This window comes from Felis catus, chromosome X (genome assembly GCF_018350175.1).
Source record: "Felis catus isolate Fca126 chromosome X, F.catus_Fca126_mat1.0, whole genome shotgun sequence".
NCBI classification, from domain to species: Eukaryota; Metazoa; Chordata; class Mammalia; order Carnivora; family Felidae; genus Felis; species Felis catus.
Window position 1 is genome coordinate 33088331 of NC_058386.1, and position 144179 is coordinate 33232509.

A 144179-nucleotide genomic window follows, 5' to 3' on the forward strand; every position below is an offset into this window, starting at 1 on the left:
CTATAAATAGATATTAGTAATCCTTTTAGAGAATGGGCCTGCTACCTCTCAGCTGTCGGCTGAATCTTCCTCTTAACCCTTGTAAATAGATTTTCCTATGCCACACAAGAATGAAGAAAAACAGTCCTGTGTGTTCTCTCCCTCTACCATTTTTGTCTTGATTTCTTCTGAATGTTCATATTCTATTTGTGTTGACAACATTTTCCTAAGTAGAAAAATGCCAGATATGCCTTATGATTGATGGAATCACCTAATTTCAGCAGGGAAAGGAACCTTGTCGTTATTAAGGTCTGATCCCTTATGGAACAGGTTAGGACCGGAGTTCCAGAGAGATTTAGCGGGTTGCTTAAACTCTGAGGGACAAGGGTGGGCTGAGCCCATCCCGACATTCACAAGGTTGTCACAAGCTCAGTGAGTGAAAAGGAATTATGTTAGTCCCGGCCTGGCACACACTAGCAAGCAGAGGTATGCCTTGGGCTAGAAAACCATTTCCTTATTAGGTCCTGGTTTTCACTCTGTGTTAGCCATAGTTAGAAAGGAATACATTTTGTAGGCAGTTTTTCTGGGAGAGAAGGTAGTGGCTTCGAAGGATTGTCTGATGCTCCTTCACCACTGGATGCAATGTTTTACACCACTGTGTCTGGAAGACTGAAGGGCACGCTTATTCGGCCCATTGAAATGGTGAATCCTGGGTACATGACTTTACACTTGTACTTTGAAAAGCATCTCTGTGGTCTGGTTATTTTTAAGTGACCGGAAACGCTGGTCCTTTGAGGAATTAGGCGTTCCCCAGGCCCGCAAAATAGAGACTGGGATGTAAAGGCATCTGGGCCCCATTGGTTGCAGTTTTTCAAAGGGATGCGATCCAGAGCTGGGGACAAGGGCTCTAGGACCCAGAGGCTGAGCGCGGGGCCAGCTGGGCCCGCCGCAGCCGTTGGGGCTGCGGCAACAGCGGTCTTGGGACGCGAGTTCGCGGCTAGCCTGAGGTCGGTCGCCGCAGAGACGCAGCGGGCACCGCGACGCGCGGGCGGCGCACCGTGCGCGTGGGCGTGTCTCAGCGGGGCCGCGCTCCCCGCCCCACCCCGGCCCGGCCCGTCGCCCCCAGGCGCAGCTCCAGCGCCCCGGCCTCTGGGCCAGCCCCGTGCCCTCGGCGGGCTGCGCGGAGCGCGGGAGAGTTCGGGGCCGGGCATATGTCCGGAGCCCCTCGGGCAACCGCCGCCGCCGCTACTGCGTCCGCTGCCGGTGCGCGCCGCTGACGCGCGGAGATGAAATTCCCGGGCTCCGTGCTGGCGTCCGTGTTCCTGTTCGTGGCCGAGACGACGGCGGCGCTGTACCTGAGCAGCACCTATCGCTCGGGCGGGGACGGCATGTGGCAGGCGCTGACGCTGCTTTTCTCGCTGCTGCCCTGCGCACTCGTGCAGCTCACGCTCCTCTTCGTGCACCGCGACTTCAGCCGCGACCGCCCGCTGGTGCTGCTGCTGCACCTGCTGCAACTCGGGCCGCTCTTCAGGTGCGTGCGGGTCCCCGGCCCCCTCCCCCACTGCCCTGGCGGAGGGGGCGGCCTTCCGGGAGGAGCGGGTGGCTGGACCCGGCGCCGGGCCCAGGTCGGCCCGCCCTGCTTCTGGGCCCCACAGTTCCAGTCACGCGAATGCGACGGGATCCGGGGAGAGTGGGAATAAAGCTGGGGCGGACCGCGTTCCTGTTAGGTTCTCGCCTAGGGCATTGCCAATATTCAACTGCACTTGACCAACAGAAATGGCAATTGCATGTGGTTGGACCTCATGAAATGCAAGCCTTCTCTGGGGTCGGGTGGGCTCTGGCAGGATTGGCTTGTGTCGTGACAAACCCTTGAGAAGTGTGTGGGCCAAATCGCCTTTAGAGCAAAAAGCGTGTGCAGATTCTTTAATTTGCCAAACACGTGGAGTTTACTGTGTGCCGGGCACTGTTCTGAGCACTTTGCAAATATTAATCTACTTCTCATACCGAGTTCTAGAAATCCACGCATCGTTCTCTTGGTGTAGAAACGCACAGGGTTGAAGACATGCCTTCCGGCCTTGCCTAACTTAAAACACAGTCGTTGAAGCTGGAACATAGTGTGTCATGAAGACAAAGTTGCAGTGCGTTAAGAAAAACTATTAGTGACATTTCTGGAAATTAATTTTTATTAACACAGAGCAAGTAGACTGCATGGTAATGAGGTAGACTCTGGCAGATCTAAGGACCATGAAGAGAGTTTAAAATGTGTTGTTTTGACGGCTTTCAACCCTGTAGGAAACGCAAAACAAAGGATTTTTATCTGGATTAGAAAGCAGTTTCTAAGACTGAATTTAGACACAGGTGATAAAGGAATTGGAAAAGCTAGAAAGGCCACAGCTCAGCTACCAGAAAATTCAGCTAGCCAGGAACCTTTCCTACCAGGCACTATTCTCCCCACCCCCACCCCACCCCCAACACACACATAGACAAAAAAAAAAGTCCAGTGGCAAGATAGATTTCAGAGAGCCCTATTATAAAACTTCGCACCTCGTATTAAATACAGCTATCCCCACCGACACTCAACGATACTGACTTGGGGTTCACAAACAATCAGGACAAACTTGGTTAACAAGTTTCCCAGCTTCCAGAAGCCACAGAATCCTAGAAGGGAAGAGAAACCGGTACATAAGCAGGACTAAGGCGTTGCTACTGCCATCTAAGAGCAAGAGAAGGGTTGCGGGGTGGTGGGAAAGGGGACAGAGAGAGAGAGAGGAGAATTTTTAAAGTCGTGCCGTTTGGAGCCATTTAGTGAGGAATTAGTCGTCTCTGGCCAAGTAGGCTACAGCATCCTGACTATAATCCTGCTCAGTAAAATCAATGGGATCTGATTTGGGGCAAGGCACTCATCATTTATTAACCTCACCTGGAAAAAGAAAACTCACTGCTCACGTTTAAATGAAGTGACAGATAAAGGGGGACTGATGTTTCTCAGGGCTCCTTGTGCTGAGTGGTTTGGTAGGTACTCATATCCCTCAGTACATTGAATCCTCACCTTGAAGTAGATGTCACTGTTCCCATTTTATAGATGAGGAAAATGACACCCCAGGCCACATTCACAAGGCTTCTTAGAAATGGAGCTTGGTTAATTATGTTCCCTGCTCTCTGTGAAAGAAAGCAGAAGATTGTGGAGTACGTTTTACCAGTAACTTCCATCTTAAATTAAGTAAGTTTGGTCATCTTGGCAAAATTAAAAAACGCACAACCTAAATAGCTATCCGGGTGAGTGATCTCTACCATTACTGCCATTTAAAATATTTCTGAATACGAAGAGTGATCCAAGACAAAGCTAATGACATAATATGTATAAAAATAGGATGGCACATGTAAACTTGAGCTCCAGGAAATATACCAGGTTGCAGAGAGTGGTAATTTCTGGATGATGCATTTATGGGTGGTTTTAATTTTCTCCTGAAAAATATAGAAAAGTGCATCATTTTTTTTTCATTTATTTTATACTTCTCTACATTTTTCAGGTTTTATAGTAAAAATATTTCAACTTTATTTAAAAAAAGTTTGGTGCTTTGAAGAGATAACTTCTCAGCTATATAAAAAGTTGCAACACCATAAAAAGACCTCTGTTGACAGAAAATTCTAAATGAGTCATTATCCTCTTGGGGGAAAAATAAAATAAAACAGAAAATAAAGCAACAGACAACCTCCTATCAGCAAGGACTCTCTCATTCTAATGCTGCTGATTTATTTCAAGGAGATCTTGGACGCATGATCCTAGAGCTGAGATACACAAAATGTGGTTCCAACCCTCTTAGCTTCCAGATTATGTGAAAAGCAATTTGCGGTTGTATATTAGCATGACTTAATATCTTATTGGGAGTTTTTCCTGCTGACAGTTTGATTCTTTTATAACTCCAAGATGTCAGCTTTACTTAAAGATCAAAATTATTTCCCCCAGAGACAAAGGAAAGTCATGGTATGTTTCTTTACCATCTTTACTGATTTGACTTAGTAATACTTTGAAGTTGCTTTTGGAAAAATTAGCTCAGTTTATTTTTGGTTAGGTACTAACTAGACAAACTCAGGTTCTTTTCAGGTGAGATGTTTTTGAGTTCATTCATTCCCACGTTGCACTGTAATGATCATGGGCTGAAGACTAAAAACTAGGCCCCGCTCCTTCTTTCCTTTAGAGAAGCACTAGGAGAGGACCATAGTTCATTTATCAGTCTTCTATTTAAAACTGTAGTTGCAGTTTGTCTGGTTGTTTCCTTATTAAGGCTGGGTTTGAATGATATGAGCAGTGAACAGTATCTTGAATTTCTTTTTTTATTTTAAGGGCAGTCTTTTGTGAATGATAAATAGATATTCTGGAAAACCAAAGGGGGGGGGACTTCATAACAACAACAGAATTTATCATTCTTTTACAATTATGTTAATTTTATAAAATTATTGGGAGAAGGAATAAATATAAACAAGTTTCAAGTGCAAGCAGTTTTTCTCCATTTTTGTTTACTGGTAAAATGAGGGGAAAATGGTACATGAAAATCTGGGTTTATAAAAATGAAAGCTGTGAATTTCCAGTAATTTTGTATAGAACATTGCAAAATGATTCACCATAGTATTTCTTTCTGTAATAAGCTTTCACAAGACTTTATAAAATAATAGTCTAATTTTGAAGAACTTTTTTTTGTTTGCAAAGTGCTTTTACATACAGTATATAACTCCATCCACTGTAAAACCCTGTGACTTAATTGTCATTATCTTTTTTGTTACAGTTGAGACATTGAGGCTCAGGGAGATCATGCAAGTGGCTTTTCAAAGGTCACATGGCACTTTCTGTTTACCCAGTTTGATTCTTGTGTCACGTCATAGAGCATGTACGTGTAGGAAATAACGTGGTGTGTAGGAAATGATAGTATTTCTTTTGAAAACGTGTTTTTTATTAACTGCTTTAGGGGGTCTCCAGTACCACAGGTTATTTGCGCAGACACGAACAAGCATGGTTTCAGCTAAGGAATAAACTCCTTCCACTGTGATGCCTGAAAATGGGATAAAGTGAAAAAAATGGATCCGCCTACTGATTATCGACATTATGGCCGGCAGACTATGCCTCACAGGCCAAATCCCCCTACTGTCTCTTTTTGTAAATAAAGTTTTATTGGAACACAACCGTGCCCATTCATTTAACATATTGTGTATGGCCACTTTTGCACCACGGTGGCAGAGTTGAGTCGTTGCAATACAGACTGTGGCCTGCAAAGCCTAAAATATTTACTCTTTGTAAATACTTTACAGAAAATGTTTGCCAACCCTTGGTCTATATGATACTGAAAAGCAACCTTGAACAATTTCGATGAAAATACTTAATTTACAGCTGTATTTAGACCATCTCTCAAGCAAAAAAACAATTTCTTTTTGGAGTGATTAGATGAGCCTTGCAGAGTTCCAAGAAGAATGGTAGTTTGTTTCTTATCAGTTTTCTTAACCAGGTAGTGGCAAGTAGTGAAGTCTCAGCATCATATACAAATTTATCAAACACTTACTATGTGTTAAAAAAAAAAAAAAGTCTGTGCTAAGATAAATGTAGTGATTGGGAAATACAGTGGGTTGTGAGGGTGTCCATCTGGGCTTCAGGGCCACCTCTGTGATTAGCCATTCTGGGACTTTCTGTTGTCTACCAATGGATACACTAAGGTTTCAGTTTGTCAACAATTCTGCACCTGCTTTCTGTTTAAAACAGCACCCTCAACATCAAGAGAATTGCTTTCTCCTCTGAACCTTCATTTTCATTCATTCACCTCTTAACATGTGCTGGTGTTTGGTTGGTTGTTTAGTGTTTAAAAATGCTAAGCTTGATTTTTTTCAGGTGAAACATATTCGTTGTTTAAAAGACAGAAGAGCAGAAAACAGATAAGCACAATTTACAAAAACCCTCTAATTTGCCTAAAGAGAACAATTTTTAACATTTTCCTGTATGTACTTACTAATATTTTTATAGTGGTAAGCTGGCAAACTCTTTCTTGGGGGGAAAAGCCCTGAATTGCAGTGCTTGCTGATTTCTGTGATGTAAATATTCCCATCATGGCCTATTTCAAGCTACTGGTTTTCTTTTTTAATGTTTATTTATATTTTGAGAGGGAGAGTGTGAGCAGGGAAGGGGCAGAGAGAGAGAGGGAGACAAAGAATCCGAAGCAGGCTCCAGGCTCCAAGCTGTCAGCACAGAGCCCGACGTGGGGCTCAAACCCACAAACCGTGAGATCGTGACCTGAGCTGAAGTTGGATGCTTAACCGACTGAGCCACCCAGCCAGCCCTCAAGCTACCAGTTTTTAACAACAGGCTCACATGATTCCTAACCACTTAACAGTTTGTTGGGTCAGTATGAGCCAGTTTAAGCACTCTAGTGTGTATGTGTATGTGTGATTTATATATATTTTTTATATATGTAATTTTCTTTTTATAAAAAATGGAATTTTCTATATATATTCCATGCTAATTTACTCCTTTCACTTATCAAATATAGTAAACATTTTTATGCATTAGTACATGTATGTCTATACCATCAATTTTAAGGACTGGGTAATACTTCATTGAATACATGTATTATGACTTATTGAATTATTTTATTTGGGGACCCTTAGAGTATTCCCAGAACTGCCATTACAAATAATGCTATGATTCAAATTCTTGCATTAGGCTTTCTGAGTTAATTTATGAGAAATATTTTATAAACTGAAAGTGCTATATAAATATTAGTTGTATACATTATTATCCTTATTAATATATGTGCCATTTTCCATTTAGATTGTGAACACGTCGGAATGAGGCAGGGGTACCCCAGCTGTCTTTGCATTCCCCACAGCACTAGCAGAGTATATTTGAGAATTAAGATGATGGTCAGTTTATTCTGTCTTCTCCTTGTTGTGTGAAGTTGCTAGGCCTCAAACAGTTCTCATAGATTGGAGGTTTTGTCCAGAGAAAATTCAGTTAGATTATCTGGACTTGAACTCATAACCTGAATCTCATTATTTTCAGTTGAACAAATTGGCCCAGGCCATTTTACCTGTTTTTATGTATTATATTAAGGTGCCGGTGACCCCATTGGACAAAATGTAGCAGACAAACCTGCTTCCCCTGCTCCTTCATCCCTCTCTCCCTCTCCCCCTCTCTCTCCCTCTACCCCCCTCTCTCCCTCTACCCCCCTCTCTCCCTCTACCCCCCTCTCTCCCTCTACCCCCCTCTCTCCCTCTACCCCCCTCCCTCTCTCCCCCTCTCTCTCCCCCTCTCTCCCCCCTCCCCTCCCCCCTCCCCCCCTCTCTCCCCCCCTCTCTCCCCCCTCTCTCCCCCCTCTCTCTCCCCCCCTCTCTCCCCCCTCTCTCCCCCCTCTCTCCCCCCTCTCTCCCCCCTCTCTCCCCCCCTCTCTCCCCCCTCTCTCCCCCCTCTCTCTCCCCCCTCTCTCCCCCCCTCTCTCCCCCTCTCTGTCCCCCTCTCTCCCCCCCTCTCTGTCCCCCTCTCTCCCCCCCTCTCTGTCCCCCTCTCTCCCCCCTCTCTCCCCCCTCTCTCCCCCCTCTCCCCCCTCTCTCCCCCCCTCTCTCCCCCCCTCTCTCCCCCCCTCTCTCCCCCCCTCTCTCCCCCCCTCTCTCCCCCCCTCTCTCCCCCCCTCTCTCCCCCCCTCTCTCCCCCTCTCTCCGCTTCTCCCCCTCTCTCTCCCTCTCCCCCTCTCTCTCTCTCTCCCCCTCTCTCTCTGTCTCCCTCTTCCCCCTCTCCCCCCCCAAACAAACAGCTGTGCACCTTCTTTATCCCAGGAACAAATGAACAAAGGTAATGGTCATAAAATATGTGTACTTCATACTCACCAGAGAGGCTCTTGCACTTCCTTTCTTACGTCAAGTTTTATTATTTAAAATTATAAACATGTTCTTGTTGCCATAGTTGCCTCGGGTGAGAGTACAAAGTTAACAGCATTCAGTAAAATAAATGAAGCCATAAAATCTTTCGGCAGCATTATAAGGTGGTTATAGAAATGCGTGTTTGGAGAAAAAAACATCCTTTAGCAATTTTTAAACCTAAGGCCACAAGCATTTTTCTTATTCCTGAGAAAAACCCATTTTCCTTAGCATTTTATTATGAAGATTTTCAAATATACAGAAGACAACTTGAAAGCATTGTACCGTGAACACTCAAGTACTCACCACCTAGGTTCTACAGTTAAATTTTGCTTCACACATCCATCCATTCTTCGATCGAGTCATCAATCCATTTGCGCACACGCGTGTGTGTGCGCGTGTGTGCGCACTTCGAAATAAATCACACATCAGATTGGTATCCATATCATTACCTAGAGGGGAAAATCTAATCTTAGAAGCCAGGTACTCAGTCTAGAAGGGTGACTTTTTAAGGCTCCATCCCTAGGGCAGGCTTATTCCATAACTAAGTAAGTACTTATTCCGTAATTAAGGGGGACAGACCTCCAGGAATGATTGACTTTAGTCATGTCCCATAAAGGTTTATGAGAGCAGAGAGCTAGGTAGTATATTGCAGTCTTTTAGGGAAGTGCTAGATGGCAAGCAGCTTTCTGCTAGGGGGTCTCCCAACCATAGCTACTGCCTTAACGGAGGCAATAAGGGGCATCTACTGGATGTGGAAATATACATACATATACACACACACATATACATATATGTATATACACACACATACACAAACATACATGCCCATATACTGTATTGTTTCCGTAATAGTGTGGCAAAGTAAGTATTACCTCTTCCCCCTCTCTCTCCCTTTATAATTGAGAGGAAGGATTCAAGGGTTAAAGGAATTGCCCAGGGCTGCACAGCTAGTAAGGGTCATGAAGGAAAATAGAACATTCTTCTCTGGCTCTGGAGCCCATTTCCTACTTGGTTTCCTTGCCTCACTGGCCTTTGGTGTCATCTCTCAGTTAGGTTCACACTCATTTCCAGTTGACCTGCTGGAGGGCCACAAGAGGACTGCCTGCTTGCTTAGAACTCCTTGGAGTGGATGATTCTAGAGAAGGGGATATCCTTCAGAGTAGCCAAGTCAAAGCCTTGAGAATCTCAGCAGGGTAGCTGAGAAAAGACAGAATCCTGTCTGTCTCTGATTATCGTGACTTGATGATTTGTTTCCAGGTGTTTTGAAGTCTTCTGCATCTATTGTCAATCAAGCCACATTGAAGAGCCTTATGTCAGCATCACCAAGAAGCGACAGATGCCCAAAAATGGCTTCTCAGAAGAAATCGAGAAAGAAGTGGGCCAGGCAGAGGGCAAGCTCTTCACCCACCGATCTGCATTCAGCCGAGCATCAGTGATCCAGGCTTTCCTGGGCTCTGCTCCCCAGCTGACTCTGCAGCTGTATATAAGCACCCTGCAGCAGCACATAACTATTGGAAGATGTATGTATATATATATTTTTAATTTCTGCCTGCATTTGGTGATCAAAGTGGGAGGTAAAACACAAAGTTTATTTTGTTTCAGGTGAAATTCAGGTGAATGCACATGCATGTGCATTAAATTCTGAGTCTGTGTTCCAATTACTAAGCTCAAAACTTAGTTAAAATAATAAGTGTTTATTTTGCTTATGACTCTGCAATTTGCACAGGGCCCAGAAGGGCTCACCTGTGCTCCACTGTACATTAGTTAGGGTGGCTCAAAGATGAGGGGCTAGAATCCATCGAAGGCTCATTCACTCACATTACTTATGGTTGATGCTGGCTGTTGCTGAGAGCCTCAGATCTTGTCCATTTCATCTATCCATGTGGGCTAGTTTGGGCCTCCTCACAGCATGGTGGCTGCTTTCAAGGTCAGTGTCCTGGGAGTGAGAAAGGGCAGGTGAAAGAGTATCACTTTTTGTGATTCCACCCTTGGGAGTCATGTGACATTACTTCAACTATGTTTTCTTTGTTGAAGCAGACAGGCATCCCATCGAAGTCCCAAGGAAGGGGAGGGGAGGGGAGGAAACTTTGGTTCTCGATGGAGAATGGTAGAGTTCTAGAAATTCATTGCTATGACCATTTTGGAAAAATACAGCTTGCTGCGGGCTGAAAATAACACCTGCCAGAATCTGGGCCTCTTTGGATTTTGCCTCTGTCATTCAGTGATAGTTCTAAACCAGCTGAGACCCTTGGTTGTAAGAACTTTGTGATAAATGATGGATTCAAGAGCACTCTGTTATCTTCTTAAAGTTGTAATACGTATCTCAGCATTTAAATGAACACAGTTATCTAACCTTTGGACTATTCTCACATTATCAAATTGAGGGCAGGTTTTGGTTGAGCCAGATTTAAATTTTTTTTTAACATTTATTTATTATTGAGAGACAGAGAAACAGCATGAGCATGGAAGGGGCAGAGAGAGGGAGAGAGACAGAATCTGAAGCAGGCTCCAGGCTCTGAGCTGTCAGCACAGAGCCCAACGCGGGCGGGGCTCGAACCCTCAGACGGTGAAATCATGACCTGAGCCGAAGTTGGACACTTAACCAACTGAGCCACCTGGGCGCCCCAGGTTGAACCAGATTTTAAGAAAACCTCTACACGCCTAAGACACAAGTGAAAAACTTTGATATGCGGAGGGGAAATAACTCCTCCCAAATATTAATATTATAGGTAAATGAAAACCAGGTTTCTGGTAAATTTTACTATATAAACAAAAATGAGTTAAAAGCCTTAATAAGCTGAAAAATACGTACTTACGGTAACACTGAAATTGAAATTTTAAAAAATAAATCACTTACTAATTTTACTTCCTTAAGCATTAACTTCTTTCTGCCTGTATTCTAGGCTAGATGGTAAAATGGCTTAATTTATGGCTGGGTCACAGGGTATTTGCATATCACAGCTGTCTCCCTTATTTAGGTTACCTCAGTGTGACTATGATTCTTAAGACATATCAGGCCCTTAAGTTGAGGTTTTGAACCTTGGTAAATTAACATTTATGTGTAGCCCCCCATAGCTCCAGATGGACAGTAGGTACTCAATAAATTTAGCAGCATCCTTTCTCTAAAGACTTATACCTAGAACGGGCATTGACCACGGTGAGTCCTCTACGTGCCACTATACCCTTTTCCCAGTTCGTTGGTTCTCTGTGTGACAGGGACACAGCAAGAAACCAGATGTGGTGATGGCCTATTTGATTTTTACAGGTAGATCCAGTATTTTTCCTCAGGGTTTAGAAAATGAAGATTGTCTTTGTTGACCTAAAGGGGCAAGCTCAAAATCATAAAAGTTTATTTGGGAATAGCCAAGGAACTATAATTTGGGACACACAAACTATAGCAAGCGACAGGCAAGTCTGCCCGAGTAGGCTGTATTTCTGGGCAGGGAATGTAAAGAGGGGAGAGTTCACTTGGAATCTGTTAAAATCAGAACAAGTAGAGACCAGCGTTAAAAATTACCCAGGCAGACAAAACCAGTCCAGCCATACAAACAAAGCTCACCTGAGGTGCCTCAGATAAGGCATAATTTTGCAAGACCAGGTGACCTGGGTCCTCTCTTGTTCATGCCTCTGGAAACCATAAACAGAACTTTCCAAGGCTGATATGAAGCAACCCCTGATGACTTCTCTATCATTTAGGAAAATTCCAATATTACCAATTTTTTGTTTGTTTCGTAAACCAGGCATTTACGGGAAAGCAGTCTGTCAGTCCTTAATTTTGTTTGCCTTAGGGCACATGCGTGAGATTCTCCACTTTTATCCTCTGACTGTTTTCAGTTGAAGTTTTTTCACATTTCCCCTGTTTGGTCAAGATCTTTCACAGAAGATGTTACTGATCAGTTATGTCCTTCAGGTGTATTTGTTACCCTTTGTCAACAGTATAGTTCTTTATGGGTGGATTGTATGGAACTGAGGAGAGTTGCCCTCAGGGGGCTTTTCCCATGGAGCTGAGGACCATCCCCCATTGTTTTTCCTCACAGAGCTGAGGAGGACCCCATCTTCAGGTGTCTCGTCCCACGGAGGAAGGAAATGGTAGGGAATTTCAGTGGCCTCATTTGAACAATAAGAGGATTGAAAAAGGAAGCAATCTCTATTCTGTCCCTTTACGGTGAATGGTTTAGTTTCTATGGTCATTTGAGTTTCAGGAAAAGCTTTTTGAAAGGAAAAGAATTGTATTTTGTACATACATTTGGGAAGAAGACATTTTCTTATTAATACAAAAACAGTACAAATTTAATTAAAAAGATTAAACTGAGGACAAAAAGCCCAATGACAGCGATTGAAATGCACTTCTCAGTTTCCCCAACTACCTATGTTTAATAGATCTAAAATGTCCTGAGTTCCGGGAGGTTGGCCAGCTTCGGCTAGCAGCTTGATAATGTCCTTCATTATTTTTAGTTCTTGTGTTATTTTCCCTGACTTACTGACATAAAGACAACATTCTTCTCCAAGTAGGACACAGGTTTCCCCTGCTGAGTAATGAGGAGGCTTAGGGCCCTGTGGTTTTGTAGAATTACTTCCGCAAGGGTATCCATTTGGGTCTGTTGCTATATTCAAAAGCTTGGACAGAAGCATTAAAAGTGGTGGGCATGACTGTAGAAAGATTGTGAATTGTTTTGTTTTGTTTTTTTTTAATTTTGCTACTTCAACCCAAGGACGAAAGTCTCTGGAGAAATCATGCCAAAACCTTTTCTGTCCACTGTAGGGTCATATGTAGGCATCCAGCAGTAATTATAACCTTTCCAGTTCTGACATACCCTTTAAAGTTGATAAGAGAAAGATCCTACATTAGGTATATAAGCAGTAGAGGGAGGAGTTTCTCTGATTTTGGTATCAAGGGTAAGGCAGCAATCCCTTCCAATTGAGGGTAGGTGTAGACTATGTTTCTTCCACATAAAAAGAAATACCCAATGTCTTCTAAGGATAAGGCATAATTGGGTCCTTTTGCCCACATTCTTTTCCCTGGTATGAAAGAAAAGATCTCAGGATCAGAAATAATCATTTATACAGAGCACATGATAATCTGTTTTACTAGCATTATGGGGATGGTTACATGAGCACCTTAAATTTCTATAGACCTGAAGTTAACAAATGAGCTGATCTAGTATAATAAGATTTTGGTTGGGATCTGGAAGATCTCTAGGGAAATAGTAAGTTGAATTAAGTTTCCATCTTTTACCAGATTTTTGGTCAATTCCCAATGAATTACCATTGAGTAGGAGCACATTAGCTTCCCATTTTCCCATCTTACTGCATTTTTATTGCCCTACCATAGAGGTAACTTAATAGGGAAGATGATATACTCTTCTGGATTCCAACAAGGAGTGCATTCATGTTCATCTGGGTCACATAAAATAGTATAGTTATAAATATTGACTGGGAGATATCCTAGAGTTCTGCTATTCCTGTCATTGTTTTTGAAACAGCAAAAGATTTGGGATAAGAGTCCAGACCTGAATGAGAGTATCCCCTTATGAGTAGAGGATACCCAATGGAAAACCATAATATTTTGTGCCAGTTTTCCAGAAGGGAAGACGTGTGGTTTCAAAGGTACCAAAGGAAAATCCTACACCTTTGCCAGGTAGGTTTTGCCATCCTTCTAAAGATAGTGCCCAGACCACCAGTTCAGGCTCATCATGAGTATTGTTTACTCTTACACAAATCCAGAAATCAGTAACTTTAGCAGAAGCATAGAGTTTTTGTAAGGTGGAGCTAAAAGGATTTATTAAAGCTAACATAAAGGATAATAGGGAAGCTCAGGAAAAAAAACAATGGAAGGCCGGAATGACATGATTAAACATAGAGTAAGAAGAGAAAAGAAAGTTATACGGGCCTGGTCCGTGCATCTTGTGCATACTGTCTACTTCTGATGCCGTCTGCTTCAGTTCTTGACATTTTCAGTGTTCGGTCACCAGATGGTGTGCCAGTCCATTCAGATTTGGGGGCTTTTTTTTTTTCTTTTTCAGATGAGACACATAAATTCAAGAGTATTCCTTGAAATTTGGCTGCTCAGAGGTTAGTTATTAACACCTGGTAGGGGCCTTTCCAGTGACATTGAAGGCAGTCTCCTTAGAGATACCTTTTCTAATAGATGAATCTCCAGACTGTAAGGTGTGATATTTGATATCTTCATCTCCCAGGAGCGTGCCATGATTATTTTCTATAGACTTTATCAGGTCTTTGTAAAACTGCAGTACATCTCTCCCTCTATTAGTTGTAGGTCCAAAGAAGTCAGGTCCAAGTGCATTGGCCACTCTGTAATTATTTCACTAGACCAAAATTTATGTATCCCAAATAGAGTAGATAAGAACCGATGATAGTGCTTTTGGCCAGGGTATTTGGAAGCTCTCAACTGATTTAGCTAATTGAGTTTTAGTTACTCAACTCAAACATTTGTATGTTTGACCAGTCCTGAAGGCTGAGGATGGTAACATGGCAAAACACAGCTGTAGAACTGGCCAGGGAGTATAGACTTATTGAAGTATTTGGCTGACACCGATAGCCTTTAGATTCCCAATTTTATTTTTCCTTTTCAAAGGCCATTTGTTGTATTGCCCTAGTTAATTCTCTTGGGTTGTCACTAGAGGAAACAGTTTTCTGGAACATGACAGAGGTTTGGTCTATGGATCCCATAAGAATGGGGTTTTTGCAGAGACATCAGCAAGGTGGTTTCCTTTGGCTTCCAGAGAGTCAGACTTAGAATGGCCAGGGACTTTAATAACAGCCAGAGGTTCTGGAAGGAGTATAGCATCAAATAAATTTTGGACATAAGGACCATTTTTAATTTTGTCTCTGCTAGAAGGAAATCCTATTGTTTCCATAACATTCAACATCGTAGGCTACTCCAAAGGCATATTGACTATCAGTATAGATATTTATGCTTTTACCTTTAGCTAGGATATGTGCTTGGGTAAAGGCGTGTAATTTGGTTTGTTGAGTGGAAGTGGCCAAAGGCAAGGGTGCAGACTGACCTCAAAAAGAGTTGATATTGTATACTATTTACCATTTTCATTTTAGGGAAAAGCCATGAGTAAACCATGAGAAATCAACATTGGCCAAGGGGGGGGGGTTCTTCTAAGTCGTCATGATGAGTTAATAGGTGATTCATCTTAATTAAAAAGTGATGAGGGGTTTTGTGTATGGGTGAAGGGAGAAGGGTAGCAGGATTGAGATTGTTGCAATGAACAAGAGCGATATGAGACGTGGTTAGCAAGAAAATGTCATGAGAAGTGAGATGGCTTGCTGAAAGGCATTGTGCATAATGTGAGTTTAAGAGAGCTTTGACAGCATGAGGTACAGAGATGATCAAAGATGATCCGTTGATAGTGTCCATCATATGATTAGGAATGCATTTGGTGCAAGGGACAAACACTTGACTATAGGGTTAAACAAGCTGGGGTCTATTTTGCTTATCTAACAAGAAATTAGAAGGAGGCAGTTGCTGGCATTATTTCAGCTGCTCACAACAGTAAAGTTGATATCCCTGTGATTGTTTTGGCTTTCCCTTGGGCTGCTACTGTAGTGCCAACTATTATAGCTGCATTCAAGGCAGGAGGAAGGGGTGAAGGCAGAAGGGCGAGTATATTTCTCCTTTCAATAGTAGGTAGAGCTTTCCCCCAAACCTCCCTAATAGACTTTATTCAGGTCTCATTGACCAGAATTGGTCACATGGTCACCTAGGTGCCAAAAATGCTAGGAAAGTTGAGCATAGGAATGATTGCCCCCATTGGCTGAGACCAATATTCCTCAAATTTCCCTGACGATTATTAGAGTCACCTGGGGCAGGAAGCGTGTGAAAAATATACAAATTACCATTTGCTGAGTCTGGGATGGGAACCCAAGATATGTCTTTTTATTTTATTTCTATTTTGTTTTTTAAACAAACATTCCAGGTGGTTTTTATAATCAGCAAAGTTTGGGAACATAGGCCCATTGCCACCCAGAACAAAATTGTGTTTTCTTAAAATAGGAGGGGAGGAATGGATACTGAGTAGGCAGCTGTGTCCGCCACACCATGTAAATGAGGTTTAGAACAATAGAAGTATCCATTCTTGACAGGGTAAGGACATAAAGTCCATCAGAACCAGACCCTATTCAGCATTCAGTCTATAACCATCTCTCTGATTCTGTGCCCACTGAGCAAACACCGATGAATATGGCCTCAGCAGATCTTGGCCTCAGGGAGAGAAAGTAGAGTTGGCCAAGTAGTCCACTGGAGAGTTTTTCTAAATTGCAATATAATTAGAGGCACCTGGTTGTCTCAGTCAGTTAAGCCTCCGACTTCAGCTCAGGTCATGATCTTGCGGTCTTTGAGTTCGAGCCCCGTGTCAGGCTCTGGGCTGATGTCTCAGAGCCTGGAGCCTGCTTCCGATTCTGTGTCTCCCTCTCTCTCTTCCCCTCCCCCGTTCATGCTCTGTCTCTCTCTGTCTCAAAAATAAACATAAAAAAAATTTTTTTTAAATACTTAAATTTTTTTTTCTCCTGTTCATCATGTGGTCAAGCACAGCCCCCTGCCCCCTGCAGCCCCCTGGACCGTCATAGACTGCTGGTCAGAAGTTGCCTAGGCAGCGTCGACAAAGGGATCAGAGGAGCTGGGTTGGCCATCCCAGTTCACCACTTTGTGGCCATGTGATGTGGGACACTCCTCTGTTGCCTCTAAAAAGCACTTTCACGTGTGAAATGGGGATAATAAGGGTTCCCCCATCTTTGGATTTTTGCCAAGATTAAGTCACTGCATGCCTGTCAACTGGCCCATAGCACAGTGCCTGGCACAGGGTGCACCCTGAGTGCGTAGCTGCACGTCTCTCCCTTTCTGTAGGCCACATGCTTAGGCGTGCTTCACCAGGTGCCCCTGGCCTGGATCTCACGCGATGGCCGGGGGCCTGGGCCACTGGCTGAGACCGCAGCCTGCTGAACCTTGGGGAGAGACAGAGTGCCACGCAGAGGAAGCAGCCAGAGGTACACCCAGGAACCAGACAGGCCTCAGCCTGGTTTCCTCTCTGCTCCCCTCTGCCTGGAGACTCACCCTCTCTCTGCTTCCTGCCACCATCTTTTAAAGTATGGTGTCCTACTTCATAGGAGTGTCCTGACAATAATAGTGTCAGGGTTGTGTTTAGAGCTGATTTGAATATGTGCTCGTACAAATCCAACAAACTTTTCTTGCTCCACAATGCCATTCAACCAAACAGTTACAGAAACCTCACTGTCAAGATGTCTGCCTTTCCAAGTTGTGATTTACTGTAGAGAGCCAGGAAGCCCTCTTTGCCTTAGCCAAGCTCAACTGTTACCCCTGTGTTCATTTGAGTAGCAAGCAGGTATCTCTCTCTCTGTCTCTCTCTCTGTCTCTCTCTCTCTCTCTCTCTGTCTCACAGTTGCAGGTGGAGATTCGCCTTCACCTGGTTATAGGATAGCACCCACATTGCCCCCTCATCCCTGAAGTTGAGTTTCTTTGTGACCAGGGCATGGTTTCTCATATTTCAGTGTCCTTCAGCCAACAGGGACTGCCTCCAGGGTGGATCATGCAAGGGAATCAGTCAGTGTGCTAAGATTTTGATATGTTGGTTAAAAAGCTGTCTGATTTTTAGAAGCAGTTGATTTGGCTCCTGGCTTTGGCTTGTTTTAGCACAAAGTAGTCCCCTGGGTACTTCACCAGAAGGCCCAGCAAAGGAATTTATAAAGGCCAGAGAGGAGCACCTCAGGGGCTCAGTCTGTTAAGCGTCCAACTTTGGCTCAGGTCATGGTCTCACGGTTCGTGGTTTTGAGCCACACATCCAGCTCTGTGCCCACAGCTGAGAACCTGGACCCTGCTTCGGATTCTGTGTCTCCCTCTCTCTCTGCCCCTCTCTTGCTTGCTTGCTCTCTCTCTCTCTCTCTGTCTCTCTCTCTCTCGAAAATAAACATTAAGGCCAGAGAGGTGAGAGTAGGTGGATAAACCATGTTGGGTTAGCAGACCTGTGTGGTCAGGTGGTCACTTTACAGTCCATGCAGTAATCCACACTAATGGTCTCTGTGACACCTGTAGGGAGCCAGACTTCCTGGGCTCCTTCACACTGTCTGGTGTCCAAAGTGGAATTTGAAGGTTTAATGACCCTGTGTTGGCAAGCCCTCTGTGGTCACAGGGGCATGGGACAAGCAGGCAGAGCAATACTGCCATCCCTTTAAGAATTGTACTTCAGGGGAGCCTGGGTGACTGAACCAGTTAAGCGGCTGACTCTTGGTTTTAGCTCAGGTCATAATCTCATGGTTCTTGGGACGGAGCCCCATGTTGGGCTTTGTGCTAACAGCATGGAGCCTGCTTGGGATTCATTCATATATTCATTCATTCATTCATTCATTCTCTCTCTCGATAAATAATAAATTTAAAAAAAAGAACTGTGCTTCAGCTATGCTTGTGGATTTCACAGGAAACATGGGGGCCAGGGCCAGTACAGGATGGGTGTAAATGCAGCCCCTGCCAAATCCCCCTCCTACACGTACACAGGAATCCTCCACTCAGGGGAGGCAGGTGGAGAGGGGGAATCACTGCTCCTGGGAAAGAATGAGCCACCAAGTTTAGGCCCTTTGTGCATTTCAAAAAAGTAGGAGGTGGAGGATGGTGAGGGAGGATCAGCTCTAGCTTGGGCCCTGGAGGGAGGACACCGTTGATGACCAGTGCCCTGTTGGGAATGGGAAACTAAAACCAGAGTGAGTGGGGTCCGGGGCTGGGGGGTGTGTAGCTGCCAAACTAGGTCTGGGATCCAAAGGTGTATGAGGATAGGCTGAGGTCAGACACGGGTCAGCACAGCAGAAAACATAATGTGTGAGAAGAGATGAGCCCAAGAGTTGAGTCTGGGGGAATCTGGAAGGTTGTGTGGGCTCGGGGTTGGCATGAGCACAAGGCATGGGGATTAGGCTGGGCTCCCACTGAGAACAGCCTTTGGGAACAGAGACGGTTGAAGGCCCAGGCTCCCTTAGTTCCTCAATCTGACATCCTACAGGATGTGGCCAGAATGCAGGTAGCAGATGGGATCATTAGGCCTACAGTGATGTATTTACAGGAAAATTAATCAGCTGCCAGCATTTAAAATAAAGAATTTTTAACATAAAAACCTCAGTCACTGGCTTCTCGGGTGAAGTCAACATGTCTGCACACACGTGTTTATTGTCACATGAAGATGTCTGGCTGCTGTCCCGTGACTACTGGGCCTCTCTGGTTTGCCACAGTGCTCACCCTTCGCCGTTGTATCTCATGTATGACCCACGTCACTCCTTGACAGTACCATCCCGTCTCTTAAAGTTGCTTGAGTTCGTTATCCTCACCATCCTAACACCAGTTTTCTGAAGGGTAAAGTTCTCTCCTTCAATAGATTAGAACAGCACAGTGCTCCTCACAGTTGTCTTTGGTATGGGGCCAGTATTTTCTGTTGTTCAGATAGATTGTGAACTGATATGTGGTCCTATTTTACTAGGACTAGAATGGAGTTTACCTTTGACTCTTCACTCGAATTCAGCAACATCTGAACTAGTATGTACTCTGTTCAACAAGAAGAGTCCACTCAAATGTTGTGGCAAAACCCACGATTGCCGTAAAGGTCGCTAAAGGCCGACCATTTCCGAACCGGTCGTAGCTGATCAGTAACATAATTTAATGATCTACATCAGTCCCTAAATCACATTTGAATAGCACTGTAAGAGTGAATTTATTTTACCTTATTCTTTAAGGAGTATGGTTTCAAATCTAGGAAAGGCCTCGAATAGGACCTGTATTTGATGTTTCATGTAGTGTTTCTGCTTCAGAGTCCTTCATGAAAACAGAAGACTGGTACGTCATGTATTTAGGGTTTTGAAATCGCTGTGGGGAAAATCTCTCTCCACTGCATCTTTTTAAACAAAATCGAAAGGAAACCGGTTGGCGGCAAGGAGGCAGGTCAGGTAGTGTCGTTGTGGGACGCTCGGGTTCTGCCACATAGGATGAAAGGAATTCACCAACTCGACTGTGGAGGAGAGAGCTTTCATGACATACTGGGACAGCAGAGTGCCAGAAGAGGGAGGAAAGTCAGGTTCTGGTCTCCCACGGGTGTGGTTTCCTTGGGGGCGCATCAGCTTCCACAGCTATAAAATGAGGAGGTTGGACAAAATTGTTGCAGAGGTCTGCTCAAGGTGTACAATTACCAGTCTGAGCTTTTCCCAACAGAAGTCTGTACTGACAGTGGGTAAGTGGGGCACAGAGGACAGGAATTATTTTTTAGGGTGTCCATTTTACAGCTGAGGCCACTCTGGCCCAGAGCTGACCCTCAACTCTCCAAACGTCACATGGCCAATGGGCAGAACAGTGAGTATGCCAGTCCTGTTCTCGTACCTGTTGTTGGGGCTCCTGTGCTACTATAGGCTGAGAGATGAGCCTCAAGAGACAAAGTGTGTAATACTCTCCTCTGGGATAAAGAAGCTACTCTCTTGGATACAGAGATGTCGGGGTTTATTGGATCTCTGGGTAAGCACGAGCAACAACTCTCAAGAACTTTTACTTGTATTTATTTCAGAAAGGGTTAGGATCAAGGACTGATTTTATGGTTCAGGCCTTTGAATTTGCAAATCCAGGTCCTCTTCCACTGGGCATTGTAATAGTTGTGTCATGAACCCACCCCCTCAAATAAGGTGTTTTTGAGATTCTCTGTCCACTGACATGGTCTTAAAGGTGATTATGTGATGACATCGGAAGCCTGTGCTTAAGAGTTTATTCTTGAGGTGTCTAAGTTACTGTCCTTTTTTATGGTTCTGAGACCATCCTTAGTTGCTGAAGGCAAAATTTCTGGGCTGTAGATGGCTTATAAGGCCTTCAGGGAAGCATCAGTGTAAATCAAAATAACAAACTGGAGGAGACAGATACTTATGGCTGAGATCAACTTGGTGATAATCCTCATAAGTAAAACTCTTGTGGGAGGGTATAACAACAAAAGTGCAACTACAGGTGAAATTACCTTTTTCTGTCATATGTAAAAGAAAAGGCAGAAAAGAGTTTTTGACTCAGTGTCTGTAAGCATAATGATGTTACCCTTTTTCAAAAAAGTATGGAATCGGTTCTAGACTTATGGAGTTTAATAAAATCCCCTTGGTGCATTAGAGTTCTCCAGAAAAAAAAAAACTGAACCAGTAGGATATATCTATATCTATATCTATATCTATATCTATATCTATATCTATATCTATATCTATATCTATATCTATCTATATCTATCTATATCTATATCTCTGCATGTGTGTACATATACATGTGATTGGTTCATGTGGTTATCTGATCTAACAAGTCCTAATTCTGTAAGGCAGTCCAGCAGGCTGGGAACTCTGGCCAGATTTCTATGTTACAGTGTGGCCAAATTCTTTGCCAAGAAATCTCAGTTTTTGTTCTTTAGACTTTCAACTGATTGTGTGATGGTAATTTCCTTTCCTTATAGTCAACTGATTGTAGATGTTAAACTCATTTAAAAAGTATCTTCACAGCAACACCTAGACTTGTATTTGGCCAGAAGAGTCGGCACCATAGCCTAGCAAAATTGACACGTAAAACATAACCATTATAATAGGTAGGTCTGATGTGCATCCTCAGTTGAAAAGCACTGGCCTAGAAGATGCTAGATTGAAATTTTATAAGGAAGATTGCAACCAAATATTTAAAAGTAATAAATGATGTCTGATAATACTATAGTGTTGTTGCCTAAATCACTGGAGAAAACCCCACCAGGACTCTGATAATCAGAAACATCTCATGGATAGTGAGACCATTGACAAATCTCTAGAGACTTCCCGTACAATATATAAGATTTTAAACACTTACATTAATATTTTCTCTGTTAATATTGAACAAAGAGAAGTCCAAGTACTTGTTTTGATTTGAGAATTTTCTGTGCAACTCATCAGTAGTAACGTGTGCGGTAAATCCAATCATTTCTAGCACTTCTCTTTTTTTTTATAAAGTGAAAAATCTTTATGACTTTCTGGGGACCCTGTGAGAAATCAGTTTAAAACCAAAGACAGTTTTAAGTGCAAAAGATAATGCAAAGTATTATTTTCTTTCAGTCTTCATTTTAGATTCTATTTTGGGAATGCTAAACTCAAAAGTTGCCTAGACGTTTGCATGCTTAAGGTAGAATCATGAGAGCCTGAGAACGTGAATGGTTGTAGCTTGGCTGTCTACTAATTCAGTGTCAAGACAACATTTAAGTAAATGTAGACAAGTCCTTAAAACTTCAGAAATGCAGAGCTATTATTATTTTGAAGAGAATACTCACAAGCATGTTGAAGTCAGAACAAAGGAATATTCTGGTGAGATACGGAATCTGCTACTTGGGCAAAGTATGTATAGAGTAATATGGTAGGGTGAAATAAGGCTTTCTCAAATACTCAGGTCCTAATCCCTAGAATGTGGGGATGTTACTTTCTCTCTTGCAGATGGGACTTTTAGATTTAAGTTACAGATATTGAGGTGGGAAGATTATCCTGGATAATTGTGGTTGGCCCGAGAAATTGGAGTGCCCTTATATAAGGGAAGCAAAGGGAAATTTTAATACATAAGCAAAAGGCAATGTGACCACTGAAACGAGATGCTGTATGGCTGGCTTTGAAGATGGAGGAAGAAGTCATGAATAAAGAAATGCAAAGAATTCAGCTCTAGAAGCTGGAGAAGGCAAGGAAATGGATTCTACCTTGGAACTTTCAAAGGTCATGCAGCCCTGTTCACACCTTGCTTTTAGCCTGGTGAAACCGATTTCAGATTTATGACCTAGAAGAGAATCAATGTGCATTGTTTGCAGCCACCATAGGAAGCTAATACAGGTGAAGGGTCATCTTTGACAACCACTTATGAAGAACTAACACTGGGGCACTTGGGTGGCTCTGTTGGTGAAGCGTCCAGCACTTGTTTTTGGCTCAGGTCGTCATCTCACAGTTCATGAGTTATAAGCCCTGTGGTGGGGACTGTGCTGACAGCGTGGAGCCTGCTTGGGATTCTCTGTCTCTCCCCCTCTCTCTCTGCTCTTCCCCTACTCACTCACTCTCTCTCTCTCTCTCTCTCTCTCTCAAAATAAATAAATAAACTTTAAAAAAGAAGATGTGACAAACGCTGTAAGGAAACTTAGCCTTTTTCACAGAGAACAAACTAAATTCTGTGATTGCTTCAATATAATATTTGTGTTTTCTTAATTTATTTTTTATTTTTTATTCTGAAGTTAGTTAACATACAGTGTAGTCTTGGCTTCAGGAGTAGAACCCAGTGATTCATCTCATACATATGACAGCTAGTGCTCCTCCCAAAAAGTGCCCTTCGTAATGCCTGTCACCCATTTAACCCATCCCCCTACCCACCCCCCTTCCATCAACTCTCAGTTTTCTGTATTTAAGAGTCTCTTAAAGTGTTCCTCTCTCTCTGTTTTTATCTTATTTTTCCTTCCCTTCCCCTTTGTTCATCTGTTTTGTTTCTTAAATTCCTCATATGAGTGAAATCATATGATATTTGTCTTTTTCTTACTGACTTTGCTTAGCATAATACATTCTAGTTCCATCCACATTGGAATCTTACCATTGGTAACACTTCATTCTTTTTCATCACCCAGTAGCATTCCATTGTGTGTGTGTGTATATATGTACGTATATATACACACTACATCTTCTTAATCCATCAGTTGATGGACATTTGGGCTCTTTTCATACTTTGGCTATTGTTGATAGCGCTGCTATAAACATTGGGGTGCATGTGCCCCTTCGAAACAGCATACCTGTAGCCCTTGGATAAATACCTAGTAGTGCAATTGCTGGCTTGTAGGGTAGTTCTATTTTTAATTTTTTGAGGAACCTCCATGCTGTTTTCCAGAGTGGCTGCACCAGTTTGCATTCCCACCGATAGTGTAAAAGGGTTCCCCTTTCTCCACATCCTCACCAACACCCGTTGTTGCCTGAGTTGTTCATGTTAGCCATTCTGACAGGTGTGAGGTGGTATCTCATTGTGGTGTTGACTTGTATTTCCCTGATGATGAGTGATGATGAGCATCTTTTCATATGTCTGTTAGCCATCTGGATGTCTTCTTTGGAAAGGTGTCTGTTTATGTCTTCTGCCCATTTCTTCACTGGATTGTTTTTTAGGTGTTGAGTGTGATAAGTTCTTTATAAATTTTGGATACTAACCCTTTATCTGATACGTCGTTTGCAAATATCTTCTCCCATCCCATCAGTTGCTTTTTAGTTTTGTTGATTGTTTCCTTTGCTGTGCAGAAGCTTTTTCTCTTGATGAGGTACCAATAGTTCATTTTTGCTTTTATTTCCCTTGCCTCTGGCGACATGTCAAATAAGAAATTGCTGTGGCCAAGGTCAAAGAGGTTACAGCCCATTTTCTCCTCTAGGATTTTGATGGTTTTCTGCTTCACATTTAGGTCTTTCATCCATTTTGAATTTATTTTTTTGTCTGGTGTAAGAAAGTGGTCTATTTTCATTCTTCTGCATGTTTCTGTCTAGTTTTCCCAGTACCATTTGCTAAAGAGACTGTCTTTTTTCTACTGGATATTCTTTCCTGCTTTGTCGAAGATTAGTTGGCCATATGTTTGTGGGTCCATTTCTGGGTTCTCCATTCTTTTCCATTGATCTATGTCTGTTTCTCTGCCAGTACCATACGGTCTTGATGATTGCAGCTTTGTAATATAGTTTAAAGTCTGGGATTGTGATGCCTCCAGCTTTGGTTTTCTTTTCTTTTCTTTTTTTTAAATGTTTTTTTAACGTTTACTTATTATTGAGAGACAGAGCGAGACAGCATGAGCAGGGGAGGGGCAGAGAGAGGAGGAGACACAGAATCTGAAACAGGCTCCAGGCTCTGAGCTGTCAGCACAGAGCCCAACGCGGGGCTCAAACCTACAAACTGTGAGATCATGACCAGAGCCGAAGTTGGATGCTTAACCGACTGAGCCACCCAGGTGCCCCTGGTTTTTCTTTTTCAGCATTACTTTAGCCATTTGGTGTCTTTTATGGTTCCATACAAATTGTAGGATTGTTTGTTCAGGCTCTGGGAAGAATGCTGGTGTTATTTTTTTTTTTAATTTTATTTCTTTAACTTTTTACTATTTTAATATTCATTTGTTTTTGAGAGGGACAGAGGCAGAGCACAAGTGGGGGAGGGGCAGAGAGAAAGGGAGATACAGACTATGAAGCCGGATTCAGGCTCTAAGCTGTCAGCACAGAGCCTGACATGAGACTTGAACTCCTGGACTGTGAGATTATGACCTGAGGTGAAGTTGGACGCTTTATCAACTGAACCACCCAGGTGCCCCTTAAAAATATTTTTTTAGAGTTTATTTATTTTTGAGACAAAGAGAGAGGGTGAAAGAGAGAGACAGAGACAGACAGATACAGAGTGCAGCAGGGGAGGTGCAGAGAGTGAGGGAGACATAGACTCTGAAACAGGCTCCAGGCTCCGAGCTGTCAGCACAGAGCCTGACATGGGGCTTGAACTCACGGACCATGAGATCATGACCTGAGCCAAAGTCAGACACTTGATTGACTGAGCCACCCAGGCACCCCAGAATGCTGGTGTTATGTTGATAATGTTGCATTGAATGTGTAGATTGCTTTCAGTAGTATCAACGTTTTAGCAATATTTGTTCTTCCAATCCTTGAGCATGGAATGTTTTTCCATTTCTTTGTGTCTTCTTCAATTTCTTTCATAAGCTTTCTATAGTTTTCAGCGTACACATCTTTTACCTCTTTGGTTAGGTTTATTCCTAAGTATATTAAGGTTTTTGGAGCAGTGTATAAATGGGATCAATTCCTCGTTTCTCTTTCTGCCGCCTCATTACTGGTGTATAGAAATGCATCCGATTTCCATACATTGATTTTATATCCTGCGACTTTCCTGAATTCCTCTAGCAGCTCTAACAGTTTTTTGGTGGAAACTTTTGGGTTTTCCGTGTAGAGTATCACGTCCTCTGTGAAGAGTGAAGGTTTGACTTCTTTTGTGCCAATTTGGATGCCTTTTATTTCGTTGTCTGAATGCTGAGGCTAGGTCTTCCAACACTAATATTTGATTCTGAAGGGTCCAGGAGCTCTTTGAAATTCTTGTGAACAAACTTATTAGAACTGAACCAGATTTGGAAAAAAAATTTTTTTTAATTTTGTTCCTTTTCAGATTCTCTTTTTGCAAACCTCCCATAGCATTCTGTGTGCATTCAGGTTTTGTCCTTCAAATTTGTCTGTTATATTCTGAACCAACATGCCATTTTACTCCATAACAGAAACATTCTGTTTTAAACAAAGAAACAAAAAACCCACGTCATCTTGAAACTCCTAGTGGACTCTCACTCATGTATGTTAGTTATAACTTTTAAGCAAAATCACTTGTATTTTATTGTGAAAACTACAGGGTGAATAATTGTGAATTTCTTTCATGTTAGTGGATTTAGCAGATTTCATGAACACACCTATCCCAGAATTACTCAGCCACATACTTATATAACTTCTCACTGTGGCAGAAATGACCATGGTCATGGGCAGGCTCAAAAATAGAGCCTCTTTGTAGCCTATGCAAATAAGAAGCAAAAATATACGAACTAGAATTACACTTAGTTATCAGTGTTTCAACATTCTGTCTTAAAAATTATCTAGGCACCTATGGGATGCCTGGGTGGCTCATGCAGTGAAGCATCCAACTCTTGGTTTCGGCTCAGGTCATGATCTCACAATTCATTAGAGTCTTGCATAGGGCTCTGTGAGCCTGCTTGGGGCTCTCTGTCCCTCTCTCTCTGCTCCTCCCCCACTTGCTCTCTCTGCCTCTCAAATAAATAAACATTAAAAAAATTAGGTATGTATTGAATGCCCATTAACTATCAGTCCAAAGTTATGCATTATCTAGAAATCTTAAAAATTATCTTCTCGTTGACATACTATGAAACGTGATTGCTTTGTAGAATGAAGTTTGTCCAACCAGTGATTCAATTTGGTTAATTATAAATTTATATATATATCATAATCTTAAACATAAAATACATTAACACCAGTTTATGTGATCAGTAAAAGTTTATAAGTTTAGGAAGAACATACCTGAGTAGTAGATAAATGCATATTTGTGTTATAGTTAACACTGATAAAAGAGAAAGGACTTAGTTGTTTTCATTAAATCTAGACGATTGAACTAGTCCTGTTTGCCAAAGATTTACTTAAATTGAATTTGATATCTTAAAATAGTTGTGATTTAGTTTCTGGGAGAATATATATTGTTTAGATCTACCTCATTTAAAGTATCATAGTTCGGTTTCCTTATTTTCAAGAAAATTTGGAAATACTCAATGTTTGTAAGCAATTATTTATCTAGAAATGCAATTTAAGAACAGAGCTCCCTTAATTTAAGAGATTTTATAATCTGTTAATATCATCCAGAGGTAGGAAAACATTGTACACTCACACAATCAAAGGTGAAGACCTTTGTGTATTAAAGACAGAGACATATGGGCCCAGACAAGTAGAGCTTATAGCTTCAATCCTATAATTTCAGGCATATGTCAAGTATAACACAGAAACAGCAAATCTCATCAGTCCAGATATCAAAAAGCTCTTCTCCCCTCAGAGAGTATGCAGTTCTTAATGGATTTGAACAAAGACTGGAAAATGAGGTTGTGTTTTGTCTTTCACCCAAAAGAAACTAGATCTCTTTGGACTCATTTTGAGAGATTTCCACATGGTCAGATCCTAAAACCAAACTCTGAACCATTTTTTTAAACAATGTTTATTGTGAGAGGGAGAGAATGAGTGAGCAAGCAGGGGAAGGGCAGAGAGAGAGGGAGACAGAATCCCAAGCAGGCTCCATAGTGCCAGAGTGGAGCCCAACGTGGGGCTTGAACCCGGGAACCCTGAGCTCATGACCCGAAATAAAATCAAGAGTTGGATGCTTAACTGACTGAGCCACCCAGGCACCCCCCCCCCCCGCCAGTCATTTTGGTTAACGATAAAAATAAATCATTGGCTGTAAATGAACAAAAATGAAACAGAAACACAAAGTTAGCAGAGAAGGAAATTAAAATTATTAAAAATTTAAATTAGAAAAAATCAACAAAGTGCTCTTGGTGCTTTGGATTCACCTAGAAGAAATGAGACACCCCTGGGTATTAACTGAGAATGAGGTACACATTTTTGTCTTTGAATTTTATCTGGCTCTGACAGGTGAATCTAGTGGGCATATCACTGTGACCTCCAAAACAGTTAGAAGATATTTTCAAAGAGAGTGAACTCATGACCTTTATATCGATGTAACATGAAAATGTGTTAAGAGTCTTCACTGATGAGGAATTGGCGGATATTGTAACCAATCCAGAAGAGAATGCAAAGAACGTAGAAATATTGATAATCTTTAAATGTGTCAACGGGGGCAAAATTGGGTTTAGTTTGGACCTCTACTGGACAAAGCATTCAGTACGTGTGTCCGTGACTGGCAATTTACAAAGGGCTGTCAAAGAGCTCAAAGATCATGGAAGGCCAGACCAGGTAACCCGGAGGGGAGTGTCCTCAAGACAGAGCACTGTGTCAGTGGCAACGTTCCTGTTCTTGTTTGTACCAGACTGTTGAGGGCCAGGAGAAAGAGTTCCCTCGTAAAGAGGGTCCAGTGCAGTCAACAGGGAGACCAGGTGTCTGTCATGGATGTTTCCAGGCCAGTCCTGAGCAGGGCACAGTGACACCAGCGACACCAGTGACATCATAATGTCGGAGGTGTCATATAAGCAGCTCCCTGACCAGTGAGGGGCACACTTGGTAGGAGGCGGCGCCGCCATCCTGCCACCCTCGGGCCAGCGGGACGGTCAGGCCGGGCCGATCGGGTTCCAACCCAGCACGCGGCATGTCTGGGAGGCGCCGCCGTCGGCACCGTCGCAGACGGAGGAGGCCCGCGGTGTCCCGCTCCAGGAGAGCCGAGCTGCAATTCCCGGTCAGCCGCGTGGAGCGTCTCCTGCGAGAGGGTCGCTACGCCCCGCGCCTGAGCGCGTCCACCCCGGTCTTCCTGACCGCCGTTCTCGAGTACCTGACGGCCAACATCCTGGAGCTGGCGGGCAAGGAGGCTCTGGACAGCCACAAGATGCGCATCACCCCGGAGCACGTGCAGCGAGCCCTGGGCAGCAACCAGCACCTCAGGGGTCTCCTTGAGAACACCACCTCCCGTCGGGTGGATGGGATGCCCCGAGTTCGGAAGTGGTGATGCCCACGCCCCCTCGTCCGGACCCCGAAGCCGCCCACAGAGGAGGGAGGCCTGGCCTTGTGTCTGCACGTGACATTAAAGGAGTTAGCTCCAGGGCCGTGCCTCTGACCGGTGTCTGTCTCTGTCATTCGGAGGTAGCCGGAGGTGTCTGTCAGACATCCGGGAGGAGACCTCCCACGGGAGGTGGAGGGTGGACGGGGCGGTCGGTGTGGGATGCTGGACTCGGGCGTTTCGGGGAGCGGTTTCGCTGGGGACAGTGCGGGAAGCGGCCCTGAGGGAGTAGCGGGTCAGGGGGAAGAGACTTCCTCACTGGCGCTGAGCCAGTCCAGGCTTGTGAGGCCAGGAGGCTGGCGGGGTGGGGGTGGCTCTCCCAGGCATGTTGAATGCCCAGAAGGAGGGTGGGGGCTGAAGACCACGACTGAGGGGCCACAGGCCTTATTCCTGACCGGAGACCATGTGGAAGTCAGGAGGTGATGGCAGTGGGGGTGGGTGGAGAGGGTGGCCTAGCAGCCGACACGCACTTAACGGGCCAGGGCTTCGCGTGAAGATTGAGGAGCGACGGGGAAACCGTGAAGAGGTACACGTAGAAGGAACTATGCTCAGGTTGATTCGATGGCCTTATACCCCGCCTCATTCCAAAAAGGGGCTCGAGGTAGGGATTCTTAGCCAGTGCTGCGGTCCTCTGTGGAGTATATCCTTCCGCCGTCGCTCGCGGACACTGGTCACCCGTATAGTACTATGAAAGGTAGCATCTGGCCTAAGACATGCGATCCTAGACGTTCTTTTTAAAAACCATTTGTTAATGTTTCTCTATTTTGAGAGAGAGCATACAGGGAAGGGGCTGAACGAGAGGGAGAGGGAGAATCCCAAGGGAACTCCCTACCACCGGCGCAGAGCCCGATGCGGGGCTCCATCCCGGGAACTGTGAGATCATGACCTGAGCCAAAACCAACAGTCAGACCCTTGACTGAGCCTCCCAGGTGTCCCAATCCTATGAAGTTCTTAATGGTTACTGTTAATAGATTTATTTAGAAATATACTCCATTACAAACTCCTGTAGTAATCTCATTCTCCATGAAACACCTAACCCGTCTACGATCAGATACTTGATGGAGCAACATAGAGTTATCAGGGGCTGAATACGTGTTTGGAGAGGTACAAGTGTGTTCCGTGTAAGTTCTGTCCCGAGTGCTGGACTCGGGAGGACATACAGTTCTTACAAAGACTCTTGTGGTGTTTTGGGTTAAAAAGAGTTGTCACGTCAAGTGTTCTGGCAGTCTTTCCCCTTCCTGTGACTGTCAACATTTAATATTTTCTCCGGTTCATCATGTCCTCAAGACCCCACCCCCCCCTGCAGCCCCCTGGACTGTCACAGAGGGCTGGTCAGAGGTTGCCTAGGCAGCGTCGACAAAGGGATCAGAGGAGCTGGGTTGGCCATCCCAGTTCACCACTTTGTGGCCGTGTGATGTGGGACACTCCTCTGTTGCCTCTGGAAAGCACTTTCCTGTGTGAAATGGGGATAATAAGGGTTCCCCCATCTTTGGATTTTTGCCAAGATTAAGTCATTGCGTGCCTGTCAACTGGCGCATAGCGCAGCGCCCGGCACAGGGTGCGCCCTGAGTGCGTAGCTGCACGTCTCTCCCTTTCTGTAGACCACATGCTTAGGCGTGCTTCCCCAGGTGCCCCTGGCCTGGATCTCACGCGATGGCCGGGGGCCTGGGCCACTGGCTGAGACCGCAGCCTGCTGAACCTTGGGGAGAGACAGAGTGCCACGCAGAGGAAGCAGCCAGAGGTACACCCAGGAACCAGACAGGCCTCAGCCTGGTTTCCTCTCTGCTCCCCTCTGCCTGGGGACTCACCCTCCCTCTGCTTCCTGCCACCATCTTTTAAAGTATGGTGTTGGCTTAGCCTTTACCTACTTCATAGGAGTGTCCTGACAATAATAGTGTCAGGGTTGTGTTTAGAGCTGATTTGAATATGTGCTCGTACAAATCCAACAAACTTTTCTTGCTCCACAGTGCCATTCAACCAAACAGTTACAGAAACCTCACTGTCAAGATGTCTGCCTTTCCAAGTTGTGATTTACTGTAGAGAGCCAGGAAGCCCTCTTTGCCTTAGCCAAGCTCAACTGTTACCCCTGTGTTCATTTGAGTAGCAAGCAGGTATCTCTCTCTCTGTCTCTCTCTCTCTCTCTCTCTCTCTCTCTCTCTCTCTCTCTCTCTCTCTCTCTGTCTCACAGTTGCAGGTGGAGATTCGCCTTCACCTGGTTACAGGATAGCACCCACATTGCCACCTCATCCCTGAAGTTGAGTTTCTTTGTGACCAGGGCATGGTTTCTCATATTTCAGTGTCCTTCAGCCAACAGGGACTGCCTCCAGGGTGGATCATGCAAGGGAATCAGTCAGTGTGCTAAGATTTTGATATGTTGGTTAAAAAGCTGTCTGATTTTTAGAAGCAGTTGATTTGGCTCCTGGCTTTGGCTTGTTTTAGCACAAAGTAGTCCCCTGGGTACTTCACCAGAAGGCCCAGCAAAGGAATTTATAAAGGCCAGAGAGGAGCACCTCAGGGGCTCAGTCTGTTAAGCGTCCAACTTTGGCTCAGGTCATGGTCTCACGGTTCGTGGTTTTGAGCCACACATCCAGCTCTGTGCCCACAGCTGAGAACCTGGACCCTGCTTCGGATTCTGTGTCTCCCTCTCTCTCTGCCCCTCCCTTGCTTGCTTGCTCTCTCTCTCTCTCTCTCTCTCTCTCTCGAAAATAAACATTAAGGCCAGAGAGGTGAGAGTAGGTGGATAAACCATGTTGGGTTAGCAGACCTGTGTGGTCAGGTGGTCACTTTACAGTCCATGCAGTAATCCACACTAATGGTCTCTGTGACACCTGTAGGGAGCCAGACTTCCTGGGCTCCTTCACACTGTCTGGTGTCCAAAGTGGAATTTGAAGGTTTAATGACCCTGTGTTGGCAAGCCCTCTGTGGTCACAGGGGCATGGGACAATCAGGCAGAGCAATACTGCCATCCCTTTAAGAATTGTACTTCAGGGGAGCCTGGGTGACTGAACCAGTTAAGCGGCTGACTCTTGGTTTTAGCTCAGGTCATAATCTCATGGTTCTTGGGACGGAGCCCCATGTTGGGCTTTGTGCTAACAGCATGGAGCCTGCTTGGGATTCATTCATATATTCATTCATTCATTCATTCATTCATTCTCTCTCTCTCGATAAATAATAAATTTAAAAAAAAGAACTGTGCTTCAGCTATGCTTGTGGATTTCACAGGAAACATGGGGGCCAGGGCCAGTACAGGATGGGTGTAAATGCAGCCCCTGCCAAATCCCCCTCCTACACGTGCACAGGAATCCTCCACTCAGGGGAGGCAGGTGGAGAGGGGGAATCACTGCTCCTGGGAAAGAATGAGCCACCAAGTTTAGGCCCTTTGTGCATTTCAAAAAAGTAGGAGGTGGAGGATGGTGAGGAAGGATCAGCTCTAGCTTGGGCCCTGGAGGGAGGACACCGTTGATGACCAGTGCCCTGTTGGGAATGGGAAACTAAAACCAGAGTGAGTGGGGTCCGGGGCTGGGGGGTGTGTAGCTGCCAAACTAGGTCTGGGATCCAAAGGTGTATGAGGATAGGCTGAGGTCAGACACGGGTCAGCACAGCAGAAAACATAATGTGTGAGAAGAGATGAGCCCAAGAGTTGAGTCTGGGGGAATCTGGAAGGTTGTGTGGGCTCGGGGTTGGCATGAGCACAAGGCATGGGGATTAGGCTGGGCTCCCACTGAGAACAGCCTTTGGGAACAGAGACGGTTGAAGGCCCAGGCTCCCTTAGTTCCTCAATCTGACATCCTACAGGATGTGGCCAGAATGCAGGTAGCAGATGGGATCATTAGGCCTACAGTGATGTATTTACAGGAAAATGAATCAGCTGCCAGCATTTAAAATAAAGAATTTTTAACATAAAAACCTCAGTCACTGGCTTCTCGGGTGAAGTCAACATGTCTGCACACACGTGTTTATTGTCACATGAAGATGTCTGGCTGCTGTCCCGTGACTACTGGGCCTCTCTGGTTTGCCACAGTGCTCACCCTTCGCCGTTGTATCTCATGTATGACCCACGTCACTCCTTGACAGTACCGTCCCGTCTCTTAAAGTTGCTTGAGTTCGTTATCCTCACCATCCTAACACCAGTTTTCTGAAGGGTAAAGTTCTCTCCTTCAATAGATTAGAACAGCACAGTGCTCCTCACAGTTGTCTTTGGTATGGGGCCAGTATTTTCTGTTGTTCAGATAGATTGTGAACTGATATGTGGTCCTATTTTCCTAGGACTAGAATGGAGTTTACCTTTGACTCTTCACTCGAATTCAGCAACATCTGAACTAGTATATACTCTGTTCAACAAGAAGAGTCCACTCACTTAAATGTTGTGGCAAAACCCACGATTGCCGTAAAGGTCGCTAAATGCCGACCATTTCCGAAGCGGTCGTAGCTGATCAGTAACATAATTTAATGATCTACATCAGTCCCTAAATCACATTTGAATAGCACTGTAAGAGTGAATTTATTTTACCTTATTCTTTAAGGAGTATGGTTTCAAATCTAGGAAAGGCCTCGAATAGGACCTGTATTTGATGTTTCATGTAGTGTTTCTGCTTCAGAGTCCTTCATGAAAACAGAAGACTGGTACGTCATGTATTTAGGGTTTTGAAATCGCTGTGGGGAAAATCTCTCTCCACTGCATCTTTTTAAACAAAATCGAAAGGAAACCGGTTGGCGGCAAGGAGGCAGGTCAGGTAGTGTCGTTGTGGGACGCTCGGGTTCTGCCACATAGGATGAAAGGAATTCACCAACTCGACTGTGGAGGAGAGAGCTTTCATGACATACTGGGACAGCAGAGTGCCAGAAGAGGGAGGAAAGTCAGGTTCTGGTCTCCCACGGGTGTGGTTTCCTTGGGGGCGCATCAGCTTCCACAGCTATAAAATGAGGAGGTTGGACAAAATTGTTTCAGAGGTCTGCTCAAGGTGTACAATTACCAGTCTGAGCTTTTCCCAACAGAAGTCTGTACTGACAGTGGGTAAGTGGGGCACAGAGGACAGGAATTATTTTTTAGGGTGTCCATTTTACAGCTGAGGCCACTCTGGCCCAGAGCTGACCCTCAACTCTCCAAACGTCACATGGCCAATGGGCAGAACAGTGAGTATGCCAGTCCTGTTCTCGTACCTGTTGTTGGGGCTCCTCTGCTACTATAGCCTGAGAGATGAGCCTCAAGAGACAAAGTGTGTAATACTCTCCTCTGGGATAAAGAAGCTATTCTCTTGGATACAGAGATGTCGGGGTTTGTTGGACCTCTGGGTTAGCACGAGCAACACGAACTTTTACTTGCATTTTATATCAAAAAGGCCAGATGGGTTAGGATCAAGGACTGATTTTATACAAAGCAGAGGTGTTGTTCCACTGGTCATTGTAATAGCTAGATCATGAACCCAGCTCCTTCTCAAATAAGGCGTTCTCAAAATTCTGACTCTGTCCACTGACTTGGTGTTACAGGTTGATTATATGATGGCATCAGAAGTCTGTGCTTAAAAGTTTATTCTTGAAGTACCTTAATTACTGTCCTTTTCCACGGAGTTCTCCTGTCTTTAGCTGATCATAGGGCCTTGAGGGAAGCATCCATCAGAGTAAATAAAAAAAACTCTGAGAAGACAACAGAGACTTAAAATATTTGTGGGTCACTTGCGACTTGTGACAGTTTTCACAAGTGCAAAATCTGGTAGGAGTATATAATGAAAACAGTACAAGTGAAGGGGAAATTTTTTGTGACATGCAAAATAAGATAATAAAGCCAATCCAAAAAGACTTTTGGAGAAAGTATCTACAATGCATGATGATTAAACCTGTTTTCAAAAAAATCTGGGGTAGATTTTAAATAGATGTATTTTAACAAAGATTCACAGAAAGGTTTGATGTATGTCCTCATTTTGGAAACAGTGGTGTAGAAATTTCTACTAAAATTTGAAAAGGAAGGTTGGTACCATTTTTTTAATGTACTGAAATTATGACTAATAACACTAATTTTGTTGCCTAATGTCATCAGGGAAAGCCCCAACTGGACTCTGGTAATTAGAAACATAGACAATAAGGGTGCTAATAAATCTCTAGGGACTTTGCATCCAGCATAGAACTAAAATATTTATATTAATAATATTTTCCTTATTCAGATTTAATCTATGGATAGCTGAATACTTCTTTTGATTTGATTTTTTCTTATACAACTAACCAATACTAACATAGCAAATAGAGCTAAAGTTTTCGAACACCTCTTTTTGTAAGGCAAAGGAACAAGTCTTTATTACTTTTTAAGGACCTCTGGAAAATCTCAAAGAATGTTTAAAGTACAAAAGACGTTAAGTTTTATTTCATTTTTCATTTTGGAATCTGTGTTGGAAGGTAAAATTGAAGTTTCCAGGACATTTGAGAATTAAGATGGGATCATAGGTGCCTGAGTGTATGAATGATTATAGCTTGGCTATTTATTAATTAAAGTAACAGTACAATATTTAAATGAAGATACAAAAAATGCAAGTTTCTTTTACTTTAAAGAGAACAATGAATTTTCTTATGATAAAGTAATAAGAAAGTGTTACTATGGTGAGATATGGTATCTCCCCTCTTTGGGTGTAGATTATATAGGAGGTGAGGTGAGAGCCTGAATAATGGCCTGAGGGATATTCAGGTTCTAATCTCTGAAACCTGTGAATGATAACTCACAGGTTTATATGGCAGAAAAGGATTTTGCCGATAAAGCCAGATGGGAAGGCTATTGCAGATTACGTGGTGGACTCTTAATGCAGTCACAAGTGTCCTTGTAAGAGAGAGGCAGAAGGAGGTTTGATGACAGAGGAAGAAGATAACATGAGGACTGCTGGCTTTGAAGCTGGAGGAAAGGGCCAGCAACCAAGCAATGCAAGGAATTTGGCTCTAGAAGCTGGAAAAGGCCAGGAAAGGGATTCTCTCCCCTAGGGCCTCTGGAGGAAGCATGGCCTGCTGACACCCTGATTTTAGCCCAGAGAAGCTGATTTCCGACTTCTGAGCTCCAGAACTGCAAGAGTAAATATGTATTGTTTTAAGCCACCAAGTTTGTGGTAATTGGTTAGAGCAGCCATAGGAAATTCTGGAACAAGTGATTTTGCTTTGGACAGAAACATTCCCTTTTTGGCACTTAATTAAAATCAAAATAAGTGTGTGTCATTATCTTGAGACTCCTAGTAGAGTCTCAGTCACATATAGTCTCATTCATATTTATTAATTATAGCTTTTAGGCACTAGTACTTCACAGAGAAAACAAGGGGGTGGATAATTGTGAGTTTCTGTCATTTTAGCAGAGCTCGAGAATACACTCAGCCTAGCTTTCATTTAGCCACACGATTCCCTTATACGTTTCACAACATGGCAGAAGTGAATATACGTTCATTTTCAAACCCAAAGATATAGCCTCTTTGTAGCATATACAAATAAGAAGCAAAAGTATATAAATTAAAATTATGCCTGTAATGAATGTTTTAGTTTTCTTAGAAATGATGGAGGTGTCCATTCAGTGTCTACTAATTATTTCATAATATCAGTCAAAGGTCTTCAGTTATCTAAAGATTTTGGAAATACTTCTTTTTTTTTTCTTTTTTTTTTTTAACGTTTTAAATTTATTTTTGAGAGGCAGAGAGACAGAGTGTGAGTAGGGGAAGGGCAGAGGGAGAGGGAGAGGGAGACACAGAATCTGAAGCAGGCTCCAGGCTCTGAGCTGTCAGCACAGAGCCCAACGCGGGGCTCAAACTCACTGACCTGAGATCATGACCTGAGCCGAAGTCAGACGCTTAACCGAGTGACTAAGGTGCCCCAGTGGAAATGCTTTTCAAGATGACATACTATAAAACCTCATTACTGTGGAAATACAAGTTCATTAGAACAATGATTCAGTTTGCTTAAACATAAATTGATGTTTTTGTAATCTTAAATATTCAGTAGGTAATTCTAGCCTATTTGATTATAAACCTGTGTAAGTTTAGCAAAAATATATACCCAAGAGGCAGAAAAATATATGCTTGTTTTATATTCCATGCTGATAGAGAAGACATAGTTGGTTTCATTAAATCCCAAATATTAGACTAGTTGAAATTGTCAAATATTTGCATCAATTCCATGTGAATTTGAATTCTTAAAATATATTTTAAACACTTTGCACGTTTCAGATACTTAATTTCCGTATTGTAGGAAATATTTGTTATATTCAGTGTATGTAAGCAATTACTTATCTATATATGCCAATCAGAACAGACCTCCTTTAATTTAAGAAAGAGACTTTATAATCTAATATATTAATACCATCCAAAGGTAGGAAAATGCTACACATTCAGCAGAATTAGAGGTGAAGGCATTTCTGAACTAGAGATATAGAGACATACAGCTACAGAGAAATAGCTTCAATTTTATGATTTTAGCCATGGATCAAGAGTAAACACAGAAACAGAAAATCTTCCCAGTCCAGATTTCAAAAAGCTGTTTTCCTCCCAAAGGTCATGAGATTCTGAATTGATTTACGCTTAAAAAAAGAGTAATAAACAAAAAGACTGACAAGCCAGATTCTTTGTTGCCTCTCTCCCAGCAGGGACTAGATGTCTATAAACCCTAAGTCCATGTAGAGAGATCTCCAGATGGTCAGACCCCAAAACAAATTCCCATCCATTTTTGCCAACCATAGGGAATAACTTAATGGCTGTAAATGAACAAAAACGAAACAAATCCATGAATATTGGAGCAGCTTTTAAAAGACAGAAAAAGGTAGAGCGAACACAGTTCTGTTGGCACTTTGGCTTCACCTCGAAGTGCCAAGAAAAGACACTGCTGGGCTTTCACTGCCCGCACAATACATTCTCCATGAACAGTTTACCTGGCTCTCGCAGGTGAACCTGTGGGCCACCTCATTATGAGTTTCAAAGTGTTTAAAAGATATTAAAAAAAAAAAAAAGGTAAAATCGTGTCACTCACAGAGACATGGGTACATGTTAAGAGATGTTATGACCTATGGAATGGGCAGGTGTTAAAAACCAGTTCAAAAAAGAACAAAGGAATGTTGGTTAGGAAGGCTGAAATAAAGAGGTCATTGGGACCGAAACTGGTTTTATTTCATTGTGAGAGGGGACACAACTGAACCTCCTCTGGACCACGTCCTCCTCATTTGTATCGCTGACCTGCCAGCCTGTATCCTGGAGCTGGCAGGCAACCAGTCCTGTGGCCGTCACCTCGCAGGATGCGGAGAGTCGGCAGTGCCAAACCTTGAGTTTCTCTAGGGACGGGACAAACTGTCCAATTGATGACCGGTCCCAACTCAGGAAGAATTGCTGACCCCTGTGTTCTAAAGCCTGGCGAGGGCCCTCCTGGCAAGCCACTGGCGAGCCCACTCACAGTTGAGGGAGCTCCGTGCTACTGCCATCAGCAAATGCTACTAAACAGTTTAACTCCGTGGGTGTACTTCTGCCTCCTGTCACTTTCTGCCATTTTGACTTGGAAGTGTCTATGTGGGGGGCATCTGAGAGAAGGTGTCCCATAGGATTTGAAGATGTAGCCTGCAAGCAAAAATGGGTATATAGCCCGGAAAGGTAAATTGGGGGCCTGTAGCAGGCTCTTGGATACTGTGAGTCCCTTGTCTTTGGCCTTCTTGATTTTAGTGCAGCTGTGGGGAAGAGCTCCACATGCATTGCCAGCATCCCACATCAACCACCGACTACAAGTCCGAGGACACACTGTGGCATTTCTCTTTTTTCTGCCTCAAGGTTTTCTCCTGTGCCAGAGAATGTAGCTCAAGCATGAATGAGAAGTGTGGTGGAAGGTAACACTTAATGGAGCTACCTCCAAACGAAAGGAGACATTAGTCTGTGGATATACCCTCAGTCTCTGTCCTTAAGATGGATAAATTGGGGTCTAATCTGTATGGTTCTCTGTGGATCCCCAAAGAGAATGAGCCCCATTTGCCGCAGTGTTAACCAGTTTAATGCCGTCTTCATTAGCCCTGCTGCCTTTACTCCTTCACTGTTTCAAAGGCTTAGCTCCCACCTGAACTGCCTGCATCCAAATGCTTGCCTCAGGCTCTGCTGCTTGAGAATAGTCATCTGAATAGAGGTGGTAATTTGAACAACAGCAGGCCAGGCATGTACAGCTGTGGAAAAAGCAGCCAGATTCCTTCAGGGTACAAGTTCTGTCAGAGGCTGCAAAGGAACAGAGGGGCAAGTGTGTTTGAAGTTTGTGCACAAGAATGAATGAGGTTGTCCACCGAGGATTCTTAGCTGGATGAGGGGAAATAGAGGATTCATTTGGTTTGAATGCTTGATAAGAATATGAAAAAAGTTGTAGTAGTTCTTAGACAAGTGAGTTGAATGGGTAGAAGGTAGTGATTAGCATAGGATGTTTTCAGTTAGTGATTTCAGAGGTGTTTATTGTGTCTTGAATTCCTAGGAAAGCACTCTTAATAACTCATCCCTTTCATATCTGCTGTATTTGGGGAAAAGAGGCTAGGGTTCATCAGTCTAATTTTATAATACAGTTGTTTGAACTTTGGTAACCTGACACAATTGCCATCATTTTAATCAGGTCACTTCCCAGAGATGTGCCTTGGCCAGACACACTGTCTAGCTTCAGGAAAAAAAAAAACAACCCATAATGTGTCACCTGTTTCTGAGACCAGCTGTGTTTTATGAACTAATCTAAAGATAATACTTTTAATTCATACATTCTTAGAGGTGTATGGGAGGGATGTTGCAGTATAGCTCTGTGTGTGTATGTGTGTATGTAGTGCTTCATATGATAAAAGTTTATAAATTTCTGCCACAACATGTCCTCAGTTTTTTGCATGTCTACACACACACACAGGCACTCACATGCACACACATACACAAAATACAAAACTTCAAAAGGAGTCTGAAAGGAAACACTGAAATGTCAAATAGTTGTCTTAGGATAGTGAGGGTATGGGCCGTTTTTTCTTCTTTCCATTTCTTTGTGTTTTTCATGCTTCCTCAAGGAACATTTATTAGTTTTTGTTGGGGGTGGGGAGAGTGGTCAGGCATGATCTACCGGGCTAGCCACAGGTCTTTGTCTTATTTGTGCAGGCCCAGTTTGGCACATGTGGGTTCTCAATATATAGTCAGCGAATGGTGAAAAGTAAAGAGCAGATCAATTAATCTCATTTCTACAGATAAAAAGGCAGAGGGTATCATTTAAGACATTGCAATTACAAATGATAGCAGACCCACCTAAATGTGTCTTAAAAATAAATATATACATGTATGTACGTGTTAAAATATGTAATTTTTATATTTTATTATATACAAATTTTTATATAAATACATTTTATTAAATATAAATAAATTTTTTATGTATATAAATAAATTTTTTATTATACCTCACCTGATACAGAGGCAGAGTGATCCCATGGTTGGCTGATTTACAGGCACAGCAATGTCATCAAGGACCTAGGCATTTTCCATCTTTGTGTCTGTTTCCCCTCATGATTGCAAGAGGACTATTTATGATATATTGCCACAGAGCAAACCACCACAAAAGTTAGTGACTTAAAATAACCATAGTTCTTTTGCCCATGAACTTGTAATCTGACAAATCTCGGCTGAGTCCACTTCACTCTGTTCCATGTGGTATCAGCTGGAGCAGCTTGACTGAAGGCTGGGGAATCCACTTCCAAGATGGCTTACTCACATGGCTGGCAGTTTGGTACTTTGTTTTCTTTTGATTGCTTAGGTGGGGCTGAGGGCTGGAGGCCTTGGTTCTTTTCCAAGTGGGCCTCTCCTTGGCTCCCTCAAGGGAAGGCATCTAGGTCTTAGAATGAGTGTTCTGGGGCACCTGGGTGGCTCAAGTCGGTTGAGTGTCCAACTTTGGCTGAGGTCATGATCTCAAGGTTCCAGAGTTTGAGCCCTGCATCGGGCTCTGTGCTGATGGCTCAGAGTCTGGAGCCTGCTTCGGGTTCTGTGTTTCCCTCTCTCTCTGCCTCTCCTCCGCTCACCTACTGTCTCTCTCTGTCTGTCAAAAATACATAAATGTTAAAAAAAATTTTTTTTTAAAAAGAATGAGTGTTCTAAGAGACAAAGTGGAAATTTTCTGCTTTTTAATGTGTTCACCCAGAAAGTGGCGGAGTCATTTTTGCTATATTCTATTATTTAAGCATTCACTAGATCTCAGATTTAAGAAGAGGAGACATGGACCCTACTCCTTGATGGGAAGAATATCAAAGAATTTGAAGGGCCATGTTTTAAAACTCCTACAGGTTGTTGTAGATCTAGACATCACATATAGGCATGACCAAGTCCGAGAGAAGAGAATGGTTTCTTCCTGTGTGCTTTTTTCTGTTGAGGGGGGAACACCTTTTCATTCAGCAGAATTCTACTCTGGTTTCATTGGCCAGACATGGGTCAGGCTAAACCAGTCCCTAACCATAGTAATAGAGAGTTACAGATGCCTCTAAGGTATAGATACCCTTGTCCCTACAAAGCAGCTGGGTGGGGACTGGAATAGATAGATCAACTTCATCTAATTAACCCAGTGAATATACCATGCAAATATCATTGTTTCTATTTGTGAAACAAAAACATTGTAGGAGACTAGTCTATACAAATCTTGATTTACTCCAGGAGCCAAATGTGTGAGCATCTTCCTTGAACATATGGGAGGGTGAGCATGTAATCAGAACTCTGCCTTCAAGGAAGAAAGGAGGAAGAATACCAATTAAGAGTAGGAGGCCCATCGAATCTGCATCACCAAGGTTCAGGAGGTTCAAGGGCCCAAAGCCAAGACTGAAACCCATGTTTTTGGATGCTTGGCCCATTGCTAGTCTTTTAGCCAACACTGCTTCTCATGGAGATGTAGAATGTTAAGAAGTAGATAGGGTTTAAGAGGTCATCATGTCCGACTTTGCACTCTATCTAGAAATCCCTTCTTTGGTTTCCCTTAAAGGTGGTCCACCAGCCTCTGCTGGATAGCTTTCAGTACTCAAAAGGCACTGTTGCATTGCTAAAACTTTCTTGTTAGAATGTTCTTTCTTATATAATAAGTTAAGTGGGACTTTTCCTTTCCCCTCCCCCAAGAAGACATCAGGCTCAGGTGCTGTATGTGCCACATTCAGAAAAAAAAAAAAAAAAAAACCACTAAGAATTGGCCAGATTCCTTTTTTCAGGATTTTCCAACTGTGACAAACCAACCCTCCAACAATGAACCCCCACATCCCCACCCTCAGCTTCTATAAGGAAATAGCTGAGGGTAGGGGTGAGAGAAATAGGGGTTTCTATAATATACATGCCCTCACTTCCCCTCCCAGAAGCCACCTAAAATGAGGTTTTCAAGATGAAGAGTGTTCACAACATGGGTAACCAACCACTGCATTTCCTGCCTTCTAAGCTGGGAACCAGAGGCCCACCCCACTTTTGCTCTCTTGAAATTTCTCATTGGTGTGTACCCTGTAGTTAAAGGTTATTCATGAGCCTAGAGACTGAGGCCTGATTCTCATTTGTAGATTGCTGAAGGTGGGAGACTTGAGGGAATAGCCTGGGGTGAGTAGAGACCAAGGTGCCTGCCATATGTCTGGAAAGGGGACAAGAGGTCTCCTTGGTATCAGCTGGCTATTATAAGTTACAGACTACCTAAGACTTAGTGTTTTAAACAATAAGCATTTATTGTTGCTCATTAGCCTACAGGTCAACTGGGCAGTTCTGGTCTGGGCCAGGCTAGGCTTCATCTTGGCTGAGCTTGCTCATGAGCACACACTCAGTCTGGGTCATTTGGGAATGACTGACTGATCTGGGATGACTGCACTTGGAATGGCTCACTTACATGTGGTCTCTACCTCCGTAGCAGTCTCTCCTGGTGGTTGCAGGACTCTGGGAAAGTCAGAGCATGTAGAGCTGCAGTCTCTTGTGATCTAGGCTCAGAACTGGGGCACTGTCACTTCTTCCACATTCTGTTTCCACAAACCACAGTTGAGAGGAGATTGGGGGGGAAATAAATCCATTGCCTGATAATACCCCACCAGCTGACACTACTAAGTAGAGATTTTCACTTGTATTGTATGGAAATCAACCTCTTTTAATCTTCAGCCCCATGGTTAGACCTGATTTTTTTTTCCCACTACTGCAACACTAACACATCTACTACCCCTTACTAACATGCCAGATCTCCAAATATTTACAACTATCCTGACTCTGTTTCCTTTTTCATTCTCCAGATCCTCCAGTTCTTTCTCTAATGGAAGGCTTTGTAGCCATCAAGGTTATGGTACTTGAGATATAATCTGGCTTGGCACTTTTTTCTTAAAACATGGCATTCATAATTGTGTATGATGTTGCAGACTTATTTCAACAAGAGCTGGTAGCAGTGGGACTATGTTTCATTTCATTTTATTTAATTTTTCGGCTTTAATCTGAACTCTTATTTTATTTATGTGCCCAAATGATGTAGCTTTGGGAGGAGCTGAATGATACAATTGTTTTATATGGATAGATATAAATTCTCCCAGGTTTTTTTTTTTTGTCATACTGAGAGCAGCTAAGCCAAGATTTACGCATCTTGTACCTATACAGTGTATTTCTGTGTATCATATATAGAAATATATATAAACATATATTTATTTTTATGTTATGTATTTTTTATATTTTTATTTTTATATAAATATATAAAGGTAGGGCTTGATATTTTTTCTTGTTATCTTTCCTTTTCTTGGATTCACACCCAGAGTATCAGCCTGTTGAGATGATTTTGAATCATGACTCACTTGTCTTCCTGGTTTTGTCCCAGCTATATGTGTATGTCTTCAGTCCTTGACAGGAATGTGAGACTAGGACAGCCCCAAGGCCAAGGTCCTGCACACTCCTTGACAAACGCCCTTTAGCCTGAAGGGAAGTAGTGAAGAATATGAGTACAGATTGCTTATTCAGCTGCAAATCCCATCTAACCACTCATATTAGCAGAGGAGTTTTCTGTGACTTTCCCCCAAGGACGTCAGGAGGGCTTTTCTGGGGGGTGCTTTTTTGGTGTTTTTCTGGAGACCTGCTAAAAACCACACACGTGTCTGTAATATTCACCCACTTATTAACCACAGATATTTTTTCTTTGTACATTAGTTCAAAATATTGATATTGTAAAATATTAAGGCATAGAGTCAGGACTAGAAAATAATATAATAAACACACACATACCTCCTTGCCTACTTTATCTGACAGTCACATGAAATATTTGCTTCAGAATTATCTTTTTGTCTCTTTAAGAAATAAAATATTATTAGTATAATCAGGGCACCCTGTGACCCTTGTCATCATTTCAGAGTTTATCATTCTCATGCATGATTCATAACTATATTTGTACTGTATCCATAAATACTATGTATTGGTTTTGTAGGTCTTTAATCCTTATCACACTGCAAACATCATTCTAAAATTTGTATTTTTGCTCAACATGATATTTTGAGAACTATGCCGCTGATGAATGTAGTGCTGGTTTATTTCTTGTGTGTGACTTAAAACTGTTCTATCGCAGGCAACAATTTTCTGTAAAGGGACAGATGGTAAATATTTTCGATTTTGCAGTCCATCGTGGTCTGTGTCTTATTCTTCATTTTTGTTTGTTTTTACAACCCTTTAAAAATGTACAAAACATTCTTAACTCATGAGCTATACAAAAATAAGACCTAGTTTGCCAACCCTTGTTCTACCATAGGACTCTAACACTGTTTCTCCGTTCTCCTTTTGATTCGTGTGTCCTCCTAGGTCTCAGTTTCCTTTATGAGGCAGAAGAGACAGTGGCTGCCTTGCTTACCTCCTTAGGAGGGTAGGAAGATAAGTCAGATAATGGATTTGAAAGTGCTTTGAAATGTTACAAAGGCTGTTTTATTCCTTTCCTCTCTTCTCTTCTCGCTTCCCTTTTCTTTCTTTCCCTTCCCTTCCCTTTCCCTTTTGTTGGCCTAAGTAGGTTCTGAATTAAATTTCCTTGAAGAGATATGGGAGCTCATGTGAAATTTAGATGGTCTCAAGACACCCATGAAGAGCATGAAGACGCTATGGGGCAGCTAAGGATTAGGGAAGTCTGAGCCCAAACAATGTAGTATTATATTCTTGATGGAGGTTTCTCCACAGCTCTGGGGCATCACTGCTGGGAAATTCAGGGGGCACTCTCCTTCCAGGCAGCCTCGAAGCTGGAACACAGTTGGTACTTTGTTGAAATCCTCTGAGACTAAGGTCAGAAGCTTGGGCTCATAGCCTATTCTGCTATTGAATAGTGTCACCAAGCTGACCTCAGAGACCTTTTGTCTCTTAATTTATAAACTGCATCTGTCAACACAGGCTTCACGGGATTGTTGTGAAAATTAAATAAGACGAGCAGAAAACATTGGCTTGTGGTACAAGCCCTTGGTTAAGATGCTCACCAGAGGTTAATTTATCACTGTATCACTGATTGTTTCTTTATGGAGGGTCCCCTTTTAGGGAAACTACACTAGATAGCAAGTCTGCAAGGGCTGTGTGCCTACCCTTTTTTTTTTTTTTTTTTTTTTTGGTATAGCATTGGTAACTTTAATGGATTTTAATGAAATTTTTAACCTTGTAAAAGGTGATTCAAGTAGCTTGGATTCCATGTTTGGCTCCTTCTCTGGTCTGATGCAAAGCAGTGATGAATCAGTTTTTCTTCATGGGAAGGTATTGCTAATGAATTTAATTTCTTTAATAGATAGACAGCTATTCAGATTTTTCATCTCATCTTGTGCCACTTTTGGTAAGTTGTATTTTTCCCGGAATTTATCCATTTCACCTAAGTTACCAACTTTATTGGCAAACACTGTTATAATATTTCCTTATATATTTAATGTCGGTAGTAATATCCCCTCATTTCTGATAGTGGTAATTAACATTCTGTCTTTTTTTTTCCTTGGTCAGTCCAGCTAAGGGCTTATCAGTTTTGTTGATCTTTTCTAAGAACCAGCTTTTGTATGTCTACCTTTAAAAGTATCCTAAATTAAGAATTTTAATTTGAGAAAAATGTGCGTAAATAATAGCATTCCTCATACATTACTGCAAAAACCTTTTTAAAAATGCCTTAAGCACATGTTTAATAGCACTTAGCCTGGTGACAGGCCATGTGGACATACTAGAGACTTTTTTAGAAAGGGAGTTGAATTCACATTTTTATTTCTCAGGTGTGATAGCCTCAACCCTTCCTCATCCTCTGCAGTCAAAGATCACCCTGACTACTGAATGGGGGAATAAAAGGTTGGCTCAGTAAGGGCTGGAGATTTGCAGATGGGCAAGGGGAACATGTAGAAAGAGTCAAACTGGCTTCCATGGCTATGTTGTAATGTGGATAATAGTCACTGGTAGGGCTGGCCCTTCTATTATTATTATTAAGGCTGATTCTTCAGTTTTTCAGCATGTAGGAGACCGAGAAAGATTTAGAGAGCCAAGCTTTATATTTCCAGAGATAAGTAGTTTTAATGCTTGCTTCAGATTGGAAGCTATTTCTGGTATTTCTAATTGTGCCTCAAGAGACCTAAAAGTAATTTGGACTCAGTAGCTAGAATGAAATTGAATTTTCTCTAGGGAAAATAATATTAAACATAAATTCAAAGCATCTTATAATAAGGTTATTATAGTGGCACATGTTCATTGTGTTTAGGAAAAAGATAACAAACTTATGATTTTGGAACTTCCGAGAATTGGCTACTTTGAGTTGAACTTAAGGACATGCAGTTGTTACTGTCTGCTTCTGTGAACACTTTTTGAGTTCTTTTGCTGTTTGTGAACCAGGATCCAAATGTTAGGGTTCATTAAAGGAAGCACAGATGTGTGTGTGAGTAGAGCAATGAATATCTAGAAAGAATCTAGAAAACTTGCTAATTCTTTGATTTCAAAGTTGTCTTACTCATTTTTAAACCTCTTAGAAGTACGTTTGAATTATTTTAGTTAATGTTTAGTAAAAAGGATGGTAATACATTGAGCGAAGAGTTGGTTAACTGATCTCTTTCAAAACAAGAGTGGCTGGCAGAACAAATATGCCATGGAACTCAGTAAAACAGCCCAAAGGGAATGGAGGGGCGCCTGGGTGGCTCAGTCAGTTGAGCATCCGACTTTGGCTTAGGTCATGATCTCCTGGTTCGTGGGTTTGAGCCCCGCGTTGGCTCTGTGCTGACAGCTCAGAGCCTGGAGCCTGCTTCGGATTCCCTGTCTCCCTCTCTCTCTGTCCCTCTCCTGTGTGTGTGCGCACGCTCTCTCTCCCTCTCCCCCTGTCAAAAATAAACATTAAAAACAAAAAAGGAATGGAGATTTCTGAGCATTTGATATTCCAGTAAATGTGGGCCGTGCAGAAACCTATTTTGCTTGTGTATTTTTCAGCCTTATGTTTGTTACCTTTCTGCCTTTCTTTGGAGAAGACCCCATATATATGAGAAACATTGTTGAAGGATTGAGATGGTACACTGTTTAGAACATGTTTGTAGCATATGATTTGGTAAATGAAGAAGATATGTACCACTGGCTTGAATACATTATTTTTTATTTAATAATAAATCCTACTTACCACCTAATTTCTTCAGGAAATCTCTATTGAACACCCACTGTGTGCCAGACACTGGACTTGGTGCCAGGCATCAATGAACAAAACAGGATCTGTGTTTTGGTTCAGCGTGTATTCTGTTAGAGATGTGAATTTGACCTATTTCTCTTTTACCTAAAAGTGGAGCATTGCTTAATTGGCAAATTGATTAAATATGGGCTAATTTAGGTTAGTGGTTATTTTAAATTTTAGTTACTAAAAATTTTACTTGCATACGTTCAACCTCCTCAAATTGTACACATTAAATATGTGCACTTCTTAGTATATAAATACACCTCAATAAAGCTGGAAAAAATTATTATAGTCTGTTTTCTTCTTACCCTAAAGTTGATTTAGGTGGACTGTGTTGACTTTGCTCCAATATGGAAGTTGCTTAAACCTCTGCCCTATGCTAGATGTCTGATTTGTACCACATAATGCTCTCATCAGCCTGTAACCAGATGAATTTATTTGGCTATTGCAAATCCAACGAAGAAGTGATATAAATATATATAGTATTTTTCTACACCAAGAAGCAGTCTCAGCTATATTCACTAGAGTATACATAGCTGCTATAGCAATCTAAACAATGGTCTGTATGATTATGTAATGGTGTATGTCCGTGTATAAGACAATACGAAGTTTCGTAAGACTTGGGGGTGGGTTCATATCCATTCCTCCTAAATTGAACTCACCTCCAAATACAGTGGGGTAAAAATGCTCTTGTATATCACCAAGACTTTTCATCCAGGCTTGGCTTTTGCCTAAGTGTAGGCTTTGATTTTCCTTTCTGGGTTCTGTGACCACAAACCAGTGAAAGTTACTTAGTGCTACTCAGTGGGAAGCACCTCCCCCCTAACCCCACCCCTGCCCCCACCATACAAGAGGTTCACTGGAGGATGGCAATACTATTTATATGTCTTCTCAGGTTTCCTTCTAGAGCCTGTGTTTGAAGAATCTGGCACAGGACCTTCAGATTCCACATCCATATCTCTGCAAAGTAGGTTTTGGTAGTACAGCTTAGAATTGAGGGCACTGAGCAGGTACAGTCACACACAGAGAACTGAGGTCTTCTTTGCAAGGTCCAAGCCATTTATTTATCCATTTTTTATTTATATTCTACCTATTTCTAAAGGTTTTTGTGTTATTTACAACCATAAGCACATATAAAATGAGTCCATTAAATAAGAAGAACCGAGCGGCACCTGGGTGGCTCGGTCGGTTAAAGCGGCCGACTTGCCCTCAGGTCATGATCTCGCAGCCCGTGAGTTCAACCCCACATTGGGCTCTGTGCTGACAGCTCAGAGCCTAGAGCCTGCTTCAGAGTCTGTGTCTCCCTCTCTCTTGCCCTTCCCCACTCACGCTCTGTCTCTGTCTCTCAAAAATGAATAAATGTTAAAAAAAAATTTAAGAAAAACAGAAAAGCATTTGAAAACAGGGAAGGGAAGATAGATGGGGGGGGGAATTATACTGAAAATTATTGTGGGAGTTGAAAAAACTAGTGGAGGTAAGGATGTACGTGCAAACATTTGTGTGTTCAAGTGTTGGCAAAGCAGAAAATGGAAGAGAGGGTCAAGTGGCCATGCCCATTTATTTACAAAGTTCACTGTACATGAGTAACTGTGTTTTAACACGGTTTGGTGTGTCTTGAGCCATAGTTGGGAAGGTACAGCAGAATGTAGAACTTTCGTCTTGACGTTCTGAATGATCTTGCTACCATTTTGCTGTTAGATAACCTGATATAGGGGCCAGTGCAGGAATCAGGTACTAAATTCCTTTGTCTCGCTATAGAGGGCAAGGGTTTTCTTTGATGTACCTAAACTCACTGATGTCTCTTCTGTCTGAGGTAGGATGGTGAGGAAGCTGGCAGGGCAGATAGAGGAGCCTGCCTCACTTCTTTCCGATCATTTGTTGGGCCTTGGGAGGCGATTTCCAGAAACCAGCTTAGTGCAGTGAGGCTTACGCACTCCCGGGTGCCTGGACAGCATGATTTCAGGAAGTCTTTATATAGAGAATACTCATGTAATAGAAACTAGATAGTAAATTTGGGCTCAGTGGAAGCAAGGAAGAATTGGACAGTTCCCCTAAATACTCTGGAGGCATTCTCCACACTCCTTGAGGTCCTGGGCAGATTCTCGACGCTTGCCTCCCACTGGTAAAAGAGATGAAAAGTGAAGCTAAGGCCACTGCTAGGGAAATGGAACTACTATATTTATTTAGGCAGAATTGCCTACTGGTTAAGACCAAGACTCTATAGAGCAAGACTGCCTAGGTTTGAATCTTAGCTCTGCTAGTTGAGTGATTTCTGGGAAGTTATTTAGCGTCTTTGTCTGTTTTCTCATCTGTATAATGAGGATTATAAGAGTATTTACTTTATAGAATTGTAAGGATGAAGTGATTAGTACCTGTAATGTGCTTACACTAGTCCCTGGCATGAAGTAAATGTACAATAATTTTTTTTTAACGTAAAAGAGATGAGCTGGAGGAGATTTTAGCATCCGGTTTCCTTAGGCAAGGAATCAAAATATTTTGGGAAGAAAAATAGCAAAAGCATTCAGGATCTCTGAGGATTGTAGACAGTAATGATCACATCACGTGTGCTGTGAATGATGGGCCATAATATTTGTCCTGACAATTTTGAGTACTCAACAAGATATAAATATGTATTGAAAGTCCTCAATTTCTGACTAAACATCTGGAAAACTGGCAGATGTTCAAGTGAGATTTTGGTAACTGCAAAGTCTCAGTCACTAGAACTTTGAAATGTATTTTCCAGTATTAGGATGTCATTCTGGTTACATCTGTAGAACCAGTTTTGCTATAGTGAGCAAAGTAGGGGTTTGAACCATGTTTTCTACTTGGCATTTTGCCAGGATAGGGAAGAAAAATTTCTGAAACAACTTCATTGCAATAATGAATGAGTAGTTTTTTGCCCTTTAAAAATGCAGTCTAGGGGTACCTGAGTGGCTCAGTTGGTTAAGCATCCTACTCTTGATTTCAGCTCAGGTCATAATCTCACAGTGGTGAGATCGAGCCCCATGTCAGGCTCCACACTGAGCACAGAGCCTGCTTAAGATTCTCTCTCTCAGAGAAAGACAAATATCATATGACTTCACTCATATGAGGACTTTAAGAGACATAACAGATGAACATAAGGGAAGGGAAACAAAAATAATATAAAAACAGGGAGGGGGACAAAACAGAAGAGACTCATAAATATGGAGAACAAACAGAGGGTTGCTGGAGGGGGTGTGGGAGGGGGGATGGGCTAAACGGGTAAGGGGCACTAAGGAATCTACTCCTGAAATCATTGTTGCACTATATGCCAACTAACTTGGATGTATATTTTTAAAAAATAAAGAAAGAGAAAGGGGAAAAAAAGATTCTGTCTCTTTCCCTGCCTCTGCCCCCTCCCCCACTTGCACGCTCTCTTTCTCTCTAAAAATAAAAAAACTAAAAATTAAAATGCAGTCTAATAAACATTAAGTGGCTAGTAAGTATAGTAAAATATATATACATATGAGTGAAGCTTGATGAATTATCACAAAGGAATGCACCCATGTAACCCTCTATCCAGGTCACGGAACAGAAGAGTACCCTTGTATCCCTTCTCACTTTCCCAAGACTCCTTCCCAAAGGGTAACCAATAAGCAGAAAGCAGGCTTCTAACATCACAGATTAATTTTTCCTGTTTTTAAACATTTTGTATAAATAGAATCAGGCCTAGCTTCTTTCGTTCAACACTCTTTGTGAGGGTTGTTTATGTTGTGGCTTGTGGCACAAGTGTATTCTGTAGTGTAGCTGTGTAGCATTCCATTGTATGAATATATCACAACGAGTTGATACATTCTTCTCTTGATTAATATTTAGATTATCTCCAGATTGGGATTATTAAGAATAATGCTGCCGTGGGGCGCCTGAGTGGCTCAGTGGGTTAAGCATCTGACTTTGGCTCAGGTCATAGTCTCATAGTTCGTGAGTTTGAGCCCCGTGACGTGTCTGCGCTGACCACCATGCGGAGCCTGCTTGGAATTCTCTCCCTCAGTCTGTCCCATCCTTGCTTGTGTTCTCTCTCTCTCAAAATAAATAAACAAATAAATAAACTTAAAGAGTAATGTTGCTGAAAATATCCTTGTACTTGCCGTTTAGTATATGTGTATATGCAATTCTGTTATGTCTGTACTCAGGAGTATAATTTGCTGGACCGTAGGGAATGCCGATGTTTAGCTTAGTAGAAACTGTAAAACTGGTTGTACCATTTTACATTCCTACAACGGTGTATAAGAGTTTCACTGGCCAACACTTGCTTTTACTTTTAGTAATACAGTGGGTATATAGTAGTGTCTCATTTTATTCTGAATTTGCATTTCCTGATGACTAATGAGCTTGAGTTCCTTTTCAGGTCTTTAGTGGACATTTTGAGGGGTGTGTGTGTGTGATGTTATTGTTCAAGTATTTTTGCTCATTATAAAAATTGAGTTGTATTTATCCTTTTGGTACCTCTTCAGACCTTCCTGTATCTCCATGTTTCCATGTGGGGTCATTTTCTCTGGGCCTGAAATACCAATGCCATTATTTCCTTTAGAGCGGGTCTGCTGGTGACACATTCCCTCATTTTTGTTTTGTCATAAAATGTCTTTGTTTTACCCTCATTTTTGGGTATGGAGGTCTATTAAAGGTTATTTTCTTCCTACCTTGAGATTCTCATTTCTTTTCAAATGCCAGTGTCTGTGTTGCCTCTTTGAAGTTAATCTGTTTGCTTGCTTGCTTGCTTTTTAAGGTTTTCACTTTGACTTTAGTGTTTAACAGTTTTAACATAACTTGCTTAGTTGTAGTTTTCTTTGTATTTATCCTATTGGAGCTTAGTTTTAGATTTCGGCATTTCGGGAAAATTCTTAGCCTTCTTCACTTTAAATATTGCTTCTGACCCCATTATTCTCTTCTCTCTCTCTCTCTCTCTCTCTCTCTCTCCCTCCCTCCCTCCCTCCCTCCCTCCCTCTGACATTTTCACTGGCCCAAACTTCTCTCATGCTTTTTGTTTCTCCATTTTCTTCTGACTTGCCTTCTGCTTAGTATTAATTATCGTTATAGCCATTTCTAATCTATTAAACCCACTTGTTGATTTTTAAATTGTACTTAATTGTGTTTTTCAGTTCTATAGTTTTCATTTCAGTTTTTAAAATAGTTTCCAGTCTCTGATAAATTCTCTACCTTCTTATATAATTTCATAAACATATTAACTACAGATATTTTTAAGTCAGTGTCAGATAATTCCAATATCTGTATTTACCGTGGGTCTTTTCATCATCTATTTTCATTCTTGGATTTTGATCAATTTTTTGTTTTCTTGTTGGCATGCCAAGTTATTCTTAATTAAATGTTAGTTATTTGTATTAAAAAATAGAGATAATTTGAGGCTCTGAATGAATCCTCTTTCTCCAGGAAGGTTTTACTTTTGTTTATAGCAGGTAATTGGTATAGATACAGATCAATGTGAGTCAGTTACAACTTGATTTGGCTGAATTCTGTACTCCAGTCTTTGTGAGGGCTGATCTATTTCTGGTCACCTTTACTCCTCTCATCTAGTATTTTGGGTTCCCACCAGAAAGCTTTGGGTGTAAACCAGGACTGTTATAGGGACAGAATGTCAATGTTTGCTCCCATACCCACCAGCTTTGAGAGACTGCTGAAAGCTGTGTTCAGATTCTTAGTCTCTTGGTACCCGCTAGCATAGGAGCAAATGTCTTGAGGAGAAAAGCAGCTTCATATTTTTTTCTGGAGACTTTTCTATTCTTTGAGATCTTGACCCCAGAAATATTCACTGCTTTGGTAGATCTTTGATGCCTTTGGATGGATGTTTTTCCAGTTGTTCTTGGCAGAAATATTGGGCCAAAACAATCTAGTCTACCATTCCAGCATGAAAATCCTCATTTTGCTTTTTGATGCCCCCCTTTTTTTTAGGGAATTAAAAATGCATGAGATGATAGAATTGTGCTTTTTTAAAAAAAATGCTCATTGATGGCTCTGGGTCAGCCTAATATATTGTTCTTAAATTAGTCTGTGAAGATCTGGACTTTGACTTTTGTTAAACTTTTTGGGATGCATATGGACCTGTGTGAAATGTGTTATGAGTTTATTCTACAGTTAGGAACCAAAGGCAACTAAGGAAGATAGACAAATGACCAATAAGCACATAAAAAGATGCTTGGCATCATTAGTCATCGGGAAAATGTAAATCAGAATCACAATAAGATACTACTTCACACATCCTTTGATTCTAGGATGCCTAGAATTAAAAAGTTAATAAAGATTCAAGTCAATAATAATAACAAATACTGGCAAGGATGTGGAGAAATGGGAACCTTCATACACTGCTGGTGGGAATGTAAAATGGTGTCATTGCTTTGGAAAACAGTGTGACAGTTCCTCAAACAATTAAATATAAAGTTATATGACCCAGCAGTTCTACCTCTATGGACTGAAAAGAACACATTCGTATATGAATGTTCATAATAGCACTATTCACAATAACCAGAAACAATGCAAATTTGCATCAGTTGATAAGTGGATAAAAAAGTAGTAAATCCATTGAGGAGGTCACCTGTTGGGATGAGCACTGGGTGTTATATGGAAACCAATTTGACAATAAATATCATATTAAAAAAAAGTAGTATATCCATACAATGGAATATTTTTCAGCCATAAAAAGGAATGAAGGACTGATATATGCTACAATATGGATGAACTTTGAAAACATTATGCTAAGGGAAAGAAATCAGTCAGAAAAGACATGTATTATACGATTTCATTCACATGAACGTCCAGAATACGGAAATCTATAGAGACAGAAAGTAGATTAGTGGTTGCTTGGGCTGAGTAGGGGAGAGGTTTTAGAGAAATGATAGGTAAAGGGTACAGGGTTTCTTTTTGAAGTCATAAAAATGTACTAAAATTGACTCTGGTGATGGTGGCACATATCTACGGATCGACTTTTTAAAAAACTCACTGAATTGTACACTTCAGATTGTGAGTTGTATGGAATGTGAATTGTATCTCAATAAAGCCATCGAAACAAAGAAGCAAAGCAATATTTATCGTAGCAACTGGGGAGGGACGGTGGCTGATGTGGGTACAAGCTCATGGTGATGATGATCTCTCATCGTTAACCTCTTCATTAACGTTTTGTTAATCATTTGTCAGGGCCTGGGTTAGAATTAAAGCAGACCACTGGGGAAAAAAATAAAGCAGAACACTGGGTTCTAGAATAAGTGGTCACAGATCACTCCAGGGAATAAGCTATCAAATCCTTCAAGAACAGTGATCTAGGTAACTGGCCAGGAAAACCCAGCACTGCCAAGATAATCCAGAATGGTCCTGGTTTTGGTTGGGCCCCATATGCTGAAGCAGTACTTGACTTTCTTAGTTAGGCCTGTGGTCAGAGAATATTGTACTATTCCTATATCTCCCTGTTTTGCAGGCCTGTCATGTACCTCAAAGAGAACGTTTTTAGAATGTAGACCTGAAAGACATTTTGTAGTTTGGATCTTATGTCCCAGGAAATGTTGGAAACAGGTGCAACTTCTTGATTGTAAAAGGCACATGGAAGCAGACATATTTGCATAGGAAGCCCATAACCACAGAAATCACCCTCTGGTAAGGGGCTTTGAGAGTTTTCATTGCTCACTTTAGTTATATCTGTGAGAGATTTGGAGCTTAAATTCCTTATTCAGTGGTGAAAAAGGCTGTTCACACATGGTGCAATTTTGAATTCACTTATTCATTCTTTATTCAATATACATGTATCAATTACCTGCTTCGTGCCAGTCACTGTGCTAGGTGCTGGTGATAAAAATCTGTAGGAAACAGTAGCTACACCTAGGAGATTGCACTAAACCAAAGATATCAAGTATTGCAATAAAGGCATGAATAGGTGGCTGTGAGATCCCAATAAAGGGGCAGTCCATTGAGCTTGGAAGAGTCTTGGAAGCATTTAGCACAACTGAGTGAATGTAATTGAATAAAGGCTGAGGAAAAGCATCACTGATGAGTTCACACTTTAACTGCACCTTGAAGAACAAGTAGGGTTTATCCAAGCAAAGACAAGAGGAAGACAGGGGACAGAGCAGCAAATTAGTTAGGACTCTGTGGCAAGAACCATATGAGACTTAACAAATGACAGAACCAGAAAAGAAAGCGTAAAACATTTAGAGCAGCACTTCTCAAACTGTAATGGTCACACAAATCACCTTAAAAATCTTGTTAAAATACAGATTCTGCTTTACTGGGTCTGAGTGGAGCACTCCTTTTTTTTGTTAAAGCTTATTTATTTTGGGGGGGGGGAGAGAGAATCCCAAGCAGGCCCCACATTGTCAGTGCTGAGCCCGATGTGGGGCTCAGAGTCACAAACCGTGAGATCATGACCCTAGCCGAAACCAAGAGTTGGACACTTAACTGAGCCGCCCAGGTGCCCTTGAGCTGGAGCACTTCTAATAAATTCCCAGTTGGGGTCTGGGCTGTTGGTCCATGAGCCATGCAGAGCAGCCAGAGTTTAGAGATCTACTTGGCTGTGATGGGAGAGGAAGGTAAAGAGTCCTACTTAATATGCAGATTTCTGGGTAGCGTGATCTGGGTTGTTGGTCTCATGGGCTGTTAGAGGAAACATCAGAGGAGTTTTCAGGGAAATGGTTTGTTCTGTTTGTGGTTTTGTTGTTGTCCGTGGTGTCTGTTTTGAGGCACCTATAAGATATCTCGGAGGAGAAATCTAGTAGGCCCTTGGCTAGAAGGGGAACATAAAACCACAGTTCCTGAGGGGAAGAGAAAGATGTGGCAGTGAATGAAATTGAAAGGAGGCTGCAAGGAAAGCGAGAGGATGAGTAGGAGCAAACAGTGTGGTGACTTCTACAGGAGAAGTTTCCAGGAGGTGCAAGGAAAGAACGTCCAGTGTTACAGGGAGATCAGGAAGGAACAAGGCCAGAATCCAGACTGCAAGGGGTTGAGGATTAAAGAGTGTTTTGATTAGAGATGACTCAAGAGGATTGACTGAAAAGTTCAAAGAGAGTGTAGTGGTAGAAAGAAGTGCAGGGGGAAGGAGGGGGTCCTCTCTCTCTCTCTCTCTCTCTCTCTCTCTCTCCCTCACCCAACTCTTTCTTCCCTGCCCTCCCTCCCTTGCTTTCTCTGTTTCCATGATTACAGAAATTTTGCAACATACAAAAAGATTGAGAAGATACTATAATGAACCTCCCTGTATCCATCACATAGCTTCAGCGATCATGCCAGTTTTTGCAAAGGAAGGATGGTTTTTTAGATGCAGCTGACTCAGGCATATTCATACACTCAAGGAAAAGAGCCAAGATAGAGGGAGCAGCTGGAAACTTGAGAAGAGAAAGATGATAACTGGAGCAAATTTTGGAGGAGGAGGCGAGTGGCGGAGTGCAGCACAGGTGGAGATCCTGGCTCCAGATACTAGGAAAAGCACTTTGTCTACTGAGCTGAAAGCAAAAGAGCTAAAATCGACTACCCTCCAGAAATCTGGGTAAAATTCCAATTTCCAGAAGCCTACTGTGCTAACTCCCTAGTTGCCCTCTGCCACTGTACCCCACATTCCTTCAGGTTGCCTCAGGTCCTTCCTCGAAGTCATTCACTAATGCTGGGGGAAATCTCTGTTCGGCCTAAACTGTCTTGCAAGTTGAGTCATTTTATTGAAGATCCAGTGTCCATGGAGAGTAGTCGCATCACAGAGAGCAGCCATTTAGTGGCTTCCATCTTGGGAGCAGCCTCCGTTAACTCTCCAGAGCAACAGAGAAACCATTCCCCTTGTCTCCCAAATAGAATTCAGTTCCCCTCCTAAGGGGAATCCTGGGGAATAAAATGTTCTAAAGCACTTAACATAGAAATTCAGTTTTTTTGTGTCAAGTCAGGAAATGAGCAAATTTGTGCCTAATAACAATTTCTTTCTCTGTGAAATAGGAAAAGAGTCCATTTGGAAGGAGATTACTTGGCAGGAATTGAGTGGGAAGAAGCTTTAGAAGTGTGCCAAGAGTTTGGCATATTGCCACAGCCTTCTATTCAGCTTTGCCTAAAATGATGCCTTGCCCTCTGACAAAAGATGAGAACAGCAAGATGTGCCCCCTACACACACTCATAGGAAATGGGAATAGGATTATTAGGGGATGTTAGATTTCTATGAAATGCCACTTAAATGGGCGTGACTGCCAGCTGATCCCTTTTTGTTGACTGTAGGAAGATAAGGTTGGGAAATGGCACCAGGGAACTTTTCTTCATTTAAGTCTGAGTAAGTAAGTATTTGCATGCGCATCACCCTAGCCATTCATTAGATAACAGCTTAATTCTAGAGGTAGAAATGTGCATTCCAAGCATTCTGTACTACTAGCTTCTGTCTTCCAAGTGCATCTCTCTCTCTTCCTCGACCCCTTTCCTATCTGTGAAATTCTGCAGTGAGCAGCCAGCAGTGGGAGTGATGATTGAGGTCAGTGATTTCAAGACAGTTTCTTTGCATTCTCAGAAAGCTTCAGTGGGTGATTGCTACTGAGCGCCGATTGAGTAATGATTGGCCAATTCTCTTCATAGAGAAATAAGTATAATTTGGAAATAATTGACTTAATGAGAAAAATGGGTAAATGCTTAAAAAATTATTTGAGTCATTGCATTAATAAATAATTTACAGGACCAAAAATGTAACAATATAAATACTGTATGTGTATGAATACGCAATTTGCATTTTAATTATTTACGCTTAGCTCATCTTCTGCATATGAAGTATTTTTCTTATAGTGGAAAAAACATAAGCACTGAAAGAAAAGGATTCACTACCAGGTCCTTAGGGTGTAGAAATTTGTAAAAATATAAAATACATAAAACATAAAAATACATCGCCAGTATCTACTGCTTTACAATGGTCCAGTGAATTAGCCTCTCAGGAAAAATAATTCAGTCCAATTTCTTTCTGGTCTACCCCTGGGATAGTGTTTCCATCTTTTAAGTTTGATTAGTAGATCACAGCCTTTCCAGTGAATGATTTTGATGATTTAAATCACTGCCAAAAGACTATGAAAAAAGTTGAGCCTCTGAGTAAAATTCAGCTTCTGCCGGGCATATAAGTACCGAGGCATCACAGCTTCTGCGTCCACCAAATATAGATCTTTTTTCCATCAATTCAGAACTTAAATAAGGAAAAAAACCTTTATTCCTGTGCATTGTAAATTATGCATTTAGGTAGAGGCAATTATGTTTTGTGGACATTGCACCTTAAGGAGCAGGCACAGAAGGTATTATCTCAGTTTTATGGGTGGGAAAACAGAGCCCAAAAAGATTGTATTTCCCTAGTGTGGCCTGGCGGGATAAGACTAAAACCAGAGCCAGACTCTTGGTTCCTGACTCCAAGCCCTGCCTCCAGTCTCTTCTTGCTGCAATATTCGGAGGTGGTGCCAGCCTGTTAGTAAGTGATTATATTTCAGTTTTGACCATACAGTTTGTGTTCACGGATTGGCGGCACATTTCTGAGACCGTAGCTCACAGCCATAGTGTCACACTCTCGAACACGGTACCATGTCCCATTTAAATGAGCCACATCTTGCCTCCCCAAACTTCTGCTTTAGATAAACTGGATAAACCCATTAGCCATAGGTCATTTTAAGAAGTAGGCAACTAGAGGGACGCCTGGGTGGCTCAATCGGTTAAGCGTCTGACTTCGGCTCAGGTCATGATCTCACAGTTCCTGAGTTCTAGCCCTGCATTGGGTTCTGTGCTGCCAGCTCAGAGCCTGGAGCCTGCTTTGGACTCTGTGTCTCCCTCTCTCTCTGCCCTTCCCCTGCTCACACTCTCTCAAGAGTAAACATTTAAAAAAAGAAAAATAAATAGGCAGCTAGAGCTGAGAATTCTTGAGATACTAAGGCCTTTCAGCCCAAGACAAGATTCTCAGTAATGGGGAGGTTCTCATTTCTTTGGCAATCTTGCAGTCATATTCTTAAATGTAACTGAAGAGTAAAGAAAAATGAGCAATCTGTAGTCAGTGTATAAATTTAAAAGGTCCTGCAGATAGAGAGGAACTCACTGAGCAGTTTATTATTGAGTCTTTTCTGTTTGTGTACCTACTACTGGTATATGTTGAGAGGCATGAAGATGACATGTCAGACGTCATTCTCGACTCCTCAGGAGCTTATAAACTGATTGAGGAAACGAAGAACACCATGTAAAGGATTCTACATATCCAGGCAGAGCAAGATGGGGTTAGGAAGGTGTTTCAACTTGAGTTGAACCTGAAGCGGACCCTGAGACAAGGGTTTGAGTGCGTGTGTTTTTGGAGGAGGGTGTAAGGAGCATGGGAGAAGGGAATGAGGCAAGGCAGGGCAGCCAGTAAAGGGAGCATTATCAGACAGCTGTCATCATGGGTGACTGGAAAGTAGCCCTGTGAAGAAACACTGGTGAATAGCATAGAACACATACCTCGGAGTTACTCTACGCAAGGGGTGGGGGAGCTAGGGTAGTTCTATTCCGGCTCTTACCGGATAGGCTAGAATTGGGTATTGAGGGCTCTCCAGGGAGCATTGATCCCCTGGCACTTAAGCGCCCCCAGCACCGGGGCAGAGCAGCCTCCACAGCCCTGGGAAAAGCCCTTAGGCACAGTGAACAGATAGAGCTGGAAGGCAGCCTGTGAACATAAAAGAGAAGGATCCAAGGAATATGGGTTAAGGAACTGACAAAAGTGTCTGTGACAGCAGGATTCTTGGTGCAGGTGAGACTCGTCAGTGCTCTTTCTCTCCTCTCCTCAGGTTTCTTCATGGTCCTATCCCTGTTGTCCATTGTGTATGGAGCCTTGCGCTGCAACATCCTGGCCATCAAGATCAAGTATGATGAATATGATGTCAAAGTGAAGCCTCTGGCCTATGTCTGTATCTTCCTCTGGAGGAGCTTTGAGATTGCCACTCGAGTCATTGTCCTGGTCCTCTTTACCTCCGTCCTGAAGGCCTGGGTGGTGATGGTTGTACTCATCAACTTCTTCAGCTTCTTCTTGTACCCCTGGATCCTCTTCTGGTGCAGTGGCTCCCCATTCCCCGAGAACATCGAGAAGGCCCTCAGTCGGGTGGGCACCACCATCGTACTGTGCTTTCTCACCTTACTGTATGCCGGTATCAATATGTTCTGCTGGTCAGCTGTGCAGCTGAAAATCAACAACCCGGACCTCATCAGCAAGTCCCAGAACTGGTACCGGCTACTGGTGTACTACATGCTGAGATTCATTGAGAATGCCTTCCTCCTCCTCATGTGGTATCTTTACAAGACCGACATCTACATGTACGTGTGCGCACCTCTGTTGATTCTGCAGTTGCTCATTGGGTACTGCACAGCCATCCTCTTCATGCTTGTGTTCTATCAGTTCTTCCACCCTTGCAAAAAGCTCTTTTCCTCCAGTGTCTCTGAAAGCTTTCAGGAGTGGGTAAAGTGTGTTTGCTGTGACTGTAGGCAGAAGAAAGCCCATGAGTCCGTAGGAAAAACAGATCTGAGGCCAACCGAAGACAGAGATGAGACACCTTCTAGCAGTAAAATAAGTTCTGTGCCCAGCCAGATCTTGAATGCTGACGAGCTCTGCTCTGCCTAACAGGACCTGAGTCTCTTGGGGTTCACACATTACTGTTTTCTGGGTTGATCCCTGTTCTTCATACAAGTCATGAGCCCTGCACAGTTAACAAAGAGGGGGGTTAGCTCTCAACTCCTTGCAGGCTGCTCCCCTTTAGAGAGCTCTTGGACATGTGGGAACTATGGAGAGAATCCAGGGAAACCCCTGAGTGTTGGAGAGGCAGCCTAAGGTAGCACCATTGGTAGTTGACCTTGTTCCCCCAGGCATTACTGGCCTCTTGGCTGAGTTGGGATGGCTAGCTCTGTCAGGTAGAATGAGGATAGGAGCTTTCTTGTTTTCTAGGTTTTGTTTTGAGCTGCTGGTGTAGGTGGCCTGTTCCATTTCCTCTGAGCATGGCTTTCACCCATGAGCTGTCCTCATGACCAGAAGGTTTTGTCATCAGCAATATCATACTTGTCCGAGTTTTCAGAGAGGGCTCTTCAGGTTTGCTTTTTGAATGGACGGAGGTTCCATTTTTATCTCATTAGGGCTCTTTGTACATAACCAGCTGTAGCCACCTTGGCGTGCTATCTCTAATTGATTCAAAAGTCTAGATTTGGAGACTATTCCCAAGGATCCATGGTTGCAAAGAATTTGCGTGGAAACCCTAGAATTTTAGGAAAGTTTCATTCTTTCGAAGTGCTGAAGAAATTCTGGATTAAGAGGGTTGCTAAAACATCAAAATGATTGAGGCTTTTATAAGCAGAAATCTTACTTTCTCAGGATGGTTGAAGATAAATAATCCTGCTGGAAGATAGGTTTAAACCTCTTCAAGGTTCAGTCCTGTCCTAACAATTCTGGGAAATTTCTAGTAGAATTTGCTAGGATTTGCCTTCTTAATGAAGAAGAAAATAAAATTCACACTCTTCTCTTTCCCCTCTTCCTTGCCTGTCAGAAGAATTTTAGACAAGAGTTACAGTGGCTGACTTAAATTTTTCTAGAGAACTCCACAGAAATCTTTCACCAAGTGCAGCTGTGTAGGGCACTTTAGTTTTCATTATTTGAAGGAAAAGGGTCTCCTCTCCCAAAGGTAGATATTGGCTTCACAAGTTTTTAAATTATAGGAAGAGATGAAATGACCAGAAGATCTTTGTCTTGACCTTAATGTATCTTGATTTGGCATGATTCTGAGTTATTTGAATGAGATCTCCAATTGTACGCTCCTATACTGTCCTGTCTCAGGTATAATTTCTCCTTTAATCTGGAACCGTATTTGTTCCATAAAAGGATAGTGTAGCATATCCTCAGTTGTCTTGGGGAAATGCCTGGATCTAGTGCCATTATCTTTACCGTAAAAACCTTGATGATGAACTATCTGGAAACAGGTGACCTGTCACTGACTCAGCTGGACATAGCAGGTCAGTCAGGGTTGATGGGTCTAAGCACCCCTGATGGCTGAACTTGCTGACCCATCCAGTTTCTAATAGCCAGTCTGTCAGGAGACAGGTTACAAATGGTGAGTTTGAGCAGGAATTATGATCAGAATGAGACAGGGATAGGAAGGTAGATTCTTCCAACCTTGGTTTGGAAGCCTGTCTCAAGAACTGTTACAAATCTGAGCCTTTGAATGCATTTTAAATCATTTTAATGTAGAAGATAGCTAAGCATCATGAATGACCCCAAACCAAACTAATAGTGATGGTCTGTCAGACTCCTATAACCCAATTACAAGCCACATTTATAAGGACAAAGAGGTTTGGTAACGAAATCAGACATTTTGTCATCTTTAACCCTTGATATACAGATATTCCTGCTTTGGGGCATGTATGTCCATTCACTTTGGGGGAGAGAAAGCACTGGTTTTTTTTTTTCTGTATAGTGAAAATTTAAGTCCTGGTGAGCTGAGAATTTTTGTTTTAAAATTATTTTTATCATACCTCTGAAATGGTAAAAATCATAGTTCAGACTACAGAACTAGGTTGCCCTAAAGACAGACAAATTCCCTCCCGTGCAGAGAGTTAAAATGTGTTTTTCATTATAATTCCATTTTTAAAACTCTCAGTGCTTTGTCTACTTAATTGCATGCCATAACTTGTCATGATAGCTGCTCCAACTGAACCACTATCATTTGGCTGAATGGAGGTGAAGTATTTCATTGAAATAAGATCATCCAAACACTTTTAGACTTTGTCTCTTCATTACTGGGGACAACACAGTGTAGAGGTTGGAACCTCCCCGTCTAGCCCTGCAAGTTACTAAATTGCCGTATGCCTCAGTTTCTTCACCCACCAAATTTGGAAGATACATTTCCCCGGCCTACCTCACAAGGTTGTTGGAAAGATCAAATTAAATAATAGATGTGAAAATGCTGTGAAAATATTTTAAAGTGCCATGCATATTTAAGGAGTTGTTATTATAGTCATTCAAGTCCATAAACAGGTTATTATTATGTTTTTACTGTTAGAAAAGAAACAAGCAGTATCATCCACATGAGCGGCTTGAGTGACTACATTGGCCTTTGACCTTATGGAAGGGCGAGTGTAAATGGTCTTTATTCTTAGAACTCAGCAGCTGCCCTCTCTCTTGGCGTCAGTTGCTCACAAAAATTAGCAGCCAAACACATGGTACTCAGAGGAGGAAGACCCATTGAAATCTGAGAAGTGCTTTTGCTGATCACGAGCTGATCATTTTTGTATCTTTCATCTTTCACGAAGGACCTAGTAGCTAGCGTCTTTTGACAATTGTCCTTTACAACTTGAATGCCTGATCCTGTTAGATTTTGGCTGAATGTGGGTTTCATCTTTTCAGCCTTGTAAATGGGAAAATAAACATCGAAATCGTCATATATAGCATTTCCTTGGAAACCACCTTCGAACATCAGTGCTGTGGTTCTGAGTGTCATGTGTCGCTACTTCAGTCGATAAACTGTGGATGTGAGCTTCTGCAGGCTGCTTGTCTGCAGCCATTGATGCTAATAAATATTGTTTATGTTTCTTCATATAATAAATTAATTTTTCAATTTCCCCTTGTGTTTCATTCCTTATACGGTCCTTTCATGGCTTTTTGATGTCAGGGATGATTTCAAAAACAGAAATTTGAAAATGGTGTTGTTGTGATGAATTATGGTTTCACAACCTCACCTGGAAATTCCTTCTGTAGCAAGGGGAATTTGAGAGTGCTAGGATTCTGAAAAGACCCCAACGGCTCATGGAATTTTCTCTGTTTTATAAGCACTTACTCCTGTTGAAGCTGCACTGCTGGATACGAAGATTCTGCTCAGCTGTCTGTTGATCGCTGTGTGTGATACAAAAAAAAGAGGCAATACAAATCTCTTCACGACAAACATAAATGGTATATGGATTCAGAAATCTAAAGGGGTGACTTGACATTAACATAAACAAGTAATCAAATGTAAATGACATTCCATGGCTGGAAGAAAAACTTGTCAGTTATTGAAGGGGTCTTTTCAGAGCATGAGATAGACATGGATTCATGTGTATCTCGGTAATTCCTTTTCTTCTGAAGATAGCCTTGCAGTTTGGAAAGACGTAGCTATAGGATAAGTCTTTTGGAAGAGAGCTCTTGGCATTAAATCAACCCCTTGAGAAAACTGAATGTCAGCAAGCATAGTGTTTAAGTAGGTCAATCTAAAATTTGCTTCATTTGGTATTTGTAAATGTTTCATTTTGAAATGACTTCAAGCTAATAGAAAAGCCTCAAGAATACTGCAAGGAAGTACTTTACATCTTTCACCCAGGTTCACCTATTAGCATCTTGATGTGCTTGCTTCGTCGTTCTCGCTTTCTCTCTTTTGCCATTTATTCTGAAATGCTTCAGTGTGTATTTCCTAACAGCCAAGGCATTTTCTCACATAGCCATGGTACAGTGACTGGATTTGGGAAATTTAACACGGATACAACACTGGTATCTAATCGAGCATCCATATTCCATTTAACAACTGTGCCAGTCACTTCGTTTGTTTTCACAAAGCTTCCTCCACAATGTATCTACTCAGTCCTCTTCTCTGAGGCTCTCTTGATTTAAAGTTATGAGTAAGTTTTACCTTCCCTCTGAACACTGGGAAAACTGCAGACTATGAAAAGCTATTTGAAGAAAACACACGCATTTATATCAGTACCGAGTAATAGCTTAAAACCATACATTTGGATTGTTTACTGGTAAACTGGGTAATTTTTTTCAGGGGTGTCCATTTTAGGCAGCAAGTGTTGCTGCTTAATATGTGAGCCTGTAGTTCACTCCCTTCCCCCACCCCACTGTGAGAGTTCTGTTCTGCAGTTTTTAGGTGCAAGTTTGTAAAGATTAGGAAGGAGATGAGGGAAATATATGTTATTCTTCTGTGGCCATATTTCTCTGTGTGCTCTCCTTCCGGGAGACTATATTTATTCTCTATGAATATCTTTCCAAATGGGAAAGACCTCAGAAATGTCATACTGTAATTAAATGAGTAACATTTTGGGATGCCTGGGTGGCTCGGTTGAGCGTCCGATTTCGGCTCGGATCATGATCTCACAGCTCGTTGAGTTCGAGCCCCGTGTAGGGCTCTGGGCTGACAGCTCAGAGCCTGGAGCCTGCTTCAGATTCTGTGTCTCCCTCTTTCTCTGCCCCTCTCCCCCGCTTATGCTCTGTTTCTCTCTCAAATAAACATTTAAAAAAATATTTTTAAATGAGTAACATTTGGGGCCTTTTTCCCCCCAGAAAAAGGCACTTGCCAATAACAGATGTTTGTACAGAGCTGGGAATTCAGAAACATCCCCAATCCTTTCGTTCCCAGCACACAATAAACCCTATCAGACTAGGCCCTTAACCTGTGTAAGAAGGTGTGTCTGTCGCAAAAGCCTGCCCGAGGGCATGCCCCACTCCTCCTTGTCACCCCCTTTTCACGGTTGTTTCTCTGGAAATGATTAGGCCAAGGACATCGAAAAACAGTGTTGGTTTAAGCAGCTTTTGGAAGCCAGAACACCTATGAGGAATAGATAGCAGTATGCAGCAGCATCGTTTTGCAGCAGGCCAGCAGAAAACATCCCACCTAGACTCCCCTGCAGCACACACCCCCATGCGATGTGATTTGCCTCCTCCCAAGGAGAGATTCATCCAGATTGATCTTGAGATTCTGCCTGTACTTCTGTTCCCTCCCTGCCTCCCATCCTGAATTAATTCTTTCTCTCTGAATGATGGGTTCCTGATTGAAACCTGATTAGCCTGCTTCCCAGAGCCCTGGGAATATCATCCTCCTTAGACATCTGCATTATGCATACTGGTTTAATTTCTTATCAGTCAGCTTCCTATTTTAATTAGCTAAACTTTACAGTTAATGAGTCAGGTTTTCAGGAGCGATAGCACTCAGGAAACAAAACAGGATTTAGAAAGTCTGTGTTGGAGTAGTGCTGTAAGACCATTCCTGCCAGCACCCAGTGCAGAGGAGAATGGTTCTCTGGGATCACCTTCTTGTTAAGGTGACTTGAAGTTGGGAATTTTTTAGAACAATGGTGCCCAGCAGTAGGGCTGCAGACCTCCAAGAATTGGACAGCCTCCTTTACACTAATGAGAGATGTTTGCGCATTAACTAGAGATGTCTGACACACACTTGTACGATTAATTTTCAAACCAGTGGGGATGCTGTTGTGAGTGATACAACAGGACCAATTAAATGTGTTGCTGTATTTCAAGTAACTTTGTCATTATCCTCTCCCCACCCCAGCCACTACCGTGAACAGGTATTAAAAATCCAAGGACTATCAGGTGGGGGGTGACCTTAAAAGACCTCCTTTGAATTGGCAATGTTGGGAATTACTACCCTAGAAGGTTTGTTTGTTGTTGTTTTTTTTCCTTTTTGCTCTGCTGGAATATTTTCTCAAGGGCGCTTATCCTCTTTTCTTTTGAAAATGAGGGTAGCTCACATGCAAATCACTTGGCTTCTCTCATCTGCAGTTTGATTCAAGAGATGAGAAAATATTTTTATTTTTAAAATGTAATGTGAATGTTCTACCTTCAAAAAGTAAAGTATCCCCCTTTACACAAAGTAGGTCATCAAGGTGAAATGCTTTTACACTTTCAAAGCGCTAATAAATGTGTATATTAACATAATAACCGTCACAATAATGAAGTGATTTCTCTGCATTCTTCAATTCACCTCCCAATTCACCTCCTTGGCCTTATTAGGAATTATATCAAGGTGGTTTCAGCTACAGTTCGTGGAACACCTGATTAAAAGTGGCTTAAACAATTGGATTTTGCTATCTGACCAGACAAGAAGTTTGGAGAGAGGTGCTTCTGGATTCCAATGGGCCCAACAGCCTCAGGCCCCAGACGCTTTCCAGCTGCCTTTCTGCCACCTTCAACCTGTTGCTTCATCTATATGCTTGTCTCCTTACAATTGCAAGATGGCAACCTGAGCTCCAGGCATCACATGTACACAACTGAATCCAAAATTAGGGGGTTTCCCTTTGGTTACTTCTGTTGTTTCAGGAGAAAAAATCTTTCCTAGAAGCCACGCAGCATACACAATAGAACTTCCCAAATTTCTTATTGGCTGGGGTTGAGTCACATCCCCACCTCTAAAACTGCCTCTGGCAAGGAGAATGGAATTACCCTGGTTTCCTATGACTGCACAGCATTCACCCCTAGGGGCTAGCAAAGGGACCACCACCCATTAGCTCATGGGAGGAAGAATACCCCAGAAAATAGGGTTCTGCTAGCAATAACAAGTGGAGGAAATGGCCATTGGCTAGGCAACCTGTGGTGTCTTTTTAAAATTGAAGTATAATTAACATACAGCGTTACATTCGTTTCAGGTGTACAACATATTGATTCAACAATTCCATACATTACTCAATACTTATCCCAGTAAGAGGAGTCACAGTCTGTCATCCTGCAATATTATTGGCTCTATTCCCTATGCTATACTTTTCATTTATGTGACTTTATTTTATAACTGGAAGTTTGTACCTCTGAATACCCTCGATTTCACCCATCCCCCCATCCACCTCCCTTCTGGCAATCACCAGTTTGTCCTCTGTATTTGAGAGCCTATTTTTTGTTTGTTCAGTTGTTAGGTTTTTTGTTTTCCAAGTATAAGTGAAATCATATGGTATTTGTCTTTCCCTAATGTATTTCACTTAGCATAATACTTTCTAGCTCCATCCTTGTCACAAGTGGCAAGATCTCATTCTTCTTTATTGCCAGGTAGTATTTCATTGTATATATGTACCACATCCTCTTTATCCATTCATCTATCAGTGGACACTGGGGTTGCTTCCATGTCTTGGCTGTTGTAAATAATGCTACAATACACATAGGGGTGCAAATATCTTAAAAAAATTTTTTAATGTTTATTTTTCTTTGAGAGAGAGGGAGAGACAGAGCATGAGCAGGGGAGGAGCAGAGAGAGGGAGACACAGAATCCAAAGCAGCCTCCAGGCACTGAGCTGTCAGCACAGAGCCTGGCATGGGGCTCCAACTCAAGAACCACGGGATCATGACCTGAGCCGAAGTTTGACACAACCGACTGAGCCACCCAGACGCCCCTCTATTTTTAACTTTTGAGGAACCTTCATACTGTTTTTCACAGTGTTTGTACCAATTTGCAATTCCACTAACAGTGCACAAGTGTTCTTTTTTCTTCGCATCTCACCAATACTTGTTAATTTCTTGTCTTTTTGATTCTAGTCATTCTGACAAGTATAAGGTAATATATTATTGTGGATTTGATTTGCATTTCCTGGATGATTAGTGACGTTCAGCATCTTTTCATATGTGTTGGCCACGTGTATGTCTTCTTTGGAAAAATGTCTATTCTGGTCCTTGCCCATTTTTTGATTGCATTTGTTTTGGTGTTGAGTTGTGTAAGATCTCGTTGACATTTTTGAGAATAAAGACTGCTAAGCTGATGAACTGGGGAAGAATGCGAAAGCCCCCTATGCCCCCTTTCCAAAGAAAAATCCTGCACTTACCTCATCTCCTTTTGCGTTATATGTCCCTGGTAAAGAAGCTCTCTGGAAGAAGTCATATATTGAATAAATAGTAGCAATTCCAGTAACCCAGTTATTCTGTGAGAATGCGTACTAGTGGAGTTGTCTTAATGGCACAAGATTGAAATTGTGGAGCTGTGTGTGTCTAGAAGGAGCAGGAAGGAAAACTCTTCTCAGCTGTGGAGAATCAGGAATCCCAGAGGTTGGATAGGGAAAATCAGATATTCATTAGTTGCACGGATATTTAGAGTGCCCCTGTGTGCCAGATGCTGCACTAAGCACTAAGGGTAGACTGGTGAGCAAGAAACTACTCTGGTTTTCAGGACTCAGAGTCTATTTGAAGAGACAGATATCCAGCCTGGTGATTTCAATGCACAGAGGTAAGAGCTATAAGGGAGGTATACCTAGGAGGTCCTAGGGACAGAGATAAGGAGCCCGGATCTGGTCTTGGAAGTTCAGAGACAGTTCAAGGAGAAAGTGACATAAAACCTGAGACCAGAGGTGAATTTAGCCTGAAGTCTATAAAGCTTAAGCCTCAGGATCCCCAGTGAATGCTGGGAGTTGTAGCATGTTCCAGGCGGGAAGGAGAAGGCAGGATGCAATTGGGAAGCACATCTACTAAGCATTTCTGCCACATTGTCTGAAGAGATCACAGAAGGAAGGGACCTGAATAAGTAATTTGCTGTGATTTCTTTTTCATTCTGAGTACTCTTTCATCTTGTACTGAATTTAGAATTCATATTTTTTAATCTTCTTTTTTTCAAAGCCTCTCCCCAGACTAAATTATCTGTTTCAAGTACCAAACACTTGGATCTACCCCTGCTTGAGATCTGAATCCTGAGAAGGTGTTTGCCTGATGAAGGCACTGGAAAGAATGTTCCTGGTAAAGGGGACAGCATGTAGAAAAGCCTGGAATTAGTACAAGGGACATTTATAACAGCAAACAGCCTGTAAGGTCAGTGCTGCTGAAGCACGGGAGAGAGGTGAGATTGGAGAGGTGATCAGGAGCCATACTGTGAGAGGGAGAAGAAATGATAGTGTCAGCGTGAGCCAGGCCTACACACGATCGCTTCTGTTCCTCACAACTATCCTATGTGACAGTTACTACAATTATTTCCATTTTGCAGAAGAGAAAGCTGACACTAGCAAGATAAAGGAACTTCCCTGTGAGATAGCACAGTAAACAGCAGGGTTGGGTGCCAAAGCCCACGTGTTTAATCAGTAGACTCTCCTGACTTCCTAAACGTTGCCCAATTTGCAGACGTGGTTAGGTCTGGCAGATGTCAGAGACCGAGGAAAGAAGCGAGCCTGGTGGCATTTCCCGGGGTGCCCTGGTATGGAGGCCCAAGAGCCCTTACTCAGTAGGGAGTAGCTGTTTCTGCCCAGGCATCAGGCTGGGGGCCGAGACAAGGTGCCCTCTACAGTTCCCAGCGCTGTAGCCATGCTCTGAAGAGCCGTGAGGAAGTCACTGGGCTCAAACCATGAGGGTCCCAGAGAAAAAAACTCTGGGGTGGAAATCCTATCTTCTACAACACTATTCGTGCCCAGGGCCAGTCTCCTCTTTCCCTGGAAAAACTGATAGGACCCACCTAGGGACAACTAATGAGGCAGAACACACATGAGCCTACAACCTGGTCGATCAAGTCTTATTTTTTTGTTCTTTGGAACCAGAAAAGTTACCACCGTTTAAATAGATAAATTAGAAAAATTTTTTTTCTTCAAGCTGACATTTTAGGAGGGAGACTAGTAAGTGCTCACATTGTGGAGGAAGACAGCTGGGTTCAGGGGTCATAGTTACATGGCATTTGATGGTGTCAGGCCAGGGAACAAGAAAGATTTCAATCCCTACACATACCATTCACCTCTTTCTTCAGAGTCCTCGAGGACGGTGTTCCCTGAGAGAGAAAAAAAGGAATATGTCTTCTTATCTCCTCCAACCCTGATGCAGAACTCTAGTTAGCTGGTCTGACACATCTGGAGGGATCCTTTTCCCCACATTAGAAAGGTTTAAGTAGCTTCAGTGTTTAACAGCAAGCTATACGACTTACCCTATGTATTTCCTCTCACTGCCAATACTCAACTCTTGGAATTACAAAGACCAACAGGATGGAAAGCTCAATCACGTGGTCCAGAGGCCACATCTTTACCTGGAAAGGAGTTCATGTGCACTAACCCTGGTCCTGAAATCTGACCAAGCAGCTGTGGACATCTTGAATCAGGAGTTGCAGAAGGAGGCAGGGTGGACTTCAGCTGCCGGGTTCACATATCTCTAACACCGTGGATTACAGGGGAAGGGAAAAAAGATCCCAGTTCTCAGCCTGAATGGTGACCTCACTTGTTAGGTCTTGGAACTCCTTGGGATTGCTTTACATCCACACCTCTTACCTGAATTCATTCTCTACCTCCTCTGGGGAGCTGAGCCTGAAGGACAGGAATGAGCAAGGTTTCTATTAGTTCCCAAAGAACTACTGAGGCAAGGCGGGACTCTGTACCTGACAGGGCTACCCGAGACTATAGGAGGAAACAAACATTCCATCCCTAGGACTCTGATATCATCGACATGCTTCCAAAGGAAACTAAATTTTATGCTAAAATGTCATCTCCTTAGATAGTGTGCTTATTCAGCATCCAATACTAGTGACTGCCGTGATTCAAACCAGCACTGACCGGTACTGAGCACTTAAAATGTTCCTAGTCCAAATTGAGATATGTTGTAAGTGTAAAATACATCAGATTTCCAAGAGTCAGTACAAAAAAAAAGAATGGAAAATATCTTATTAATAATTTTTATATTTTATTCCATGCCAAAATGATGATTTTTTTGGATATACTGGGCTAAATAAAATGTATTAAATTGATCTCACCTCCTTCTAGTTACTTTTTAAATGTGTCTATTATGAAGTTTAAAGTGTCATACGTGGCTGGCACTTGAGGTTTGTGTTCCATTAGCTATTTGTATAGATACGTTGAAGACCTGCTTTTCTCTGAAGAATGCTAAGTACACCAGAAAAATGCCAGATCAGCCAGGTCTACACCTTGGATAACATGTTCCTCCCTTTGTGTGAGTAAAATTGTATTTACAGTAAAAACGGGTACTCTTCACTATTATTTCTGTATTCAAAGAGAGTGCCCTAAGCATTGGGGAAAATGTTATTCTTTATAGTGGTTCTCAAACTTGGCTGCCAGTTAGAATCACCATGTGTGTGGGGTGGGTGTGGGGGGAGGCTTTTAAAATTTCTGAAGTCAGGCTACACCCAGACTAATTAAATGGTGATGTCTGGGAGTGGGACCCGGATACCAGGGCTGGGTGTTTTGTTTTGTTTTGTTTTGTTTTGTTTTGTTTTGTTTTGTTTTGTTTTGTTTCTGTTCCCCGGGTGATTACAATGCACCTGGGCTCTCCAGCCTTCCAGAAATCTTGCTTTATAACTAGAGGTAGGTATCTGGGGCTTAACAACAGGTGAATCTTTAATCAGATATATGTGTCTAAAGGTATCAAAATCACTGGTTTCCCCATACTGTGCTCAGATGTCCAAATAAAATGTATCTTCTCAATAGGACGAATCTGAACTTCCTCGTGATTCCCGGTACCCATTTGGCACACACACAGACAAAATACCCACAAAACCTTGCTAAGCTTGGCATCTCTGCTAAATTAAAATCGCTTTGGACTAACTGGACATCTTAGACTTAAAATGTTCTGTCCTTCAGAATGCCTGCCCTGCCCTCCTCCTTTACTAAGATGGCAGTGCCCAAGTGTGTGGGAGAGAGACTGTATGACCTCGTGGCAGAGAACCTAATGGATGGAGGCTAGTCCTGAGGCCAGGTCAGGCCAGTGTCAGTTCACACCTGTGTCCTACACATTCTGCTGGAGTCTGCTGCTGAGGTCTGTAGCTGGCAGGGGGGAGAGGGGGAGGGGCTATCCTCTGCTGGCTTCTTTGGCCTTCCTTGGCTCACTGTGAGCTGCAGACCTAGAGCCCATACTATTCTCCCTCCTTTGGCCTTGGGGACTGGGCCGTTCCCTACATGGAAGAGGGCACATGGAAGGTTTTTGGCCTCAGCCTCACATCTTACCTCCTCTGGATGAGTCTGGGCTTCTGAATCCCTACAGCCACACGGCAGGGCTAGTCCCTGCCCTCTGTCTCACTGCACCTCTCCTCCTCCTTGGTAACACATGATCAGGTGGGGGCCCAGACAAACGTGCCTGCAAGAGTCACCAATGGGAAGAGAAGCAAAAACTCCTCAACCTAAACCTTTGTTGTTCTCTCAATTGATTCACTATGCCCCTTCGCAGGCTTAGGTCCGGGGACTGCTGCCAGGATGCAGCAGGGCCCCTCTGCCCATAATCACCCAAGGGCCCACTGCCCACTTCCTCTCCCGCATAGCCTGGCCTTCTCTGGGGCAGCAAGTCTCCTGCTCTACATGCCCGGGCCGAAAGAGCGTCCTCTCAGCTCTACAAGAGCCGTGTGGCCTCAGCCCTCTAGGATTTGCTCTGGATGTGCTCAGTGAGAGCCAAAGGAACTTAGAAAACCATTGTCTCTCATGACAAAGCCTGACTTTCATGATCATGTCTTCAACTCAAAAAATCTTTTTGCCGACTTCAAATGGAAATACTCTGCTTTCCTCTCTCCAATTCTAGCCCATAGTATACCCCTTAATCCCCACATTCCAGGCAGATGCTGCTGCCTCAGGCTGACTAGGGACAGGGTCTGCTGCACAGAATGCAAAAGGAAAAAGTCTGTTAATACGCATTTTAAGATATGACTATCACTCTTATCACAATCACGTAGGAACAGTTTACTGAGTGCCAGGTCCTGTTCTGTGGACTTTACACGAATCAAATCATCTTAATCCTGATGGCAGCTTAATGAGGAAACAGGCACAGAGAGGTTAAGTAACGTGCCCAAAGTCACACAGCTGGCCAAGTCAACCAGGGATTGGAATCTAGACTGGCTCCAGAGTCTGTGCTCTTAACCATTGGGCCCTTCCTTCCCTCCACGTAGCCCTTCCCCCTCTGCAGCTCTTCACTTCTTCCCTTGGGAGACACAAAAGTGACAAGCTGCCAGGAAGCATTCTTTTCATATAAGGAAACCCAAGCGGTGGCACTACTGACATGCCTTTTGGGAAGAGTTGGAGTTAAAAAGTAAATAAACGCAGGAGGGAAGACGACTTCAATTGTGTTTACTATCAACCACTAAAGCCCCCCCCCCCCCAACAGTATTTAATCTGTCTCTGTGGAGTCCGAGTCCTCTGCTTCAGGCTCTTTTGAATTCCAGACACTTCAGGTAACCCAGAGCTGTTTATTATGCAACGCTCCCATCCCTCCTTCCTCGCTCACTCATTCCTGCTCCTTAAGTTCTGCTGCTCATCATGGATACTCTCCCCTGCACAATTTACAACACGTTCTGATGCGATTATATATTGCTTTCTGGTTGCGCCCTCCACGCGTGTTTTATTTCCCCACCTTGACTGGAACTCCTTGAGGGTGGATGGGCATCCTATATCAGACATGTAGCCCTCGCGATACCTAGAGCAGTAGGAAGTGCGGAGGCGGGGCTCAGTAACTATTTGCGGAGTAATTCGCTTGAGAAAAGATCAGTTATCTTTGTGCCTTCATTATTATTTCAGCTCCTTTCCCTATTGCTTACTCTTCAGATCTTCGAAAGTTGCCTGCAATCGCTGGGTTCCTGTATGTTTCAAATATATGCGTTGGGCTGTGTGCTGAACTGCCTGGGTTGGAATGTTAGCACTGACACTTCTTTCCTGAGCGACTTGGGGTTGGGTGTATTCACCCCTCTGTGTCTCGGTTTCCACAAATGTAAAATCAGGATACAATTGTATCCCGTGACATCCGGAGTAAATGAGCTAACACACATTCAACACTTAGACTAGCGCCTGGCGTGGGGTAAATATTCAATAAATGTCAGCTATACAAAAATAGATGCGTTTTCTTCATTTACCTTTTTTAAAAGTTTACTTATTGTGAGAAAGAGAGAGAGAGAGAGCAGTGGAGGGGGCAGAGAGAGAGGGAGAGAATCTTAAGCAGGCTTCACTCCCAGCTCAGAGCCCTGCTCCATCTCACAACCTTGAGGTCATGACCTAAGCCAAAACCAAGAGTCAGCCACTTACCTACTGAGCCACCCGGGTGCCCTCTTCATTTAAATTTTAATGTCACTTCTGCTACCCTCTGGTTTCTAGGCCCCAAGCACACATTTACACTCACATGGTGAAGCATGACATTGTAAATATTTTCAAGTTTTTATTCATTCACCCCTTTCCTTACATTTTTCAAATACGGGATTTCCACATGGGCTCCTCGACACTCACATTCGCCTTGGCCACCAGGTGGCGGCGTTTGTTCAGCCAGATACGGAGCAATGGAAGTCCCCTTACACAGGAGCCCAGCCTGAGCTTAGCCTGCTGTTTCAGAAGTCGCACACGTTCTGGTTTGTCTCCCTCCACATCCTGTCATGGGCTGTTTCTTTCCTCCTGCTTCATTTCCTTTATACTGCTTGACCCACCTGTGTTATACATCTAACCACCTCCTCAAATATGCACCTTGTAGACTGTGGCCTGGCAGAGACATGGTTGAGGCTTGTATACCACCTAGCAAGGTGCCTACCAGAGATAATACTTTTAAAAAGAGCCGTTTTGAAAATTCTGGAAAATTCTATATGAAATCACCAAATAGAAATCACTAAAGGGGCAGGAACGACAAGTGCTCAACTGGTCGCTCCACTCCAAACTCGTCACTCTATTCCCAGCCCCCAACAGGCTAAGATGACCAATTCTTATGTCTTATTGCCACCCTGACACTTACCATGACCTCAGAGTCCTTCTCAACACTGCTCTTCAGGAGGTTTCCAGTGAATAACAGGCCCGCAAGACAAACCCATATTTGCCATCCCAGGTAGGCCCAGTTTCTGAATTTGAGAGTGTAAATGTTCAGTTCCCAGGCATTACATCCTGCACTTAGCTGCTTCCCAGAGCCTCTGCCTAGACCTTTGCACCATTTCTGTTCCCCAGCGACAAAACATTAATAACGGCAGTTATCATCAATGGGCCCGTTCTTCCTGCAAGGCGTTAAGTGATTCACATGCATCACCTCATTTCATCTTCAAAACAGGGCTGCAAAGTAACAGTTACACGTGTGGAAACCATGGTTGAGGTTAAACAATTGGTCCAAGTCACACAGCCAGGATTTGGAAGAGCCAGAGTCGAGTCCAGGCCATCTGAAATTAAAACCCTTGCTCTTAACCTCCTACTCCCTTGAGGTCTTGCAGGACATCACATGTCCCTGCTTCAGCAGCCAAGAGTACAAGAGTGCCTGCCGTCACCCTTGTGCCCACCCCACACCCACACTCCCCAGATGTCACTCTCCCTCACCACCCGTGGCTGACAACTGCAGAAAAATCAGAGTTGGCAACTTGACCTGCCACTCCAGAAAGGCTGTGGTCCTTTAATCTAGGGTCTCATCTCCAGCAAGCTGGGAAAGAGCCCCCAGAATACCCAGAGGCAAGTTAATACAATGGCAACAGGTAGCTGGACATAGGGTGAGGGAGGCGACAGGATCTGCAGTGCTGAAGGAAGCCGAGTGAACTTGGAAACGGAGGGGAAACAAAGGGTGCCTTGCAAAGAGGCATGCTGATTCAGGGCTGAGGTTTGGCTTCTCTGAGTAATTCAGTAATTCGTCCACACCTTGGGGAAGGGCTAACTCCTGAAAGGGCCCATAAAGAAATAAAGAGATTATCCTCTGAGGGGCTGTTGACGTGAGGGACGGGGTCAGCTCTTTTGTAACCTGGGTGAGATAGGTTGACAGACCATTTCTGAGACATGATGCTTTCTACAAAGACTGGTGACAGATTCCACATTCCTGCTGCTTTCGGTTGTATGCTGCATTTACGTACCCATTCTGGTGAAGAAGAGAGGAAGAAACAGATTGCCATGAGAGTTTGGGTTCTTTACATGGTTGATTTTATCAGCCTGAAAAATGGGGAGTCATGGAAACCGTGGAAGGCTTGTTCTGAAGAGCCCACTAGCCTAGGGTTGCCATCCATATCTCTTATAACTTACATTCCAGAATTCTTCTACCTGTGGCTTCCACATTCATGGCCACAACGTTGGCCACCAAGGGAACTGAAAGTCCATTTAATGTTATTTTTAACTAACTTAGACTTTGAAACCCAAAGCCACATTTTTTTTAATTAAAAAAAAAATTTTTTTTTTAACGTTTATTTATTTTTGAGACAGAGAGAGACAAAGCATGAACGGGGGAGGGTCAGAGAGAGGGAGACACAGAATCTGAAACAGGCTCCAGGCTCTGAGCTGTCAGCACAGAGCCTGACACGGGGCTCGAACTCACGGACCGCGAGATCATGACCTGAGCCGAAGTCGGCCACTTAACCGACTGAGCCACCCAGGCGCCCCCACATTTTTTTTTAAAGGAGACCCTAGAATTGAATACAAAGGAAAATATAAAAAGGCATTGCACATATCAAGGCAATTGTTCTTTGGGGAAAGTTTCATTTCCATTCTATACATTTTTTTTTTTTAATTTTTTTTTTCAACGTTTATTTATTTTTGGGACAGAGAGAGACAGAGCATGAACGAGGGAGGGGCAGAGAGAGAGGGAGACACAGAATCGGAAACAGGCTCCAGGCTCTGAGCCATCAGCCCAGAGCCCGACGCGGGGCTCGAACTCACGGACCGCGAGATCGTGACCTGGCTGAAGTCGGACGCTTAACTGACTGCGCCACCCAGGCGCCCCTCCATTCTATACATTTATGAGTATACTGAGTCACAATATAAAATGTATTCTTATTGTGGCTGTGGTGAGAAGTGTTTGGAAATCTCTATTAACCCAAGTCTCACCTGGGCAGAATGGAAAATCCTCCTTTTTTTCAGAGAAGGATAATATTTGTAATAGTCAAACACTGGATACAACTCAAACAGCCACCAACAGAAGAGAAAAATAAAGTGCGGCATAATACACATATACATATACAAAGGGAATTTTATATATACAATAAAGAAAATGAATGAACTATAGCTATATGTAACAAAATGGATGAGTCTTACTAATGTTATTTTGAACATAAAAACAAGAAGAAAAAAATGCCTACTTTATGATTCAATTTTTTAAATGTTTATTTATTTTGAGAGAGAGAGAGGGAGAGCACAAGTGAGGGAGGGACAGAGAGAGAGAGAGACAGAGACAGAAAGGCAGAGAGAAAATCTCAAGCCGGCTATGTGCCGTCAGTGCAGAGTCCGAGTGGAACTTGTACCCACAAGCCAAGAGATCATGACCTAAGTCGGTATCAAGAGTCTGACACTTAACCGACTAAGCTACCCAGGAACCCCTATGATTCAAGTTATATGAAAAAATTTTAATATTTTATTCTTGAGAGAGAGAGAGAGAAACAGAGTGTGAGTCGGGGGAGGGGAGGAGAGAGAGGGAGACACAGAATCCAAAGCAGGCTCCAGGCTCTGATGCGTTAGCAAAGAGCCTGACGTGGGGCTCAAACCCATGAACTATGAGACCGTGACCTGAGCCAGTCAGATGCCCAACTGACTGAGCTTCCCAGGCACCCCTGTTCACTTTAAAATTATTAGTTAAATTGTCCATTTATGGTATATGCACTTGAAGACGTGCATCTTTCATGATTTTTAGAGATTTTCCAAAAGTGATCAAATTGGTACCTTTAAAATGTACATTTTTATTAGTTGCTGTAAAACATCTGGTCAATGAAAGGTTCACAGAAGCGATTATACACTTAAATCATGCCAGGGGCTGTTAGTGTTGTCCAATGGAAGTTTCAATGATAATGGAAGTGGTTCTACATCTGGGCTCTCCGATGCAGAAAGCACTAACTACATATAGCTACCGAGCACCTGAAATATGGTTAGTGCAGCTGACAGATTCAATTTTAAATTTTATTTAAACTATTTTAAATCTAAAGACCCACATATGGCTAGTGGCTACTATGTTGGACAGCAGTGGTCTAGATCCATTTGCTTGGTATAATCAAAAGTACTAATGCTTTGTCTTTAGAAAACCTAAGTTTGAATCCTACCTCTGTTACTACCACCGTGACACTTTAGGTGAGGTACCTGGCTTTTCTAATCTTCAGCATAGTCATTTGTAGAATGGGGATGAGAAGTACTTCTTCTTTCGAGAGAGAAAGGAAGAGCAATCAGGGGAGCAGGGGAAGGGCAGAGGGAGAGAGAGCTAGAATTCTAAGCAGGCTCCAGGCTCTGAGCTGTCAGCACAGAGCCCACTGCGGGGCTTGAACTCATGAACCATGAGATCATGACCTAAGCCAAAATCCAGAGTCAGACGCTTAACCAACTGAGCCAGGCGTCCCGAGAAGAACTACTTCTTAATCTTCATATGAGCACCGTATTAAATTAGTGAATGCAGACCACCTATATCAGACCCTGCCAGTAATTGATGTTCAAGAAATGTTGTTTTCCTTCCCATCCCTATGTGGCCATCTTGAAATTGGGTGACCTTCAAATAAGGACTGGGTGAGAAAATTCAGATAATGCAATGTCCTGGACTTCTCATCTCTGACAGCAATCCCAAGCACCCACCGGCAGGGCAGTAGCATCATCATTGCAGCTTTTTCACAGAGCTGCTTCTATAGTTCAAACTCCAAAGAAACGTTTCTACCTACGTTGCCAAGAAGAAACATGTGTTCAAATGCCAGCCCAGCTCTTAAATATAGAGAGAGACCACCTGCTCCCGTGAATTGTTTTGTTTTGTTTCATAGACTCAACAGTTTACCCATTTTATCTTTACAGAACAGGATGCATTATTTATTTCTTCCCTCAGTGAATAATTTTTCAGGGGTTTTCCCTTTTAGTATGAATATTATATATTATGCTACTATTATTACATATTATTGAAACTAAATTTAGAGACTTTTTTTTTCAACGTTTATTCATTTTTGAGAGACAGAGACAGAGCACAAGTGTGGGAGGAGCAGAGAGAGAAGGAGACACAGAATCTGATGCAGGGTCCAGGCTCTGAGCTGTCAGCACAGAGCCCGACACGGGGCTTGAACCCATGAACCATGAGATCATGACCTGAGCCCAAATCGGATGCTTAACCGACTCAGCCACCCAGGTGCCCCTGAAACTAAATTGATATTGTCTCAACATTTTTTACTTTTATGTGTTTCTAATGTGTCTTAACATATGACCAGAAGCCTTGACAAATTTGCAGTGTTTTATTTTATTTTATTTTATTTTATTTTATTTTATTTTATTTTATTTTATTTTATTTTATTTTATTTTATTTTTGAGAGAGAGCCTGAACTGGGGAGAGACAGAGGGAGAGGGAGAGAGAGAGAATCTTAAGCAGGCTCCATACACAGAATGGAGCCCAACGCGGGACTCGATCTCATGACTATGAGATCATGACCTGAGCCAAAATCAAGACTCGGACACATAACTGACTGAGTCCCCAAGGCACCCCAATCTGCAGTGTGTTAAAATGGAATTCTCATTTACAAATGAGATGGGATGAATTGTATTCCTCCCCAAATTCATTATGTTGAAGTCCTAACCCCCAGGACCTCAGAATGTGACTGTATCAAAACTTTATCAAGTCTTTAATGAAGCAGTTAAGTTAAAATGAAGCCACTAGGGTGGGCCCCAATCCAATCTGACTGGTGTCCTTATAAGAAGAGATTAGAACACAGACACACACAGAGGGAAGAGCATGTGAAGACAAAGAAAATGGTGGCCATCTAGAAACCAAGGAGAGAGGCTTTAGAATGAAACTAACTCTGCTGAGACTTTGATCTTGGTCTTCCAGTCTCCAGAACTGTGAGATGATAAATTTCTGTTGTTTAAGCTCCCCAGTCTGTGGTGTTTCGTTATGGAGGCCTGATACATGATCCCTTCCTCCCATGAGGCTTCACAATTTATAGATACTCAGCCTGATATTTTTTATCAGATACCTCAATTCAATTGCTGCAGTTTATATTAAAATGTTCTGGTGGTTGAAATTGGTTGCACATTTCTATGTGAGCCAATAATATGAGGCAAGTCTTTAAAAAGGTAGCACAGTTGGTCTGAGATTGCACCATAGACATGCTGTCTTTAAAACATAGGCAGTCAAGAGGGTGCCTTGGTGACTTAGTCAGTTGAGAGTCCAACTCTTGATTTCAGCTCAGGTCATGATCCCCAGGATTGTGGGATTGAGTTCTGCATCAGTCTCCACACAGAGCATGGAGTCTGCTTGGGATTCTCTCTCTCTCTCTCTCTCTCTCTCTCTCTCTCTCTCTCTCTCTCCCTCCCTCCCTCCCTCCCTCCCTCCCTCTCTCTCTCTCTCTCTCTCTCTCTCTCTCTCTCTCTCTCTCCCTCTGCCCCTATCCCCTGCTCACTCTCTGTCTAAAGTAAAATAAAATGAATATCTTAAAAAAAACATAGACAGTCAAGATCACTCTTCATTCTTGACCAGTCACACAACACCTAGAACATTTTTCTCAATTTTGTGCACTACACTTATAAGGAAGGTAAAACTCATGCATTGTTGAGCATTGCACTGTGTGCATTTGTACCCTTCATTATCCCACCAACCTAGTGAGGTAGATATTAATATCCTTCCATTTTTTAGATGAGGAAGCTGAGACTAAGAGAGGTTAAATAGGTTGACTAAAGTCATATAGCTTTAAGTAGGGAGTCTGGATTCAAACAAATTCTATGTAATTTCATAAAACCCCTTTTCAACTAGAGGAGGGCCTTCATTCTGGGTGACTTCAGTGGATCCAGACCCTGCCTCACTCTTCCTTCACCTGCTCATTCAGAGATCTTCACTCCAACTCTGCTTCAGCTACCCTGTCCCATAGCCATGCTCTGAAACTGGTCATCTCTCAGAAGTATACCTGCTCTAAAGTTCCCATCCCAGACATGACCCCTTAGATCACTACTTCTGCTTCCCTCTCTTCCTCATTCCCTCACACCCAAGATGACTGTCTCAACTTCATCAAAACCTTTGGTTTCTCTTTGATTCTTTGACTTTGCCTTCCTCCTGCATGTTCACTTCCTGGTGCTCTACCCATCTTCAATTCTGCCATACATCACTTCAGCTATCTCTTGCATGTGTCCTCAACTCCCTCACACACTGTCCTTCTGTACTACCCATCAGGCAAAACCCAACCCTGATCACCTCAACCACCTTCTTCCTCTACACTTGCACATAAGTTGGTAAGGAGAGCTATGAAAATTACCCACAGATGCATACCACTGCTGATTTATGATCTCAGACCCAACTGGGTTCTTAACTCTGCCTTGAAATCATTTTGTTTTCTTTTTTTTTTAATTTTTTAATGTTTATTTATTTTTGACAGAGAGAGAGAGAGAGAGAGAGAGAGAGAGAGAGCATGAGTGGGGGTGGGGCACAGAGAGAGGGAGACCCAGAATTCGAAGCAGGCTCCAGGCTCTGGGCTTTCAGCACAGAGCCCGACATGGGGCCCGAACTCATGGAGTGTGAGATCATGACCTGAGCCGAAGTCAGACGCTCAACCAACTGAGCCACCCAGGCGCCCCTAAATCATTTTTTTTTCTACATCCAAGCCCTATGTTTGAACAGCAGCCACAAAACTTGAAAGCTTTCTTCATTTTCCTGAAATGTCCATTAACCACTTCATTTTCAACAGAAAACCTTTCCTGTTCTTTCACAAAGAAAATGGAAACCACAAAGAGGAAGTCCTTCAAACTCCTGCCACCAACCCTACAGACCTTTTTGCATCTGCACTCTGTTTCCCTCCTTTTACAAGAGAAGAGTCCCTCCCCCACCTACCTAAGGCTCCTTCCATTTCCTTCCTTCCCTATACTCAGGAACCTTGCTCTATCAAAGATCCTCCAAGTGTAGCCTCTCCCTTTGTCCTAGCTCCTTCTCAACAATACTTAACAAGCTCTTAATTAAAGACGAAATGAAACCAAATCCCTCTGGTGTCCACATGTCTTCTCGATGACAGCCATGCTATCTCTTCCCTATCAGAGCCAGCCATTTTGACTGATTGTTGACTCCAATCTTTCATCTCAACCCACTAACATCTGGCTCCCCTTGTTGCTGTCTACCGAAACCTCTTACTGAGGTTACTAATAACTTACTTATATTGCTAAATCTGGGCTCACTTATTATTCTGTATCATACTTAATCTCTTGGCATCAAATGACTGGTACCTGAGACTCTAGTGGCTGCCAGGCTTCATAGTTGTACGTTTGCCCTAATCTTCTCTGACTGTCTTTCCTCTTCTCCATTTCAGACTCCTTCTCTTCTACTGTCCTTCAGACCAAAGTCTCCAAGAAGTATCTTCCCTGAGACTCCTTCTTTCTTACTGTTACACTCTCCTATGACCTTGTTTACCTTCTGCTTACTTATGATACCCACACCTATGCTTCCACCCAGACCTCATTATTGAGTCCCACATTTATACATCCAACTAACTAGCCAGTGCTTCCCCTTGGAAATCTCTCTTTCCCAATCCACTAAACTCAGTCCTGTATAAAACTGAATTTAATTACCATTCTCTACATAATGGTTGTTTTTCCTGGCCATTTTCTCCATATGGCATTACCGTCAACCCAGCTGCCCAAGCCAGAAACCAGAGGTCAGCCTTGACTCCTTCCTGTGCCTCAGTCTCATCCAACTAATTACTCAGTCAACAAATCCTGGCAATATTACTTCTGAAGTTTCCATATCTCTCCCTTGCCATTCTCTCTAGTCTATTCTAGTCTAATTCACATCACTACTATCTCTCACAGTGTTAGTATAGTGCATATTTGCTGTATTGTTTGAGAATATTCAATTCTGCTGTAGAAGACAAGAAAATGAATGGGATGGGTGAAATTCATACAATGTGTTAGGCAGAGATCAGTATCTCAGTTGTCCCAGACTGTCATAATAAACTACCATAGACTGGGTAGCTTAAATAAGAGAAGTTTATTTTCTCACAGTTTTGAGGCCTGGAAGTGTGAGATCAGAAGTGGCATGATTAAACTCTGGTAAGGCCTCTCTTCCTGGCTTGTAGATGGCTGTCTTATAGTTGTGTCTTCACACACAAGGTGTCCTTGGGGTGTGTGTGTGTGTGTGTATAGAAAAAGAGAGATCTTTTTCTCCTCCTCTTTTCATAAGGGCACCAGTACTATCAGATTAGGGTCCCACTTGTATGATCTCATTTAACTTTAATTATCTCCTAAAAGTCCTTTCTCCAAGTACGTTCACACTGGGGTTAGAGCTGCAACATATGAATTTTGGAGTGACAAAATTCAGTCCAAAACAAAGAGTAAGTTATTAACCTGGAAGACATGTGATGTGAGATAAGTACAGTAAGTGCAGCAAATGTGTATGAACATAGAGAGAAAAGGATGGAAGGAACAAGGAAATACTAGTCCTCATGATATGTATGAAAAATATACCCAAGGTACTCGAGGCATACTATTTTACATGAGGATTATGAGGGATTCCGTGTTTGTGAAGTCTTATGTTGGCCACCCACTGGTGACATCATCCTGGTCCCGTGTGTCCTCTTCCTACAAAATACAAATGAAACCCTCAGCTGTTCAGCGGACTTAGTGACAACTCTAGCTGTGGCTTGGGATACTTGTCTCTGCATCTCTCAGAGGAAGTGTGTGCCGCTGGTCCTAGGAACTTTCTGTCTGTTGACCGCTGGCTCAAACTTCAGTTCTAATGCTCATAACCACACCATCAGCAGGGAAGGCTGATGCAGCAAGAGACAGATAGACAGAAGGTATGCCCACTGCATATTCCAGGATTCGGGAAGTGTGGTTCTGCTTGCTTGCACCCTGTGCTCAGTATGGCAACCTACCTCATCTCTTTCCCCTTGCCATTTGCTGTGTGTTTTAAACTTTGTCTGATAAACTCTGTGATTCAAGCTTTTTCATATGGTCTGTGGGTCTGTCTTTTCTGCGACCTCTGGGATAGTTTGCCTGGTGGTGTACTTGGAGGACACCATCATATTAAGGTAGTTTCCCACATGACAGGTGGATTGTGTTAATGGCCTCAATTCCTCACCCCTCCCTATGTGCACACCCTTTATAATGTGACTTTACAGCTCCTCCCAAGAAGGGATGACATGTATTTTTTTTCTGCCCTTTGGACTTGAGCTCAACCATGTGGAGCACTTTGCCCAATGGGATGTTGGCAGACATGATGCTAGCAGGGGCTTGAAAAAGTGCTTGTCTGCCTGGGCTTGCTCTCCTGCACTTCTTCCATGACTATGAGAAGGATGTACCCATATTGTCCCTAGGAGGAGGACAAAAACCACAGGGTGTGGAGTCACAGTCAGCTAAGCCCAGTCTAGATCAGCTGACCCCCAACTTGCCCAGCCTAGATTAGTCATCTATCAACTGATCCACAAGAAATAATATTGGATGGAGTTTTAAGCTACTAAGTTCGGGGTATTTTCTTACACTGTATTAGCCAATTTACATACTCACTGAGGCAAATTCTGGAGCCTCCTAACTTTTATTCCTGTCTATAGTGCTCCTTCCTGATCCATTTCCTATTGAAGTCATAGTACTCTTCTAAGACACAAATCGAATCATCTTATTCCCCTTCTTCAACCTTTCAGTGTATCTTGACTTTACCTTTAGGATAAATTACAAACTCCTGCATAATATGACCCCTGCTCATTCATCTCGTCAGCCTCATTTTTGGCATTACCCTCCTCTCTCTCTTGGTTTCAAATACACCGAGCTATTTGCAGATCCTTAGCTGAGCCATATTCTCTGTTGCATCCAGGCCTTTGAGCATGTCGCCTTCTCCACAGGAGGCATGTATTAGTTTCTTAGGCTATAACAAAATGCCACAGATTGAGTGGTTTAAACAAAAATTTATTGTCTCATAGTTCTGGAGGCTAGAATTCCTAAACCAAGTGGTCAACAGGTCCATGGTCCCTCTGAAGCCTGTAGAGAAGAATCCTTCCTTGCCTCTTCCTAGCTTTTATTTTTTTTTTTAATTTTTTTTTCAACGTTTATTTATTTTTGGGACAGAGAGAGACAGAGCATGAACGGGGAAGGGGCAGAGAGAGAGGGAGACAGAATCGGAAACAGGCTCCAGGCTCTGAGCCATCAGCCCAGAGCCTGACGCGGGGCTCGAACTCCCAGACCGCGAGATCGTGACCTGGCTGAAGTCGGACGCTTAACCGACTGCGCCACCCAGGTGCCCCTCTTCCTAGCTTTTAATAGTTGCTGGCAATTCCCAGCGTTCCTTGACTTGCAGCTGCAGCACTCCGATCTCTGCCTCTATTGTCACATGATCTTCTCCCCTTATGTCTTCACATCTATTTATTTATTTATTTATTTATTTATTTATTTATTTATTTATTTATATTTTACAGAGAGAGAGAGAGAGAGCGAGCGAGCATGAATGGGGGAGAGGGGCAGAGGGAGAGAAGGAGGATCTTAAGCAGGCTCCACGGCCAGCACAGAGCCCAACACAGGGCTCAATCCCATGACCCGGGGATCATGACCTGAACCAAAATCAAGAGTTGGACACTCCACCAACTGAGACACCCAGGACCCCTTTCACATCCTTTTTTTTTTTCCTTTTAATATAAGGGCACCACTCACTGCATTCAGGGTCCATCCTACCCATGTATGATCTTATCTTTTCTTTTCCCTAGCTTTATTGAGATGTGATTGACAAATAACATTATGTAAGTTTAAGGCATACAGAATGATTATTTGACACATGTATATATTGAAAAAATCATTACTATAAGATTTGTTAACATCTCCATCACTTTGCATTGTTAACATTTCTTTTTTGTGGTGAAAGCATTTAAGATCTAGTTTCTGAACAATTTTCAAGCATATGACACAACATTGTTAACCATTGTCACTATGCTTCATTTTAGATCCCCAGAATTTATTCATCTCAGAGCTGGAAGTTTGTACCCTTTGACCAACGTCTTCTCATTTCTCCCAACCCCCAATATCTGGCAGCTGCCATTTTATTCTGCTTCTATGAGTTAGACTTTTTGAGATTCCACATATAATTGAGGCTATACAGTATTTGTCTTTCTGTATCTGGTTTATTTCACTTAGCATAGTTCCCTCCAGGTTTATCCAGTTTGTTGTTGCAAGTGGTAAGATTTCTTTCTTTTTTTATGGCTGAATACGTTTTCTTTATCCATTCATCTGGGCCATACTTTATTCATACTTTCTTGTTTCTATGCATGCCTTGTAATTTTTTTGCTGAAAACTGGATATTTTGAAAATCATGGTATGGTGACTTCACCCCCATTCCAGGATTTGTTGTTGCTTGCTATGGGTCGCAGTTGTTTAGTGACTTTCCTAAACTGCTTTTGTAAAGAATGTATTCTTTGCCATGAGTGGAATATGAGGTCTCTTTCCTTTAACTCAGAAGTCAGCTACTTATTTGACAGAGATTTCCTTAAACACATGGAGCCAAATTTAAAGAGAGAGAGAGAGAGAGGGACAGATAAACAGACACACACACACACACACAGAGAGAGAGAGAGAGAGAGAGAGAGAGAGAGAGAGAGAGAGAAAATATACTCCGTAGGTCTTTGAGGATTGGCTCTGTGTTGGGGCGGTCCTTCAACCTTTAGCCAAACCATTTACAGTTCTGCCTTAACATTCACTTCCTACTTGATCAGAGCCTAATGATCAGCCAGAAGTGGAAGCTTATGGTTTTCTTAGGTCTTTTCTGAGCATGCTTCCTGCCCTGGATGTGTGTGTGTGTGCATGGCCTTCTAGTTTCCCCAGTCTACACAACAGCTTGTCAAAACCCTTATTCCCCAAATAATCTCACACTCCAACGTTTCCTGCCAGGCTGTCAGTGTATCTATTGTTTACCCTGTCTTATGTTTTGCCCCAGGTGGAAATGGATTTCCTTTCAATGTCTTTGAGGAAGGACCTTTTCTTAGCCACTTCACTTTGAAAGAGCTTTGATTTAGGGGAAACAAAATTAAGCACTTTGCGTCAGTCCCTCAGGGAGCCCCCAGATAGGTCAAAACGGACAAATGTCGATCCTCAGGAACAAGGTCTGCTCTGATCCCTCTACAACCCAGTACCTGCAAAGGGAATGCAGTCTGCTCTCTTCAAGACCACTGCCACATAGGGGCAAGGGGATTGGACAAGAACAAGGGAAAATGCCACAAAGCTCTCCTACCATGTTTTAGTGACCATTCTCTTAAACATTTGCTCAATTGCTATAACCCTTTCATTATCTTCCAGAGTTCTGATAAGGTTTATCCTGACAGTTTTTCCCAGGATTTCTAATGATTCTGGGGATGGACAGACCTCTGGATTTCCTTACTTGCCTATATTAATCTTCTCAGGCTGCCATAACAAAATATTCCAGACTGGGTGGCTTAAATAACTTAAAAGTATTTTGTCACTGTTCTCGAGGCTAGAAGTCTAAGATCAAGGTGCCATTATGGTTGATTTCTAGTGAAGTCTCTCTTCCTGGCTTGTAGACTCCTGCTTTCTAGCTATACCCTCAGAAATGGCCTCTTTGTGCACATGCAGAGAAAGAAAGAAGTCTCTGGTGTCTCTTCCTCTTTTTACCAGGACACTGTCCTATCAGACTAGGGCCACACCCTTACAACCTCGCTTAACCTTAATGACCTCCCTAATGGCTCTATCTCCAAATATGGTCACATTGGAGGTTAAGATTTAGACATATGAACTTTAGAGGGACACAATTCAGTCCATAATACCACCATTTTTGCTGACGTCATCCCTGGCTTTATTATTTTTATTATTATGTATTAAAACAAAAAGCTTTTCTAGTAGTGATTTGTCCCCTGCGCCCTGGAAAATTCTATTTTAAGGCTACTTGCAAGGAGTTTGGGGAAGTTTGGGAGACCTAGTATTTGTTTTTTCATTCTCTATATTAGGAAGCAGCAGGGGAGAAGGAAGTTGAGAAAATCTTTGGAGTAGTCAAAAACAACACCTGTTATGCTGGTATTTAACATACTAAATTATCCTGGAGAAATGTGAAGTGAATACAGCCAGGGAGTACCTCGTTTTGTTCTGGGCTTGCATTACTCATGGTGTCCCTTTGATTTCAGCTCTTTCATTAATGATAACAATTTTATACAGTCATCTGAGACCCAAGCATTGCTCATCATTGGGCCATATTGCTAGATGATTTATGAGAGTTTTTAGCATCTATATTCCACATGTGTGCCATATTTCCATAGAAACTGCCATTTTGTAAAGTTTTCTAAATTTATTTTGAGAGAGAGAATGAGCAGGGGAGGGGCGGAGAGAGAGAGAGAGAGAGAGAGAGAGAGAGAAAGAGAGAGGGAGAAAGAGAATCTCAAGCAGGCTCCGTGCTGTCAGCACAGAGCCTGATGTGGGGCTTGAACTCATGTACAGCGAGATCACGATCTGAGCCAAGGTCAAGAGTCTGACACTCAATCAAATGAGTCACCCAGGCGCCCTGGACACTGCCATTTTTGATGAGCAAGTTTCATTTTTAAGCCAAATTAATAGTTTTAAATTTGAATCACACTCACAGGACTGATAGTTACTCAATTGTACATGTATAAATGTAGATATTTAAATTTCAAAGGCAATTGAAGAAATTGTAAATGTCATTCATAGTCTTTGAATCTGTTTTTAAAATTGTGGTTTCATTTCCACCGAAATGTTTGCCTTTGTTCAAAATTGTTAATCCAGTGAACCCAGGGAACTTTTTTAGAACAGGAAACGTGTGTGGTCTCTGAATTATATAAAAGTCTGGCTTCGGTCTGCATATCTTCACTTCCTTGAACTGACAGCAATATTTACATTTTTAGCCTGTAGTTTCAAGTTCAGTGTGTGCAGATGTCTTCCCATATCGGTGAGAAAATAAAACCTTATGATTCATTTGAACTCTTGGTTGAGTTTCGTAGACTTCTTTAATTACTGAGATCTCAGACTCAAGAAAGCAGTTTAGTAAATCTCACAAATGACCATAACTTAATACTCTCACTGCATTTAAATAAAATAAATATTTATTATCTGCTTAATCTTTTTTACACATGGTCCCGGAATTAGCAAAGTTTGAAAGTACACACGTGGGAAATTCCCATTCTTGATCTAGCTTATCTACAATGGATGAATTTACTTTGCTAACTCAGAAGTTATTCTCCTAATGATTGTTGCAGTAAGTATATATACATACTATTGATTGTATGTGATTTCATAAGTGGCAAATGAATGCTGCTGTCCTGTATATAATCACGTTCTGCCGTCTTTTTCCCCTTAGTATGCAAATCACTACAGTTCAAACCCCAGACCATGCCTGCAAGTCCTGTGTATTTTCCCAAATACTTCTGGGGATTTTCAGACGTTGGTATCCTCCTGGTTGTCTCCTGCTGCTCCTGGGGATCATCTCTGATCATCTCATCAGGACTTCTCTCTACTCCCTCAGCCCCTCTAGCCTCCTTCACCCATGGCCAGCATCTGCCTTATCCTCCAAGATGACCATTAAATCAAGCTGATTCTGTGTTGTGCTGATTAATCAGCTCTAGTGAAGACACACAAACAACACAAAAGAATTACAGTATAGGAAAAGGAAAACAAGCAGTCATTATTGTGTGTCCCTGTTCTCTACGATCGTCACCCTCATTGGCCATGTCCTCTCTGTGGCCAGACATTCTGTCCTGTTCTGGGACCTAGTTGTCATCTCTGTGAGAACCACTCGTATCCACCATGACATTCTCTTTCACAATCTCCAGTGTGAGTTTGAAATCAGATAACACTATAAGTTTCTCCACACAATAATGTCACCCTTTCATTTTACTGTGCTATGCAGTTTAGATCTTTCCTGACTCCACCGCTAACACCTACACCAGGCAGTGTCTTTGAATTACCAAAAAGCCCACCAAAGTGTCTTCCCTAACAAAAGAACAGCATCTCCCCAAAACATACTCTGCCCTCAACTGCCAGAGAAATCTGTACATGCTGAAGAGAGCTTCAAATGTCCAATTTTAAAAACTTTTTTATTTGAAAATAATTTCAAGCATGCAGAAAAATGACCAAGATAGTGCAAAGAAATCCGGTATGCTCTTGACCCGGATTTATCAGCTATTAATATTTTATCACATTTACATTATTCTCTCCATATTATTTTTTCTGAACTACTTGAGAATAAATTGCCTATGTTTAGTCTTAAACACTTTTGTGTACATTTCCTAAGAGCAGGCCCATCACCAGTAATACAACAGACCAACATCACGTGCCTCCTGATGTGATACACTGGGAAGGACACACATCATTCTAGGATATTCCTGCCCCAAATGCATAACCTAAATCTAGTCACGAACAAACCTCAGACACACTTCAAATGAGCAGTGCCTCTACAAAATAACCAGGCTGCATGCTTCCAACATGTCAATGTCATGAAAGAAAATAAAGGCTGAGGAACTGGTCCAGATTAAGAGAGTCTGAAGATCCATGACAAGTGGATTCCATGCATGATCTTAGATTGGATCCTGTAGTAGAACAGAAAGAAAATGTTGGTGATTGTACTGTGGTTATGTATCCTAACAGACATTTGCGTGTGACTATACGTGTTTATGTGAAACATCGTCAGTTTCTCACTAGCAAACAGTAAGACCCTCTTAGTTTTGTTAGGCCAAACATTATTTGCTGAAAGTATTCAGGGAGCTAGACTTCAGGGTCATGTGAAATGCATACACCTTTTCTCTTGGAGGGAATCCTCTTAGCCTGCCCAGTATTCTGGGATAGCTGACACTTGAATCTCTCAACTGACTAACGCTTAAGTTACTGGTTAACATCTTCTTGAGGATGAACCTTTGCTAACTGCCCAGGGTGGGACCGTGAGAGCGGACATAAATTCTGGGGCAGGGGAAAGTGATGGAGAAGACAGAGAAGAGCTCTCCCCCTTCAGGTCCAGGGGAAATAGGCAGAAACTGATAGTAGGGACCTTACGCTTGTTGGTCAACAAACCTCAGGCTTCTTGGGCTGAACTGGTTCTGTATACGTGTGGTTACTCCACGAACCTGTCAGTGACATCTAGGCTGTCAGAAGGGGACTAGAAACCAATGACTATTCTATCAGTCTTGTGACAAAGAGTCATGTTACGTGTTGCAAACAAAAGCAGGATAGCAGAGTTCAAGTCGGGGCTTTGGGTTGGAGCTGATACTCATGAAATGATTTTATTATTTATGATGAAGCCCCGGCTTTACAAAATGCTTTTGGTGGCTGAAATAAGAAGCTGTGCAGCAGCCTTCTCAGATTTACATCTCAGCTCTGGCACCAAGTAGCCACATGACTCTGGGCAAGCAACTCATCTCCCCGGTGCTCTCCTCTCTCATCTGTAAAATGATGTGAGAGTTTCCTGCTGCTGCTACAACAAATTACCAAAAGCCACCTGGCTCACAAGAGCACGGATTTGTTTTCTTACAGTTCTGGAGGTCAGAAGTCTAAAATCAGTTTCACTGGGCTCAAAGCACGGTGTCGGCAGCTCTCTATTCCTTCTAGAAACTCTAGAGGAGAATCCATTTTCCTGCCTTTTACAGATTCTGGAGCTGCATTCCTTGGCTGATGGCAAGCACAGCATCTTCTCTCCTCTCTGGTCTCTGATTCATTCCTCACATCCTCTATCTATGCCTCTGAGCCTCCTGCCTCCCTCCAATAAGGACCCCTATGATTACATTGGGCCCACCCAGAATAATATATGCTAATTTCCCCATCTCAGTCTTTAATCAAATCTACAAAGTCCTTTTTACCACAGATGGTAATATATTCACAGGTTCCAAGGATTTGTACTGTTGGAGAACGTGATCAAAAAAGACGTGACTGCTAATTGACCAATGAGCTGAACCTGGGCACTCAGAGGCTCCTCACCTCCTGCTCTGTCCTTGGACTATGGGTTCCACCTGCTTTTCCTGCTCCCAGAGTCTGCTCCAAAGACAAAGCCTTGAGATGGTGATGTAATGTTGAAAACACCTGCACAGTATACATGACTGAACCCAGTTAGGGTCTCTTTATATAAACTTTTAAGATTTGGAGGACAAGTATGGGAATATATTCATCATGCTGCCACCCAAGACAAGCCTCATATGGAAGTTCCCTTTGCTTATTATTAAAATTCCCACCTACTGACATGGTGAGGACTGCCTCTTTCTTCGGTCTTGCCCTGCCCTCTGCATACAGGGGCTACTTTCAGATTATATCAGAAAAGCTCCGAGAGGGTTGTGAACCTACAAGTACCTAAACATCTTTGATGGGAGGACCACTATTCATCCTACTACAAATGGATATGAACATTTTTAAAATAAATGAGGTAAATCACATAAGGCACTTGACACATATAAAATGCTTTTGAAGCTATTGTTAAAATAAGTCTGTAAAAATTGATTTTTTTCAAGAAAGACAATCATCAATTTACTACAGAAGGCATACTGAAAAGTTTTCAATCCAAATCAATGCTTAGTGAGAGAATATATGTGATCTTTCCTCATTTTCTTCCTTATTCTGAAGAATTAATGTATGCAAATCACATTTTAACATAAAGAGTTAAAAATATAAATCTTCAGGGCACCTGGGTGACTCAGTCAGTTGGGTGTCCGACTCTTGATTTCAGCTCAGGTCATGATCTCATGGTTCATGAGATCAAGCCCCACATTGGGCTCTGCGCTGACAGCACAGAGCCTGCTTGGGATTTTCTTTCTCCCTCTCTGTCTGCCCCTCCCTGCTTGCACATGCACTCTCTCTCTCTCTCAAAAATAAATAAATAAACATTTTTAAAAAATTTAATCTTCATCACTAGACACTTTAGCTTTCTATTAAATGAAATGCCAGTTAATAGCATGTCTGCAATGCCTTTAATGACCTATATCACTCCCTGAATGTCTCTTCTGTTACCTTATTTTCTCCCTCAAATGAGATAGAACATCTGGATCCCATTCTAGCAGCTGTATTCAACTTTCACTTACCTTTGAGATTATGGTTATGGAGTAAAAGAGGGTTTCATTACACCATGCTTTAGTAGAAAGCCTTGTAGGTGTACGTGGTAGAAAGTCAACTCAAACTGTTTTTTAAAAGCAGGAAGTGGTAGTGGTGGGAATTAATGGCTTATGTAACTGGGTTGAATGCTATAACATGGCCACCAGGTTGAACTTCAGGAACAAAAGGTTAGCTCTCTTGCTGTCAGCACCTACAGCACTGACTGTTTCAGTGAAGAGAGCCATCTTGTCCAAAAGCATTCTGAGTCATCCCAGTTTCAGATCTCTCCACAGGGTTGCTGAGGCCTTATTGTGACCACACACTGATAATTCAACTTCCCCATCTGCCCCCTCCAGCATTCTTATTTTTCCTTCCTTTCCATGGGTGTTTACCTCCAAAGAAACTCTGTAATTAAACTCCTGAACACTAAGCTCCATGCCAGGAAACCCAATCTATAAGAATAACTAAGATGTCCAGGTGTCTCAGGCAGGTCTGACCTGGGAATTCAAACATTGTCATCATATCTGTCTCCAAACTTCTCCATCCTTCCTTAGCTTCTGATTTGATTTTGTTTGTGTTGGCATAATTCTTAGTCAACTTCTTAGCCCAAAATAGTAGAGATAGTCTATGGCAGCAGCCAGCCAGCATACATCATTCACAAGGATAGAAAAGCCTCACTTTCTCTGCTCCCGAGTCCCTAACAATTCCCTCCTGACCCTCCTTTGGGTCAAGTGCCCACCCCTGGGACATACACTGTGTCCAGGAAGATGAAGTCCCCCCTTCGGTCATCCTTATTAGGCAAGGAAAGTGGGGCCACATAACTCATAGAAGCATATAGAGTAGGAGCATGGCAGTTCTCAAAAGAATAGCATACACAGCAGAGAGAAAAGGAACAGAAATCCATTTCTCATCATCACCAGGAACAAAACGCATTGGGAATCTTGGCATGGTACCACACCTCCCTTTCTTCAGCAATTTCACATATCCTTCTTGGAATAAATTAAGAGCCTAATTTATTAGCCTAATTTAATTTGAAAAATCAAGAAGGATTTATACTCAGGATGCACAGCTAGGGAATTTCCTAGAGACTGGGTCTGCTTATCTCCTTTTTTGTCTCAGCAAGAGGTGTCTAGGATTTCAATCGCATCTGAGGGTGTTACTCATGCCTGCCTACTGGGAGGGTGAGTACTTCCTTGTATTCACCACACTCTGGCTTGACACTAAGAGCTTAGGAGACAGTGGAAGCCAAAGTGGCTGGGAGAAGATACAGAGGCTCAATTTTCTTTATTCTCAGTATCCAGTCAATCCCAGGCAACCATTACCTGTTGCTTCTTCATCAAACCCTCCATCTTTCCAAGAGTGGAGCACGTTACAATTTACTTGAACAATGTTCTTAAAAGAGAAGGTACTTTCCATAAAGGAAAGCTTTTACTCTCTCTCGGTCTCTCTCTCTGTCTCTCTCTCTCTCTCTCTTTTTTTTTTTTTTTTTTGCAACTGATCTCTCTTCTTCCAGCTGTGAAACTGATTAAGGGGAAAAAAAGCAATAGGAGGGAATGGTTGATTACCCATGGAAAATATTCTTTCTCTTTTGAATTTTCTCTCAAATTGTGGAGGGAGAGGAAGGGAGTTGGAAAACGTTCAAGAAACAGGTTTATGTGAAACAAAGAACATCATTTCCTGGTATATGAATATTCATGGTCCCCTTCGCATTGCTTCCCCAGCAGAGCACAGGCATCAGGAGGTAGATGAGAAAATGTGGGAGAAACTTGAAGATTCAGATGGGATAAAGGAAGGCGAACCAGCAGGCTGGGAAAGAGAAAAGGGGAAAGAGTAGAGAGGAGAAGATTTTGATAAGTTTCAAAGAGCATGATGGAGCCACAGACACCCGGTGGAGGAGTCTGAGAGAGGCAGAGAGGAGGAGAGCAGGTGTTTAAACAGCTTATTCCTCATTGCCTCACCTCTTTAATTACATGAGTAAAAGAGTACACACCTGAATTACATTTTTTTTTTGTCTCAGGCAAAGTCCAGTCAGAAAAACAAACCACCACATTTTAACACAGGGAATTTCATACCAGGAATTTGTTACATGGATGATGGGAAAGTGCAGAATCCCAACATGGGTGTGGAGGCAACATAGAGATTAACATCTACAGGAAGTGGTTACCACCCTCAGTGTTGGAGGAACACCGGAAGGAGGTGGTATAACTCAAGCCCAGAAGCCAGGGCCATCTGGCAGGCTAAAACTACGGTGGCGATGACCAGCAGGAGCTCATGCCATAGAGGGAAAGGCTGATTGGTAGCAGCCGGAGCCTTCATGGAAATGCAGCCACTTCAGAGATGCCACTTGAAGCAGAAAGCTGGCGTGAAAAACACTTTGGCTTCTCTCCTGCTCCTCATCCTCCCGTTTGGTCAACCACACCGGAAGCCAGAGGGCCAAGGAGCCCAGCAGATAGAATTCTGAATTGCTCCCTGAAATGGAGCAGAGCAAGGAAAGGGTAGGGAATAGATCTCAGAGCAAAGAAGCAAAGAAGTGGCCCGTGTTGGGGTTGTCTAACCGTGTCTCTTTGAATCCACCTCTGTGGGCAATGGAAGCATGCAGCCGTCTGTCCTTTACGTGGGTTACTCATGATCCAAGAGCAATGGAAAAGGTCACAGTTTAATACCTTTCCTTCAGTATTAAGTGAAAAATAATGTTACTTCACTAATGGTCACAATTCTGTAGGCTGTCTCAAGTGGTTCATAAATAAACAACCACAGCGGGTCGTGCTTCTCTTTTTGTTCCTCTCATTCCCCTATGCCTCCTGCTATTTCTGCTTTTACCTCTTCATTAACTCTAGCTGTCGTACAACCACCTTTGTGCCGTTGGTCAGCTTTGATCTCATACTGGGGTTACCACCCTACCCTCCTGTCTCTTTCGTGTCCTGAAGACAGAGTAGTAGTCAGGAAAAATGCTAAATCTGGCTTTTGGCATCTGCCCCATCTGATACACCTTTGTTTTGACCCTATTTACATAGCTAGCCTGCAGGATGCCGTGTCTGCCTAGGAATACTATAGTCACCCAAACGTTTTGCTATATTTGTTATATTTTTACTTCCTGTATTTGTATTTGATATGATGTGGGATGAGGTTGACAGAGTTAAGCTTTTTTTTTTTTTTTTTTTTTCTGGTATCTGGTTAGAAGTGTTGCCAAATTGCTTGGATTGCAAATCCCAACTTTACTATTTCCTAATTGCACGACCTTGGCCAAGTAAGTTAACTGCTCTGGGTCTCAGTTTCCCCAGCTGTAAGTGTACTTATACGAATAGAAACTACTTTAGGGGCTCCTGGCTGGCTCAGTCGGTAGAGGGTGTGATGCTGGATCTCCGGGTTGAGTTTGAACCCCACGTTGGGTGTAGAGATTACTTAAAAATAAAATCTTAAAAAAAAGAAACTACTTTTTTATAGGGATTGAAATGTTATAATCAAGTGAATTTATTTGTATATTGAATTATATGTGTGTGGGGGGGTCTGTGTTTACACACACGTATGTATCAATTCATATGTACATATATGTTTGTCTATATATGTATGTGTGTATATATGTGTATGCACACATACACATATGTGTCTTAGAAAATTGGCATGATGTAAGTATGCTATAAACATCAACCATCATTATTGTTATTATTCTTCTCAATGAGACTGTAAAATGCTGCTCAGCCTGTCAAAAGGTATTTAATGATTTTTACCCAGCACAGAGTCAGGGCTTGTTAAAAATTGCTACTTGATAACTAGTTGTCAAAAAGTTAATTCCGTGTGTAAAATCTGTAGCATTATTGGACTGATATTTGTCTCTCAATTGTGGAAATTGGTTTCGTTTCCTACTATATTTAGTTATGACTGGATTATTACAGACCCCTTTTCTGCAGTGTTTTTTTTTTCTTGTGGTTTAAAGATTTAAAGTTCTTATGGAAACAAGATTTTCAGTTGACCAATGATTAGCTAATTTCTGATAATAGAAAAGGAAACTGATTGCCCCAAGGCTGCTGTTTTCATTTCCTCATGGGAAGAAGAAGCAGAGCAGAGAAGAAGGGCAGACACACAAAGCATTGATCCTCTGTCACCATGGGGAACTGGGTTGAAAATGAGGGACTCTCCATCTTTGTCGTTGTAAGTACCCATGAGAGACAAATGAGAAGTTCTCGAACTTGTCTGGGTTCTCTCGGAAAATGAAATAGGGCAAAACTTTTTGTTTCTTTGTCTTGTTTCTCTGAGAAATTGTGTTGAAACTAATTTGCTGTGTGAACATACTTCTAATCTGTAAGCCATAAGCCGGACTGAGTGCATTCTTCCAAACTTATTAATGGAAAGAATGTATCTGGGGGCTCACTTCACCTACTTTATTTCTTGAGTCTTTGGGAGTACTAAATTAGCCAGCATCTCACTGAGGGAGTAGAAGACATTTCATGCTAATGATCTCCGAGTCTAAGTTGTTTATTGGTATTTACTCAGAGGCAAATTTCTCTACTTTTTATGTGTTTATACCACTTAAAAATGGGTAATCGTAATTTTACACCATTTTCCAAATAACAGGTACAAGACTGGCTCATGTATGGAAAATTGGCCTTTATTCAGTAATTACACCAAAAATAATTGAAGGTCTCAACTTTCTTTTTTTAAAAAGTACTTTTTCTCTCTGATGTAAACTTGAGCTGTTTACGAGGTTTATAAAAATTCAAGGGAAAGTAATTGAAATAAACTAGACTCATATATACAGTGGATATACGATATATATTATATATATAAATCAATATAATCCATCTCGAGAAATGATTTTTGTAGGTGAGGATATGGCTGATTTTCAAATAGGCATGTTAATCTCTTTAGTTTTTTAACATAACAAAGATGAACTATTATTTTAAGATGGCAGTCTCGGAAAAACAATCACGGGCAATTGGGAAGACAGAAATGTGATTTATAGATAGCCTTTCCACTTGATCTTAGCCAAAAGGCCGAGAAGCGATATGTAAATAGCCTTTCCAAATAGCCAATGGAAGTATTATATAGATGTTAAAAAGAACACCTACGACTGGAATTTTTGAAAGAATTTTTCATGAAGTAAATACTGAGTCTTTGAGTTGTACACACAGGGAGGAATTAGTGGCATAAATAAAGTAAAAACAAGAAATATCACGTCAAACAATTAGGCCAAACCAACGTTCTAATGCAATATAGAATTCTTCTGAGGACTCAGACCTGTTAACTTGATTTCTTACCACCATTTTAAACCAAGTTTAAACCAAGTTCATGTTTATACTTTTAGTTCCTACCAGAGTTTTCCCCAGGAGATGGCCTCCTTCTAAATTACACACTCATACACCTGAAAATAAAGACACAGCTTGGAAAGCAAGAGTAAGAATGACAAGGTTAGGTAACGGAGAAATTGTTTTAGTACGTTCTTCTTAAAGAGAGATTGTTCTCAAGCACCTATGGACATTTAATAGCGTCAAAGCACAGGTAAGAAAATATCACTATAGAGCTGAAGGTAGAGGACTGGGCAGTGTTACCATGTAGTCAGTTCTTGGGATGAAATGAGCAGTCAAAATGTAGAAGGATCTCTTTTTTTTCCTTTTTCATCCCCAAAAATGCCCTCCTTAATGCCTGTCACCCATTTAACCCATCCCCCCACCTACTGCCCCCTCCAGCAGCCCTTAGTTTATTCTCTGTATTTAAGAGTCTCTTATAGTTTGCCTCCCTCTCTGTTTTTATCTTATTTTTCTTTTCCTTCCCCTATGGTCATCTGTTGTGTTCCTCAGATTCCACATATGAGTGAAGTCATATGATATCTGTCTTTCTCTGACTGACTTATTTCATTTAGCATAATACCCTCTAGTTCCATCCTCTTAAAAAAAATCCCATGCCCCTCACCCCCTCATTGATGCTTAATATCCCCTCTTTCAAAAGTTTGGCAAAACTTACCAAACAGAATTAAAGACTCCACATTTTAGCTGATGTGACTCTCACTAGCTGGGGGTTGGGATACCGTGTGGGGGAGGGAGGCACCCGTAAGAGTAGAACACGACGTCTTACCGATGCGGGGGACAGCACAGTAACATCTTCCTTTCCCTTCTTTTTTTGAGAAGACTCACCTGCCATTATCTATCTGTCTAAAGCTAAGAAGAAAAGAGGAGGCAGAAGAACAGAGGGGAGATAGATTGATAACAACCTGGTGTACTGGCCAGTAGTAAAACAATCATGGGTAACAAGACAAAGTGGAAAGGTCAATTACAAGGTGTAGAGGCACTGTTGTGGGCAAGAGCTGGCTTTCAGCTGGCTACACCCAGCTTTCTAACCACCTTTGTTGAAGGCTAGACTTGGGGAAGCCCTGACCCTGGTCTGACACTGATCTTATGTGAAATCTGCCCAGTGAAATGTGGAATCTTTATGCAACTATTTCTCTTTGTGCAGCTAATATGGCTGGGGATGAACGTCTTCCTCTTTGTCTGGTACTACAGAATCTATGCGTTGAGAAGGACATTCTTTTACACTCAAAAACTTCTGGGGGTAAGTATAAGTCCCATCTCATGCAATATTGACTGGCTCATGTTTCTAATCAAAGATTCTGGTTCATATTCCTTTCAACACTTTAAATAAATGTTCTGACCTACTCGAACAGCACCATCAGCATTGCCCCCTCCATTGCAACCACCTGGGCAAGAAGCTAGGCCTTCCAGCGTGGGAGAAACAAAAAGTGTGTCAGAGAGTCCCAGTGGCATCCCTTCCCTCCCAAGGACTACTGTGCTATTGTTTAGTTTAAAGAAGAAATCTAATACCAACTCTGGCGTGGCAGGCAAGGTTGGAGAGATCAATCCAAGGGTGACATGGGTGGGACAAGTGAGTCTTCCCGTGTTCTTTAAATCATCTGATTCCTGACACTTTTGTGCATGGAGAGCCCTGGGCCTGGTAGCATGTTGTGAAATTGTCTTCAGGAAATAAGCCTCTCCCTACAGATGCAGACTTTGAGGAACTTGCCCAAAGGTCGCTTTCACTGACTAGGCCAGCAGAGGAAGGCCCCCATCTTTCCTTGGATCCACTGGCATTCTTGATTTCCTTGATCTGCCAGGGTTCTGCTTCATGACACATGAAGATAATTACGATCACAGCTGCCCCCACAGGAAATCATTTCTTATATCATGCTGAAACCATGAATTCATTACTTAATACTAATGATAATATGTATTATATATCACTTGTATAAATAATTATAATACATAATCATACTACGCTAGTATAGCTATTGTTAACTTATTCACATTGATACTGAGGAGGAGGATTTCCCTTTTCTCCCCTCTCCAAAATAGGCAACTTATTTAGGCATCACAAAGAACAATTATAACGCCAAAGCATTACAACATACCAACTGAGGTTACTTCTGAAGTGAGTCTAAGTGCCAAGAAAATCTTTAGAAAGCCCCAGTTTCTATACTGAACCCTAATTAATGATACACATGCTTAAGTACTTAGGGGAAAGGGATGTCGGCTACTTACTTTGAAATGCATCAAAACTAAGCTGTGTTGATGGATAGACAGAGGGGTGGGTAGATGGATGGATAGATATGTGATAGTGGAATCTGGGAGTTGGGTAAACAGGCAGTCATTGTGAAATTACTTCAAATTCTCTTTATGTTTGAAAATGTTCACAGTAAAATGTTGGGGTGGGAGAGAAGGGCCAGATTAAAACAAAGGATCCCAGCAGGCCCTAAAGGTAAACTCTTAGCTCTGAAGGACCTTCCTCCTCAGATAATCTGATACCTTTCCCCACTCCCTATCCTGCATCTTCCAGATCGCACTGCCATTGGCCAGGGCCCCTGCAGCCTGCCTGAATTTCAACTGCATGCTGATTCTGCTGCCAGTCTGTCGAAATCTGCTCTCCTTCCTCAGGGGTTCCAGTGCGGTAAGAGCAAACATTTACAAAGTTGAATTTTGAAGTTTGAAGAAAAGCAAACTAATGGTTTGTGAGGATTCCAACCTCTGTACAATATGCATGAGCCAAGCCATGCCTGATTCTCCATTTTACTTGTATATTCATTGTTGATGGAGCTCCCTAGGACAGCCATTTAACTTGGAATAGACGTAAAAACAACAACCCACCAACCTACACCTCAAGAAGAGCAATAAAACACTTGCGCACGTGTGCACACACATACACACAGACACCAGACATCTGTAACATATTACGGGCTTTGTGATGCTGACATGGGATTTGGGAATTGATCTTACAGTGCCATGTTTTTCAAAATTTTTAAGTCAGAGAAAATCTCTTTGTGGATAACGTCCCAGGCAGATGGAATCAATGAGTGATGAGTATAATGAGGGCGACTAAGAGGTGTCAAGTCCATGGAATTGAGGAGTTCAGAGCTTTCTAAATGCTCAGGGATTTTTTTAACCCTCACTTCGACAAGTTTGCAAGCCCCTAAATGTACTATGCTAGAAGAAAGAAAAGATTATGTAAGAATAAACTGTGTAACCTGTAAAATGTTATGTGAATTTATTATTATTATTATCCAAAGATTAGAAACAAGGCACTTATAACCTACTTAGATCTGTGTACTCAGGTAAATATGATACAAAGCAAAATATTATGGTTCCACAAAACATTAGACGTAAGGGGCTATATTTATTTGGTAAAGATGGCAACAAATATGGGCATATAGGGATAAAATAAGCACTAGGAGATGTAAATGAGAGAGAAAGACATCCTGCATGGAGAAAATGGAATGGGCCAAAGCACAGAAAATAGTGAGGAAATTATATTCTTGAAAGTCCCATATAAGCATGACATGTGGCTTCTCTTTGGATTTGTTGGCTATTCCTGGCCACACCAAACAGTGTAACTAGGAAAAGTTAGGGATTGACGTCTTGGTGGGACCCATTCTACTGGATCATTAGTAACTAATAGCCTCTGTTTTTCTTCTTAATAAAATGTCTATGTTTTATATTAACTAGCTTTAAAAAATCTCTTAGGTAGAGATAATTTATAGAAGAGACCAGGGAGCAATCCACTTTGATGGGGATGTAGGGATTGTAAAGGGCAGGCGTCTGAGGTAAGGCAGCAGAGGAGAGCTGGAGCTTTGCTGGTAAACTAGGACATTAAATGTATAGCTGAGAAGTTAATACTTAATTTGGCAATCACGGAATATTTGGGAGAAGGAAAGTGATCTAAACTGTCGATAACAAGTAGAATTTGCCTTGAATTCTGCCTTGTTTTTCCTAGTCTTACTAAATTTGCTGGTTGATTTATAAATATAAGATGAGCAGGACACAGCTAACAGTAGACATCGATTACAAGGGTTTCTTTGTTTTTTATTTTTTTAATGTTTATTTATTTTGAGAGAGAGAGGGAGAGAGAGACAGAGCACAAAGCGGGAGAGGGGCACAGAGAGAGGGAGACACAGAATCAGAAGCGGGCTCCAGGCTCCAAGCTGTCAGCACAGAGCCCAACATGGGGCTCAAACTCACAAACGGCGAGAGTCAGACACTCAACCAGCTGAGCCACCCAGGCGCCCCTGATTACAAGGATTTCCAAATAATATTCTCAATCACAAAGGTCAAATTCCATTTGATTTCAAGTTCTATCAATGAGCCACCTAAAAACTACAGTGCTTGGTGTATTGTAGGTACCCAGTGAACATTTGCTAAATGAAACTCATGCACTGTAACTTTTTGTTTTTAGGAAGGCACGATTCATTTTTGTAGCCTTCCTCTTAGCCCCGTTTGAATACTCTGTATTTACAGGAAGTAAATCCTGAGAAACAGGCAAAGTTTTCACCAGGAAGGCCCATTAAGAAATCCTTGTTACCTCACAGGCCCAAATTGCACTGCCATTGAATGGCCATGACCCATGAAAAGCACATGTCATAATGGCTGCATTTGGGCTTCTTGTGGTCCAGGAGGGAAGATCTTCATGAGGGTCTTCTAAAAGTATATATAAAAATATATATAAAAGTATATAGCAGCACTCTCAACAATAGCCAAATTGTGGAAAGAGCCTAAATGTCCATCAACTGACGAATGGATAAAGAAATTGTGGTTTATATACACAATGGAGTACTACGTGGCAATGAGAAAGAATGAAATCTGGCCCTTTGTAGCAACGTGGATGGAACTGGAGAGTGTGATGCTAAGTGAAATAAGCCATACAGAGAAAGACAGATACCATATGGTTTCACTCTTATGTGGATCCTGAGAAACTTAACAGAAACCCATGGGGGAGGGGAAGGAAAAAAAAAAAGAGGTTAGAGTGGGAGAGAGCCAAAGCATAAGAGACTCTTAAAATCTGAGAACAAACTGAGGGTTGATGGGGGGGTGGGAGGGAGGGGAGGGTGGGTGATGGGTATTGAGGAGGGCACCTTTTGGGATGAGCACTGGGTGTTGTATGGAAACCAATTTGACAATATATTTCATATATTGAAAAGAAAAGAAAAGAAATAGAGTAATATTTAATATACTAATAATATTTAATATATTTGTTAATTATTTAATAAATAACTTTATAAAAATAAATAAAATTTCATGATTATAATAATTTTTTATTAATATATTAATATGTTGATAATATTTAATATATATTAAATAATAGAGTAATATATACTCCAAAAGTATATATTAATTGACCAAGCCTGTCAACTGCTGAGTTGTCAGTCAACAAATATTTGTTAAGTGTCAGCTATATTCTAAGCACTGGGGACACATGGTGAGTAAAGAGTAGGATATGAATGGGCCATGAGCTCAAGGAGCTTAGAGTTCTATGAAAGAGAATAAACACGTGATTTCAAAGTTAGAAACAATGATGTTTTTATTTATTACATATGCTACTGCCACCATCCTACTGGACACTAGTGTCAGCTCCTTTGCCTGAGTTCCGTAGATTCAAGGCTGGCTTTTGTAATTTCTCCCAAATTTCACATAAACGTCTAATTTAGGTGAGTTGAGTTCATGGCATGTGTGGTAGGACCAGGTGTACACAAAATAGAACTTTTATGTTTCTGTAGCGGTCACGTTAGAGAAACTCATGTTATACCCCATTAAACATGCACTTCTTTGTAGTTCCATTTCTCACTTAAATTTTTTTTCTCTCTTAAAGTTAGAATGGAGCATAGAAATCTGCTGAGATGACTCAGTGATCTCCCTTACACTTGAATGTTAGCTTAGTGAGATCGGACAAGGCTCTAGGTGACAGTAACAGAAGAGAAACTTCCCTTTAGAAGTCAATGGCAAAAGGCCAAGAGGTAGTTCAGTGAGGAAGCCACGGGACATGACGGCAGCTTGGGTAATTAGGAGGCGGCTGGTGATAATTCAGAAGTGACTCAAAAGAATAAGAATGGTATCTTTGTAACGAGGAGGGACAAAAAAGCCCTGGGCAGTCACAGGCAGCAAAGCCCTTCCTTCTCACCCCACCAACCAGCCGCCTTGCTCCCTTTTCACAAACAGTAAGAAATTGTATCTGGAAGCCCTGTATAAGCATGTCTTGTGGTTTTTCCTTGGGATTTTTTTTTTTTTTTTTTTTTTTGCCATCCTGAGATACCATAGAGGGTAACTTGGGAAAATTAGGGATTGGTGCCTTGGTGAGACCCATTCCGGTCCTGGCCCATTAGTGACCAATGGCCTCTGTTTTTCCTTTCATGAGATGTACATGTTTCATATTAACTAGCTTTTTAAATTAAAAAAAAAGAATTTATAAGTTTATTTATTTATTTTCAGAAAGTCAGAGACAGCATGAATGGGGGAAGGGCAGAGAGAGAGGGAGAGAGACAGAGAATCCCAAGCAGGCTCTGCAATGTCAGCGCAGAGCCCGATGCAGGGCTCAGTCCCATGAACCGTGAGATCCTGACCTGAGCCAAAATCAAGAGTCTTTCACGTAACCTGTCGAGCCACCCAGGCACCCCTTTATTAACTAGCTTTTTTAAAAAAAACCACTACCTATTAAGATCAGACTATTACCGAATGGACCTTTTTATCTCCCAAGCACATTTCTCCATTGTTCTGGCATTCAATTTCATTTTCTGTAACAGTCAGAGGCTCAAGCTGATAGGGGGCATGAGAATCTATGGTTGCAGATTTCTCATGATCTATATTGATGATGATAAAGGTAGAACTCTGTAGAAACACTGTAGAGGCCACTTCAAAACTACTTTCCTTTTCTTCCACTTCAGCATGCAGGAGCCAGTGCATTTTCCCCCAAAAGTTTCAAAATAATTTGTCAGGAAGAAGAAAAGCAAGCAGCATGGCAAGTATAGACATGTGGGTAAATACCTCTCTATAGGTTTATAATAATCATCTTAGGTTCTAGACTAGTGAAAATGTAATTCATTTAACCAAATAATTACCAAGGGATTTTTTTTTTTACAGTATATGATATATTGCTCTGTATATAGGAAGCTTACTCCACAGCTGGGGAGCCAAGCCCTACTCACTGAAAGGTTAAATCATGATACAAGAAAACCCTCAAATATTTATAAAGCACTTCTCAGTGAATCTATGAAACAGATCTATGGGGAAAGAACTACGATAAATATATGGGCAAGGAAGTTAGAAACTGAGCGTATTATTCAATGTCACATAGCTAGGTGTTAGAGCAGAGATCCAACATGGGTATATCGGATGGCAAAACTGGCTCTCTGAAATGTAATTCAGTACTGGTTTCTGATCCCGCTAATTGCCATTCTCTCTGTCTTAGGACTCCAATTTGTCTGCCATCACCCCAGTAAGGGCTATGGTAATTATCTCTTACTATGTGACAAATGTCCACAAATTCAGTGGCTTAACACAACCCCCATTTATTAGCTCACAGTTCCGTAGATGAGAAGTTCAGCACCCTGCAGGTCTGCAGGTGGTTGGGTTCTCCACTCAGCATATCACAAGGCAGAAGCCAAGGTGCCTACTGGGTTGACTTCTCAAATGGAAACTCTGGGTTGAAATCTTCCCAGCTCATTCTTGTTGGCAAAATACAGTTCCTTGCAGTTGTGGGACTGAGGTTCCTGTTTCCTTGCTGACAGTCATTCAGGGGCTAGTCACAGATCCTAAATGTCCCTGTATCCCTTGCCATGTGGCCCCCCCTCCATGTTCAAGCTGGCAACATTGCACCAAATACTTCTTGTGCCTTGAATCTCTGAATTCTTCAGTCTCTGTGTTCTAGACCCAGATTTAAAGGGTCATGAGATTGGTTCAGGCCCATCCAGATAATCTTTCTCATAAGGTCAACTTGGGACTTTAATTACCTCTGCAAAGTTCCTTTTGCCATATAATGTAACAAACTCATAGGAGTGACGTCCTATCATATTCACAGGTCAGGTCCCACTTGCACTCAAACGGAGGAGATTATATAATGTCATTGGGGATCATCTTTGAATTCTGCCTACCTCGAGGACTTTAAGATACTATGGAGGAACCTAGCGACTGGGAAACAGGAAAAATATATTTCCTTAAAATTGTAAAGAGAGGCGCCTGAGTGACTCAGTCAGTTGGGCGTCTGGCTTTGGCTCAGGCTATGATCTTGTGGTTTGTGACTTTGGGCCCCGTGTCGGGCTCTGTGCTGTCAGCCCAAAGCCCACTTCAGATCCTCTGTCTCCCTTTCTCTGCCCCTCCCCTCTTCTCTCTCTCAAAAAAATAAACATTAAAAAAAAGAGAGAGGACACCTTCCTTACCTCGCCTTGACCCAGTAGGGTCACTGTAAATAGGCATCAAAAAATTCTTTAAAAAATTTTAAGGGGCACCTGGGTAGGTCAGTCTGTTGAGCATCCAACTTCGGCTCAGGTCATGATCTCACAGCTCATGAGTTCGAGCCCCACGTCGGGCTCTGTGCTGACTGCTCGGAGCCTGGAGCCTGCTTCCGATTCTGTGTCTCCCTCTCTCTCTGCCCCTCCCCCACTTGCGCTCTGTCTCAAAAATAAATCAACATTAAAAAAAAGATTTTAAAAAATTACATTAAAAATTTTTAACAAATTTTCACTAACAGAAATGTAAACTAAGTGATCTCCAACAGGAAACCCTTATTATGAGAGCCCAAGTTACTGCCCAGCTCCACCAATGGGCTCTTAGTCGTAGCTGATGCTGTTGTGTCAAGCAACAGTTAGTGTTCCACTAATATTCCCTCCCCACTTCTGGTTCTGCAGCTCATGGGGCAGCTGCCTTCTGGAAGCCCCAGTCATTCTCTGCCTCAGAATTTTCTTGTAGCCTCTCCTGGGGCAAGCCTGAAATGCCAGGGAGTTGATGCCTTGGGACTAGCCCTCAGCCAGTGACAGATAGGAGTTGTTGGGTGAATACCTAAACTTTGTAATCCCTCGGGTAAAAAAGGAAAAAAAAATCCTCTGTGGCATTTTCTACACAGTCTCTCAGACTCCTCGGATCAGCAAGACTATGATGACATGATATATGTTTTGATATGATATGATATGATATGATATGATATGATATATGATAGTGGTAGCTGATCTGATTAATATACCCTTCACTGGTTTCCTTTTCTTCCTAGTCTCACTTCCCCTGACATTGTTTTCTGGGATCACCTTGCAGCTGAGTACTTACACTTAAAATTCTCGGGGCGCCTGGGTGGCACAGTCGGTTAAGCGTCCGACTTCAGCCAGGTCACGATCTCGCGGTCTGGGAGTTCGAGCCCCGCGTCAGGCTCGGGGCTGATGGCTCAGAGCCTGGAGCCTGTTTCCGATTCTGTGTCTCCCTCTCTCTCTGCCCCTCCCCCGTTCATGCTCTGTCTCTCTCCCAAAAATAAATAAACGTTGAAAATTCTCGTCTTGGGTTTTTAGACACATAGAAAAATAGTGGCGATATCTTTGCAATTGGTTTAGTGGAAAAGGGTATGAATGTTGAAGAAAATAGACTTGGATCCCAGACAGTGTGAGACTTAGCTTTAGGTTTTTTATCTGTAAAATGAGGATAATGATCCTTATCTTGTTGCCACTGAATGAGGTAATGATTTTGCGTAAACTGTCTGGCTCACAGAAAACATTTGATAAAACCGAATTCTTTGTTCCTTTCTCTGGAATCCTCAGTATCTTCCTCACTGCAATCCCAAGAACCTGTTGTCATGTTCCCATGCTCTCTGTAGATGTAGCTAACTGAGAGATAATGGAATAAGCACAATTTTCCACACAACCACATTCTTTTCCTATAAAATCAGAAAATTTTATTGAAAAATAAGCAAACCAAAAATTAAACATCTTTAGAATAAATTGAATGTGTTTAGAACCAGATGCTTATAATACCTAAGATTGTCTTTGGCACTCGGCTCTTCTCAAAAGGTTCTTTGTATCTCTGTGGCAGTACGTTTAGACTTGAGAAGAAAACAGCCAGAGCGAGCATTTGACCGGTTTCTAGGAGGACAAAGCTTTGACTCAACCATAAAGCAGGGTGTTTCTTTTTCTACTTTGGGCATTGACCTGAATCAAGATTCACACCCACATCTTCTAACACGCATCAGTAGGACAGTTACGCCAGAGTACCGACCAAAATACTATTTTTAATGTCAGACTAATCATGCAAGGTACGAAATATCAGAATACTGATACTTCTGGCATCTGATACTCTGGATTTAAATCCCAGCTCTGCCGCTTATTAACTACGTGACCTAAGGCAAGGTGACCTCTCTACGCCTTTTTTCCTAACCTGGTATATAGTGATAAAAATGGTACCTCCCTGATAGGACTGATGTAAGAATGAAAAGTGTCAAAATGCATATAAAACACTTAAACCAGCTCCTTGCACAAGCTCTTTACAAATATTAGCTATTGTTATTTTTGCTATTATTATTTGTTTAATGATATCTCCTTGTGATGTTTATCAACAGAGGCAGGTGGAAAATTTTTTCTCCTCCCATAGTGTATGTCCTTAGAAGGATGTTGTTCTCAAACTATTCACTTGTTCTAGAACTGTTCACTTGTCTGTGTCCCCATTAGACTTTCAGGGTCATGTGAAATGCATACACCTTTTCTCTTGGAGGGAATCCTATTAGCTTGCCAGTATTCTGGGATAGCTGACACTTGAATCTCTCAACTGACTAACACTTAAGTTACTGGTTAACATCTTCTTGAGGATGAACCTTTGCTAACTGCCCAGGGTGGGACCGTGAGAGCGGACATAAATTCTGGGGCAGGGGAAAGTGATGGAGAAGACAGAGAAGAGCTCTCCCCCTTCAGGTCCAGGGGAAATAGGCAGAAACGGATTGTAGGGACCTTACGCTTGCTGGTCAACAAACCTCAGGCTTCTTGGGCTGAGCTGGTTGTGCCTGTGTGTGGTTACTGCAGGGACCTATCAGGTATGCCACTTACCAGCTGTTTGACCTTGGGAAGATGACTACACATATCTGAGCCTCAGTTTTTTCATCTGTCAAATGCGTCGAATGACATCGTTTTTAGGGTGGTTGTGAGAATAAAATGAGATGATATGTATCTACTGCCTGGCGCATGGAAAGCCTTCTTGTTACCAATTACTATTTTGTTCTTTTCCCCTTAATCCAAAGTGCTGCTCGACAAGAATTCGAAGACAACTGGACAGGAACCTCACCTTTCATAAAATGGTGGCATGGATGATCGCACTTCACACTGGTAAGCTTATTAAGATATTTGAGACTGCAAAGAAAACTTGGAACCAGAGAGTTCCCTCTATTCCTAGATACCTTTTTTAAATTTGTTTTTTATTTATTTCTAATTTTTTTAATGTTTATTTTTGAGAGAGAGAGAGAGAGTCAGAGTGTGAGCAGAGGAGGGGCAGAAAGAGAGGGAGACACAGAATCCGAAGCAGGCTCCACGCTGTGTGCTGACAGCACAGAGCCCCACACGAGGCTTAAACTCATGAGCCTTGAGATCATGGCCAGAGCAGAAGTTGGATGTTTAACCAACTGAGCTACTCAGGCGCCCCTAGATACCTTTTTTAAAATAAGAGATCAGCCTTTTTAGGTAGATCAAGTGGTGATTGGATATGTTGTATTTTTTAATTTTTTAAATTGAAGTATACATACAATATTATAATACAGACAACATATACATATACAATACATATAATACATACAATATTATATTGGTTTCATGTGTATGACATAGTGATTCGACAATCACATACACTATAAAATGCTCACCATGATCAGTGTAGTTACCAATAACACAAAGTTATTACAGTATTATTGACTGTATTCCCTATGCTGTACCTTATATCCCTGTGAGTTATTTGTTTTATAACTAGAAGTTTATATCTCTTAATCTCCTTTACCTATTTTGCCCATCCTTTCACCCCCAACCCCTCTGGCAACCACCAGTTTGTTCTCTGTATTTATGAGTCTGCTTCTGCTTTATTTGTTTGTTTGTTTTGGTTTTTAGATTCTATGTATAAATGAAATCATACGGTATTTATCTTTCTCTGTCTGATTTATTTCACTTAGTATAATATCCTCTCTAGGTCCATCCATGTTGTTGCAAATGTCAAGATCTCATTCTTTTTTTTATCGCTGAGTAATATTCCATATATATATACATGTATGTATATATGTATATATGTATGCACATACACGTGTGTGTGTATATATATATATACATATACATATATATATATATATATATATATATATATATATATAATAGCGTCTTCTTTTATCCATACCAGATGGTTGAATTTGATTTTTAACTCTGCTTAGGTTGCTTCCATAGCTCAGCATTGTAAATAATGCTGCTCTAAACATAAGGGTGCATATATCTTTTCAAATTAGTGTTTTCATTTTCTTTGGGTAGAATCCCTGGGTCAGATGGTACTTCCTTTTTGTTTTGTTTTTTTTGTTTGTTTGTTTTTTTGAGGAGCCTCCATGGGGTTTTCCATAGTGGCTGCACCAATTTACATTCCTGCCAAGATATGCTGTACTTTTTGAATGAATTCTGTTAAAAAATATTCATCACTCTTTCTTTCATCCCACTATTAGGATTTATTCAATTCCTAAAACTTTTTTTATCTTAGGCTCTTCTGACAAAATCCCAGTGTCTTCACCCTTTTCCACTCTTTTTAATATAAAAAAATTTGTTAGTTCACAAATGAGAGCTTTTATTTATCCATTACAAAAATACTAGGTTAAACATTTAGATTTATGGATTTCTTGCAGTAATGCTGCAGGGGCCACAACCCATAAGTTGAGAAGATATCTTATCTTAAGGGTAAGGTAGCCCTTATCAGCTAAGCATCTTCTTTATTATTATTGTTATTATTATATATAATAGGTATACATATGTATATATGTATGCTATATTATGTGTTGTTATTATTATCATTATTAAAGTGGTGGTGTTGGCACAAGGGATGCATCTGGAACCATTACCAAATCTCCACTAATTCACTTAATAAATAAGGGCTATGCCAGGCGATAGGCATGCACACAGGCATGGTGATAAACAAAGGAGACTTTTATTCTGCCCTTAAAGAGTCTGTCCCTAATTTGAGTAAAATAGGCTTAGATTGCAGGTGTTTAACTGGGCGTCTCTTCTCCTATTAGTAGATCATGAAGGCTTTCTGTGGCAAAGAAAATGGCTCAAAAGCAAAATGCATGATAAAATCTTATTAGAATGTAACATAGTGTAATGGTTAAGGGCATAGATTTGAGTGCCAGATTGCTTGGATTTGATTCTTAACTCTGCTACTTCCTAGCTTGGTGATCTTGGGCAAGATATTTAAGTATTCTATGCCCCGGTTTCCTCATCTGTAAGATGAGGTGATGATAATCGTCCCTACATCATTGGATCAATATAAGGATAAAGTAATTAAAGGCATGTATAACAGTTCTTGGTACCTAGTAAGTTGTATGTAAGTGCTTGTTAAGTAAGGAATGCAATTTTTAAGAAGATATTCACTGTTATGGCCATTGGTTTATATCAGATCAATAAAATTTTGTTATCTTTCTGTAGTAATGTCAGAGTCAGGTGAATGGGTCCGCTAAAGGCATATATTACATGAGAGTCTTCCTGTTTGAACATAAATGTATCAGGGGGAGAGAGGCAAAGAGAGCACATCCAAATATCCTCAGAGACCAAGGTTATTTTGTAGAATCTCAGAACTTGATTGGATCTTTAGGATGGTGTCGTTTAGCACCTTCATTTCACAAATGAGGAAACCAAGACCAGAGATGTCAAGTGATTTGTGTATGATCACACAACTAGAGAGTAGCTTACTGACTAGAATTGTCTTGCCCCTGTGGCCTGGACACCCAGTTCTTATTTGTGAGTGTCTTGGGCCATCCCTGTGTCTCCTTATAACTTATCATAGAGTCAGGGGCTATAGGCAGAAACCCAGCTCATAATAAAATTGTGCATACCCTTCACCCTGTTTGTTTCTCCTCTCTGTCCTCTTCAGCGATTCATACTATTGCACATCTGTTTAATGTGGAGTGGTGTGTGGATGCCCGATCCAACAATTCTGATCCTTATTTAATAGCACTCTCTGACCTTGGAGATAATCCTAATGAAACTTACCTCAATTTTGCTCGAAAGAGATTCAAGGTAAGTCTCCTATTTCCTGATTCAGATGTTCCCTAGACCATTAAAACTGAGGACTAGATTTCAGTGAGTGAAGAACCGCACTTGGCCAGAACAACAACAGTGACAAAAGTTGACTATCAGGGGGACAGTTCTGTAGTTTCTAAGAATGTGGGTACAGAGGAAATGTCTCCCACACTCCCAACCCCTCATGTGGAGGATCTCTAGTAGTTTTCCAGCTCCTTAAGCTCACCTGTGGAACCCGGAGTAACTCAGGCTCACCCATGACAATGCCCACCATCAAAGAAAGACAGGAACACACATCCAGTCAAACAAAGTTGGGCTTATTACTTACTGTGGCAAAAGAAGCCTTGCACCATGAGAAAGTCTGGGACATTCCGGGAAGGTGTTAACAGAGGCTTGTTAATAGAGGACATGGACTTGTGTAAGGTGGTTCTGGAGGGGTTTAAGAAAGCAAAGATCTGCTCTGGATCAGGTATGTTCAAGAATTGGGGGTCTTTCTAGGATTGGGTATCTTAGGAATGTTTCTCCAGGAGGCAGAAGGAATAGAATGGGGCTAAATCTGTAATCGGTAAAGAAGCAGCAGTCACTTGTGTTGTTGTCCTGGCTGAGACATAATTCTGGAGTGGTTTTATTTTTGTCTCACTCCACCACAGTCATAGAATGACCTCGTCTGATGCGGGTGTTGTATGCACTTGGTTATGTGAAACAGGGAACACTCCGGCCTCGGTGTTAGTACAAGGCTGGCCACTGACTGACAGCTGTCAGAGATGCTTTTCTTCTCTCTTGCCTACAACATCTGAGGGGTGGCCTATGTCTGCTAACCACCATTCTGTGAGAAGCCAGGTGCACTGGGAGTACTCAGCAGTCTTCCAGGGGCAGCCCTTTGGGGCATCCATGGCAAGCCCTGCTTCCCTTCCAACAGTGGCTAAAGCTTCCTACACTCAGAGGGAGAAGCTCCAAGTAAGTCATCCTCATGTGCTCAATGGCTTGGGAGGATGGCCAAGTCAAATTACTATACACCCAATTGCAAACGTGTTTCCTTGTGTTTAGCAGAGTATAAGAAAAGCCCCTTAATTTTGCAGAAATAATTCTCCTCGGGCTATCATGAAGAAAATACTTGCATCAAAGAAAACAGAAATTCTTTTTCTGTAATGTCTGGGATAATTTTCCTTTTGTTTGTTTCCTTTTGTTTGTCCGTTGTTTGCACAGTGATGTGTAAGGAAGGCAATGTGACCATACTAGATGGGCTGACACTGTCATGCTCTGCCTGGATTTCTCTGGACCACTTTTACTCTGTGCTCCCACACCTTTCTGTGTGTTTTCACTTTTGATTTCTGAGACCTGCGTTTCTTCCTCAGAGGACCACTCTGGGGCTATTGGAGTCCCTTTGTCCACAAACTCAGAGAACTGAAAGGGCCTGATGGCTACCTCTCTGAGGGCAGCCCTAGCCAAAAACTGATGGGGGCAGACCATGAAAGCCCATCCTCCTTGTCTTGAGTCAGGATGAACTCTGACGTGTGACTGAGTGTCCACAGTTCCTCGGCAGCATCAGGTGGGAGCTACCCTCTATATATATATATAAAAAAAACAGCCTGTGATCACCCTCCTTCTTTGACTTGTTCCTCTTTTGTGATCTATTACCCATCTTCTGACCAGTCTCTTCCTGGAGCACATGCACCCTCATCTCAAGGTCTACCTGCTTCAGGGGACCCCAGCCTAAGACGTCAGGCATGTCCAGAATACATTTGCAAAACAAAGTACTGTGGTCCTTTCCAAACCAAAGGGAGAAAGTGCTTCAGACCCTTTTAGGGCATCTTCTACTTGGCTGATTTCCTTTATTCGATCCTCCCTTACAACTATTTCAGTGTATCAGTTAGTACTTCCCATGATACCTCAGCCATGTAAATGTTTTCAAATTGAGAAATATCTATTCCAAGTCTGTATCTCTCTCTAGAGAGGGAATACCTATGGCCCTATACACTGGAAAGTTTATAAATAGGTAGTCCTGCATTTGAGAGCCTACCAGTAATGTGTGTGTGTGTGTGTGTGTGTGTGTGTGTGTGTGTGTGCGTGTGTGTGCATGTGTGTACATGTGTGTGTGCGTGTGTGTATTTTACAGAATCCTGAAGGAGGCCTATATGTGGCTGTGACTCGGTTGGCAGGCATCACTGGTATTGTCATCACACTGTGCCTCATATTAATTATCACCTCCTCCACCAAAACCATCCGGAGATCTTACTTTGAACTGTTTTGGTACACACACCATCTCTTTGTGATCTTCTTCATCGGGCTCGCCATCCACGGAGCTGAGTGAGTGTTTAATTTCCACCGTCGAGTACTTTAAGTCCTTCAGTTTCCAGGTGTGATGCTGTTAGAGGCACAGTGGCCTCCTTGTCTACGTGTGGTCAGCCTGTCTGCTGATAGAATATGAGGGGACAACAGGGGTCAGTTTGAGAGAGACCACTCCGCAACATTTTAGTTTCTTCTGCCTGATTCATAGCTATTATTTCTTTAGTTATTTAATAGGAGCTATTATTAATGCAGTTATTTCTAGCAAGCTTGAAAAATGCACCAAAGTTTGAGTGTCTTTGCAAGTGTATAAGGCATGTTAAGGGTGCTGGAGGGGTCTTGGATGTCTGCAGTGATGTTTCTTATGGTTTAATTGCTAGGAAATTAGTCCAACTCCCAAACTTGAGGGGCTAATGATTAAGCAGGTGAAAGTGTTTGCTGTAGTTCAATGAGTTTTGATTCAAGCTGGACATTTATTGATTGCCTACCATGTTTGAGGGCTGATCTCAGGTACTGTGGGGGAATACTAGAAGGAAAAATACATGGTTATTGCCTTCCAGCCTTCTAATATGATAAAGGTAAGAGCTCTCTTCTATTGAGCACTTGTTATAGACATGAAATGTTTCTTTTAGGTAGAGATGCTCTCACATCCCCATTTCCTGGGGGAGATTGTAGACAAGGAAACAGACTAACAGAGGTAAAATATGTAGCCCAAGTCACCCTGTTTGTAAGTGGCACAGCTGCTCTAAGGCAGGCTGTGACAAATACTCTCATAGAGACTCAGTGCCTGCATGTGTGGTTGGGACAGTTCCCTTATTGGGAATCCTATTTAATATCAGGTTTCCTTTTTATGCTATTTCACACCAGCTGGTTCTCACACCTGCACACAAAAGTAGGCGTGGGGAAGTTCCCTGGTGGGTCTGAGGCTCTATAGCTAAGCATGAAGGGAGTAGATACTCAAGGCTCAATGACTCTGCTGAGAGCCAAGTTGGCCTAGAGGTGATTAAGACCTGAGTGTGAAAAGGGGAAGGGCAGGAAGGAGCAGCACTGAGCAACTACTTGTGTGCATTCTTAATCCACTTGCTGACTCCGACCCCTGATCAGCTCTTAAGCACCGGGAAATCTGTGTAGACAAAGAATCTCTTGACTTTCCTAAAGCAACTGAAAATCTTTAAATGGGATGTGGTCATAATCCAGCTGTTTCAGAGAATCCTAGAGAAAACAAAATGAATCTCTCCCCATCTCTAGTTTAGTAATTCCGGCACTTTATGCTTGTACAGTTTCTCAACTATACATTTTCCTTTGGAGCAGGCAGAGGAGATGGATTTACCCCACTCTCCATCCGAACAGAATCTGCTACGTACATTGGTTGGCTGATTGCTCACAGTCTCCTGGCCAGGCAGAAGCTGAGCTAGGATTAATATCCAGGTTTTCTGACTTCTGGTCCTGGCAGTGAGAAGACAGGAGAATCCCCTCCCCCCCCCCCTTTTTTTCCCTCTCACTTACTCCGCATGTGAACTTGGGCATTAGAAACTTTGATAGTTATCATTTGTTAGACTCTTACTTTGTGCCCAGAATTTTTTATGCATATTGCCGATTGATTACTAAAATAAATCTTTAATTAGGTATTATTATTACCTATTTTACAGATAAAGAAACTGAGGCTTGGAGGAAGTTCAATAACTTCCCAAGGCCACCAAACTAGCAAGCGGTAAACGTGGGATTTGAAACCAACGCTGTCTGACCTAGGCCCAGAAGTGTTTTCTCCAAATCATTCTGCTTCTAATTACTAGTCTCTCTAAGCTTCGGTGTTCTCATATGTAAAATGGGGGTGCTAATACTTACCATTCAATCTTGTTATGAGAGTCAACTGAGATAATTTGTGTACAGTGCCTTTCCCCAGGTCTGGCACAGTAATTCTCTGCCCCCAAACGTAAGGACAGAAAGGGATGGTTAACAGCCTTGAATTAGAACAGTCACAGGAGCCTCTACTTGGCTCAGTCGGCTAAGTGTCTCACCCTTGGTTTTCGCTGAGCTCATGATCCCAGGGTCGTAGGATCGAGCCCCGTGTCAGGCTCTGTACTGGGTGTGGAGCCTGCTTAGAATTCTGTCTCTCTCTCTCTTTCTCTCTCTCTCTCTCTCTCTCTCTCTCTCTCTCTCTCTCCTTCTGCTCCTCTCCTCCTCTCTCTCTGTCTCTCTCTCTCTAAAAATAAGTGTTAAAAAAACCATTTGCAGAATGTACCAAGTGGCACAATAAAGTTTAGCTCCCCCATAGAAACTATTGCAAAGGGCCTTTTGTGCCTCTATTCTCACATATTCTGAAGACCCTGCAATTTATGTTCCTTGAGGTCAGGAACCTGACTTACCTGACCTTGTGCCTCCCTTCCTCTGTTCCCACTAAACCCACATTGTCTTGTGTGTTAGCAGTTGCTCAATTACAGTTTATGGAATTGAAATGAATGGGCTGTGAGCACTTCAAAGGGCACACCATTAGTGCCGACGTCTGTGAGAATGTCATAATCTCCACAGAGTCTTCTTAAATTGATAAAACTTTTTGGTTCAATTTAGGCAATTTGGGTTCAACCGATGAAGCACTTGGACTAAGCCTCAAAGCTACTGTGTATGAGTGTATGGACTGTCAACTACACAAGGGTGCCTGTCCTCAAGGCATAAAATTAGCCCACGCTTTGCTGGCCATACTCTTTGCCTCTAGTACTGCCCTCTCAGAGGGGGCGTCTTTTTCTAATTTGCACCAAGGCACTGTATGGGCTACTCATTGCTCTGTTAGATTTACGGTTTTCCTGTTTCCGTTTGTTTATAAGTGAAAGTAACACTCGAAACGGAAGCACAGATGCTCCCTTTAAGAAAACACATATTAATGATCCAAAACTTACCCTGTACGATGTTACCTATACTTTGTGCCATTGTACATATCTTTTTTCTATTGCTGAAGAAGACATATTTTCTTTCCCTTCCTCAAATCTATTCAGAGGGGTCAATAATATATTACTGGTAAATGGAAAGTACAGGATTCATATTAGAATACTTGAAATATGCCCAGAGTCTCAAAATACTAAGAGCTTGATTTCTTGCTACTAAACCATCCGGACTTACATTTCCTCCCCAGGCGCATTGTACGTGGGCAGACCCCACAGAGTTTAGACGAACACCATCACGAAATTTGTGAGAAAAGGATCTCAGAATGGGGAAAAATAAAGGAATGCCCAATCCCACAGTTTTCTGGGAACCCTCCTATGGTATGTACAATTCATTGTTACTTTTACAATTTCTTTACCAACCATCTTCAAACTGTGTCTAAGAAATACGTACAAATGTCATAGAGCTGTCCATTACGAAGGCCATGGAAGTGCTAGAATGTTATGTGTCTAGTTTTTTCTGCTACACTTATTGTCTAGAATTATTTCTTGAAAAATAAGGATTGCATTGGTCTGTTCTGAACATCCTGATCTAAAACTTGAAAAAGGATTGTTTTTGAAAGTGCTGTTGGGGTTCAAGAAATTCCATCTCTTCTCTTCTGGATATGAGGCCATGATAGCAGTTAATGATTTCCAGAGGGATTCCATTCTGAGCTGAGTTGGATGACTCAGATAGTCACTTAGAAGGAGCTATGAGCCTCTTTGGATATAAGGTTCCTACCAACACCCAAAGGCTTTGCGTATAGAGCAGGAGTGTGGCAAGGGTGCCCATGGGAAAACATGCAGGAATATTAACCCTCTGTTCAGACCTCCTGTTGGGTGCTCTGCACAATTCCATTTTGTGTATTCTCAATATCTCTGCTCCACTGAGTGAGAAGTGGGCCCTGTGTTCTTCATATCTTTTCTTCCATTGACAGGCAGTATACTCTATTGGTTATCATGCTAACCGTTGGTATAAAACTAGGCAAAAATCAACATCTGTATAGGGCTTCTGGACAGGATTATAATTTTTTTAAGCACAGTGTAACAGAAAGGCAGACGTCCCATCTCATTTTCTCCTTAATTTTTTCTACTTTCCTACTCTACCAGTTTTCTTCCTCTCAGACACAGTATGCTGTCCAGGGACTTAACATCTTGAAGCAACCTTGCTCATTAATGAAAGCACCAGACGTCTCAATGCACTGCCCCTCTACATACAGACATCAATAGAAAGGAAAAAAAAGGAACTGTATTGCAGGCCCTCATATGTTTTAGGGGAAGGCACATTTCCTTGAAGACAGCTGGAATCAGAGTACTACCTTAATAGGCACCTACCTCAAAGGAGCTTCTGGGTTTCTGGGATTAGAGGCAATGTCCGAGACCTGGCTCCATTCAGTGGGGCCCCATTGTGGCACCCAGGAAATAGATGGATGATGCTAGGATGTTTTTTTTTTAATTTTTAATGTTTATTTATTTTTGAGAGAGAGAGAGAGAGAGAGAGAGAGAGAGAGAGAGAGTAGGGGAGGGGCGGAACTGGACAGAACTGGAAGCGGGCTCCAGGCTCTGAGCTTTCAGCACAGAGCACGACGCAGGGCTCGAACCCACGAACCGTCAGATCATGACCTGAGCCGAAGTCGGACACTTAACTGACTGAGCCACCCAGGCGCCCCAGATGTCAGGATGTTTTAAAAACCTGTCCCATGACGGGGCACCTGGGTGGCTTAGTTGGTTAAGCATCCAACTCCTGATTTGGGCTCAGGTCATGATCTCACAGTTCTGTGGGTTCAAGCCCCGTGTGGGCTCTGTGCTGACAGCATAGAACCTGCTTGGGATTCTCTCTCTCCTCCTCTCTCAGTCCCTACCCCGCTCTCTCTCTCTGTTAATAAACATTTAAAAAGTTTAAAAAATTAAACAAAAAAAACCTGTCCCTTGAAAACAAAGGCCAGCAGCAGAATATTTCTAACTTTCGGGGCAGATGTTCAGGTGCTCTCAACTTCCAATAACAAGTTTCTTCAAAAAATTTAATAGAAAGACCATATGTGAGACTTTGGAATTTTTTTTTCTTTCTTGGAATCCATTCTGGAATGCCATCTTTTTAAGTAATGTTGCCTTCTAAAGCTCTTGGCTATTTCAGATATTAAACTAGGAACCTAACTGACTGCGCCCCAGGATGGATCTGTGTGTCCTAAAGGTTTTTATTATAGCCAATAATAGTACAGGGTAACTCCAGTGTTATGAAACACTGGAGTTTCTGACCAGAAGGGGATCTAAAGAAATCTAAAAGTCTTTGGGCTTATCCCTATTCAGCAGGTATATTGCAAAGCTCTGAGAACTTACCAGGATATTGGAGAAACAGCTGCATTCTTGCATAAAATTTCTTATCTTGCAAAAGATTAAGCTTTGACTGCATGGCTGAGAGAAAGCAACTTCAATGTTGCATTGAAAAATATGGTGTTGTTGAAATGGTATCCTTAAGAGAAACATTAATTCTGAAACCAACCTTGCTCTACTGTAAGGTTATTGCAACTGCTGTTGCAACACGAGGAGGAAATCCCATTCTTTTGGACAGTTCCTCTTGGGAGAGTTTCATACTGTAGATGAAGTTCCCCAATGTGGCCAAGGAGAATGCTCATTTTTATCGACTCAAAAATTTGCTTTGATTTTAGATATTTTATGATGTGTTCTGTTGTACAACAAATTTACTAATCTAATATCAAATATTTAAACAAGCCTACAAAGATTAACTTGACTTCTACAATGTTTTGTCCTCATGAATCTTGTATTACCTACTACCCCTTAACACATCCTGTTTTCATTTTTTGCTCCAATTACAGACTTGGAAATGGATTGTTGGTCCCATGTTTCTGTATCTCTGTGAGAGGTTGGTACGGTTTTGGCGATCTCAACAGAAAGTGGTCATCACCAAGGTATTGTCTGGTTTCCGAATTACTAATAGCATCTAACTATACCATGAACAAGTTTACCCAAGTTCTCTATATCATTGGTCAGAGCTGTCTTTCACCCGGTTTCTTTCAATTAAACGTAGGGTAGAGAGAAGACCTATAGTTAATTTCAGTCAGTGTACTCAGCTTGATAATCAAGTGGTTGGACCTTTTAACTCGGGGAGCTACAAGTTAACATTTTCTGTTGAAAAATAAAGCCGACTGTTTTGCGTGCATGAATCTCTCTCTCTCACTCTCTTTCTCTCTCTCTCTTTCAGTGTGTGTGTGTGTGTGTGTGTGTGTGTGTGTGTGTGTGTGTGTAGAGGGGAGAAGCATACAGTGATGATGTGAGCAGATTAAGAGTGAAGAGGCAAAACACATGGGTTCAAGAGGGCACACACTGAGCCTTAAAATACTCAGATGTTAAAAGAACCAGGGAGCCAAGGGCAGGTCTGACTGAGGTTGAGATAGCATTCCAAGTCTCCCTTTATCTCCTTTTCTGTGCTGTGTATGTAATCATAGAATATCAGAGTTGAAGAATCCAAAGTCTCAAGGAGGTTAGTAACTAAACTGCATCTAGAATTGAGTTCATCAACACCAGGTACAAGGTGGCCTTTTTCCCCCATGCTTCTATGCTGCTTCTCATTACTAACTATGTAAATATACAAAACTAATTAAATAGAAATAGAAATTCCTGCTTATAGCTTCAGGAAACAACAGACAAAGCTAGTTTTATCAAATAAAATTTAATTCAACTCAATACAGTTCAACAAATGTTCCATCCTCCACCCAAGCTTTTCTTTCTTGGCATCTATGGAAGGCCAGAGTAAAGTTAGTCCAGCTGGCCTTAGAAATCGTGAAATATAGGAAGCGACAGCACTTCTCCTTTTATGATACTTCTATTGTATTATAAGAAAAAACCCAAAGATGAGCAAAAAGAGCTGCCACAAAATTTTCCTTATTAGGTCAGACCTGACTAAGCAGACAAGGATTTCCCTTAAACATATTTCAAAGACAAACTTGTTTTCCTGTGGAGAAAATATTCACTTTCTTCTTATAAACATAGATATTCATTTTCTTCTCAAAAAAGAAAAGAAAAGAAACAAGATGTCATCCAAAAGTATTCCACTGTCAATTCTGTCTACTGGTACAGTTTATTTAGTTCCATCCCAATTTCGCCTGTGGTATCGAAATTGCAACAGGGTAAAAAATGTTTTCACCATACAAAATTGCAACATGGTGAACATCATTTTCAAAATAATTTTCATAAATTTTTATTTTCTGTTTTCAAAATGAAGCATTGTGGCTCTTTGTTTCAGTGAAGAAAGGAAGTCAGTTACAGCTTATCATTTAACATCTATTTAAATCACAAGTTTTGGAAATGTTTCACAATGTGTATCAAAAGGATTTCCCACTTTACTCCTCCTCGCTCACAGAAAGGAAAGTTTCACATTATCAGTCAACATTTGGGAAGCTGCTGTTTTGTTTCTATTGATTTTTCTTTTCCTTGATGTCCCTTGTTTTTTAGTTGTACATAGAAAGTCCTAGGTATCTCAAGAATTGTCCCAGAAATATATTACTTTCTGCATTGTAATCACAGCTTTTGATTGTGTTTTTTAAAATTATTTACCAACTCACCAGTTGATGGATGTCTGGACTGTTTCCAATGTTTTGCTCTTATAAACAAAGCTGTCGTGAACACTTGTATACATAGAGAATGAGGATGGCAATGGGTGGTTGGGGCCTGGCTTTGGGAGAGATGGATGGTATACTTCCCAGGTAGGTAGAAATGTAGAAACAATGCGTGGAATCAGGCAGATTCAAGGTGTGGCTCAGGACAAAGGTAGACTAGTACCTTAGGCTTGGTTTGGGGGATGTTACTATACTACTAGCCAATGGGGTCTCCTTCTTCTATCCAGCTGCCAAGGCTCTCAATCATCCCCTGGGGAGGCAGGAAGACTGAGCAGGAAGACATCTCTTCTTCCTGTCTGTAGTTACCTGCCTTGACTTCTTGGAGAAAAAAATATCACAATAGGCTGGTGTCTTAAGTTAGATTCCCTGGCAAAGAGTCTGAAACAGCAAACTGCATACAGAAGGTTTGTTGAGGCATAGTCTCAGGAGAGGAACCTGCAAAAGAAAAGAAAGTCAGGACGGGGGAAGAAATAGCTGACCCTCAATGAGGTCGCAACTGCAGCCTCAGCTGATGCTACAGGGCATGCCAGGGTTGGGATGACTCTTGGGAGTTGTCCCAAGTTGAGGAGAGGGGCTCAACTTGTTTTGTTCCGTAGGTGGTCACTCACCCTTTCAAAACCATTGAGCTACAGATGAAGAAGAAGGGATTCAAGATGGAGGTGGGACAATACATTTTCGTCAAGTGCCCCAAGGTGTCCAGGCTGGAGTGGCACCCTTTCACGCTGACCTCCGCCCCTGAGGAAGACTTCTTTAGCATCCATATTCGTATCGTTGGGGACTGGACAGAAGGACTTTTCAATGCTTGTGGCTGTGATAAACAAGAGTTTCAAGATGCTTGGAAACTACCTAAGTAAGTACAAAGTGTGTATGTACGAAAGTGTATGAGTTCAGGGAAAATGTCACTAAATAGCTCCTCTTTTCCCGTCTCTCACTCTACTATCTGTAGGACACACAAGTTCTACAAATATAGGCAGCTATCTCTGTGTTCCCCATTGTATGTGTGTGGTGTGTTTATGCGTATAAGTCTTGTGTGAAACATAAAATATTTGAATCAAACATTAATAACAAATATTCCCAAATTCCTTTAAATGGGTAAGGGTCAAGGCCAAGTTATATTAACTTTTCTAACAAAGTTATAGTGTATCAAAGATGTTCTTAAAATTTAATTGATATATGTTATTTGAGGGTAAATGCCACATATTATTCACTTTGTCCCCTCATTCCCACATGCCTGAGACAGTGCTGGGCACTTAGTAGATGCTAGAGAAAAGCTTGTTGATTCACTCGATGAATACACAAGTGCAAATTGAAGATATTAAATTTATAAGATGTTATGACAGAAAATTCTCAGTTTACCTCAGGGTGTGATGTAAACAGGAATCTCGTGCGTGCGCGCGCGCGCGCGTGTGTGTGTGTGTGTGTGGTAGGTGAAGGGTGTGGAGAGATGAAAAAACACCCTTGAGAGTTATCAAATGTTTTCAGTTAGCTAAAACTTCCTTTTATTACTTCCAACCACACTGTTGACATCAGGTTCATTACTTGAAAGCTATTTCAGAAAAGAAAGTGCCCCATAGATACGTCGTCCCGGTTTGATGTGACATATTGCACACACCCCCAGTGAAAACCTGTGCCCCATCCTGCTCTGAAGTGCAAGATAGCCCCGTAACCATCTCCTCACACGCCTCCTTCCAGGATAGCTGTTGATGGGCCCTTTGGCACCGCCAGTGAAGACGTGTTCAGTTATGAGGTGGTGATGTTGGTGGGAGCAGGGATCGGGGTCACACCCTTCGCATCCATTCTCAAGTCCGTCTGGTACAAATATTGCAATAATGCCACCAATCTGAGGCTCAAAAAGGTAAGTTCTCTCATTTTTCACAGGGCTCGGATAAGGTCGTTAGGTTCTGCCTAGTGAAGCCTGAGAGAGACTTCAGGGCAGAGGCTGGCAGAGACCAAAGGAAGTGAAGACAAGTTCTGCGTGGTTGCAGCGAGACTGACTTCTCATAAAAGGGTGATTTGAGAAGTTAAATGTGCTTTCATAGAAGCAGGTCTATTATCGAAAGCAATGTACTATGATCGTACAGCGTTAGTAGAAATTCACAAGAAACGAAGATGCGACAAAGTGTTCACAACCCCAGTCCAGTAGCTATTGTTTTTGTGTATTCTCTTCCAATATTTCCCCACAAGTTTACATACTCCTGGAAAGTTGTACATATACCTTCATGTCCTGCTTTAGCAGAAACATATTATGGTGTTTTTCAGTGTTGTCACAGGCTTTATAATGATCCTTTTTAATGATTCCTCCGTGTTCCATTGAGAGGATATAGAAAAACTTTTCTATCATCCTGTGTTAGACATTGAGGTTGATTCCATTTCCAGTCCCCCAGTACTTTTTAGTTTGCAAGGGGAGGGCAGGAGACATGTCCTTTCATGAAACGTTTACTTTCTTCTGGGCAGCTCCTCAGAATAAATTCCCAGGGCATTTTTTTGGTCACATGTAAATTTGGTTTCCTTGCCTGGTAAAGGACACCTTGAATGAAACGTGAGTCATTCTAATAACTATAGAGGTAACCTCTAATAGGGACATGGAGTGTACCTTGACTTTTCATTCTCCCCTTTCTCTCTTTACTGTATGGAGGAGGAACTCAGGAATGCCTGATCCTATTGTGCACAAAGGAAGCCAGGGATCTGGGGCTGGTAAGGGCAGACCTAGAGGGAAAGTGGGGAGCTAATGTTTTTTCCTAAGTCATGTACTTCTGAGATCAAGCTATTGATTTACTGCCCCGCCAGTGTGAAGGCCAGCACAGGTTCACGCGAGCTAGCTTATGAAACGCCCAGCACTTTCGGAAAAGCTATGTTTCCAGGCGTTCTGAGCAGCAGGAAAAAGCCGAGTGGGGGGAAGAGCAGAAATCCATATATCAGTTGTGATAAGGCCTATTTAAATCTAGACTGCTTCATGATCTGTGGCTCTTGCAGATATACTTCTACTGGCTCTGCCGGGACACGCACGCCTTTGAGTGGTTTGCCGACTTGCTGCAGCTGCTGGAGACCCAGATGCTGGAGAGGAATAACGCCGGCTTCCTCAGCTATAACATCTACCTCACCGGCTGGGATGAGTCTCAGGTGAGGGCGACGTCCCAGATCTCAGGTCCTTCCCCCAGTGTCCAGGGCTGACTGACTTCCCTTTGGTTATGGGAGTATTTTGTGTACCGTTTTTACCAAGAACTGTTGATGGATTTCAGTGATCCAGCCTGTCCACCCTCACTCAATATCCCCACGTGTTCAGACTAACGAGCCTAGATTCAAAGTTAGTATCTGAGGAACAGATCAAAGCTAAGGAACCTACAAGGGAATAGGTGCCATGACTTTGACTGTATTAAAGCCACATTCCTCCCAGGGGACTCAAACCAGGTGGACAAGATGATCCACCTCTCTTTATATCTCTCTCTCTATATATCTCTACCTTTATATCAGTATACACACACACATATTCCTCTAATTTTATGTTTATGTGTGTTTTTCAATATACACAATGCATTTAATAAGTAGTAATAATAACTGCTCATAGTTATTAAGCCTATACTATGTGCTAGGTACTTTTATTAGTGTTTAAATAGATTGTCTAATTCAATCCTAACAACAGCCCTATGAAACAGCTACTGTTATTATTCACACTTTATAGGTGAGAAAACCAAAGCCCAGAACAGGTTAGGTCATTTGTCCAAAGGTACTGAACTAGTAAGAGGCAGAGGCAGAATGTTCCAGAGCCTGCACTCTTAACAACTCCCAGAGTTCATGATTATCATTTATATTTGATAATATATTGAAATATAGTTAATGAAGATGATATATATTGTGTATATATGTATATATGTATGTATGTATGTAGCATATATGTATGTGTGTATATATATATGTGGGTATAGTATACTATGTAATGCATGAGACATAACACATTATACACACACACACACACACACACACACACACACACACACAAACATGTACCCCTCCCTCCAGGCACATTGCAAAATTTCATGTTTGCAATGAAAGCATTCTACAATTTATAAGACAGCCCCTGCAACAAAGAACTATCTGGCTTCAAATGTCAAAAGTGTTGACATTGAGAAATTCTGAAACAAGTTAATGATTCCTAGGGGGTAACATCTTTCTAAATAAGCAAACATTAATTACTTGGCCTGGAAGCAACAGAAGCTATCCCCCTGTGTGAGGAGCTAAGGCAAGAGTGTCTGCCTATCACTGGCCAGTGTCTCTACTGGCCATAGCCACACATTGGCGCCTGGTGTTTGTGAAAACTGGTTTCTCATTTGGGTTTTGGTGTATTGTTTATCATAGACTCTCTGGGTCTTAGATGAGTCTGGTTGCAAGTGTAGATCCAGGGACACATGACCATGAAAAGTGCTGCTCTAGAAAAATGGGATTTCGCAATGCCACTTCTGTAATTTTAAAAGCAAAACAACAACAAATATTTGATCAAAATGAGACGGGGGGAAAATATATAATATATAAATCACTTGGCAGTTTTATTATTTAAAAACTCACGCACCATTTTTTAAATGGGAAATGTATTTGCATTGAAAAACAATTATTTTGCTTTACAAAACTGGTCTCTACAGGGTTATGAAACCAGACTGGCCACCCTTCTTAGCCCATCATCCATCCCCTGTACAGTGAATTTAAAATCTGATTTAAGTTTTAAATACATTTAATTAACCACTTTTATGAAAAATATTTGTTGTTCAAACTGAGGCTCCCTAGAAGGGTGGCAGAAAACAACATGTGACTGTGTGTGTACACACACACACACACACACACACACACACACACACAGACTAACTTTATTTATTTATTTTTATTTATTTATTTATTTATTTTCTCAACGTTTACTTATTTATTTTTGGGACAGAGAGAGACACAGCATGAACGGGGGAGGGGCAGAGAGAGAGGGAGACACAGAATCAGAAACAGGCTCCAGGCTCTGAGCCATCAGCCCAGAGCCTGACGCGGGGCTCGAACTCACGGACCGTGAGATCGTGACCTGGCTGAAGTCGGACGCTTAACCGACTGCGCCACCCAGGCGCCCCAACACAGACTAACTTTAGACTTGATTTGTTGTCTCATTGTGTTACCAAAATATCAGTGCATTTTAATCTGTTTTAGTTCTTAGCAATTCTCTTAAAGGTCTGCCCTTCTAGATTGTAAGTTACCTGAGGAGACCCAGTTTTTTCATCTTTGTTTACCTTCTAGCCTTCAACTATATATATATATATAGTTAAAACAGATAGTGAAACTTCGTTTGTGAGATATGTAAAGATATCTGTGGGTTTTTTTATAGCATGTCTCTGCTTTGTGAATTCATGTCCTTTCCTACAGGCCAATCACTTTGCTGTGCATCACGATGAGGAGAAAGACGTGATCACAGGCCTGAAACAAAAGACCTTGTATGGACGGCCCAACTGGGATAATGAATTCAAGACAATTGCGAGTCAACACCCAAAGTAAGGAGTCCCCCACCACAGTGTTCTTGAGGCCCATGGCCTGCCTAAAGCAGCAACTCTCAAACACGGCTCGATTTGTGTGCTCTGAAAACCAAAACACCTAGGTTACTATCTTCACACCCAATAAAATTTTCTAGATATGTACGACTTTACAAGAGAGTGTTTAAATCACACGAAAATTACCTGGAGAATTATTATAAACAAAGATGCTTGTGCCCCCCACCTCCACGTTTCTGAACCCTTTTCCTCCTAAGAAGGGTCGTAACTTGGTTCTTTTCTTTCAGCTCCTAAATTTCACCAGTGTATCTACTTCTTCTAATTTAATACGATTCATACTTTTATTATTAAGGAGACACCATCCCCACTTTCAGTTTTAGTTTTGGGGTCTAAAATCATAAGTTGATAGACATCCTAAGGTCCTTTCTGCCTTCATTAAAGCTTTAGCCGTTCTGAAACTTTGAGGGGATCCTCTATCTTACTAGAACTCACGATAAACTCAAGAATCACCATGAACACACCCTTCAGGCCATTGCTTTGTACGCTTTAATGAGCATATAAATCACTTGGGGATCTTTTCACAATGCAGATGCTGATTTAGTAAGTCTGGGGTGGGAGTCGAGAACCTACATTCTTAAAAAGCGGACTAGGAGGCTATTGGTCTGGAACCACACCTTGAGGAACGAGACTTTAGAATCTAAAACACGGAGAGATGAATCCCCACCAAGCTCTTGGCCGAGTTGGTGAACCTAAAGCAGATTTGTTCCTGATTTCAAGATGCTGGAGACGGTTTGGGGACATAGAGCCCTGAAGTGAAGTAGCCCACAGACTCACGAATTCACCACCATTTTCTCTGTGGTAGAGGTCTCTGTAAACTCTACTTGAATGTCATTTCCCAGGGCGGTCAACTGCCTTTTGAAGCTGTCGCCACAAACAGGGCTGAACCACTCTCCTGCAGGGTAATCTGAACTCTGCCATTAGTGGAAAAGACACAGGGGCAGAGGGAAATAAGAGATTCCCCCAGGTGCTTTGTAGTCTATCTCATCCAAAAGCCTAAAACGGTTTATTTTTCCTTTCCTTCCCCAAAGTACCAGAATAGGAGTTTTCCTCTGCGGACCTGAAGCCTTGGCGGAAACCCTCAATAAACAGTGCATCTCCAACTCTGAGTCTGGCCCTCGGGGAGTGCATTTCATTTTCAACAAGGAAAACTTCTAACTGGTCTCTTCCACGAGAAAATCAGTGAGGATTATGCTGCCAAGTACCCAACCCAATAATGCTAGTTGATAATGTAAGTTCCCCCCTTAAAAAGAGAGAGAAAATGAAGTTACAATGTGCAGGTTTTCCCTGAAAGGGATGTCAAAGATGTCAAAGATCATTTGATAGTGGTAATTTGCATTTGTATGGGGCTTTATGGTTTTCAGAGCACTTTTACAAACTGTATTTCATTTTTCACTCACAGTAATGCCAGAGAAAGGTAGGACAAGGATTCCTGGACTCAGTATTTAGGATAAAAAAAATAGGGACTCGAAATGGTGAAGTAACTTCTTAACATTATGAAGCTTGGACCTAGTGCACGTCGCTCTGGGTTTTGTGGTCTTTCCATGATACCAGGCTGCCTTAAACTAAGAACTGGGACAAATAGGTATGTGATATGCCCATCTGCTTTTAAAAAGCATCTACCCCTTGTTTTATTTAAATACACACACAAAATGTCTCTTATTTGTGTGGCTAATGTTTTATTGTCATATCATCATCATCATCATCACCATCATCATCATCATCACCATCAACAAATTTATGCCCTAGAAATGAAAATCCCCAGCTTTACTGTGTAGCTATTGAATTCACACCCCATAGAATGTTCTAGATATCCATGAGTTCAAGAGAGAGCCTCTAAATCACTGTTAGTGTGGCCAGAAACAGTTGGTTTTTTTCTTAGAACTGCTTCTATTTCTGGAAACTAAAACAGCTTTATTTGCCCCACCCTCTGAAGCCACAGATATTTAGAACTACTTTGGTAATGAGGAAGGAAGAAAAGAAAGCTGGGGGAAGGGCACAAGACTGGTTTAGGAGGAAAGGGTGAGGGAAGGGGGAAGAGAACAGGAGAATGAAAGAAAGCAAGAAAGTTCTCACACTGGTCACTTTCCACCCTAGATTTCTTAGTCTTGTTATGTATTGAATGTAATTGAAGGAGGCTTACACATAATTCATTTTATTTTGATTACATGTGGTATTGAATCTGAGATTCTGGTTGCAAATTTTGACGCTGGATGGGCATATGCATTGGACTGGGATGAAGTAGTAATAACTCAGTTGTTCCTTTGGGCTCCCGGGACATGCAGGTCACTGAGGGCTGGTCCCGACAAGTCAGGCTTGCTGTGAGAATGTTGCCTCCCCAGAATGTCCCAGGAAGGTTTTTACTTACAGAAACTTAGGTCCAGCCTGTTCATACTGAAACCCAGGTATCACTTGATTCATTCACCAAATTTTTATTGTGCTATTTACTATGACTCGGGCTCTGTGCTCATAGTTTCAGTTCTTTATACCAATGTGTGAAGAAGCAATCACAGTTCTGAAAATTCTGAGAATCCTGGCCGTCTCTAACCCTGTGGCATGAGTAAAACCAACTCCCTTGTTGCTCTGAAAATATTTCTCCAGGGTTTTTTACCTTGATACCAGAATAGTTACCAAAACAGAGAGCCCTGTCCTGTGTTATCCTGGTTACGAGATGAAAAATGAAGTGTAAAAGTGCTCGCCATTACCATATTCTTCTCCCAAGCAGCTAGCTGCCAGCTGCCAATACAGCTTTTTTCAGCTTTTAGTATTTAGCGCTTAGCAACAGGTACCAAGAGGATGATTAAGCATTGTTTTTAATCTCAACGCTATGAAGGCTTCTCTGAGTTCTCCTGCTTTTGCAATATTGCATTTATGAAATTTGAATACTTGTAGGTGCTGTATTTGAGTACTTTGGTGGGGAGGGGGGGCTCTGGGATATAATCCTAGGAAGAACTGTTAAAACCGTGCTCAACTATTAAAATTGATGAGCTTCTGTTGGTGTCTGTGTTATCGATCTTCTTCATATTAAAGGGTGGATTCAAACAGCAAAGATTTGCTCTGCCCCAGTGGGGTTGAGAGTCTGTGTTTTTGCACGTGACATGCCAAACATGTCATGATTTATGGGTTGGGAAGGGAAAACTGGGTACTGAGTTCTATTGCTCATGTCCTAGGGACCCTCACAGCACTGGTAGGAGACAATACAGTGTCAGCTCACCTTTTGGAAAGAATCTCAAAGACAAAGAACCCCTAGTCTGAGCCCCACATCAGGCTCTGGGCTGACAGCTCAGAGTCTGGAATCTGCCTCGGATTCTGTGCCTCCCTCTCTCTCAGCCCCTACCCCCCCCCAAAATAAATAAACATTTAAAAACTTTTAAGAAATGCTGGTTAATCCAAGTCATGTTAATTTTTATTACTTTTATTTATTTATATTTATTTATAATGTTTCTTTAGCTTTATTGAGGTATAATTGACTAATAAAATTGTAAGATATTTAAAGCATACCACATGATGATTCACCAAAGAATGTTTTTCCAAAGAACAACTTTTACCTATATAACCACAAGGCAGTGAACAAATCCAAGAAATTTAACACTGTCACAGAACTAACGTTTACTCTCTAGGCTATGTACAAGTGACGTTTTATCCTCAGTGCACTGCGTTAGAGGGTAGCCATTGTCGGTTGGTCCTGTTATTGATGGTATTAAGTTTGATCACCAGGTTTCTCTGTATAAATGGAAAGGTTTCATTTTACTTCTGTAACTAGTAAGTCACATTTGGGGAATACTTTGGGACCTTACAAATCTCATTTTCTCCAATAGCCTTTTACCCAGTCGTTTTAGCATACATTAATGAAATTTCACTGAATCAATTTTTACAACGATGGTTACAAAATATCTGTATTCTGAAACCTCAGTAATCTGCCAATTTCTTTTCTTTTTTTCCTAGATTTTTTTGAGATATAATTGACATATAACATTATGTAAGTTTAAGATGTACAAAGAGTTGATTCGATATATTTATATATTGCAAAATGATTACCACCGTAGTGTTAGCTAACACCTCCATCTCATCACATACTTACCAATGATTTTTCTTTTGATGAACACATTTAAGATTTAGTCTCTTAGCAACATCCAAGTATACAATACAGTATTATTAGCCATAGTCACCATGCTGTGCCTTAGATCCCCAGAACATTTTCATCTTGTAACTGTAAATTTGTACACTTTAACCAATATCTCTCCATTTCCCCCACACCCCAGCACCTGGTAACCACTGTTTCTCTGAGTTCGGCTTCTTTAGATTCCATATATATGTGAGATCATACCGCATGCGTCTTTCTTTGTCTGACTTATTTCACTTAACATAATGCCCTCAAGTTTCATCCAGGTTGTTGCAAATTGCAGAATTTCCTTCTTTCTCATGACTGAGAAAGAAAAATGTTATTCCATACACAATGGAATATTATTATATTATTATGTATACAAATATATTATATATTTTATAATATTATAAATATTATATATACATTTAAATATATATAAATATTATATATATATAACGTTTTCTTTATCAATTCATCTGTCGATGGGCACTTAGGTTGTTCCACATCTTGGCTGTTGTGAAATCATGCTGCAGTAAACACGGGAATGCAGATATCTCTATGAAATACTAATTTCAATTCTTTTGGATATATGCCCAGAAGTGGGATTGCTGGGTCATAGGGTAGTTCTATTTTTAGTTTTTTGAAGAACCTGCATATTGTTTTCCATAGTGGCTGCACCAATTTACATTCCCAACAACAGTGCACAAGGGGTCCCTTTTCTCCCCACTCTTGCCAAAACTCATCATCTCTTGTCTTTTTGATGATGGCCATTCTAACAGGTGCGAGGTGATATCTCATGGTGGTTTTGATTTGCATTTCTCTGATGATGAGTAATGTTGAGAACCTTTTCATGTACCTGTTGCCCATTTATATGTCTTCTTTGGAAAACTGTCTATTTAATTCCTCTGCCAATTTTTAAAAATGTTTATTTATTTGGGGGGGGGGGGTTGGGCAGAGATAGAGGAGGACAGATGATCTGAAACAGGCTCCGTGCTGACAGCAGAGAACCCGATGCAGGACTTGAACTGACAAACTGTGAGAACATGACCTGAGTCGAAGTCAGACACTTAACTGACTGAGCTACCCAGGTGCCACCTCCGCCCAGTTTTTAATTGGATTGCTTGATTTTGCTATTGAGTTTTAGGAGGCTCTTTATATATTTTGGATATTAACCCCTTATCCAATGTATGATTTGCAAACATTTTACCCCATTCAGTAGGTTGCCTTTTCATTTTGTTTGTCATTTCCTTCACTGTGTAGAAGCTTTTTGTCTGTTTGATGTAGTCCCACTTACAAATTATTGCTTTTATTGTTTGTGGTTTTGGTGTCATATCCAGGAAATCACTGCCAAGACTAACATCAAGGAGTTTTTTCCTTATGTTTTCTTCTAGGAGTTTTATGGTTTCAGGTCTTACAGTCATGTCTTTAATCCATTTCAAGTTCATGTTTGCCAGTAGTGTCAGATAGAATAATTTCATTCTTCTGCATGTAGTTATCCAGTTTTCCAAGCACCACTTACTGAAGAGACTATCTTTTCCCCCCCACTGAGTATTCTTGGCTCTCTTGTCAAATATTAGTTGACCATATATGGGGGTTTATCTTTAGGCTCTCAATTCTGTTTCATTGGTCCATGTGTCTGCTTTTATGCCAGCACCATACTGTTTTGATTACTATAGCTTTGTAGCATAGTTTGCCTCTAACTTTGTTCTTTCTCAGGATTGCTTTGGCTACTCGGGGTCTTTTGTGGCTTTATACAGATTTTAGAATTGTTTATTCTATTTCTGTGAAAAGTGTCACTGGTATTTTGATAGGGATTGCATTGAATCTATAGATGGCTTTGGATAATATGGACATTCTAACTATTAATTCTCCTGATGCATAACACAGGATATCTTACCATTTGTCTCTATCTTTTTCAGTTTCTTTCATTCAATTCTTGTAGTTGTCAGTATACAGATATTTCACCACCTTGGTTAAATTTATTCCTAAGGATTTTATTATTTTTGATGCTATTGTGAATGGGAGTGTTTTGTTTCTTTTTTAGATCTTTTGTTGTTAGTGTATAGAAACACAACTGTTTTTGATTTTTGTATCCTGCAACTTTACTGAATTCATTGATTATTTCTAGCTTTTTTTGGGTGGAGTCTTGACAATTCTCTCTATGCAAGATCATATCATCTACAAACAAAGACAATTTTAATTTTCCTTTACTATTTGGATGTCTTTTATTTAATTTTATTGCCTGATTGCTCTGGCTAGGACTTCCAGTACTCTGTTGAATAGAAGTGATGAGAGGGGGCACCTTTGTCCTGATCCTGATGTTAGAGAAAAAGCTTTCAACCTTTCACCATTGAGTATGATATTAGCTGTGGGTTTGTCAATGTATGGCCTTTATTGTCTTGAGGTATTTTCATTCTATACCCAATTTATGAGAATTTTTATCCTGAAAGGATATTGAATTTTGTCAAATGCTTTTTCTACATCTATTGAGATGACCATATGATTTTTATCTTTCTATTAATGTGATATCTTACATTTATTGATTTGTGTATATTGAATAATCTTTGAATCCCAGAGACAAATCCCCCTTGACCATGGCATGCAATCCTTTTAGTGTGTTGCTGAATTTGGTTTATTAGTATTTTGTTGAGAATCTTGGTATCTGTGTTCATTAGCCTATAATTTTTTTATCTTGTGATGTCCTTATCTGGCCCTGGTATCAGGATAATACTGGCTTTAATAATATGAATTTGGGAATGTTCCCTTCTCCTCTATTTTTTGGAAAAGTTTGGGAAAGGTTGGGGTTAATTTTTCTTTAAATGTTTGGTTGGATTCACCAGTGAAACTATCTGGTCCTAGAGTTTTCTATGTTGGGAGGTTTTTGATTATTGATTCAGTCTCCTTACTCTTTTTTTGGTTTGTTCAGATTTTGTATTTCTTCCTGACTCAGCCTTGGTAGATTGTATGTTTCTAAGAATTTATCCATTTCTTCTGGGTTATCCAGTTTGTATTCTCTCATGATCCTTTGTATTTCTGTAATATCAGTTATAATGTCTCTTTCATTTCTGATTTTATTCATTTGAGTCCTATCTCTTTTATTATGAGTTAGTCTAGCTAAACTTTTGTCAATTTTGCTTATCTTTACAAAAATACCAGGTCTTAGTTTCATTGATCTTTTCTGTTATTTCTCTGGTGTTTGTTTTATTTATTTTTGCTCTGATCTTTATTTCCTTCCTTCTGCTAACTTTGGGCTAGCAGTTTGTTGTTCTATTTCTAGTTCTTTGAGGATTAAAGTGAGGTTGCTTATTTGAGTTGTTTCTTAATGTAGGCATGTATTGCTATGAACTTCCCTCATAGAACTGCTTTTGCAGCATCCCATAACTTTTGACATATTGGGTTTCCATTTTTGTCTGTTTAGGGATATTTCTTGATTTACCTTTGATTTCTTTTTTGATCCATTGGTTATTCAGGAATGTGTTATTTAATCTCCATGTATTTGTAAAATTTCCAGTTTCCTCCTGCTATTGATTTCTAGTTTTGTACCATTTTGGTCCGAAAAGACACTTAGGATTTCAGTCTTCTTAAATTTGCTAAGGCTTGTTTTATGACCTATCATTTGATCTATCCATGGCATCAATAACTATGTGGTCCTTAGTGAGCACTGTGAGGAGTCTTCAATGTCTGCAAGGGCTGTTGGGGTTCGAAATAGCACCTCCAGTTCCAGTAGTTAAAGATCAGGGTAGGCAGTGGTGGTGTCCAGAACTGGTGGTATAATACACACACTTGACTACAGGGGCCAGCTGCAGGTGCCTATGTAGTGGCTGGGGTCAGCTGTAGACACACTCGTAATGATGGGCACCAGAACAGGTAACAAGGACCAGGGCTAACTATGGGCTCACTAGCAGCTGCAGAGGACCTGGATGTTGGTGTGCTCTCCTATGGTTGCATACTCTCCTCACAGGAATGCACACTGCAGTGGAGGCTGGTGACAGGTTCAGGCTGGGAGTGTACACATATAAAGCCAGAGGGGTTAGTTACAGGTAGGCATGGTGGTGCCAGCCAGTGATGGAAGATGGGGCTTGATCCGGGTCCACAAGCAGCTGCAAAGGCCCTAGTTGTTGATGCAGCACCCATGGCTGTATACTCTTCCCCTGTGCTTGATGGCCTCAGTGGAAGCCAATGACTGGTGTCAGGCCAGTGGTGGGCAGGTACACAGCTGAAGGGGCTAGCCTTCAGATCAAGTATAGTAGTGGGGTCAGCTAGGGGGTCCTAGACTGATGTCTTAAATTTGTGCATCTGCAGAAGCTAGAGCTGGCTGTGAGCATGGCTCCTGGGCTCTGGTGGGGATGGGCATGGACTTCGGTGGGTGTGTCTCAACACTTGTCCAGCCACAGAGACTTCAATGGCTACAGGTGCTGGTCCCAGGCTCTGGTAAGGATGGGAGGGGGAAGGGAGCAGGAGAACTCAAGCAGCTGGCATCAACAAATGAATATCCTTGGGGCAAAAGTTAGAGAGATGTGCACGGGGCCCGTGGCAGCTGTGCTGGCCTTTGGCCTCATCAGTGGCAAAATCTACTGAGTTCTTCTGCAGAGCAGGTCTCTATGAACAATGGCTGCTGCTGTGTGTTTGCTAACAACAGCCTCTGTTTTTCTTCCATATTCTTAGCTGGCTCAATACATCTCAACTTTGCAGGTCTGGGTGGGGTAAAGGTGAAGCGGAACCTTTATGCAGTGTCCCAGAAGGCTGGGGAAGCTGGTCACTTAGCCCACTCTTCAGATGAGAGAAACTCTTTCTAACGGGGAAGTTCCTTCTTGGTGTTAACAATGCTGGCCTGGGAGATGGGATGATGCAGGCAAAATGAATTTGTTTTCCTTCTCTTGTTGTGTTATTAATCTCAGTTTTTTTGTTCAACTGTGTTTCTAAAGTGTCCTAAGTGGACTCAAGAGCTCTCCCAGAGCTGTTTTTGTTCATGGATAGTGTCTAATTATTATCTCTGTGGGAAGGAAGGCTGGGGAGCTGGCTTCTCCTATGTTACCATTTATTCCATGTAACCTAATTTTTACTTTCAAATTAAAATAAGATAGGACCTATCAAGAAATGAAAGTATCTTTTTTGGAGTAAAGAAGGCTCTAGGATGACTCAATAATATGTATAAAATTGGGGCACCTGGGTGGTTCAGTCAGTTAAGCCTCTGACTTCAGCTCAGGTCATGATCTCATGGTTCATGGGTTCGAGCCTCAAGTCGGGCTCTGTGCTGACAGCTCGGAGCCTGGAGCCTGCTTCAGATTCTGTGTCTCCCTCTCTCTCTGCCCCTCCCCCACTTATGCTCTGTCTCTCTCTCTCAAATATAAATATACATTAAAAGATTTTAACAATATGTATGAAATCTACTTTTTGGTATTTATTTTATTTATAACGTATCTCTATCTGGCAGAGACTGGGCAACTATTGTACATTGCATGAATGTGTGCACGTATGTGTATGTGTGTGTGTGTGTGTGTGTATTATGAAATAAAATTGTATGAGGATGAAGGTAAGTTATAAAGGGACAGAATTTCACAACTGTAAGTGTTGTTGGGTGAAAAATAAATTGCTGATGTAGGCTAGGTTGTCTGACCCCTAGAGATTGCTAACAATTTAACAAAAGATCCACCAGGTGGCCTGAGATTCTTTTAAAACTGTAGTTTTTGTCATCTTGATGAGGAATCTCAACAATTGGATATTCCAATTAATACTCATTATTGCTAACAGATTAGAAGTTTTTAAGGAAGCAGTTTAGGGGCGCCTGGGTGGGTCAGTCGGTTGGGTGTCCGACTTCGGCTCAGGTCATGATCTCGCAGTTCATGGATTCGAGCCTCGCATCGGGCTCTGTGCTGACGGCTCAGAACCTGGAGCCTGTTTCAGATTCTGTGTCTCCCTCTGTCTCTGACCCTCCCCCGTTCATGCTCTGTCTCTGTCTCAAAAATAAATAAACGTTAAAAAAATTTTTTTAAAAAAGGAAGCAGTTTAAAGTATAAGAATAAACTAAATTTTGATGCATACTGGGTTGTGGAAAGATTGTATGTGAACAGCAGCCACCGTGAGTTTATTTTCACAATATTGCTCTGAGAGCCAACGACCTGGGCACTGTGCCTGACTTTTGAAAACAGCCCAAAGTATTGTAGTCTGAAATTTATCCATCAGAGAAGACTGCTTCAAATATAGTAAGCTTGATTTCTATGAAAATCAGGCTCAAAAGTTCTTCATAAATTTTAGAATTACATTAAAATATTAAGTAATCCCTAAGGGTACCATTATGTTAGATCACTTGATTGCTAAACAGTGCTTCATGTTTTTAGTCATGCAATTCCCAATTAAGTGACAATAAAATCTCTAACCTTCCCACTCCCATGGAAACAGCTAAACATCACTCCTTCAAGTCAGATGGGGGGAAATTCAGGGCATAATGAAGGAGTCATCTTTGTCCTTCCTAAGAGATTTGAGAGCAAGTTTCAGAGCTCCTTGCACAGGTTGATTTAAAAAAATCACGCTACCTAAACATCTCCTGAGGTTAATTAATGTGTCTGTGTTGGCTAAAGATCACCAGGGCACACCATTCACATGGTGATTATTCCAGATCTAGCTACCGACGGTTCACAGAGCTATCTGATCATCCTGTTTTCCAGTTGGAGGCTCTGTATCACCCACAGCTAAAATATTAAACTCAGACATCTGTGTTGACAACTTTCTGCTGCATTTATCACCTGGCGTTCATTCTGCTAGGGCGACCGTGCCTGTGACTTTACTGAGATCAAAGGCAACAGTCAGCTGACCACTTCCAACTCACAATGGAAGTAGGCTGTAAAACACCCTTTAGGATCGTGAGTTGTTGCACTTTTTTCTTTTGTAGCAAATGTTCAGCAAACTTTACTTTCCCTTTGGTATATATAAAAATGCATTTTGAGACATCTTCTTCTTTAAGGTATTGCATATCAAAGGCAAAGGGATGGGAATAGGGAAAAATGAAACATGAATAGGTGGTATCAGCATTAACTAGAAGGAGTGAAACGAAATGGGGAATGTTAAAATAAAATGGAGTGGCTTTTTCCTTGCTTTCAAAAACCTAAATAATGCTAACATTGATTGCAATTTGACCCCAATTTTCTACTTCTCTCTGTATCCATGTCTGTTGCAACGTGACTTTGCAGTTCCTTCCATCGAGAGAGGGAGTCTATTTTGCTCACTCCTTGAATCTGGACTATTCTTGTGGCTTGCACTGACTGACCAATAGAATGCAGCAAAACTGATGTGTGAATTCCAGAGTCTAGACCTCAAGAAAACTGGCATGCTTCTGGTGTCTTTTACTCTTTTCCCTTTTCCATGATAGTATGTCCAAGCTAGCTTGCGTGAGGGGAAACATGTAGGGCAGAGCAAATTCAGCCTAGCAGTGGCCACCAAGACCCCAGACAGACATGTGAGAGAGAGCCCAACAGTAACAGAACTGTTCAGGCAACTATAGCTGACTGCAGGTGCATAAGTGAGCCCAGCTCACACCAACAGAATCACCCAGAGGACTTGTAGATGCTCAGAAACATAAATTGTTGTTGTTTATTTTTTTATTATTTAAAATTTTTTAATGTTTGTGTGTGTGTGTGTGAGAGAGAGAGAGAGAGAGAGACAGAGACAGAGAGAGCAGGGGAGGGGCAGAGAGAGAGGGAGACACAGAATCTGAAGAGGCTCCAGGCTCTGAGCTCTCAGCACAGAGTCCAACACAGGGCTCGGACCCACAAGCTGTGAGATCATGACCTGAGCTGAAGCCGGACGCTCAACTGACTGAGCCACCCAGGCACCCCAATAGTTGTTAAAAGCCTCTAACTTTAGGGTAATTTGTTATGCGACGAAGCTACTGATATAAATAGTATCAAAACTTGATGAAAGAGATGGAGGTTCCAGTACAAGAGTTTTAGGTGATTATATTCATGCTTACATTGCATGGCAAACTTTTCTGGAATTACCATAAAGAATATATTGGTTTTACTTTGAGGAAAACACTACCTCTTCTGAATTGTCATGACTTATGTGGAGTTATGCTTGCTTTGAAAATCCCAGGGCTCATAGAACCTAAAGGTATTGCCATCTAGAAAATATAGGTAATTCATATTAGACAGTTCTACTCCAATAACTAGCGCATTGTTCACCATGTAGAAATAAGCTATCTGGAAATCTTATTCTCTGAAATAGAAGTAAAAAGTGGAGATGAGGGCAGGAGGAAGTGTCTGAACAACCAAAATTGAACTTAAATCGACAAACAGTACATTAAACTCTGATAAAACCAATCAGACTCAGAGCTGTTTTTAAATTTTCCATAAGAAGCTTAGTGATCTCGGTCCCAAATCCATACTTAATAAGTGGTTGGAAGAGAATGACTACCTTGTGGGTGCTGGCTTTTACAATGCAAGAAGGCAATACTAACATACAGCCATCTGGGGCACGCGTGTGGCTCAGTCAGTTAAGCATCCAACTCTTGGTTTCAGCTCAGGTCATGATCTCATGGTTTTGTGAGTTCGAGCCCTGCATCGGGCTCTCTGCTGGCAGAGCGGAGCCTGCTTGGGATTCTCTCTCTCTCTCTCTCTCTCTCTCTCTCTCTCTCTCGTTGCCCCTCTCCCACTTATGCGGTCCCTGTCTCTCTCAAATAAATAAAATAATTAAACAATTTAAATAAAAAAATGAGAAGTGGTGAGTTAGAGAAGAGAGAAGGATTTTTAGAGGTAGGTATACACACAATCATAACAAGAGACATTTGAGACAAGAGAATCTAAAGAAAGAGCAAAAAGGAACACTACAAACAGACCCAAAAACTCAGAAGCACAGCAGTCTGGGGTCATTCGGTATAACGGAAAAGAGTCCATATACCCCAGCAGAACCTAAGAGCGTCATTGTACTGCCTTTCTTTCTTTCTGTATTCATTCATTCATTCATTCATACATACATTCAACAAATGCTATATATCCTGAGTTTTTCTCTGGTAAGTGTATTATCCAGGACCTCAAGAGCTGAGAATATTAATTAGAGCTTACAATTTGGTACAATAATGTGTGTAATGGCAATCATGTTTTTAACAGTCCATTCACAAAAGGGCTAAAACATGTGGAGTCAGCTAAAATATTCATGAGTAATGGTTAAGATTTCTGCCCATGTTTAAAGGTAAATCCTTAGTCTTCTGGAAAGTTCAAGAATTGAGAATGTCTTGTGCCAGGGTGTTCCCAGATGGCTTAAATTTTGTATTAGTGTGTCTGATTTTTTGGTAAATTTTGCATAATTAGTATGTCCATTTCCAGTACAGTAATGTCCAGATTTCTGGGGGAAAGGAAAGGAGAACTTGTGTAGATTCTACCTAAATAAGGAAAATTTGTTTATAAATTAATTTAAAGATAAAAATAAAGAATTAGTGGGGTGCCTGGGTGGCTCAGTTGGTTAAACCTCCGAATTCGGCTCAGGTCGTGATCTCATGGCTAATGAGTTCGAGCCCCGTGTTGGGCTCTGTGCTGACAGCTCGGAGCCGGGAGCCTGCTTCGGATTCTGTGTCTCCCTCTCTCTCTGCCCCTCCCCCACTCATACTCTGTCTCTCAAAAATCAATAAACATTAAAAAAATTTTTAAATAATTAGCCCGCTTTAAAATGGGGGGGGGGGATAGAAATTCTGTGACATTTAAGGCATTAAAGGAAGAATAGAATTTTATTTTTCGAAAAATAACTCCTTAAATCTTATGCTAGAAGTGAAAAATACAGGATATACAAACAACTGTTTCACTTTCCTCTTTCTTAGTGATATTTAAAAAGCACAATTAGTTATTTTCAGAAATGAAGAAGTTTTGACCTGCTGGGTATAGGTCTGCTGCAGGTAGTATTGATTGCTTTGAGAGAGCAGAGAACTCTAAATTTGTCTCTAAAAGTTTGCACTGGCTAAAGGAATCAAAAACATGCCTCACACTTAGAAAAAGATACTCCTATTACACAGTCATGAAATGCACAAGTCACATGGCAAAGACAGCTTCAACTATGTAATAAACATTTAGACACTGCCAGTTCAAGATGGCAAACTGACCCTAAGCAATTTTCCTTCTCTGTATCCCAAGGCTCTTAAAGTGCACTTAAAAAAATAATAGATAACCCATGCAAGAGGCTGGATGAGGACCTCAAGGGATAAAAAGTTTCAACATATTCCTAGAAATTGGATAATTGGTGGAGAAATGATAATTCATGACTTGGGAGGAAGGAAACCAAACCAGAAGTATCTGAGGAGGTGCCCTACTTATCCTAAAAAAGGCCAGAGAGTTTGGGGACGTGGGAATACCAGACATAAAGGAGGAGAATAGTGACATGAAACTGAAAAAAGTACAGTCCATTATCTGATCTATGCAAGTTCCAGAAAGACACTACAGAAGTAGCAGGTGGGAGAAAAGTATTAAAGAAATTAGAAGATAATTTATCTGAGCTAATAACACAAAGCATCATATTGATGGGGTCCATTGAATAACCAGTGCGTTATACATTATATATATATAGTTGTATATATAGTTATATAGTTATATATATACATATAGTTATATAAATATATATATAGTTATATATATATATAACTATTTTTAACTTTGAGCTGAGTTGTGTGCTAGGATTATTTTTCCTTCTCTATGGATCTAATGTCATGACGATAACACTGGAAAGGGAATATTCCTAGAATAGTGCCTAAATGAATTACCCCCATTTTTTTTTTAATCTTCCCAGTATATTCCTATCTGTTTTCCATTAGTCAAGTTCACTTCAAGGGAACATAACCTTCTGTGATATCTTGATATAATAAGAAATATCTATACTTTGGTCTTCATTCCAGGTTTCTGGCCAGA

At 41.8% G+C, this 144179-nt stretch overlaps 3 protein-coding genes across 3 annotated transcripts; all 3 read left to right on the top strand.

The window, feature by feature from the left end:
- Window positions 1-1115: 1115 nt before the first annotated feature.
- On the top strand, window positions 1116-64333 carry XK (X-linked Kx blood group). Its single transcript, XM_023249534.2, has 3 exons — window positions 1116-1510; window positions 9133-9395; window positions 60526-64333. The coding sequence occupies exons 1-3, from the start codon at window positions 1266-1268 to the stop codon at window positions 61350-61352; spliced, it is 1335 nt and encodes a 444-aa protein (XP_023105302.1). The 5' UTR covers window positions 1116-1265; the 3' UTR covers window positions 61353-64333.
- On the top strand, window positions 28662-29230 carry LOC123383302 (histone H2A-Bbd type 1-like). Its single transcript, XM_045050431.1, has one exon. The coding sequence runs from the start codon at window positions 28769-28771 to the stop codon at window positions 29120-29122; it is 354 nt and encodes a 117-aa protein (XP_044906366.1). The 5' UTR covers window positions 28662-28768; the 3' UTR covers window positions 29123-29230.
- Window positions 64334-98265: 33932 nt separating the features above from the next.
- CYBB (cytochrome b-245 beta chain) lies at window positions 98266-132183 on the top strand. The gene is made up of 13 exons (XM_004000394.5): window positions 98266-98413; window positions 100712-100807; window positions 102086-102196; window positions 110774-110858; window positions 113638-113783; window positions 115903-116093; window positions 119200-119329; window positions 121822-121914; window positions 124218-124471; window positions 125314-125476; window positions 126595-126741; window positions 129013-129137; window positions 130223-132183. Exons 1-13 carry the CDS (start codon window positions 98369-98371, stop codon window positions 130347-130349), a joined length of 1713 nt encoding a protein of 570 aa, XP_004000443.1. The 5' UTR covers window positions 98266-98368; the 3' UTR covers window positions 130350-132183.
- The last annotated feature ends 11996 nt before the right edge of the window (window positions 132184-144179 follow it).

Excerpts from the sequence above, each read along its gene's own strand:
- XK (XM_023249534.2), top strand. The coding sequence starts at position 1,266 with ATGAAATTCCCGGGCTCCGTGCTGGCGTCCGTGTTCCTGTTCGTGGCC. Across the intron at positions 1,511-9,132 it reads CAACTCGGGCCGCTCTTCAG|GTGTTTTGAAGTCTTCTGCA; the intron begins GTGCGTGCGGGT and ends ATTTGTTTCCAG. Across the intron at positions 9,396-60,525 it reads GCACATAACTATTGGAAGAT|GTTTCTTCATGGTCCTATCC; the intron begins GTATGTATATAT and ends TCCTCTCCTCAG.
- LOC123383302 (XM_045050431.1), top strand. The coding sequence starts at position 28,769 with ATGTCTGGGAGGCGCCGCCGTCGGCACCGTCGCAGACGGAGGAGGCCC.
- CYBB (XM_004000394.5), top strand. The coding sequence starts at position 98,369 with ATGGGGAACTGGGTTGAAAATGAGGGACTCTCCATCTTTGTCGTT. Across the intron at positions 102,197-110,773 it reads TCCTCAGGGGTTCCAGTGCG|TGCTGCTCGACAAGAATTCG; the intron begins GTAAGAGCAAAC and ends CTTAATCCAAAG. Across the intron at positions 121,915-124,217 it reads AGAAAGTGGTCATCACCAAG|GTGGTCACTCACCCTTTCAA; the intron begins GTATTGTCTGGT and ends TTTGTTCCGTAG.